We start from the raw sequence: 144,179 nt of genomic DNA, 5'->3' as shown, positions 1-144,179 counted from the left end.
CATTTTGATTTATTTATTGCTGGAAAGTTGGACAGCTATTACTGGAAAGATATGTCAGTGTATGTTAAGAGATAATTCATCTTCTTAACTTTGTATAAGCTGTTTTCATCAAGATCAAATTATGGCCACAACAGATGTATTGCAATACATTGCAATATAAAAAGATGTACATTCTCTAGGCTATATGTATATGGGCATGGACTGGTAGTTGGCCTGGCCTGAGTAACTTCCAATACAAAGTGAAGCTGAATTATCTCTTATATAACACATATATCTTTCCACTGGAAAGATATATGTGTTAAATAAGAGATAATTCAGCGTCACTTTTTATTGGAAATTACTCAGGCCAGGTATACCATGCCCATATAAATATAGCCTAGAGAATATACATCTTTTTATATTGCATGGGTGACCTTAAAATGATACACCCCCTGAAAAAAGTTCTGCGGACGCCCATGCTTGTAAGGTGATGGTGTTCACTTTAGCCCCTTGAAGACCAAGCCTATTTCTGACACGTGTTGCTTACATGTTACAATCAGTATTTTTTGCTAGAAAATGATTTAGAATATATAATTTTTTAGCAAACATCCTAGAGAATAACATGGCAGTTGTTGCAATATTTTATGCCACACGGTATTTGGGTAGCGGTCTTTCAAATGCAATTTCTTTGGAAATAAATACACTTTTTTAAATAAAAAAATAAGAAAATAGTAAAGTTAGCCCCATTTTTTTGCATATTGTAAAAAAAAACAAAAAAAAAACAAAAGATGTTATGCTGAGTAAATAGTTACCTAATATGTTACGCTTTAATTGCACACACTCATGGAATGGTGACAAACTATGGTACTTAAAAATCTCCATAGGCGACATTCACAACTAATACCAGTTTAGAGTTACAGAGGAGGTCTTTTGCTAGAATTATTTCTCTAGCTCTAACGATCATGGCAATACCTCTCATTTGTGATTTCAATACCGTTTACATTTTCGGGCGCAATTTATGTATGTATATTCTTTGATGTGCAAGCATGCAGGGACAAGGGCGCTTAAAAAATATATATTTTTTTTCCTATTTATTTTTTTATTTTTTATTATTTTTACACTGTTCCTTTGAAGAAAAAAAATCTGATCACTTTTATTGCTGTCACAAGGAATGTAAATATCCCTTGTGACAGTAATATGCAGTGACAGGTACTCTTTATGGAGGAATCTGGAGTCTAAAAACCCCAAACCCCTCCTCTGCACTTCCAAGTATTCAAAATTCCACAATCTGCATTTTTGAATACCTTTGATTTTTTTTAAATCTGCGCCATTTGCAGCCAAGTAGACCGGAAGTGATATTGCTCCCGTGTTACTACATTGGAGACGTGATTGAAGCCGATCCTGGCTTTGTTCACGCCCCCGGCCAGCCGGACATTCCCTCCCACTCTTTGTAATAACGGCCAAGCGGCTCTTTAGCTGCATCAGTTGTTATCACTTGAAAGCCAACTGTCAGCTCTAAAAAACGGTACTGGGGTGATGCCTCTGGCTGCAGACATCACCCTGGTACAGCCACTTCAAAAAAATTACGTACAGGTATGTGATTTTACATAAAATGGTTAAGGCTATTGGTATAGACATGTGGTTTTTAAGCCTGCAGAACTGCATACATCATGCATTTTGGGTTTGGAGGGTCATCCAAGTGTAAGGTTTCATGCTTGGGTGTTTGTGGCGGGAGTCTTAGGCCCCATTCACACGAGGCAGACTCCGTCGCTACGGAGTCCGCCTGCTCCCGCTAGCTCAGCGGGAGATCAGTCCGCAGATTTCCGCTTAGCTGGCAGATGACAAGCTCATCTCTGCTCACTGAGCGGGGAGGGGCTTGTGCAGTGCCCCTGATTAATATGGAGCGATCTGATGAAAACGGACAGCATGTCCATTTTCATCAGATCTCACCCGATCCAATCCGCCATGGATGGATATGGACGTATCGCCATACGTCTGATTTTGGCGGATCAGATCGGGTCGGATGTCAGCGGACATGTCTCCGCTGACATCCGACGCTCCATAGGACTGCATGGAGCGGCCGTTCAGGTCCGCCGTCAAAACTGGTCCGTCCGTGTGAATGGGGCCTTAGGGTCTTTGAAGGTGGTAGATGGTTAAACAATTTGGAAAGTAAAGTATTGGGCCCATCTCAGGTATGGGTGTACCTTGGTTATCTGGATGTATCAAAGGTATCTTATTAAATTGCCCTTAACCACTGAAGGACTGCCTAACACCGGTATACATCGGCAGAATGGCACTGCTGGGCACAGGCACCTGTACGTCGCCTTTAAGAGCCCAGCCGTGGGACGCGCGCGCGCACGCGACCCAGTCCGAAGCTCCGTGGCCGCAGCCGTCGGACCCGATCGCCGCCGGTATCCCACGATCGGTCCTAGGAGCTGAAGAACGGGGAGAGATGTGTGTAAACACACCTTTCCCATTCTTCACAGTGGCAGTGTCATTGATCGTCTGTTCCCTGATATAGGGAAAGACGATCAATGACGTCACACGTCCAGACCCGCTCCCCTACAGTTAGAAACACATATGAGGTCACACTTAACCCCTAAAGCGCCCCCTAGTGGTTAACTCCTGAACTGCAGTTGTCATTTTCACAGTAATCAATGCATTTTTATAGCACTTTTTGCTATAAAATGACCATGGTCCCAAAAATGTGTCAAAATTGTCACAAAAAAAATCACTGATTGCCTCCATTAGTAGTAAAAAAAATTATTAATAAAAATGCCATAAAACTATCCCCTATTTTGTAAACGCTATAAATTTTGCGCAAACCAATCGTTAAACGCTTATTGCGATTTTTTTTACCAAAACCGAGGAAAAAAATACGTTTTTTATATCTTTTTTGGGGATATTTATTATAGCAAAAAGTTAAAAATATTGTTTTTTTTTCAAAATTGTCGCTCTATTTTTGTTTATAGCGCAAAAAATAAAAACCGCAGAGGTGATTAAATACCACCAAAAGAAAGCTCTATTTGTGGGAAAAAAAGGACGCCAATTTTGTTCGGGAGCCACGTTGTATGACCGCGCAATTGTCAGTTAAATCGACGCAGTGCCAAATTCGCAAAAAGGGGCAAGGTCCTTAACCTGCATATTGGTCCGGGTCTTAAGTGGTTAAATAAGTGTGGGGGGCCTTGAAGTGGAATTGTGTGGCAGATACAGCCACTCAGTTGAACACAGGTGCTTTCAAAGACCCCAAACCTATAAGGAGGTCAGTTACTTATACTTTTATTATTTTTTTGATAATGCAGAATGTATTTTGTAATAAAAGTTGTTCTTTAACCACTTGACCACTGGGCACGTAAACCCCCTTAATAACCAGACCAATTTTCAGCTTTCGGTGCTCTCACAATTTGAATGACAATTACTCAGTCATACAACACTGTACCCAAATGAAATTTTCGTCCTCTTTTTCACACAAATAGAGCTTTCTTTTGGTGGTATTTAATCACCGTTGGGTTTTTTATTTTTTGCGCTATAAGAGAAAAAAGACTGAAAATTCTGTTAAAAAAAATAATTTTTCTTTGTTTCTGTTATAAAATTTGGCAAATTTAGTATTTTTTCTTTATTCTTTTGCATAAATGTGAAAGATGAAGTTACGCCGAGTAAATAGATACCCAATATGTCACCCTTCAAAATTGCACACGCTCGTGGAATGGCGCCAAACTTCGCTACTTAAAAATCCCCATAGACGACGTTGCAGGGTATTGTGAGGTATTGCGGAGTATTGCGGGGTATTGCGGAGTATTGCGGGGTATTGCGGGGTATTGCGGAGTATTGTGGAGTATTGCGGAGTATTGCGGGGTATTGTGGGGCATTGCGGAGTATTCTGGGGCATTGTGGAGTATTGCGGGGCATTGCTAACTGGTTAATAAATGGCTGCTATAGCCTTTCAACTCTAAAGAAAGACTCTTGCCATCTAATCTTATGTCAGATATGTCACTAATCCTTCTTCAAACATCCCCTATTATTTAAATACAGTGGAACCTTGCATTACGAGCATAATCCGTTCCAGGAGAAATCCAAAGCACTCGCATATCAAAGGGAGTTTCCCCATAGACGTCAATGGAAGCTAAAATAATTTGTTCCACATTGACTTCTATGGCATGCAATACTGCATGTGGCCAGAGGTGAGGGGGGGTGCCAGAGAGCCTCAGAAATACTCAGGGGGCAGCTCGGCTGAACTCAGAAACCCTTGGAAAGGCTCGGGAACTGAGTATTTCTGAGTTTTTCCAAGTTTTTACGAACGGCTCCGATCGGCACCGCTCGGCTCCAGCGCATCCGCACCTTTGGCTAAATGCAGTACCGCTCACCACTGTGGCTTGAATCCTGCTTGTTTTCCGAGACAACGCTCACAAATCGAGTCCGATTTTTTTTTTTTTTAAAAAAGCTTGTATTGCAAAACGCTTGTTAAACGCATTACTCGCAATCCGAGGTGTCACTGTACAAATATTATTGAGTCTAACAAAACTATGCTTACTAAGATTCCTGTATAAATATATTGCTAATAATGAGTTAAAAGCTTTTTGGTATAGCAGAATTTCTCTGCTGTCCAACAATAAATACAATCCAACAGTCATTTATAAAGAGAGAGAATAAAGGTAATCTCGTCTTCTGTAGTAAAGCCATGTACCTAATTTTACACAGCTGGCACACTTGAATGATGATGGAATAGCAGGATCAGCGTTATCATGGTGAATGTTTTAAAACATCCTCTGTCAGAGAAGCAAAATTATTACCTAGCTTGTCATTTTGTGTTAAGCTGGCCACGGGCATTATATGATACAGTCTAGGTATTTATTAAAGCAATGCCATCACAGTGTGATATAATTGTGAGGCAATGATGTCCTGTATGGCCCCAAAATGTTGCACAAGCAAAAAGCGCACTGTTATATGATTTTTTTAATAAATACCTGATCCATATGACCAGGATCCATGGAGGAGGATATTTTCCTCTATGTTGATAGGCTTTTTCTAGAGGGAGTGCAATGGGAATATATAGTAACTAGTGATTATATGTTATAGGGAGCAAGTTATAGTGGTGTTGCAAGGAATAGGCTTCTAAAGTTGCACATGCCCCAGGCCCACTGGAACATGTCTATGATATTAAAAGAGGAAGTAAACCCTCTTTTTTTTCTGAAAAAAAAACCCTGCAAGAGAAAGGCATAATAAGCTAGTATTCATAGCATACTAGCTCATTATGAATGACTTACCTGAGATCGAAGCCCGAAGCGCTCCTCGTTCCCCTCCGCCGCCGCTGCCATGTTGCCTACGAGTCCCTTCCGTGTATCGCCGCTCCGACTGGCCGGAGTGGCAATGATGTCACTCCCATGCATGCGCGCGGTTCCGGCATTATCCCATTAATAAAACCGTCACGCTCAGTGCACCTGCACCGTTGTCTAAGGCGCGCATGCGCCGTAGACATCGGTGCAGTCCTTTCTGCAAATATCTCCTTAACCATGTAGGTTAAGGAGATATTTCTTGCACCTACAGGTAAGCCTTAATCTAGGCTTACCCGTAGGTGCAAGTGGTCGGAGAGGATTTACAACCACTTAAAGGAGAGTTCCAGCCGAAATATGCCTTTTAAGATAAAAATACCCCTAGAATACTCATGCCTTGTGCAATGTAATAAATGTATGCTATAAACTATGCCCACTTTTCTATCTGTGCAGAATTGTTTTCTTACTTTGTGAAGTTCCTTGCACAGCACGGCCATCTCCAGTGTGGGCATCTGGAACCACATTGTCCTTCTTCCTGGATTACGTGCATTCTGGCTACCCAGCATGCACCTGCCGATCTTGCGCATGTGCAGTGTGGTGCAATTTTGGTCAGCTTGGCATGGCACGGCAATGCCAAGCTGACCAAGATTTTCCATAGACACCAATGTTAAAGAGGAAGTAAACCCTCTTGTCAAAAAATAAAATAAAAAAGACAACCTGCAAGACAAATGCATACTGAGCTAGTATGCATAACATACTAGCTCATTTTGAATTACTTACCTAAGATCGAAGCCCCCGCAACGGCCCTTGTTCGCCTCCTCTGCTGCCGCCATGATACCCGGAGTGACTTCCGGGTATCACTGCTCCGGCGCTGTGACTGGCCGGAATAAGCAATGACGTCACTCCCGCGCATGCCTCCCTGCACATGCGCCGTAGACATCGGTGTTGCTATTTTTTGCAAATATCTCCTAAACCTTTTAGGTTTGGGAGATATTTCTTGCACATACAGGTAAACCTTCATCTAGGCTTACCTGTAGGTTAAAGTGGTTGTAAAGGGTTTACAACCACTTTAAATGTTACTGGAGCCGAGCAATGCAAAGCTGGCCAAGCTGGCCAAGAATATCCATAGACGCCATGACAAGCTGACCAAGATCTCCCAGGAGCCAATGCAAAACTGAAAATGATGCCTGCAACCATGGCCCCCTAGAGGAGGAAGTGAAATTAGATTTATGCATAAATCAGGTAAGTGAACAGAAAAAATATAAATAAATTGCAAATTAATTTTAAGGATGCTCATTAGTGCTGCATGGTGAGGAGTGAAAAATGTTGGTGGAACTCCACTTTAAGTCTGTTTCTCCCATCTCCAGAGCATAACAATAGCCAAAACACCCCACATGAATGCTATGGGGTCTGGAGTTAGAATTTAAACAAAGCAAATTGGTGTGGATGTGAAGATTTTCCAGTTCTGTATCATTGAGATTACAGAGGTTGCGGGTGACATGGATTATGTGTGCACTGTTACATTTCCATTCAAGGAGAGCTGATGTCAGACTCACAGGAGCAGATCTCAGAATTGTATGAATAGTCACACATCCCTAATTCAGGCCATGCAGTAAGAAGAATTTGTTTGGCTGTTTAGGTAGTGCAGATTAATTGCCCTCAGAGCTCCTGGCCATTATGGCCCCCAAATTAATTCTGTTTACCTAATGCAGTCTTCTTTAGGCTATAAACATCCCAGAGTATTTCCTCGGCTAAGAACTGTCAGCTGTTTGTAGTTCTGCAAAAAAAGTTTAAAAAAAAAGTCTAAAGACGTTTGTATTAGAGTTACTGTAGAAAGTAATTTTGTACTAACAATTACACCATAATATAAAATAGTGTAATGGTCATTATTATTTCTCCTAAAAATGTTTTTTTATTGACTACTACAACTATTTTCAGCATTTGATTGTAAGTGATTGTAAAGTCTCTTATTTATTTTTTTCTTTAAATAAAAACAAGTTTATACTTACCTGCTCTGTGCAATTTCTTTGCCCTCTGCCGAGTGCCCCCATAGAAAGCCACTGTCTATTGACACAGACAGAAAGACTCCACTCCCTCCTCACTGGCTTTGATTGACAGCAGTGGTAGCCAATGGTTTCCAGTGCGTGGCTCCCAACATAGACAAAAAACTGACCACACTAGGATCTGAGGGCCAGATTCACAAAAGAGATACGACGGCGTATCTCCTGATACGCCGTCGTATCTCTGTGATCCGCCCGTCCTAACTATGCGGCTGATTCATAGAATCAGTTCCGCATAGATAGCCCTAAGATCCGACAGGTGTAATTGACTTAAACTGTCGGATCTTAGGATGCAATTCTATGCCGGCCGCTAGGTGGCGAGGCCATTACGGTCAGCGTAGAATATGCAAATGACTAGTTACGGCGATCCACAAACGTCCACGTTACCCGTCGCTCTAACTTTACGTTGTTTCCGTCGAGATACGCGTCGTATAATTAGGGCTGAGCCCTAGGTGTTCTAAGCAATGTTAAGTATGGCTGTTGTTCCCGCGTCGAAATTTAAAAAATCACGTTGTTTGCGTAAGTCGTCCGTGAATGTCGCTGGACGCCATTTACGTTAACGTCTAAACAAATGACGTCCGTGCGACGTCATTTAGCGCAATGCACGTCGGGTAATTTTCCAGACGGAGCATGCGCAGTACGTTCGGCGCGGGAACACGCCTAATTTAAATGGTGCCCGCCCCATTTGAATTAGGCGGGCTTGCGCCAAGCGAATTTACTTTACACCGCCGCAAGTTTACAGGTAAGAGCTTTGTGAATCAGGCACTTACGCTGTAAACCTGCGGCGGTGTAACGTAAATGGGATACGTTACGCTGCCGTGGAGCAACGTAAATGTATCTGAATCTGGCCCTATGTGCTTCTATGCTCTGTTTGCAATAGGAAAGCAGGGGGACTGGCAGGATCATCAGAGATCTCACACAAAGCAAACAATGCAAAGAGAACCGAAAACTTTAACAAAAGTACATGGTAGAACAGGAACATATAAGAAATATGAAATCTTGGGGCACTTTAACTCAATATTTAGATGCACAGCCCTTATAAGCAGATATTGCAAACAAATGATTTCTGTAGCTCTAAATCAGATTTCGGACGGCAGCCGCCAACATGTAATTTGGCCATTTTTTTTAAGCGAACTGCTCCAGCTGTCTCAGGTTTGAAGGATACCTTCTCCTGACTACATGTTTCAACCCTCTCAATGGACGTTCTATACTAGTCAGATCAGGGCTCATTTCAGAATAGTCTGTTTTGTTCTAAGTCATTATTGGGTGCTTATAGCTGTGTGTTTTAGCTAATTATCCTCTTGGAGGACCCTTGACCTGCAACGAAGACAGAGCTTTCAGGCACAATTCAATCCATAATTCCTTGATAACCTTGTGTAGCACACCCCACATAGAAGCTGCAAATGAACAGGGATGCAGAGTCAGGAAACAGCCCATAGCTTTGTTTTTGTTGCTTATAAGGGTCTTAAAGCGGGGGTTCACCCTAAAAAAAAAAAATTCTTTATCTACCATCCAAACGAGCATACTAGCGTCAGCTACAGTATGCCTTTTTTTTTTTGCGCTGTACTTACGGTTTAATCCGTAACTTTCGTTTCAGACTCCGGCAGGGAAATGGGCGTTCCTATGAAGAGGGAAACATGATTGAAGGCCGGCTATGGCGCGTCACACGTTCCGAAAAAAGCCGAAATAGGATGGGGACATATCCGGCGCCTGCGCAGTCAGCTCCTAGTCTGTGCGCAGGCGCCGTATAGCGCCGTGAAGAGCTGAGTCCTACTCCGGCTATTTTCGGAACGTGTGACGCGCCATAGCCGGCCGTCAATCATGTTCCCCTCTTCATAGGAACGCCTTTCCCCGCGGGAGTCTGAAACGAAAGTTATGGATTAAACCGTAAGTACAGCGCAATAAAAAAAAAGGCATGCTGTAGCTGACGCTAGTATGCTCGTTTGGATGGTACATAGTTGTGTTTTTGGGTGAACCTCCGCTTTAATAACTTGGATAGGAGGTTATTGGATGCCCACTTGACTTCAGCAAACTTTAGGGACAACTTCCTATATACAGGTATATACAGACTCCTCTTCAGCCTTCCTCCTGCACAGACTTTGCTTCTGCTGATTCAGTCCTTGACAGATCAGTAATGGGCCATTACAGGCAGGAACTCACAGTCCCTTAACAGTAGCACACATGGATTGACCCAGCGTGTAACCTTTCATTCTGCTTTCTTTGTGGCACTGATGCCAGCACCATGTCTTCAGGCAATGCCAGCCCACCTGGCTGCAACTGCCTCTTTCACCAGCCCACCTAACTGCCTATTCACCAGCCCACCCGGCTGACTGTCTGGAGATCTCTCTGAGAAAAAGTTGAATATTTAAGCTCATTGTTGTTTTCATGGAAGACTGGCTACATGTGGCAGTCTCCCCCCCCTCCCCTTTGTTAGTTCCCATCAATGTTGCTCTACTCACTCTGTCCTCTCTTTGCTCCTGTTCTTCCAGGAAAGCTTCCTCCCTTGTGTTTTTGTCAGGATCCTTCCAGCAGTCAAGCCCCAGTCTAAGCAGGACACACCCCCAGACTAGGGGGTACCCCTCAGGGCCACCAGCAGCTTCCTAAACACTGTATCTCCATCTTCCACCTGACTGCCCTGCTGGCATGGCCCATGTCTAGTTATGGGGTAGTCCCAGCCCCCTGCTGGCCCACTTCTAGGGATTGACTGAGGCCCCACAAATATTCATGGAAGCCCCCTACTAACTCCCACCCTTTAGTTCTGGAAGTTTCTCCAACACTCCAGACCAGTGGAAGGTACCAAAGAGAGCTGACAAGATGAGTCACCCAGCCCTGGCCTCTAATAACCATGACTCAAGTCCATGAATCAGGTTATTCCTGGCCAGAAGTATGATTTTTTCCTGCAATGCAAATACTAGTAACACACACTAAAGGGGTGCTACACAACTTTGATGTCATTGTGCCTTGCACAGATTCATACCTCCCATCCTTTCCAGATGCAACCAAGCAGCCCTAAAACAAAACCAAGCTCTAGCAATGTTCCACAGTGGGTACAGTGTTTTTTGCTTGACAGTTTAATTGTTTTTGTCTGTGAACTTACATGACTTGCCAAAAAGCTCCACTTCTGTCTCGGCTGCCCAAAGGACATTCTCCCAGAAGCTTTGTAGCTTGTCAAAATGCATTTTAATACATTTCAGTTTGGCTTTTTTATGTTTTTATTTCAACAGTGGAGTCCTCCTGGGTCTGCTTATTTTAAGCCCACAGAGGAGTTAAGCATTGTTTCAATGAGCTGTAAGGGTACCAACAAATATATATACAAAAAAATTATATTTATATTCTTTCTTGTTTTCAAAACAAGAAGTATTTTATGAAATATTACAGATGAAAAAACATAAGGGCCATGACAGATCCTCAGGGAGTTCTTTGCCATGAGGTTCCATGTTGAACTTCCAGTGACACGTAGAAGAGAGAGAATGATAACACCAAATTTAACACACCTGCTCCCCATTCACACCTGAAACCTTGTAACACTAACAAGTCACATGACACTGAGAGGGAAAATTGCTAATTGGGCCCAATTTGGACATTTTTACTTAGGGGTGTACTCACTTTTGTTGCCATTGGTTTAGACATTAATGGTGTGTTGAGTTATTTTGAGGGTACAGCAAATTTACACTGTTATATAAGCTGTACACTCACTACAGAGTCCCCCACACATTTGTGCCCCCATCAGAGTCTCCACGCAAATTGGTATCCCCCTTCAGAACTTCCCCCACACATTTGTGTCCCTATCAGAGCCTCCTGCTTCCTTTAGAGCCCCCCTGCACCTTTGTGCCCCTTTCATGGCCTCCCACTTATTTGTGTCTCCCTCATAGAACTCCTTGCACACATTTGTGTCCCCATCACAGCTTCATGCACATTTATGTGCCCCTCAGAGCCCCCCACACACACATTTGTGTCCTTTCAGAGCCCCCCCCAGGCATATTTGTGTCCCTTCAGAGCCCCCTCACACACATTTGTGTCCCTTCAGAGTCCCCCCAGGCATATTTGTGTCCATTCAGAGCCCCCCATGCACATATGTGCCCCCCCTCACATACATTTTTGCCCCCCTCAGAGCCCCCCTATGCTAATTTTTGTCCCCATCATAGCCCTCCTTCCACACATTTCACATTTATGTCCCCTCAGATGCCTGCATGTGAATGTATATCCCCTTAGAGCACCTTCCAGTTGTGGTCCTGCTGTTACATAGGCATGCTATGTAAAAGGCACTTATGTTAACAGCGGCCGGGAGTCGGAAGTTTCAGTGGGTCTCTACTGAAGTACTTCATTAGCAGTCCTAGCAACCAATAGCACAGTGCAGCGCCTGGAGAGGGGGGGCTTTGTCAGGTTGCAGGACCTGTTCTGCACACTGAGGGGGGAGGGGAGTATATAGCAGAAGTTCCGCAACCCAAAAAGCTTGAACAGAGTCTGAGGACTCAAGCTGCGAGCTGGAATAAATCATCTTAGTGGGCCAGATGTTGCCCGTGGGCCGTACTTTGGAGACCTCTGCTGTAAAGAGATCGTAGGAGGCTGTTATTAGGTCAAATTCAGGTACTTACATTGCTTACATTTAAAAAAAAACTTTTTATAATATGCTAAATAATACAGAGCTACATTCATTTGTGTCTTTTATATTGGCCTAGACCAGGAATCTCCAAACTTTTCAAACAAAGGGCCAGTTTATTGTCCTTCAGACTTTAGGAGGGCCGGGTTGTGGCTAGCGGGGGTAGAAATGTTCGGGACCTGGCATCAGTAAGACTCAAGCCTCATACACACTATCAGTTTTCCTGATGGTTTTCTCTTCAGGTTTACCAAAACCATCTAATATGAGGTCAAACCTTAAGCGTTTCAATTTGAATGCAATCAGGCAGGTCCTTGTACTACATGGTTTTGGTAAACCTGAAGAGAAAACCAGAAGGAAAACTGATAGTGTGTATGGGGCTTATTAATGTGCTCAGGGGGTGCTCAGTGTTGGTGGTCAATAGGAGGAGTAGTGCCCCTCTTAGTAGGAGGAATAATATCCATGGTATCAGTTGAAGAAATAGTGCCCCATTGTTGGCGTCAGTGGGAGCAATAGTGTCCAAGGGCCGGAAAAAGGCTAGCAAAGAGCCACATCTGGCCCTCTGGCCACAGTTTGGAGACCCCTGGCTTAAGCCTCGTACACACGACCAAGGAACTCGACGGGCGAAACACATCGTGTTCCTCGTCGAGTTTCTTGTCAGGCTGTCGAGAAACTCGACAAGGCAAGTTTCTCCATTCCCGTCGAGGAAAAAGAGAACTTTCTCTCTTTTTGGCTCGTCGAGTTTCTCGACAGTTTCCTCGACGAAAATGTACACACGACCGGTTTCCTCGGCAACAAAAAGAAATCTCCCAGCAAGTTTCTTGCTGTTTTTTGCAGAGAAATTTGGTTGTGTATACGAGGCCTGAGACTTTAGTTTTAACAGGTACTGCACATTGCTAAAGCCCCATACACACTATCGGTTTTTCTGCAGGTTTTTCTCTGCGGGTTTACCAAAACCATGTAGTGCAAGGGCCTGCCTGATTGCATACAAATTGAAACTCTTAAGGTTTGACCTCATATTAGATGGTTTTGGTAAACCTGAAGAGTAAAACCTGCAGGAAAACTGATAGTGTGTATGGGGCTTTACTCTCCAAATATGCACACGTCTACACGTTTATTAACATATCATACCATTTAATAGCTCATTCCTTGGCTGACTTTTTCTAAATGTCAGTAACATCAACTGTAAAAAAAATGACTTTGTCCTTCATTCTGCTTCCAAGAAAGTAATGATTGTGCATTTTCAAATGCTTAAAGCTGAACTCTGGCCAAAAACGAATTTTTGACATGTGCACAGTTAAAATCCACACAATAATGAAGTGTTTTCCATGTGTCTAGACTGCAGCGCTATGTACAAGTCTGACTTTCACTCACCCCTGTACAGTGAAGACAGTGACAAATGTCCAGTGCTGAAATCACGTTAGACTTCTAGCGCCGCTCAAACCTGGAGGATAAAGGATTTTCCTGCTGATGTTGATAAAGTTGAAGCAGGCTACTGTTCCCTAATCCAAAAGTGTAAACATACCAAGGGTAAGACGCCGCCCAAACCAACTCGGTGCTCTCGCAGTGTGTGGCCTCTGCCAGCGCTGCTCTGCCCATGACAACTGACACATTTTACCCTGCCCATCAGGTCTTGGTCACAGAGCTCTGTGGCCAAGCTTCAGTGGACAGGGTAAAACATGTCAGAGAACATGCCCGGAGCAGCACTGGTTGAGGCCACACACACTGCGATAGCACTAAGCTGGTTTAGGCGGCGTCTTACTCTTGGTATGTTTATAGTCCAGCGCTGAAAGTTACAATTTTGGATGGGGTACTCATATCATATCACAGCAGGTCACATGCATTCCTGATCCTCCATTCAGTAAATGCTTTGGATTATTTTAACACAAATGTAAAGTGCCCTGTGATTGGAGGGGAAATCAAGACATGCATTCACTCCTCCTCCAATCACAAAGCACCTTGCATTTGTTGAAAAGAATGCCAGGGGTTTACTGAATGGAGGCCTGGGGTGTGAGCAACCCTCTGTGATCTAAGTACTCCAGCCAGAACTGTAATTCTCAATGCTGGACATTCATCACTGAGTGAAACCATATTCACTGGTGAGTGAATGACAGGGTTATACATAACTCCTAGACACAGGGGACACACTTCATTAGTGTGGATTTTTACAGTGCACATGTCATAAAGTCGTTTTTGGCTATTCTTTAGCTTTAAAGTAAGCCTGCCATAAGAGAAACCCCAAGGTTAAAAATTCTGACCTCTCGTCACTAACCCAGGAAAAGAAAGCAGATAAAGGAAGATCAGAATTTTTTTTTATATTACTGAATCAGTAACTCAAAGTATTAAAGCAAGCGCACCTTAAAGAGGTTAAAGAGGAGTAAACTCCTGTGCATGATTTTTACCTTTAGGTAAGCTTATAATAAGGCTTACCTACAGGTACTGTAAATATCTCCGAAACGTGCACCATTTAGGAGATATTTACTGTAGATGCAGCCATTGACGTTACCGGCACGGAAGTGATGTTATCGCGGCTCCAGCCACTCACGAGAACCCGTAAGGAAGACCGTGAAGAAATAATTCCGGACGGCTGCACTTCCATAAATCCTTGTATTGAAGCTTCAAATGACAAGTAGTTGACAGATGGAGCAGGGGACAAAGAGGTAGATGCGTTTCATGCAAATGTCAGCGCTTAGTCATTGTAATGACTAAGCGCTGACATTTGCACGAAACGCGTCTACCTCTTTGTCCATCTGTCAACCACTTGTCATATGAAGCTTCAATAAAAGGATTTTTGGAAGTGCAGCCATCCAGAATTATTTCTTCACGTTACACAGCATGCGAGCTGGGCTAGCACCTGACTAGAGTGTGTGGGGATTAACCAGAAAGTCACTCGCCTGGAGTTTTTCTTGTTCCCATAAGGAAAACCGGGTGAGGATGGAAGCGTCTTCAACTGTGACAGCGCTCCGCTGGAGGGCTTCACTTTAAGGTAAATTTCACATAATTTGCTAGTAAGTGATGAATACTAGCACATTGTGACATTGCCTTGCAGGTTTAAAACAATATATATTCTATTCTTCTATTGTTAGATAAATAAATAAAAATAAAAAAACATTCCGAAATTAATAGGGGGAGCATAAAGCAGAACTCTTTTTAGGTGAAGTTCTGCTTTAATGACAGTCATACATCTAGCACCTTCCAAAAGAAAGGACAGCAATAGCAGACTGAATTCTTCTCCTATAACATGTTTCCTTTAAATTTGCTATTTTTTTTTCCTACCAGGAGGAAATTTTTTGCAAAAACACCCATTTTATGAGGTCCAGCTAACCAAACTGTTGGTCTAAAGTCTAAAGTTTGATGACCACATAGCAGTTTACATAAAACACATTATTTATATTAGAACTCATTGATTCTCTGCAGTACTAAAACCACTTATTTCTAGACCTGCATACAATCAATTGTCAAATCCTCGAGCATGAAGAGATTAATTGATTTGTCATCAATAGTTGGTTTCTGGGTCTAAATGAATAAGGATTCTTAATGAACTAGTTGTTGTACGGTATAATATAAGATCCAGAGCACTTGTAATTAGCTTAAAGTATTTAATTGTTAATAATAAGGATAACCATAAGGCATTGACTTCCACGCAGCCGTAGAAGAAATACAATCTGTTACATTTTTCTTTGGTTACACATGAATACAACCTCTCACTTGATAATTCCCCCACTCTAAATATAACTTTCTTACCCGCTAATAGATTATTTGCTAAGCCTAATTGATTTTTCCCATACTTACAAGTTTTATCTTAGATAACAGAGTTCTATTGGAAAATGTCTAAACTGCACAATTAGCTAAGGAAAGATATCCACCAATTCTGTGTGAGATTTGCAAATTACTGCTGTTAACATTTTGGTGCCTTCTGAAGGGAACTAGCATAGATTAGTGTTCCAGCACAATTAGATTTTTGTTGGACACCTCAGGATGCTATAATTGTAAGCAGGGGTCTCAAAATTATGGCCCATGGGAAACATCCAGCCCTCTACACAATTTTGTATCTAGATTCAATGGCCAATCCTCATCCTAATGTGTACTCTGATGTATGGGGGGCTCTGATAGGGAATCTGATGTATGGGAGGCTCTGATGAGGACCCCAAAGTAAGGGGGGCTCTGATGGGGACCTTGATGTAAGGGGGACTTTGATGGGGAATCTGATGTATGGGAGGTTCTGATGGGGACCCTGATGTAAGGGGAGGCTCTGATGGGGACCCTGATGTAAGGGGGGCTCTGATGGGGAATCTGATGTATTAGGAGGCTCTGATATGAAATTTAATGTAAGGGGGCTCTGATGAGGAATCAAATGTAAGGCCTCGTACACACGACCAAGAAACTCATCAGAAAAGAAACCGTTTTCCTCGACGAGTTTCTTATCAGGCTTGTCGAGAATCTTGTCAAGCTTTCTTTGCGTACACACTGTCAAGACAAAATCTCGTCGTTCTTAAACGCGGTGACATACAACACATACGACGGCACTATAAAGGGGAAGTTCGATTCCACTGGTGCCACCCTTGGGGCTGCTTTTGCTAATCTCGTGTTACCGCGTGTTAGTAAAAGTTTGGTAAGAGACGATTTGTGCTTTTCAGTCTGTTACAGCGTGACGAATGTGCTATCTCCATTACGAACGCTACATTTACCGAAAGTGCTCTCCCGTCTTATACTTTATTCTGAGCATGCGCAGGTTTCTAAGCATACACACAAACGTGTTTCTCGTCGTAAACCAGCCAGACGAGAAACACGACAAGGAAATTGAGACTTCCGATAAGAAAAAAGAGAACTTGTTCTCTTTTTTTCTCGTCGAGATCCACGATAGTTTTCTCGGCGAAAAACATACACACGACCGTTTTCCTCTGCAAAAAAGCTCTGCCACCAAGTTTCTTGATGGATTTTGTCGAGGAAAACAGTCGTGTGTGTACGAGGCCTAAGGGTCTTTGATGGAGACTCAAATTTTTAAAACATTTTAAAAGAAAAATTCAGCCTAAAAATATTTGGAAAATATACAATGTTAATTTGCCATTTTTGACTTGTTTAACCACTTCAGCCCTGGAAGACTTTACCCCCTTCCTGACCACAGCACTTTTTACAATTTGGCACTGTGTGGCTTTAACTGTCAATTGCGCTGTCATGCAACGCTGTACCAAAATTACATTTGCATCCTTTTTTTTTCCACAAATAGAGCTTTCTTTTGGTGGTATTTGATCACCTCTGCGTTTTTTCATTTTTGCGCTATTAAAAAAAAAAAGAGCAACAGTTGAAAAAAAAAACATAACAATTTTTTTCTTTTTTGCTATAATAAATATCCACAATTAATTTATTCTTTAATACAAATTTCTTTTTTACTTGTAATGGTGGTGATCTGCGATTTTTAGCGGTACTGTGACATTGTGACAAATAGATCAGACACTTTTAGGGACCATTGACATTTATACAGCGATCAGTGCTATAAATATGCACTGAACACTGTATAAATGTCACTGGCAGGGAAGGGGTTAACACTAGGGGGCAATTAATGGGTTAAATTTGTGTTCCCTCAGTGTGTGCTAACTGTATGGGGATAGGACTGACTAGGGGAGGAGACATATTTTGTTGTTCCTACTTTGTAAAAATGTTGCTTTAAGAGCTATGGGCGAAAGTGACATTTTGATGTTGCTTTTGCCCTGCATTGGTATGGAGACGGGTGGGGGCTATCTTCCCCTCACTCAGCTCCATACCACAGAGGATATAGGATCTGATCCCCTTCGCCGGCGGCTTTGGTAAGAGACGGAGGGCACCGGAGCGCGGGGGAGGGGGTCCCCTCTCCCGCCGCCAATAAAAGTGATCTTGCTGCAAATTCCCTGCAGAGACCACTTTTTATATGAAAGCGGACCGCCCGCTGAAGAAGAGGATACCAGGGTTATGGCAGCTAGCCATAAGCAGCTTTTTGGCAGAAAAAACACAAAACTCTCCTAAACTCCTCTAAACCTTGTACAAAAAAATGCTCTCTACACGCGTTTTTTCTGTCAAGGGAACTGGCATTTTTGCATTAAGGTGAAAAAACTGGCAGTCATCGGCCCCCCAGCCCCTCCCTGTTTTACTTACCTGAGCCCCTTCATCTCCTCGGCACGTCCCTGCTGTCCTTCTCTCCACGGAGTCCCGGCTTTGATTGGATAGATTGAAAGCAGCACAGCCATTGGCTCTCGCTGCTGTCAATCAAATCCAATGACGCGGGGGGCGGGGCCGAGTCATACACTCGGCGTCTATGGATGCCGAATGAATGGCTCAGGAGCGCGCCTGCAAGGTAACCCCCTCGGGAGAGAGTTTCTCCTAGGGGGTTATCTAATGCGGGGAGGAGCCACGAGAGCCACCGAGGGACCCCAGAAGAGATGTTCGGGGCCACTCTGTGCAAAACGAGCTGCACAGTGGAGGTAAGTATGACATGTTTGTTGCTTTTGTTTTTAAAACAAAGCTCTAGTATCACTTTAAGTAGAGTCCATATGGTGTTTGGTAAAGTGCAGATTTCAGATCTATTTACTTATATAGGCATATCTCAAATCCTCCATGCATAATTGATGATTCCCTTATTTTGCCTGTTAACACAATCAGTTGCCAAACTGGGGTTATTTGCTGTATAGCCTTCACCGTTATCCAACTCCCCCCACCCCCATACAAATTATACACCAAATTGTCATTTTGATCAATATCAGTTACTGGTAAAGATCTTGACTTTTGTATGCCATGTTTTTAAAATCCTTTATTTATAACATCATCATAGAAATGGTACAACATGACAAGAAGAGACATAATCAAAGTCGTACAATAGTTCGGCTTTCAGAGTAAATAATAGAGAAACAACACTAGTAGCCATGAGTTCAGAAGTAGATTTAATAGGGTTGATTTACTAAAGGCAAAAAGGCTGTTCATGCGAACTGCAGATTTCCATTATCCAATTATGTGCAAAAATAAATAAAATGCTCTTTTGTATTTTCCTTGCACGTGATTGCAAAGTAAAAATGTCACCCTATTCACTAAGCTCCAGAGCAGATTTCCTTGAAACATGCATCTTTCCTTACGAAGTGGGTTGCTTACAGGCATACCCCACTTTTAAGTACACAATGGGGTTAATTTACTAAAGCTGGAAAGTGCAAAATCAGGCTCACTTCTGTATTTGCTTTTAGTAAATTAACTCACGTCTTTTTTGTTTCATACTGTAAAAGTGCCCTATGCTATTATGAACTATTTGGTAAATAATTGTGGCTTGGTGTTCATGCAAATTTTGTATAAGAAATCTGCCCGGTACAGGGTTGGGGAAAGGTGTTGAGTGTGGTGATGCAAGGAAAACATTGGGGTGAAGGGCTGGAGGTCAGGATATGAAATGCAGGTTCACGGGAAGTATAATAGTAAGGAAGGAAATAAAAAGAGAGATAGGAAAAAAATTAAAAAAGAAGGCGGGAGATAAATACATCAGGATCTAAAACCAGCTACACACGGCTGAATGTCGGAAGACATTTCCCGATTCAAAGAAAACCTGCTGACATTTGGCCCATTGGTATGTTGGTCTGTCCAACAAAAGCTCTCTGTCAGATGAGCATGCTGGAAAACCAGCAGCAGACCAACTCCCGATCAGCGCTCTCAGCCAATATTGAAGAGAGCTGGTCGAAGTGTTCTGCTGGGGGGGCAGAACACAACAGCTCAGTGGAGGAGATTGCTGTACTAATATCAGATGGTTAGTACAGCAGCTCCGAGCGGAGCTGTCATTTTGTTTTTCATACCACCCGCTGTGTTCCCTGAAAAAAAAATGTAGTGTGTTCCAGGCTTTATTGTAATGCCTGTGTCTGTTCCCATCGGGGCCAGCATTTCCTTGCATTTAGGTGAATTGACAAAATGGATCCAAGAGCGCCAAGAGTGTTGGAGTTTGCCTTCTTTGGCCCAGATTCTCGTACAATTGCGCAAAACTGGGCGGGCGTAACGTATCTGATTTACGTTACGCCGCCGCAAGTTTTACAGGCAAGTGCTTTATTCTCAAAGAACTTGCCTGTAAAGTTGCGGCGGCGTAGCGTAAATCACCCGGCGCAAGCCCGCCTAATTCAAATTAGCCAGGTAGGGGGCGTGGAGCATTTAAATTAGGCACGTTCCCGCGCCGAACGAACTGCGCATGCGCCATCTGGAAAATATCCCAGGGTGCATTGCTCCAAATGACGTCACAAGGACGTCATTGGTTTCGACGTGAATGTAAATGGCGTCCAGCCCCATTCACGGACGACTTACTAAAAAAAAATGTACATTTTAAAATTTCGACACGGGAACGACGGCCATACTTAACATTGGTTGCCCCTCATATAGCAGGGGCAACTTTACGTGGCGCAAATCTAACGTAAACGTTGTAAATTCACTGCGTCGACTGCGCGTACGTTCGGGAATTCGCGTATTTTGCTAATTTGCATACTTGACGGGGAAAACGACGGAGGCGACACCTAGCGGAAAAAATAAAAATTGCATTTAAGATCCGACAGCTTAAGAGCCTTACGCCTGTCGGATCTAATGGTTATCTATGCGTAACTGATTCTAAGAATCAGTCGCATAGATACGACGGCCCAGATTAGGACTTACGACGGCGTACATTGTGTTGCGCCGTCGTAAGCCCTTTGAGAATCTGGGCCATAGTTTTTAGGAGTGGTCATGTCTTCCATATTCATGATCTCAATCATTTTTGTGGACCAAAGAGCAATGGGGAGTTTATGGATATTTCAACAGAGAAGGAATACAAGCTCTAGGCGCATTAAAACGATGTACCATAAGGAAAGACGTGAATGTTTTCAAGGGAAGATTATTTAAATGGAAGAGATAACTGGTCATGCTCAGTTTTTTGGAGTTCCCTGAGGATGCCTCCAGGTTATCTCTGACTTTGAGGTATCATTCTACATCCTGTTTTTTTTTATTTATTTATTTATCTGTTTTGCCTCACCGTGGGTAATATAACAGCCGTTTCCATCACAGTATTCAGAAACAGGCAATGTCCTATTAACATCATCAACATAACAACATAACATGCTGCTGGCAGCCATAGCATCTGTATATTGTAAGAGGTTAGACAAGGGCAAAATAGAGCTCTTTGTTTATAGTAGTAGAAGTAATTTAATGTAGTCAAATATTTGTAGCGTTCTTTATATAAGCACTTGGTTCCTTGTAAGCTTTTCTCAGTGACTTGCCATTCATTTTTACACACTGTGTTTCCAGAAGACACATCACTGGCTAATATTTCAACATTAAAATAATAATATGTCTTCATGGATACAGATTACTCATCAAGCAGGGAATGTGGAATCCCTTTCTTGGCTTCCTTTTTCTTTTTTAGTCTTCTTCTGTTCTGCGGCTCTTATGCTTTTGTCTCCCACAGACTGTCTGGTTTTCGTCTGGAATCTTTCACAGACTAAAGCTGTGTCTTATGGATCAAAGTTAATGCATTTCCATAAATGTGACAATATTTGGGCCAATGAAATTAAATCTTGTTACCCAGGTAAATGGAAACAGCCGCTCTTCTCCACATCGGCACACAGTGCAGTTGCTAACATGAACAGTTTGTTCAGAGAGGATTGTCAGTACTTACTAGTGTGGCCAAAAATATATATAGTTATAATTATGTAAAAAAGATATATATATATATATATATATATGTGTTAAAAAATAAGTAAAACAGTACTAGTTCGACAAAGGGGATTTCACAATAGTAAACAAGTACCTTTATCATGGTCAAGAGTGTAGGCAGAGATCGGCATTAAACATGTTATAACAAGTATGACACCAACATCCCTAAGAAATAAGAAAGAACTTTGTTGGGGATATGGGACTTTAAAAGTGCATCACAAAATAAAAAATCACTCAAGGTTTATATAAAAATATGTACAAAATATTTATTAAATGAACAATATCATAAAAATGATTGATACAGTGTAATCATAGCCATAGTGTACACAAACATCCTATTGTTGAAAATTAATTGCTGTAATAACATACTGTAAATACTTTCATCACGTCCATATTTTCTCTACATGTTTTGCCATGAAGGCTTTTTCAGAAAAAAATGTAAGGACTCATTTAAGAAGTATGTTTCGAAGCATCAGTGGTGACATCGATAGATTAAGTTGGATAATTCATTTCCGATGTCCCATCAGCTGGAGAGGTATTTAAACGTGGTGATAGACATCGGGACTTCAGCCTCAGTTCCCAGACAAATCCAAATACGGGGAAACGCATAGGGTGGAGCTACAAGTCATTGATGTCATTACGTTCTAGCCAGCTGGTGTGAACCGCCGCTGGGTTTGAAAATGTGTCTGTGCCTATGGATGTCAGTATGTTTTGAAGTTTGTGCAATAAATGCATTTTTAGGAAGACATACTGCACCATGAGGATTTTTTCTTCTTCCTTCTATTAATTGTTGACACCATCTCTGTTCTGACATTGGGTGGAATACGATACATCTTTGTCATCTCACTGCCTGTGAAGGATCAATAGAGTTGGCAGTATCAGAGATCGGGTTTACACAGAGATTGTGTAACATGCGCTACGTGCGCCAGTTACTTCCTGCGCTCCACTCTGGAGCGCATTACGGCGACCGCGCGATGACGTTGCTCTTTTTGAATTCAGTCTGATGCACTGCACCTGGATACTTGCCTATAAGGGCATTACCCTTACATACATTCCCTGTTCTATTATTGTCAGCCGTAGCTCGGCCACGCTACAGAGATTGGTGTCATCACTCCCCATGCCGCAACACCGCTCCAGCCGCAACTACTCCTTTAGTGCTATTTGCATCTACTGCAACTGAGCCATTGCTGGGGACAATCTTTGAGGCTTCCTTGCTGAACATCCTTCACCACAGAACCTCTATTACCTATACTGAAGCCTGCAAAACGTATAAGTAGCTATTGTATCACTTGTAGTGCTATAGCAAGATCTGCTACTTATGTTCCATCTATACAATTGCTATTATTTATCATGCCTTCTGACTATCAACATATTTAGGAGATACTGTTGTGCTAAAGGACTGTTTGCTAAGGAATATCTTAAAGAGACATCTACACTCAAATACCCTGAGCTATATTCACCTCTCATATGTAACTATTAGTTGTTGCTACAACTCCTAACTACTACATGTATTCTCAAAGTACCTGAGCTATATTGCCTCTTATACGTAACTATTAGTTGCCACTACAACTCATATTAACTACGTGCTTGACATAAGTATAAATTGCTTATAGGCCCTGTCCTAATTGTTGAACATGTTCTCGCTAACTTTTCTATGCTAAGGGTTGATGGTATTTCATACCACCTCCCTTAGTGGCCTAATACATCCCTATATGTTTATGTGATATGATGTAGAGAACCCCCAAACTCTTGTTTGTCTGGAGTGACGCCTGGGGTCCCATACTGATAATCACTTGCATATAGAGGTGTATTGGAATCTCCAAAGTAAATGTTAAAGTTTTAAAACGCTAAGCTCTGGTCGCATGTTGTAATGCGTCCATCCTTAGTAGTTTAACGCCTTCCTTTATGTGACAGAGAGATGATATAGATATCCCCCAAACTCCTGTTTGTGTGGAGTGACGCCTGGGGCCCAATACTGAGTTGTCACATAAAGAAGCGCATTGAAATCCTTGCTAACCGCAGTTGTGGTTCACTCCGTTCACCAGTGCTGTTACAGATTGCCATTTGGAATCTGGGATCGATCCATGTGTGGGGAGCACCGCGGATAGATTGGCCATAGGCAGATTGGCCTGGTTCAGAGCGGAATATCTTCTGGTTCTGGTAAGCAGACATTGTCTTGCTAAATAGCCTGCTGAATTTATTTGTTCTGATACTACACCATCTATTCAACATACCTGTTGCCGTAACACTAATATTCTGTGGCTGTCTGGGGGATTCATCAAGTTTTTGGACTTTTGATTCTTAGACTCACATAACATGAATTTTATGTTTTTATTTGCACATGATTAGTGTTATTTTATTTGTGTTTTTTTATGTTGATATCTGTTTGGACATTGACTCTACCTATAATAACACACTATTTATTTGATATATACGCAATGTATATATTTGTATCTATATTGACAAATTAGGTTGCGCACTTTTTGATGTTCTTTTTTCAATAAGTATGGAAGAATAATAATAATATTTTCAGCTTTGGGTGTATAATATATATTTTTATACACTGTATCCATCATTTTTATGATATTGTTTATTTAATAAATAATTTGTATATATTTTTATGTAAACCTTGAGTGATTTTTTTATGTTGTGATGCACCTTTAAAGTCCCATATCCCCAACAAAGTTCTTTCTAAGGCTGGATTCACACCTATGCAGTTTTATTGCTTTTTGCATTTAGCAGATTTACACTACAGTCCATTATACATGGTTTCCTATGGAACTCATTCTGTAGTCATAGGCGTGCACACAGGGTGTGCCAGGTGTGCCCAGGCACACCCTAATCACCCTGTGCAGAACAGATTCCCCCACTGACCTGGATCCCCCTCCCCCCACAGCATTGTAGGCTTCCCTCCTCTCCCACTGGTTGTTGCTGTGGATGTTTTAAGATGGATGGGGGAAGGGGCCAGTAAATATGCCATTTACCAGCCCCTTCCCTTTCTGAATAAACATCATGAGTGATCGGTAGAGTGTGTTTGAGCTTTGGGGTGCACACCCTAATGCCAAAGGCTGCGCACACCTATGTCTGTAGTGCAAATCTCCAAAATGCAAAAATCACCAAAAATGCATAGGTGTGAATCAGGCCTTAAGTACCTTTATCAAGTTATCAGTGTTATACTGTATGTGTGTTTTTAGATTCAAATTCATTTTTGTGAACATGCAAGGTATTTTTTCTTATCATTATATCTGGATTTTACAGTATCTGGATTAAATCTGGGTATATGAATGTTTTAGTATTCGTATCAATAAAATACTATTTGTCTTAATCTACTATCTATGATGTCTATGCATAACGAGATAATCCATTTCCTTTTTTCTGGTGACCTTTGGGAGTGGTATCCGGCTTTTTTTCTACATTGTCATGTTAGGATGATGGTACCCCTCCTTTTTGCTTACCTGATTAACTACACACTAGACCAGTGATGGTGAATCTTGGCCCCCCAGATGTTTTGGAACCACATTTCCACTCTACAGTGTAGTTGAGCATCATGAGAAATGTAGTTCCAAAACATCTGGGGTGCCAAGGTTCGCCATCACTGCACTAGGCTCATAGTTCAAGTACCTTTTGAAGAAAATATATAGCATTTTCAATTATATTTAGATACATTTTAACATACATTTTAAGTTGATGTGAGCAATCTTAGAAATGTATATTATTCCTTTAACATTGAACTGTAGTTCAGCATACTGTACTTACACATTATGACGAGCACATTAATACATTTCCATACTGGATGACCAAAGGTACCAGCCACTGTCCTGGTTTCCTTTTTCTATACATACCAGAGCAGGGCCGTCTTTAATATGGTTTGGGCCCTGGGCAAACATTTTTTTTGGGCCCCCCTCCAGCTTATTTTGGGCCTGGCTGGTTCACATGTATGTTTTGGCGGCCCTCATTTGTGCAGGTACAGCAGCCCATTGATTTGAATGGGCTGCCATGCCTTTGTTTCCTGCAGAAAAAAGGTGCATTCAGCATTTTAAAAATACAGTTGCCTTGAAATCCATTCTGCTTTTGCACCATGCTACTTACCTGCAGTTCTTGCACACACAAACGCACTGTGTTTTTAAAAGCGTGACCTAAACGTCTAAAAATGCAGCAAGTTTGACAGTGCGGGAACTGCAGATAAGTCACAGCAGACAGCAGAATGGACAGACAGTGCTGTATTTCAGTGCTTCATGGGCATAGGTGTGCCGTGTGCACAGCCTATTACATGAGGCATGCGCTTTTCTTTGCAGGAAACGCAGGCATGGCGGCCCATTCAAATGAATGGGCTGCTGTGCCTGCGCAAATGTGGGCCGCCAAAACACATACATGTGAACCAGCCAGGCCCAAAATAAGACCATCAAGCAGTTAAATACAGAGGCATGCGCTTTTCTTTGCAGGAAACGCAGGCATGGCGGCCCATTCAAATGAATGGGCTGCTGTGCCTGCGCAAATGTGGGCCGCCAAAACACATACATGTGAACCAGCCAGGCCCAAAATAAGCCCATCAAGCAGTTAAATACAGACAGTAATGCCATGTGCTCTGAGGCCTTACTCAGCCTGGACTGCAGGTCTGGTCTGTGATTTAAAGAGTTCCTCTATTTTACACATGGCATGGCATGGGGTCCCATGGTGCTAAAGCAGAATGGACAGACAATGCTGTGACCCCCATGCCATGCCATGTGTAAAATAGAGGAACTTTTTAAAACACTGACCAGACCTGCAGTGAATCATCAAATATTATAAAGACTTTGGGCACACTCTACAGAAAACTTATATTTACAATATAGATTAGCAAACAGTGAAATACCTTGAGGAGCAGGACATGAAGAAGTCAGCCTCTGGAAGAGCAAACTGGGGATGTTATAAAATCACATTCTAATTCACTTTTATATACAAGCAGCACCCAGTGGCAGGAAGGGAGAAGTGCACGTCTAAAGGGAAGCCAGGGGTGCTGTACATTTTAAAACACTGGGAAGGGAAGCAGTACTGTCACTGGCTGCGTGCCGCTGATGATTTTCAGCCTGATTTGTGGGCAGCACAGGGGCTTAATGGGCGGCAGGGCCGCCATCAGGAATTATGGGGCCACTTACACACTTACACAGCTTCAGGCATGGGCCCCCTGGAGCAAAGAACCGGGGGGGGGGTGCTGCCGCCTGAAATTGAGAAGAAGGGGGGGCTGCCGCGAATTTAGAAGCGGGGGGCCCTTTACAAAAAAGAAATAAAGAAAAATATATATAAAAAAAGGGGTGTAGCCATCCGGGGCCCTGGGTACCTCTGGGCCCTTTAATAAAAAGAAAAAAAGAAATAAAAAATATATATAAAAAATATATATTTTTTTTATATTTTTTTTTTTATTAAAAAGGGGGTTGCCATCTGGGGCCCTGGGGACCTCTGGGCCCTTTAATATTTTTTTTTTATAAAAATAAATTACAAAAAAGGGGGGTTGCCATCCGGGACTTCTGGGCCCTTTAATAAAAAATAAAAAGAATTAATATAAAAAAGAAACATTTATAAAAAAAAGGGGGGGTTGCCATCCAGGGCCCTGGGGACCTCTGGGTCCTTTAATAAAAAAAAAAAAAAAAAAAAATATATAAACAAAAATAAAAAAATAAACATTTATAAAAAAAAATAAAAAAGGGTGTTTGCCACATGGGGCCCTGGGGACCTCTGAGCCCTTTAATAAAAAAATATACAAAAAAAGGGGGGTTGCCATCCGGGGGCCCTGGGGACCTTTAATAAAAAATAAAAATATATTAAAAAAAAATTTTTTTTATTTAAAAATAAATAAAAAAAGGGGGGTTGCCATCTGGGGCCCTGGGGGCCTCACTGTTGGGGTTGCTTTGGGCCCCCAACAGTGACAGGGCCCTGGGCAGCTGCCCCATTTGCCCTGCGGTAAAGACGGCCCTGTACCAGAGCAGACAAGAAGTCAGTGATTGCTCTGACCAGGAAAGCCAGTCATCCAGTATGGGGATTAATCTATACTCAAGGATTTGACCTCTTAAATTCTGGGGTCCCCCTGACCTATGTGATAAGCAGTGTGGTGGTGATGGTGGTGGAGATCGAACAACAGAGGAGTTGCACAAAAGTCTCACTTCTCCTTTTGAAGTATGACACAATGGAGCAGAAGATTTTAAATTAGTTATTTACATAGTTAGTTATGTATTGGAACATTTTATACATACTATGTGCTGGCAGTTACATCATGGAAATGCTACATTTATTATTTTAAAGGGGTTGTAAAGGTACCATTTTTTTTTCCTAAATAGCTTCCTTTACCTTAGTGCAGTCCTCCTTCACTTACCTCATCCTTGCATTTTGCTTTTAAATGTCCTTATTTCTTCTGAGAAATCCTCACTTCCTGTTCTTCTGTCTGTAACTCCACACAGTAATGCAAGGCTTTCTCCCTGGTGTGGAGTGTCGTGCTCGCCCCCTCCCTTGGACTACAGGAGAGTCAGGACGCCAACTAACACACAGCTCCTTTCTCTATCTGCAACGTAGAGAGCGTCCTGACTTTCCTGTAGTCCAAGGGAGGGGTCGAGCACGACACTCCACACCAGGGAGAAAGCCTCACATTACTGTGTGGAGTTACAGACAGAAGAACAGGAAGTGAGGATTTCTCAGAAGAAATAAGGACATCTAAAAGCAAAATCGAAGGATGAGGTAAGTGAAGGAGGACTGCACTAAGGTAAAGGAAGCTATTTAGGGGGGGGAAATTGTACCTTTACAACCCTTTTAATTTTTGATTGGATTGTTTATCAGGGTTTTTTTGTATATGGTTTATTTTATAATAATTGTCTCTGTTTATTTTTTGTTTCAGTTACAATCTAAGTGCAGATTTTTTAGTGCCTCATAGCTGAGCTCCTCCATGACTCCTATTACAGGTAGTTTGGTGATAATAAACTGAACTAGTACCCAAAACTCACAACTGTGATCAGTGTGAGGCTGTAGGCATCACTGAGCAAACAGAGACCGAGGATGACAGGGAGCCAGCCAGGATATTAGCAGCGGCTTTCTCAGTTGTACACGAGGATGACAGATGTCAAAATGCCTGATGGATGTTGGGAGAGGGGGTGTGCATGACACGTTTCCAGGGACTTTGCCCTCTTTTTCAAATGCATGGCTGCTTATTTTAATAAATAGATTTTTATTTTATACTGACCTCATCAACCTGCTGTTCGTTTTCTTCTACATTGAGGTGATCCTACCCAGATCTTCTGCAGGATCTGCAGAGGTTAGCGTCCCAGTCCCTTCTCCTGCTCAGCCATCCATCCATCGATTACCCTTTCATCCATCCATCAATTCAGTTGCCTCATCCATTCCTCTACCCTGTTGATGGTCTACAGATATAGATGAAAGTTCCAATAGACCAAGTGTCTCTGCACTTTTCCTAGGAGCGTTGTATGTATGTATAAAGTTACGAGACTGTTTCTGAATCTCTAAGGCCCCGTACACACGTCCGAGGAACTCGACGGGCAAAACTCATCGTTTTGCTCATCGAGTTCTGTGTGGAGCCGCTGAGGATCTCGGCGAGCCAACTTTCCTCATTGAACAACGAGGAAATAGAAAACATGTTCTCTATTTGGCTCGACAAGGAACTCGTTGGCTTCCTCGGCCGAAAGTGTACACACGCCGGGTTTCTCGGCAGAATTCAGCTCCGATCGAGTTTCTGGCTGAATTCTGCCGAGAAACTCGGTCGTGTGTACGGGGCCTAACTCTTTTAATACAAGAAAATATTTTGCTTGCTTTAGAAACAGCAGCTTAGCATTGCATACGTCTATGATTTAGTCTACGACCCTTCCCCACCATTGAGTCCCCCAGTTGTACTCTTCCCAGAATGTATAATGCATGCATGTTTTTAGCCCCAGGTGCATCATTTTAAATGTATAAACATTAAGCCTCGTTTGCCACATAGACATCCTGTAGGGATGTTATTCCACTGCATAGCTTGGTGTCATCTGCAAACATTGAAATTTTACTTTTAATCCCAAACATATAATTAATAAATGGGTTAAAAAGTAAAGTTCTCAGCACTAAAACCATAAGGTACATCACATGCATGTGCAGCTGCACCCATAATGCCTCACACTCTCTATCCACAAGGTCCTCTTTCACACTCACTATTAGATCACTTCTCTTTTTACCCTGTCTCTCTAAAAGAGAACATAACCATAAATATTAATATCTCAATCATGTGCCGAATGAAGCCAAGATTCTTTGCACTATAGCTTTCCTATATTGCTTGATAAATTTCTGCATTAGTGAGCAGACACTGAAATCCCTTATTGCAATTTGCACTTATATGTTCCATATCTTTTTCTGTAATACAAATAGTACTGTAATCGCCAATGGTTGTTTGCAACATTAAAAATGTCCTTATGATCTGCCATAGGCCTCCCTCATCTTCTCCCATTCCATCCTATGTTAGTGTCTAATCCCTGTCTGACTTGCCAGCCTAACTATTTTCTAACTTGTTGTTTATCCCTCCATCTGCCCAGTAGTGAATTTAGGTTTTGTGCTGCCCTAGGCTTGACTAAACTCATGCACACCCTATTTTAAATATGACTCACCCCTTCCTGTCAAGGCCACACCCCTTTCTGTTTAAGATCCGCCCTGAAATTTTAGATTGGGAACACTAGTTCTGAGGGCCTGGGGGGCAATGGATTCCCTTAATTTGCATAGATTTCCTCTCACTTCCTGTTTGGCTATGGGGTAGGAAGTGAAGGGAAATCTCTGCAATGGGACAGGGATGGTACAAAGTAAACTGACAGGGGCTATAACCCTCCCTTACTCTATCCAAAATGAAAAAAAAAGTGTTGCCTATAGTTCTACTTTGAGCACAAATTTCTGATAATTTTATTGAGAGGATTAAGAAGATATAACCATGCCAATGGTGCAGCAGAAAACATATAGCCCAGTGAGGAAGGTTTGTGGTCCAGGCTAATAGGACAGTCAAAAATAGAAGCAGCTTGTGTTACACTAACAGTGTAGCGCAAGCCGGCGGGGACTCTTTCTGTGCTGCCCCCCTGCAAAGTGCTGCCCTAAGCCTGGGCCTTGTTGGCATAGCCTAGGATACAGCATTGCATCTGCCACAGATGTAAACTTATCCTGGAGTTCTTCCAGGTTCCCATTGTTCCTCTTTGGCCATTGGACAGCTACTTATGATGCAACTTTTTGAATGCACGCAAAAGTTTACATCATTTTGGCAACTCCATTTTTAGAATCTTACTCAGATTGTACTGTACATACACCACAGGCAGTATATACTAGAAAAACAATTCTACGAGACAGAGGACGTTTTTTTTTAGTAACAGAGATATATATGCAGAGTCTGTTTTGTTAATGCCTCTTCTGCTAGTTGAAATCCTCCTCTTTAAATACCCCCCTGCCCCACCACACACAGTCTTCTCGTGCGGGGGTTGACAAAACTATGGGCTGTTGCAGTCTCTCATTAAGAGTGCTACAAGCTACAAATCTCTACATTTACTCTAGTTACAAAAAATGTGAAGGAAACATGTAAAATGTGAAAGTCACATGAAAACCGTAATCACAGCAAGAATACCTTGAAATTTACATAATAGACTCCCTTTAAACCCACAATGCTTCAACTGCTCTATTTGAATTTTAGATATTGTTTGGAGCTTCCAGAGCCAATTATCTTTGCTTCATCTAAACAATTTATTTCAGAAGTAGTTGCCTTTAACAACATTCCAGTCTTCGTTTCTCATATAATTTTTACAAATTTTACATGTCAATAATTTTTCTACTCTCTTTTTATATATGATACATTTCCAAAAAGCAATGCCAAAGACTTATCCTTCTCCAGTCTGTTCTATTACATTTTAACTTGTATATGTCTCTTGAAATTCAAACAGTCCCTCTCTTCTATAAATCTGTCCACTAGCTCCCCAATGTTAAAAGAAGTTTCACAGCCCAGCTGTAATTACGGCCATAGGCATCAAAGTAGAGTTAGACACTGTGACAGAATCTGCCCATTTGGAGAGGCCTTTCAGTGAAGGAACAGGTATATTACACCCAATTATGTCAAATAGATAAGGTCTTCCAAATTGTCTGAAAGCTGAGATCTCCTGCCTAACAGTGCTGGCATGGGCCAACTGACATGGGATCATTGCCCAATCTGCCCAGATCAGTGAAAAGAAGAGAGTTTCTTGCCCATAAAATGTCTGCTGTTAAAGTGTAAGTAGAGGCAATATTTTTTAGTATTGAATAGAGTAGGGGATGGTAAGACTCCTGTCAGGTTTTCATGTGCCGTGTTTGTCCAGTTGAGCAGATTTGCCCTCACTGCTGTTGCAGAGATACAGCAGGAATGAAGAAGATATATTGTCTAAGTGAGAGAATGTCCCCTCTTGGACAGTTGTCACCAGAACAGGTTTCTCCACTGGAATATTCACCCTCAGCTCCTGTTCCTGTAACAACTCCAAATGTTGAATTTCCAATTATTTTCTTTAGTGAAGACAATGGCTACCAGGACTAATGCCTGGAGAATCTCCGCAGACAGAGGGACACTTCCACATTTTATGAAAAATAAATAAAAGGTTTTGGCTTTACATACAGTGCCTTAAAAAGGTATTCATACCCATTGAAATGTTTCACAATTTGTCATGTTACAACCAAAAACATAAATAAGAAGGCCAGTATGGTGGCCTGAGTTTATGGGAGGGGCCCGGAGGGTATTTAAGCAGCCCACTCACACATGCTCTTTGTCGGTTCAGTGTGCGGTACTACACGTCACTGGGCCGACTCTTCCCAGCTCACCTCATGTCCGTGAGTCTGCGCATTCAATCGCATTCGACACCCTCCCGCCCTTCCCTTTTTCAGGGCACTTCTCAGCATATCCTTCTTCAATGAACTACACACTACTTACTTTGGGTATGCCCCCTTTTCTTGGCATACTGACCAGACCACCAAGGCACACTTCAGGTCTATTTATGTTGTAAGTCTTGTCGCGTGTTTATGTGATCCACATCTCTCTCGGTCAGAGGGTAACGACCATAAATGTTATTTACTGGGATTTTATGTGATAGACCAACAAAGTGGCACATAATTGTGAGGAGGAAAATAATAAATAGTTTTTAATTTTTTTTACAAATAAAATATGTGAAAAGTGTGGCATGCATTTGTATTTAGTCCCCCAGAAACAATGCTTCGTAGAACCACCTTTCGCCAGCTTTACATTTTTTCCCACTCTTCTTTGCAAAATAACCCAAGCTCTGTCAGATTGGATGGAGAGCGTCTGTGGACAGCAATTTTCAAGTGTCTTTGATAACGCCCTGTGGGAAGGACAAAACGCAGCGTCAGACACGGTGACATCACGTCCCATGTCTGTTTAATTGCAGTTAGGTTGTAAGAGAACCTATTGATCAATGGACTGGTAATTGATGTTCATCCGTACTTTGCCCTCCTCCTTGGAACCTTGTAAAGATTGATTTTATGGGAAGGAAATAAATAGAGGAAAATAATGAGAGGTTATAAATTAATACCCCTCTAGTCCAAAGTACAGGTAATGCCGAAAGAAAGATATAATTAATCTAAATTGAATGTATAGGCATAATTATGATAGACTGCTAAGGTGACTTAAATGTACTAGGACAGAAGGAAAGGGTTGATGTAAATGGTTTTATAAATGTTGAATGTGATAATATACCTGTTGATATTTGTTCCTCTATTTTTGATAAAATAAAGAAAGATTAAATATAAAAAAAAAAAAAAATTGATTGGAACTCTGTAAAGATTGATTTTAATGAATAAACAAGACATAATTTACTATGCGGCCTCTTTCTCCATATTTGTGCCTGAAAACACCCCAGGAAGGATCGCATCCAGGAGCTGGCATTTTCATCACCCTGCTCACCAAACTAAGCCTACCTGACCCACAACGCAGTACTGCTTGGAGGTCCATTGGATCTGGTGAGTTCAACCATAAGGGAGGGGGGGAGGGTGGATCCTGGATGCACCTGTTTACAGCATCATATGATTTTTTAGCACAGCGGCACTTTTGAAAGGAACTTGTCAACTGAGAATTGCTATATGTTTATGTGCACTAGACGTTTATGCTTATTTGCACATGTTTTTTTATTTTTTACTGGTTACATACTTGATATGAATTTTTTATTTTGGGGGAAAATGTTGCACTTAATTTTGTATGTACTACAGTTGCACTGTATAGTATTTATTCAGACTGTCAGTGCTGTGGTACTCATACCCTTTTTTCACATTTTTTATGTTTTGCCACAGATTCTCAATTGGATTGAGGTCTGGACTTTGACTGGGCCATTATAACACATGAATATGCTTTGATCTAAACCATTCCATTGTAGTTCTGGCTGTATGTTTAGGGTCGTTGTTCTGCTGGTAGCTGAACCTCCGCCCCAGTCTCAAGTCTTTTGCAGACAGGTTTTCTTATAAGATTGCCCATAGGGGAGAGCAGAGGAGAGACAGGGCAGTCTCTGCACTGTGTGCGGGCACCGCCCTGTCCGCCGACAGCTCAGCGGGGATTAACAGAGGAATCCCCGCTGAGCCAAACGGGCTAACGGAGCAGATCAATACAAATCCGCTTTGTGTGAACAGCTGTATTTATACTGAGATTAAATTACACACAGGTGGACTCTATTTACTAATTAGGTGACTCCTCAAGGCGATTGGTTCCACTAAATTTTAGTTGGGGGTATAAGAGTAAAGGGGGCTGAATACAAATGCACACCACACTTTTCACATATTTATTTGTAAAAAAGTTAGAAAACCATTTATCATTTTCCTTCCACTTCACAATTATGTGCCACTTTGTGTTGGTCTATCACATAAAATCCCAATAAAATACATTTGTGTTTTTGGTTGTAACATGAGAAGATGTGGAAAGTGTCAAGGGGTATGAATACTTTTTCAAGCCACTGTACAGTCCACTATAAGCAGGACTTTTACTTTTAAAAGTTTAAAACAACTAACAGGTGAGCTTAAATATGTTTATGCTAATATAAGCTTGAGAAGTATCGCCCAGATTCACTAAAGAGATACGACGGCGTATCTCCTGATACGACGTCGTATCTCTGTTTTAGGGTCTTCTTAACTATGCGACTGATTCATAGAATCAGTTACGCATAGTTAGCCCTAAGATCCGACAGGTGTAATTGTTTTACACTGTCGGATCTTAGGATGCAATACCGCGGCAGCCGCTGGGGGGAGTTTGCGTCGTAAACCAGCGTCGGGTATGCAAATTAGGAGTTACGGCGATCCGTTTGCTACGTCGCTGCTAGTCTAGTTTCTCGTCGCAAAGTTAGTCGTCGTTTTTGGTGCCCTAACTTTACACAGCACACGTATGTGCTGTATAAAGTATGGCCGTTGTTCCCGCGTCGAAATTTGAAAATGTTTCCTTCTTGCGTAAGACGTCCGGGAATACGGAAGTACGCTACGCACGTCGCCGTTCGAAAAAATGACGTCACTTCGCGCAAAGCACGACGGGAAAATCAAAAGGGAGCATGCGCAGTAGGTTCGGCAAGGGAGTGCGCCTAATTTAAATGGCACACGCCCCTTTGAATTACGCGGGCTTACGCCGGAGGTCGCCGGCGGAAGCTTTCTCGCAAGTGCTTTGTGAATCAGGCACTTGCGATGAAAACTTGCGGCGGTGTAACGTATCTACGATACGTTACGCCGCCGCGATTCTATGTGAATCTGGGCCTATGTAAGCATACTAAATCTTTGTGCTGACTGACGTTTTTTTGTTTAAACCCGCCAAGGGTTTACTGAAAATGAGCAGCATGATCCTCATACTGCAGTATAAAACTTTTTAGATAATGAAACAGCTCTACAATACAATAAAAATCTATAAATATATTTGTGTCTTTTAGGATCAAGGACAAATTTTTTTTTTCTTATTCAGCAAATGGATTTACACTGAGGACTTAGAAGTGTTTATCTACTCACTGAAATGCACTTTAAAATAATCATACACTAAACTGTTTGGAGTCAACATTGTTATTCTGGGCAACAATGACAATCACAACTGCAAAAGATATTACTCTGAAAATCTGCTGCTGTGCAATAGTAGGCAACAGCTCTGTATTTTTCATGGTGACCTAATAATCAGAAACCACTTTAACAGTGGCACAACATTCTCTATGGCAGCCTCTATACCTATGCTCACTGTGGAATTTCCTGCTTTTTACCAAATAAATCTTTTGCACTGTGATACTGAAAGCTCCTGCAACAATGCAGGATTTTGCCAACTATAGTGGATATATCAGGTGCATGTATCTGCCCAGGTTCAATTCCCAGGATCAATACGGGGGGTGGTGTTTGTTGAAGTTTGTTTAACCACTTCAGCCCCGGAGGATTTGGCTGCCCAATGACCGGGACAGTTTTTGCGATTCGGCACTGTTTTGCTTTAACTGACAAATAGAGCTTTCTTTTGGTGTTTTTTGCGATATAAACAAAAAAAGAGTGCCAATTTTAAAAAGAAAGTAATATTTTGTACTTTTTGCTATAATAAATATCCCCCAAAAATATATAAAAAAAAAAGTTTTCCTCAGTTTAGGCCGATGTGTATTTTTCTACATATTTTTTGTAAAAAAAAATCACAATAAGTGTATATTGATTTGTTTGCGAAAAAGTTATAGGGCCAGATTCGGGTACATTTACGTTGCTCCGCGGCAGCGTAACGTATCTGATTTACATTACACCGCCACAGGTTTACAGCATAAGTGCCTGATTCACAAAGCTCTTACCTGTAAACTTGCGGCGGTGTAACGTAAATCCGCTCGGCGCAAGCCCGCCTAATTCAAATGGGGCAGGCACCATTTAAATTAGGCGCGTTCCCGCGCCGAACGTACTGCGCGTACTCCGTCGGGAAAATTACCCGACGTCCATTGCGCTAAATGACGTTGCACGGACGTCATTGGTTTGATGTTAACGTAAATTGCGTCCAGCGCCATTCACGGACGACTTACGCAAACGACGTGATTTTTTAAATTTCGATGCGGGAACGACGGCCATACTTAACATTGCTTAGACCACCTAGGAGCCAGCCCTAACTTTACGACGCGTATAGCTACGGAAACAACGTCAATTTAGATCGACGGGCATCGCGGACGTTCGTGAATCGCCGTAACTAGTCATTTGCATATTCTATGCCGACCGCAATGGCCTCGCCACCTAGCGGCCGGCCTAGAATTGCATCCTAAGATCCGACGGTGTAAGTCAATTACACCTGTCGGATCTTAGGGCTATCTATGCATAACTGATTCTATGAATCAGCCGCATAGTTAGGATGGGCGGATCACAGAGATACGACGGCGTATCAGGAGATACGCCGTCGTATCTCTTTTGTGAATCTGGCCCATAGCATCTACAAAATAGGGGATAGAATTACAGCATTTTTTAAATAATTTTGTTATTAGTAATGGCGGCGATCTGCGATTTTTATCGTGACTGCGACATTATGGCGGACACATCGAACACTTTTGACGCTATTTTGGGACCTTTGTCATTTATACAGCGATCAGTGCTATAAAAATTGATTACTGTGTAAATTACACTGGCAGGAAAGGGGATAACCACTAGCGGGCGAGGAAGGGGTTAAGTGTGTCCTAGGGAGTGATTCCAACTGAGGGGGGGTGGGCTACTAGTGACACGACAGTGTCACTGCTCCCGATGACAGGGAGCAGTAGATCACTGTCCTGTCACAAGGCAGAACAGGGAAATGCCTTGTTTACACAGGGAACTCCCTGTTCTGCAGCTCCGTGACACGATCTTGGAACATCGGCGGACATCGAGTCCGCGGGACCTGCGGTCACACTCACGGAGCTTGCGGCGGGCTTGCGCACGCCCGCAATCATGCAAATTAAAGGGGTCGTACAGGTATGTTCATATGCGCAGCCGTGCCATTCTGCCGACGTATATAGTCATATACCAAAGTCCAACTGTTTGGGATTACAAACAAAAAAGGAATGCTGTGGGGTCTTCCTGCATTCAGTTATGGTTCTCATAATATGGTCATTCGTTTTCAAAGTGTTCTATACCCATATTACGGGGGATTTCTGTTTCGTCAATAAATCCTTGGAATACATCAGTTATCATTTGCATATGTTTGAATCTACATACATATGGATGTATACAGTTATGAACATACTACAGAGGTCAGTTGGGTACTGGCGTATATTATGATCCAATGCTTAGTTTTGGGATATTCACTTTGTGTAATATGTGTGTGATGGGGAAAAGTGATTCCCTTTTTAAACTCACAAAAACTGTACCAAATGAAAACACCCATCAGACTGTCTTAATTTGTGTTATCAATATAGAATGGAAACTTGCTAATTCCTAATGTATAGTAACTAGGGGTGCAACGGATCAAAAAACGTACGGTTCGGATCGTTTCTCGGATCAGAGTCACGGATCGGATCATTTTTCGGATCAGCAAAAAAAAAATGTTGTAACATGGCTCAAGCACTTTCAGCATGTGTTTAAAGCCCTCGTTTTGCACAACCGAATATGGCCTCATGTCTGCACCTATAAACACACCGATAGCGTTTGTGATGGCTTTAGCCCGGTATGATTGTGCAACAAGGGGCTGCTTAAATGCTGCGCTGATGAGCGGTTGTTGAGCAGCTTTCGTTTTCATTTTCACTCCTGTCAATGAAACACCAGGGTGATGTCGCTTCATGCCTGGCCATGCTTGATGTGTTTCCACTGTCATATGGCTTTTTTGTGCCACAGTGCCTACACACCATCACGGTTTTATCCACTAACCTCTTTCCTTCATCATTATATTTGACAGGGAAGCCAAAATGCTCTCATACAGGGGATTTAAATGATGCGGGGCGTTCAAGCTCCTCCGTTCCTCCACTGGCCATGACCACGCTGTGTGTGGACTGAACATGCACACAACTTTTTTTTCCAGAAATCAATCCGCGGATCACACGTGTGGTTCGGATCAATATCTTCGGTTCGGATCGCGGATCGATGACAATCCGTTGCACCACTAATAGTAACTCTGAAGCCTCTTCCTGTGACTTCCAATTGTACCAAGACCCCTGCTGGTACTAAACTCCACCCTCTTTCAATCGACAATCAATGGCCATCACCTGTTTTATGCCTTGTACACACAGGCTGAATGTCGGGAGACATTGGCCAGTTCAATAAAAAACAGCTGACATTTGGCCCATGTGTATGTCAGCCGAACCGACAGAAGCCGGCTTCTGTCAGACGAGCATTCTGGAAAACCAGCAGCGGACTGGCTCCCGATCACAATCGGAATGTTCTGGTTGGGGGTCGTCCCCCTGTCATAACACAACAGCTCAGCAGGGGAGATCGCTGTACTAACGTTGGATCGTTAGTACAGTGGCTCCAACCGGAGCCATCAGGGTTTTTTCGTTCAAGTGCGTACCAGTCTTTATCCTCTGAGGTTCTGGCATTTGACAGCTGATTAGCCAAGAAAGTTAGCAGCTAGGAACAGGGTTTAGTCCTAACTTACCATTAAGGGTTGGGGCTGTGTGCTGACAATTTATTGGATCTATTGTGGATTCAGTACCCACTATATGCTGTACATTGTATGAATTTAGTGTAATAACTTTGGATTGACTACTTAAAAGGCCCGTACACATCATATGAAAATCAGAAGGAAAAATTTGTAGGACGAGCTGTCTGATGACTTTGTTTTTTTATCAGACCAAAGCTGGATATGCACACTATAAAAATTTTGTCGGATGTGAACTCAACGTCCGATTTTTGTTTCATTAGTACGGTTTTCGTACGAAAAAAATCGTAAAAGACCAAGACTACGCATACTCAGAAATGAAAGAATACATACAAAACTATTCAACACATTACGTCACTTCTGACGTTGTATTTTGTCATATGAAATTGTTCGTATTGTGAGTAACCTCTTCACTTTTCCACGGGACTAGCATGCCACAAAAAACAGACGTTCAGTCGTCCAAAAATCTAAGCGTGTGTGCGAGGCTTTAGACGTGAAGGAAGCTACTTCAAATGAGATACTGGTGATTTGAATGCACAAAGCTCTATTCTAAGCAAATATTGTATTGTAATTAAAACAATGTATACTAATTTATTCTAAATATACAGTGGTACCCTGGATTACGGGCATAATTTGGGCAGAAGAATGCCTGTAATCCAAAGCACTTGTATATCAAAGAGAGTTTCCCCATAGGAGTCAATGGAAACTCAGATAATTAGTTCTACAGTGACTGCTATTGTATGCAGTACCACATGTGGCCAGACGGCGGAAACACTTGGAGACCGCTCTGAGCTGCTCAGATACACACAGAGACACTTGGGTATGGAGTGCCTCCAAGCGGCTCAGAGTGTCACCGGCGCCCCCGCACCTTTGGCCAAATGCAGTACTGCACACCCTAGAGGCTTGAATTCCTGCTCGTCTTGCGAGACAATGCTCGCAGACCGAGTCAGGATTTAGAAAAAATAATAGCTAGTATTGCGAAACGCTCGTAAACCGCCTTATTCGCAATCCGAGGTATTACTGTACATTGTTAGAAACAGAGTCAATTATTGGGATTCTTCATGCTTGGTGTGGTGCTCTTTCTATGCGGTTCCATAATGACACAGAAACTGATGGGAAGAGTGAAATGCAGAAGCAACTCCAAAAACAGGTTCTCTTTAAAATCAAATGATATTTAATTCGAGAAGAGTACTGTACTAGATCTGTACTATTCTTTAAATGCCACTTATATCATTTTAAAATAACATTTGCTACACCACAATATACAAACAATAAATAAAATCTAAATGTATATAGAAATGTTTTATTACTTGTACAAATGTTACTTGAAATATGTGGAAAAATAAGACTTTATTGTGGGCACACAACTGGGGCCCCAATGCCAAAACTTATGCTGGTTGCATTCAATTACATTATCTGCAGTTGGGAAAACTCACAATATTATACTAGGTAATTGGTATGCAAGATTTGTACCCAACTTCTACAAGGACAGAAATACAAAATGCATACATTGTAAGAAAAGCTGAATAGGTGATGGCAAAGATTTTGTTACATAAAGCAAAATGTACAGTTTTAAGTAAACCAATGAATTTAGAATTATGTGATTTATTAAAAGAAGAAGAAACTGGACTGTTTCTAAATATGGAGACTGCTGTCACATGCCATTAATTTATTTAGATGTTATAAAAATCAGGTAACGTTTTAACACCCCGACACAAGAGTATTATTACAGTGTACTTCTGTGCTTCTGAGTGCTTGGCTATCTAATTAAAGTGCTCTAGTAATTGTAGAGTTGCCTAATCCAGAAGGCACAGCAGACTAGTACATAAAATAATAATAATACTTATACTGTACCTAGTCCCTCACTGGACATATGTGAAATATATTAAATCAAAAAATTCTATGTGATGATCAACAATGTGTCTCAAAAAAAATAATTCATTCCGTTAAACAACAAAACAACTTATTCTGTGAAACAATCAAATAAAGTGCAAATGCTATTAAAAAAATATGCAAAAGAAAAAAAATGCAAAAAGTATTACATAAACTACAGTTGGCTTGGCAGTTACCGTATTTATTCGAGTATAACGCGCACACGTGTATAACGCGCACCCCTAATTTTCGATTAAAAATCGGTATAAAATCATTGTAATTGCCAAAAATCATTTATTGTATTTATTGTATGTCCAGCCATGTCCCCTGTATGTCCAGCCATGTCCCCCGTATGTCCAGCCATGTCCCCTGTATGTCCAGCCATGTCCCCCGTATGTCCAGCCATGTCCCCCGTATGTCCAGCCATGTCCCCTGTATGTCCAGCCATGTCCCCCGTATGTTCAGCCATGTCCCCTCTATATGCAGTCACCTACTGTTAATCACCGCGGCGCGGGAACATTACAGACAGCGTTCGTTTGAACAGCTGTTTTCCCTGCCGCACATAGACACTCCCCCTTACTCGCGATTGGACAGATCCGTCCAAGGGGGAGTGTCTATGCGCGGCGGGGAAAACAGCTATTCAAACGAAAGCTGTCTGTAATGTTCCCCGCGCCGCGGTGATTAACGTTGTAGCGGCGTTGGTGGCGGCGGCGGTAGCAGCGGCGGGGGGAGGGGGGAAGTATTCTATTTTAGTATCGGCGGTATCGGTCCCTTCACTGCCATCCCACCCCAGTCCTCGTTTATAACGCACACCCAAAACTTTGATTTTTTTTTTGGTATAAAATTTTTCGCGTTATACTCGAATAAATACGGTAAGTGTGTTGCCTCAGGTAATACAGCCATTGCCAAAAGTTTTGAGAATGACACAAATATACATTTTTACAAAGTCTGGTTTCTCAGTTTTTATGTTCGCAATTTTCAAATACTCCAGAGTGCTATGAAGACTGATCAGATACATTGCAATTAATTGCAAAGTACCTCCTTGCCATGAAAATGAACTTAACCCCCATAAAAAATAGTTTCCACTGCATTTGTAAAAAAAGGCTTCAGGGCGCCCAAGAAAGTCCAACAAGCGCCAGGACCGTCTCCTTCAGTTGATTCCGCTGCGGGATCAGGGTAACACAGTGCAGAGCTTGCTCAGGAATGGCAGCAGGCAGGTGTGAGAGCATCTCAACACACACTGAGGAGAAGACTTTTGGAGGATGGCCTGGTGTCAAGAAGGACAGCAAAAAAGCCACTTTTCTCTGATGAATCCCATTTCTGATTGTTTGGAGCATCCAGAAAAAAAAACTTGCCTGGAGAAGAAAAGGTGAGCGCTACCATCAGTCCTGTGTCACGCCAACAGTAAAGCATCCTGAGACCAACCTGCGTTACATCATAGGGGGACAGGGTCACCCACACGTCACTGGGAAAGCCTGACCCCGCCCCCTTGTGTCAAAGCGGGACGTGGTCACGTGACGGGGGGCCCTGCTCTCACCTACATAAGAGATGTCACTGCTGAAGCTGCGTCATTCCCGGCGTGTCTCCGGTGGAGAAAGGTGATGCGCTGCGCTGGATGGATATCTCTTCGCTGGATCCTGGACCTGGATGAAGAGGAGATCTTCTCATCGCTGGACCCCGGAGAGGAAGTCATCCATCGCAAGATACTGACAGCGTTGAAGCGGAGGCCGAGAGTGGATTACCACCGCTGGAATTTTTATTTTACTTTTTAATAAAGGACTTTCCCAACGGTGTGTGTGTGTTTTTTTTACAATTGTTACACTTACTTTGTGAAATGGTAGGGGTACCCCATTACCAATTCACATAGGGAGGGCCAGGATCTGGGGGTCCCCTTTGTTAAAGTGGTCTTCCAGATTCCGATAAGCCCCCCGCCCGCAGACCCCCACAACCACCGGGCAAGGGTTGTGGGGATGAGGCCCTTGTCACAGACCCCCAAAGCACCCTCTCAATGTTGAGGTCATGTGGCCTGGTACTGTTCAGGAGGGGGAGGGTGCTCTCTCGTCCCCCCTCTTTTCCTGCGGCCTGCCAGGTTGCATGCTCGAATAAAGGGTCTGGTGTGGATTTTTGGGAGAACTCCACGCCATTTTTTTTAATTTGGGGTGGAGTTCCCCTTAAAATCCATACCAGACCTGAAGGGTCTGGAATGGATATTTTGGGGGAACCCCATGTCATTTTTTTTTTTTGATGCAGGGTTCCCCTTAATATCCATACCAGACCTGAAGGGCCTGGTAATTGAATTTGGGGGGACCCCCCACACATTTTTTTTTTATGAATGACTTTTCTCTGTATTGTCGGAGCCGACAATTCATTATAGCCGCGAGTGGTTTTAAATTACCTTTTTTCCTTCAGAAATTACATTTTGTGCAGGGACAGTTCTAAGCACGGGAAACAACCCTTTTTTGGCCGCTAGCTGTGGTTAAGGCGTTTTTGCTCTAAAAATAGTGCCTGTAAAGAGCCTCTCAAGCCATCCCAGTGTGAAAGTCCAAGTGCTTTCACACTGGGGTGGTGCGCTTGCAGGACAGGAAAAAGAGTCCTGCAAGCAGCATCTTTGGGGCGGTTGAGGAGCAGTGTATACACCACTCCTCCACTGCCCCTGCCCATTGGAATTAATGTACAGCGCAGAAACATGGGCGCGTTTAACCCTTTTTCCGGCCGTAGCGGGGGGTTAAAAGCATGCCACTAAAACAGTGGCAAAGCACCGCTAAAACTAGTGCCACTTTACTGCTACTGCCCACACCGCCCCAGTGTGAAAGGGGTCTAAGTAGTTTGAGATTTATCCCTTTTGGACAACAGCTGCATTTGTAAAAAGAGGTTAACCCCATTCTGCTAAATGATTATGAATCTTAGTTGTAGTCGAGCCTAGCTTTTAATGTCTGCTTTAGGTGCAGAATGCAATGCTGCTGCCCTTGCTGTTATTATTGTTTTACAATTATTTATTACAGAGCTTATGGCGCTGCAGCCCTTTCACTGCCAGCAGGGCACACAAGCAGAATGTTTGACAGGAAGTAGAGTAAACACATGTTTGGCTGCTTTAGGCATTGGAAGATGGAAGGATAACATAGATAAGAAGCAGTGCACAGGGGGATAATATTTACATATGAATCCTGAACGATAATATAGACATAGAGAAATAGAGAAGGAATAGTATGGGCAATTAACTATGGATGTTATCATTATCAGTTCATGCCTGGCAGAATTAGATTGAAGAAATTAAAAGGAAAATAATAAAATTCAAATTCTCCGGCACATTGTAGTAGTCCATCTCCCCTCCTTGACATATATTTTTAAGACAATGTTTGGAGGACATTGTTTTCCTAGGTGACAGGGCCGATCCCAGACGGGGTGCACAGGGTGCTCTGCACCCAGGCGCCAGAGGGGAGGGGGCGCCAAAGTGTCAGGAGCATCAAGTGACACCATCAAGTCGGCACTGTGCTTTCCCCGCAGGAGCCGCTGTATCGTCCGGGGCTCCGGGCGTCACTAAATGGCGCCCGCAGCAAAAAAAAGCCCATGTGGATTTAATCAATCTTTTTTTCAGCTGATTTTCCCTTAAGGGAGTGCTTAAAATATCTCCTAAACCTCCACAATTTAGGAGATATTTACTAAAATCACGGGCACCGCTGTCTGATTGAGGCTGTGCCGTCACTGGTGGCTCCCGTGCGCATGCGCGGTAATGACGTTATTGCTGATCCAGTCAATTTTTTTAACAGGGTTTAATTCCTCTTTAAAGCAGTTGTATGCCCTAATAAAACAAAAACCTGTAAGGCAAAGGCATAATGAGCTATTAGGCACCACCTACTAGCTCATTATGAAGTACTTACCTTAGAACAAAGTGTCCGTGAGATCTCAAATAAAGAGGCTATTCCTGATGTACTCTAAGGCCTCATTCACATGGACGGACCATTCAGGTCCGCCTGTCAGTTTTGACGGCGGACCTGAACGGCTGCTCCATGCATTCCTATGGAGCGTCGGATGTCAGCAAAGACATGTCCGCTGACATCCGACCCGATCCGCTAAAAACAGACAGATGGGGACACGTCCCTATCCGTCCATGGCGGATCGGATCGGGTAAGATCTGATGAAAATGGACATGCTCTCCATTTTCATCAGATCGCTTCATAGGAGACAGCAGTGCCCGACAAGCCCCTCCCTGCTCAGTGAGCAGAGAGGAGCTTGTCATCCGTCGGCTCAGCAGAGATCTGCGGACAGATCTCCCGCTGAGTTGGCGAGAGCAGGCGGACTCCGTAGTCCGCCTCCTGTGAATGGGGCCTAAGACTGGTGTTGTCTGGTGACTGAGTGGGTTAAAGAGTCTTGTATAGTGCTGGTTCTGGACAAAGGAAGCATTTACGGCAAAGTTCTGTTGAGGACAAGGGTTCGTCACAACTGGTTGGCAGCAACGGGATCGTGCTTCCTGGCTGTGAAGACGTCCAAACCTCCACCTGGATCCAAGATCGAGATAGCAGACTTCAGTCACCCCAGCGGAGATATGGATCAGACATCAGAGTTCTGCCTGCTGCAGATCGTCCTTTCAGCATACACCAGGTCTGTGTCTGCGTATGAATATCTGAAGTAGGGATGAGCTGAACACCCCCCCCCCCCCCCGGTTCGGTTTGCAGTAGAACATGCGAACAGGCAAAAAATGTGTTCAAACATGCAAACACTGTTTACGTCTATGGAACACGAACGTGAAAAATCAAAAGTGCTCATTTTAAAAGTTAATATGCAAGTTATTGTCATAAAAAGTGTTTGGGGACCTGGGTCCTGCTGCCCCAGGTAATATGTATCAATGATTTTTTTTTTTAAAACTGCAGTTTTTTCGGGAGCAGTGATTTTAATAATGCTTAAAGTGAAACAATAAATTTCGTACCTGGGGGGTGTATATAGTATGCCTGTGAAGTAGTGCTTGTTTCCCGTGTTTAGAACAGTCCCTGCACAAAATGACATTTCTAAAGGAAAAAAGGTAATTTAAAAAGACTTGTGGCTATAATGAATTGTCGGGTCCCGGCAATACAGATAAAGTAATATAAAAAAACATTTCCCGTGGCATCAGAGGGGGCGGGTCACCTGTGACATCATGGGCAAATCACTGGAAACCCCATTGTGTCAGAGGGGGTGGGGTCACCCGAGCATGTCATGGGTGGCCCTGCCCTCAGCTATTTAATAGAGCTACACAATTAATCGTTACAAAAACATGATCTCGATTCAACCCCCCTGACGATCTCCAATGCAGAGATTGACGATTCTTTCATATAATAAGTGGAGAGACTTATCTGTTCACACAGCTGTCAAAAGAAAATATCTGGGCAGTCTGCCAAGTTCTTAACCGGAAACATTGTAACTAACGCTTCCTTCTTAGATCAAAGGGATAAACTGCTGTGCCAGGTTTGCAACAACATTACACATTGTAACTAACTTCCTACTTAGAGCAAATGTCTGTGTGTAAATGCAGGAAGTTTAACCACTTAAAGTCTACGGCCCAGATTCTCAAAGACTTACGACGGCGTATCTCCAGATACGCCGTCGTAAGTCCGAATGGCCGCCGTCGTATCTATGCGCCTGATTCATAGAATCAGTTACGCATAGATTTGACCAAGATACGAGCGGCGTAAGTCTCCTACGCCGTCGTATCTTGGGGTGCATATTTACGCTGGCCGCTAGGTGGCGCTTCCGTTGATTTCCGCGTCAAATATGTAAATGAGCAAGATACGCCGATTCACGAACGTACGTACGCCCGTCGCAATTAGTTACGCCGTTTACGTAAGACATAGGTTACGTAGGTTACGTTCACATCACAGGCATTGAGCTGGCGTATCTTTGGGGCGTGTCTGGGACATATTGGGGGTTGGTTTCGTGTCTGGGACATGTTGGAGGTCGTTAACGTGTCTGAGACATATTGGAGGTCAGTCCCGTGTCTGGGACATATTGGGGGGTCTGTCCCGTATCTGGGACATATTGGGGGTCGGTCCCATGTCAGGGACATATTGAGGGTTGGTCCCGTGTCTGGGACATATTGGGGGTCGGTCTCGTGTCTGGGACATATTGGGGGGGTCTGTCCCATGTCTGGGACATATTGGGGGTCGGTCCCGTGTCAGGGACATATTGAGGGTCGGTCCCGTGTCTGGGACATATTGAGGGTCGGTCTCATGTCTGGGACATGTTGGAGGTCGGTAACCTGTCTGGGACATATTGGGGGTCAGTCCCGTGTCTGGGACATATTGGGGGTGGGTCCCGTGTCTGGGACATATTGGGGGTCGGTCCCATGGCTGGGACATATTGGGGTCGGTCTCGTGTCTGGGACATATTGGGGGGTCTGTCCCGTGTCTGGGACATATTGGGGGTCGGTCCCATGTCAGGAACATATTGGGGGTCGGACCCGGTGTCTGGGACATGTTGGAGGTCGGTAACGTGTCTGGGACATATTGAGGGTCGGTCCCGTGTCTGGGACATATTGGGGGTCGGTCCCGTGTCTGGGACATATTGGGGTCGGTCTCGTATCTGGGACATATTGGGGGTCGGTCCCGTGTCTGGGACATATTGGGGATCGGCCTCGTATCTGGGACATATTTGGGGTCGGTCCCGTGTCTGGGACATATTGGGGTCGGTCTCGTATCTGGGACATATTGGGGGTCGGTCCCGTGTCAGGGACATATTGGGGTCGGTCTTGTGTCTGGGACATATTGAGGGTCGGTCCGTGTCTGGGACATATTGAGGGTCCATCCCGTATCTGGGACATATTGGGGGTCGGTCCCGTGTCTGGGACATATTGGGGTCGGTCTTGTGTTTGGGACATATTGAGGGTCGGTCCCGTGTCTGGGACATATTGAGGGTCCATCCCGTATCTGGGACATATTGGGGGTCGGTCCCGTGTCTGGGACATATTGGGGGTCGGTCCCGTGTCTGGGACATATTGGGGTCGGTCTTGTGTTTGGGACATATTGAGGGTCGGTCCCGTGTCTGGGACATATTGAGGGTCCATCCCGTATCTGGGACATATTGGGGGTCGGTCCCGTGTCTGGGACATATTGGGGGTCGGTCCCGTGTCTGGGACATATTGGGGGTCGATCCCATGTCAGGGACATATTGGGGGTCAGTCCCAGTTTCTGGGATATGTTGGAGGTCGGTAACGTGTCTGGGACATATTGGGGGTCGGTCCCGTGTCTGGGACATATTGGGGGTCAGTAACGTGTCTGGGACATATTGGGGGTCGGTCCCGTGTCTGGGACATATTGGGGGTCGGTCCCGTGTCTGGGACATATTGGGGGTCGGTCCCAGTGTCTGGGACATATTGGGGTCGGTCCCGTGTCTGGGACATATTGGGGGTCGGTCCCGTGTCTGGGACATGTTGGAGGTCGGTCCCGTGTCTGGGACATATTGAGGGTCGGTCTCGTGTCTGGGACATATTGGGGTCGGTCCCAGTGTCTGGGACATATTGGGGTCGGTCCCGTGTCTGGGACATATTGGGGGTCGGTCCCGTGTCTGGGACATGTTGGAGGTCGGTCCCGTGTCTGGGACATATTGGGGGTCGGTCCCGGTGTCTGGGACATGTTGGAGGTCAGTAACGTGTCTGGGACATATTGGGGGTCGGTCCCGTGTCAGGGACATATTGGGGGTCGGTCCCGTGTCGGGGACATATTGGGGGTCGGTCCCGTGTCTGGGACATATTGGGGTCGGTCCCGTGTCTGGGACATATTGGGGGTCGGTCCCGTGTCTGGGACATGTTGGAGGTCGGTCCCGTGTCTTGGACATATTGGGGGTCGGTCCCGGTGTCTGGGACATGTTGGAGGTCGGTAACGTGTCTGGGACATATTGGGGGTCGGTCCCGTGTCAGGGACATATTGGGGGTCGGTCCCCTGTCTGGGACATATTGGGGTCGGTCTCGTGTCAGGGACATATTGGGGGTCGGTCCCGGTGTCTGGGACATATTGGGGTCGGTCCCAGTGTCTGGGACATGTTGGAGGTCGGTCCCGGTGTCTGGGACATGTTGGAGGTCGGTCCTGTGTCTGGGACATATTGGGGTCGGTCCGGTGTCAGGGACATATTGGGGTCGGTCCCGTGTCTGGGACATATTGGGGGTCGGTCCCGTGTCAGGGACATATTGGGGGTCGGTCCCGTGTCAGGGACATATTGGGGGTCGGTCCCGTGTCTGGGACATATTGGGGTCAGTCCCGGTGTTTGGGACATATTGGGGGTCGGTCCCGGTGTCTGGGACATGTTGGAGGTCGGTCTCGTGTCTGGGACATATTGGGGGTCGGTCCCGGTGTCTGGGACATATTGGGGGTCGGTCCCGTGTCTGGGACATGTTGGAGGTCGGTAACGTGTCTGGGACATATTGGGGTCGGTCCCGGTGTCTGGGACATATTGGGGTCGGTCCTGTGTCTGGGAAATATTGGGGGTCGGTCCCGGTGTCTGGGACATATTGGGGTCGGTCCCGGTGTTTGGGACATATTGGGGGTCGGTCCCGGTGTCTGGGACATGTTGGAGGTCGGTAACGTGTCTGGGACATAAACATAAACACAGAACTCTTTGTCCTCGTGTAGCACGGAGGAGGAGGAAGAGGAAGCGCGCTCTGGTCTCTCGGCTGAACATGAAGGAGAAGCACGCGCCCCGATCACAGCTCCAAGCACGCGCTGCAACTTGCTGACTTCACCGTTTTGCGGCGGAGAAAAGGGGCGGGGCTTCCAGCACCGGGAGAAAAAGAGACAGGAGGGCGGAGTTTTGGCAGGATAGGAAAAGCTGGTGGGCGGGGCTTGTCTCTCCGGAAACCCCTCAGTGTGTTCGCAGTTTCTTCGCTCGCTCGCGCTGCCTCCAGCTATCCCTCAGCCGCTGCCTCCCATTTCCCCGCCTCCTTCTCCGCTGTCCCCACCCACCGCCGGGCTCGTCAGCGCCACCAGCAGCCGTCAAGGGCGTATTACAGGCAGCTCCCCATTCCCTCCTCCCCCTCCTCCTTCTTCTTTCTTCCGACTCTCAATGTTCGGCAGCCGGCCGGAGCCTGCTCGTTTCCCCCCCGGCTCGGTGTCTCCAGGATCCCCCCTTCCCCAGCACAGCATCCAGTGACGTGAGAACAGGGACGGAGAGCGCTCCTGAGGTAACCGGAGAGGTGAGGGAGGGATTCGGGCAGAGCCAGCTTTGTTCTTGTTTTCAGCCCCGGAGAAAAGCGAGGAGGAAGGAGGAGGAAGAGCAGAGGGGGGGGGGGGGACTGACTTCACGCATCACTTGGTACACCATGCTGATATTGGAGTGCCTCCTACCATAACAAACCGACCCCCCCACAACAATCATCCGGCCCCCACACCTGTCCACACTGCGGCCCCCCACCCAGAGGGACCCTCCTGTCTATAGGAGCCATCCCAGGGCCACATCCTGCTCGGGGGCCCCAGTCATGTCTGGGACCTGTGTCTGCTTCTCCACATCTGGGCAACCTGTGGCCCTCCATCTGGAGAGGAACAACAAGTTCCAGACATCCCAGTGTTGACATCAGACCATGGCAACCCAGAGCAACATCACCGCTGCTCCAGACAGCAACCCCACCAATGGACATCCCGGATTGGACCACATGTGGAGGAACTACAAGTCCCACTAATCTGTGGCCCTTCAGATCTAGAGAACTACAAATCCCAGCCAGACATATCTGCCATCAGGGCCTGGTGTGTGGGGGGGGGGGGGACTACAAGTACCAGCCTGTCCTGCTTGTCACCTGTCATGTCCAGCCAGGAACCCGCCAGCCATGGAGGAACTTTAAGTCTCACACCGGCTTTCTTGAGTCAGCCGCGGGCAGTTTATGGCCCTTAAGGTTTCGGGAACTACTAATCTCAGCCAACCATATCCCCATCTGGGTTTAGTGGGGAGGCACTACAAGTCCCATCTTGTTCTGCTTGTCAGCAATCTTCATAGATTGGCCAGGGACCCGCCAGCTATGGAGGAACCACACGTCCCACACCAACCTTGCCCACGGCTGACCCAGGAATCTATGGCCCTTTAGGTCTGGGGGAGCTAAAAATCCCAGCCAGACATATCCATCATTTGAGCCTGGTAGGAGGGACTACAAGTCCCTTCTTGTTGTCCCTTATCACAGATTGGCCATGGCCAACTAGGAACATGCCAACCATGGAGGAACTACACGTCTCGCACTGGCCTTCCTGTGTCGGCTGTGGACATTCTATGGCCCTTCCTGTCTGGAGAACTACAAATCCCAGCCAGCCATGTCCATCATATGGACCAGGTGTGAAGGGACCACAAGCCCCACCTTGTCGCCAATCTTCATAATCTAGCCAGGGACTGTGGAGTAACTACATGTCCTACATGGGTCTTCCTAGGTCAGCTATGGGCAATTTGCAAACCTTCTACTCTGGGGAAGGTTTGCAAATTGTCCCATCCAGCCATGTCCACCACCTGGACCTGGTGTGGAGGGACCATCTTGTTCTGTTTGTCACCAATCTTCATAAAATGGACATGGCCAGCCAGGAGCCTGCCATCTGTGGATGAACTACAGGTCCTACATGGGTCATTAATGGGCAATTGCCAACCTTCTGCTCTGGTGAACTACTAATCCCAGCCTTCCCTTTGAGTTATTTGTATCAGATCTGGGCCAGGTGTAGGGAGGACTACAAGTCCTATCCTGTCCTGCTTGTCAGCTCTCCTTATATATTGGCCATAGCCAACTAGGTACCCATCAACCTCAGGTGGGCTACAAGTCCCATCCAGTCCTGTCTGTCTGTTTATATATCTAGATTGGTCATGGCCTGATAGGTGCCTGCTAACCATTGAGCAACTACAAGTCCTACATTGGCCTTTCTAGATCAGCCGTGGGAAAGTTGCAACACTCCAGCTTCAGGGAGCTACAGATCCCAGTCTGCCCTGTAAGACATTGGTATCCGATCTGAGCCAGGTGTGGAGGGACTCCAAGACCAGTCCTTGTCAATTGTCTTTATAGATTGACCAGTTAGGTACCCACCAACCATGGGTGGGCTACAAGTCCCATCCCCTCCTGCTTGTCAGATGGCTTTTTGGTTTCAACCAGAGACTTGCCAACCAACTTGAAGTAGAACCATGAGTCCCACATGGGCCTTTCTAGATCAGCCGTGGGCAAGCTGCAACCTCAGAGCTACAAATCCCAGCCAGCCCCGTCAGCTATCTGTATCAGATCTGAGCTTATCCTGTCTGACTTGTCAGTGTTCTTTATATGACCTGCCAACCATACAGGAACTACATATCCCAATCCGCCAAGCCTGAGGGCAATGTGTTGTAGATGAGATGTGGGCAGTTTGATGCTCCACCTACAATGGAACTATATTTCCTATGCAGCAGGTCCTTATGCATGGAATCATTGATTCCTACAGAGGAACTACAAAGCCCAGCCTACCCTTGTTTACCAACCCTTCTAGTAGTTCAGATCTGGGCAGTTTGTGGTCCTTTCCAGCTGTAGAAGAACTGCAGTGGTCACCCTGAGACTTTTGGTTCCTCCTTAATTAAAGAACTACAGCTTCCTCTTAATTGATCTGCTGCTCCCCAATAAATAAAAGCGATGAAAAGTGGGATGAAGTCCAACACTGAGCCTCATTAGTGTAACTATTTACCAGACAATGCTGACTTCTGTTATTAGTTCTGCTTACCCCTGCAGATGTTCACACGTATATTTGCAGGCCAGGAATTCAGAACTAAGTAAAAGAATCTCTTTTATCCCAAAGCACGTGTCAAATGTTTTTTTCGACAATTTCAAAAATGCTTCGGAGATTCCTTGTGGTGTGAAGAGTGTGCTCTTTGATCTGGAGCACACGCTATCTATCACTCAAGGGGCGTATTATTGGTTGCTGATTGTTTTGACTGAGTGATCTTTGAAAAGTCAGACAAGAAAACTTCTGAAGGCATAATCTGGTTTATGTACCAAGTATAGCGAGTGTTTAGTTTTCCTACAGAAGTTGTTTGTTTATGGAATATAAATATTTTACTTTCATTGGGTTGTGCTGTTATTATGCTTAACTGAAGTTTTGATGATATTTTTCTTTTATTTATAGGTTCTATATCAGGACTGAGTAACTTCCACCAACATGTCCAGTGATCGGCAAAGGTCAGATGATGAAAGTCCTAGTACCAGCAGTGGAAGTTCGGATGCTGATCAGAGAGACCCACCAGCCCCCGAGCCAGAGGAGCAAGAGGAAAGGAAACCTTCAGCAGTTCAACAGAAGAAAAATACCAAATTGTCCAGTAAAACCACTGCAAAGCTGTCTACCAGTGCTAAAAGGTAATCAAACAAGTGAGATGACCAAGGATGTGTGAAAGAACCATTCTGCCGGATGCCAAGTCCCACAGGATGAAGATGACCCCTTTTGCAGTAGTAACATATTGCCATTTAGCTTTTAAGTGCACATGTAAGAATAGAAATATGGGCACTGTCATTGCTCCATGCACACTGGGCTTAGAAGTGACTAAAGTTCCCTTGGCAGAAAAAAAAAACTTGTTCATATAGAGCATTTTTGTACACCTTTTAGGAGAGTTTAGAGGTTTTTTTTTTTTCCCTGCCTTTTTAAACGATGAGCTCAAAATATGCCTGTAATCGTCTTAATGTGCATGGGCACATAAGATCACATTGAGCTGCTTCTACAGGCAAAACCCCAAACTCCTGTAGAAGCAGCAATTTTTCAGCCATTGTGCATGGAGCCTAAAGGTGCAGACTTTTGGGTCACCGAGAACAAACCGGATGGGATTTTGGTCTAGGTCAGTGCCTCACAAGGTCAACCTTTCTCAAACATTATTAACCCAGAGGAGCCCCAAAATATATTTTCAGTTCTCAGGGGCCTGCTGCTAAAACCAATTAATTGGGAGTCGGTGGGAAAAATGCCCCTTACTTTGGTGGCCAGTGGGAAAAATGCCACCCTTGGGCTCCTTTCACACGGGTAGGGTCAGTAATGATCCACCTCCGTATGTCCGTAAGCTCAGCGAGAATCGTTCCGTATATCCCCGCTGAGCCAGCGGATGACAGGGCGGTCTCTGCACACTGTGCAGGGACCGCCCTGTCTTTTCTCTCCCCTATGGGGGGAGCGGATGAACATGGACCGTATGTCCGTGCTCATTCGATCTGCTCTGCAGACAGAAGAAAAAATAGGATTTTCTTCCGTCCGCAAAATCGGATGTTTGCGGAGGCGGACGATTACGGGTGTCAGTGGATGTTCATCTGCTGACACCTGTAATCACATAGGGACCAATGCATGTCCCTTTTTCATCTGCAAACAGATGGATGAAAAAGCAGACATAAGGTCTGCACGTGTGAAAGGGGCCTTACAGACAACTAAAAAGATCATTTGTGTCTGTAGCTGGCCAAGACTATGACCTCTAACTTGATAATGCTGGCAGTCAGCCCCAGCCTCTGGTGGAATCCTGGCTGAGCACTATTGCACTAGGTAGTGTTACCTTTTACTGTGATGCCTACAATATAAAAATAAAAACAAGGCATACATGGCAGCACCCATGCTTTTATTTACATGTTCTCCTAGTACATGGGTGCTCAACCTTTGGCCCTTCAGCTGTTGCAGAACTACAATTTCCATCATGCCCCTGCCTTTGGGAGTTATGCTTGTAACTGTCAGTGACTTGCAATGCCTCATGGGACTTGTAGTTCTACAACAGCTGGAGGGCCACAGGTTGAGCACCCATGTCCTAGTAGAACAGAGTGCAAACTTGGTTGCAGTGATTGCATGGCAGCCAATCATCAAATCTTAAATTATTCTGACTTGTTTAACGTAATAAACAGTTCAGAGTTTTTACACTTTTCACATCCTAAGTGCTCTTTTGCATGATCTTTCATTGTACCTGTACCTCAAGATTCTCTTAACCATCACCCCTTATTTTCTCTATGCCCATAGATACTATGAGCATAATTTTGATAACTGTGGAAACAGTAGACTAGACCTGGGCAAACAAAAGTGTGCCAAGACCTTTACTTTTTAGCCAATCCAGTGATTTGGCATCTGTGGAATCAGAACGACTCTTTAATGGTATATTATTCCCTGAATACTGTGGTGACTATTGGTTAGAGTTGGAAAATCTTCTGTATGACAGGTAAATGACTTATCTACCATATATAAGCTCAAAGTTCTATGCCAAGGCCTCCTGAGAGATGTGTTCCTTCGTGCATCATTCAGGCAGTGTTTCTGAGTTCTAAAATTGGCCTTATGGCAGCATTCCCTGATCCATGTTGGAGAACGTGTGTCCGCTTTCAATCTCTAATATTTATAACCATCTATAACCTCTGCTGGACGTGTGTGATTTTAATGTTCTCTCCACAAGTCTGCAACCACAGAAATGCTATTTAAGGTTATGAGCTCATTCTCCCACATAGAAGCTAGCCACTAGAAACCTTCCTTTTCCTGTTGACCAAGCCTCAGACTATTGATTGTCATAAGTAAGCAATATCGCACAAAGGGGGTTTGTGTTTGCACACTATTAGCTGCAGTATTGACAAACTGAGGTGGAAGGCACAGGGGTAAGTTTGTATTTCTCCTTTATTATCTTCTGCTTATCCTGGGCAAAGCTACTCATGTAAATCCCGGCATTTATCACTTGGCTAGTTCAGACATCCTAAAATACACCAAACGTGCAAGGAAATCCTATTTTATGGAAGCATCGTAATGACTAAATGCAAAAGCAAAATTCAGGTATTTTGCAAGCAATCTTGTGCTTTAAGTATGCCAGCCTGCGTTTGATTTAATTTGCTGCTTTTTCAGTTTGTTCCAGGAAAATGCGTTGAGATTTGTGCTTCTTTGCAGGAATCTGTTCTTCCACTTCCATAAATTTCAAAAGTTAGTGTTGCTACTGCTGTTATTTTCTGTTGGCTAAAGTGCTTTTGCTTTATTCCATGTAGAATAGCACCATAAACATCTTTGTGATTTGCCGTGGCCAATTCTATTAGAGTGTTTATTTGTGGGTTTTTTCTGCTCAGGTATTGGCAAGAATGTCATGGTTTTATATAAACTGTATCTTGGCAGAATGTATCAGAGCTGAGCTTTTTCTATTTGAAAGGTTTGACTGCATTGCTAAAGAAAATTGTAAGGTCGTGAGGTGCTTTTACTTTCTCATATTTTTATTTTTTTGTTTGTTATTTAGAGTGTCTCCAAAATAGTTTTAAGTGACTTTAATCCAAGGATCATCTTTGGGTTTGTTTAGTGATCGTACTTGCTATAAATCTGTAGAATTTTGTTCACCACTGATTATTTTAATAAGTTGGAAATTGTTTTCTTTATCAGAATCTAGTAGTTTATTTAGTACTGTTTTTTTGGTATAAAATATAATCAAATTTTTTTGTATATCAGAGGAAAAAGTAGTTGTACAACTTTTTTGTAATGTATTAACTTTGTATGTTGGATTTTTAGTGCTGCAGCATTGCATAGGAATCTTTTTAATATGTTTAGAGCTAAAATAAAAATAGAAAACAGTTCGCTTTTATTCGGTTAATTGCAGCTCCTTAAGAGCACTGTTAGACTCGTCTAAAGTCATTGTCAAAATGCTGGAGTTCACCTCCTCCCTTCCAGACTCATTTGCATATTAGCTTAAAAAGGAAATCTCTCTAGCAAAGAGTGTTTGGAATCGAACCATTTTTACTTTTCTGGGGAGCTGAAAGAATCCTCTTTCACCCTCCTGCCTTTGTAGGCAGCATATCTGCATTGAAGCCCCTGGAATACAGCTGCTAAGTTCCTGTGTTGTAGGATTTGGGTTATGCCTCTGAGAACAAAGAGGAAGCAGCCATGTTAGCGTTACTGAAGGCAAAGCCAGCGTTGCATTTAACAACATCATGGTAGAGGGCAGTGTAATTCCCTGATTCATTCTGCAGAGTGTTTGAATCGCTTCTCATTTCACTTACAGAATTCAGAAGGAGTTAGCTGAAATAACCCTTGATCCACCTCCAAACTGCAGGTATGTAACAATTTACCTCTGAAAATTGCCTGATCTGATGGTAGTTTTGCATAACATTAAGGATATTTTGTCTTTTTTGAAAGTGTAAAGTTGCAAGCTTTGGTGTGCATATGATTAGTTTTTTAAAAAGGTTAAAGCTGTGAAATGCAGGTTTGGTATGTTTCAAAATTTAAAGTAGGATTTTGTTATATCTGAAGTTCCAATAACAACCGTAGTTGTTTTTTAAGTGATTTACTGGGTTGTTTATGTAAAATATAAATATCATTTTAGTTGACGTATATTTCTGAGCTGACAGCTTCTGTCATGTTATCCTTCATCTTTTTCTGCTTGTATGTAGAGTGTTTACCATGAGACTGATCTGTAACAATGTAACAAATGTTGTATTTAAACTTGTACAGAGATTTTGGAAACTAAAAAGTTTGTGCATAGTGGGTGATTATCAGCTGATTTGAATCGAATTATACAATCATTAGAAGGTTAATTATTTTAATAAGATGTTGAAGTATGTTTTATATACATTGCATTTGTGCTGCATTGGAATGTTTATACTTTGAAAGTCTTCTATAATGGAGATTTTATTTAGTAGCTTAGTTCTTTTGTAATGTAAAAGATGGAAGTAAAGTTATCAGATCTGCATTGTGTTATGCCTAATTGCTTTCAGTTCCAGTGCAGTTTAATATGTGTTTTTTCATTATCACTTTTTTTTATTATTCAGTGACAAAGTGTAATGAAAGGAACATACTTTAATGATATTAAGGAAAATTATGTGTGTAATATATATATATATATATCTATATCTTTTTATTTTTTAATAAAGATCTTAAAGATATTCTTTAAGATTTTTATTTAAAAAAATAAAGATATGTGTGTGTGTGTATGTGTGTGTGTGTATATATGTATATGTATATGTATATGTATATATGTGTATATATGTGTGTGTGTATATGTATATGTGTATGTGTGTGTGTGTATATATATATATATATATATATATATATATATATATATATATATATATATATGTGTGTATATGTATGTATGTGTGTGTATATATATATATATATATATATATATATATATATATATACATACACATATATATATATATATATATATATATATATATATATATATATGTATATACATACACATATATGTGTATGTGTATATATATATATATATATATATATGTGTATGTATATGTATATATATATATATATATATATATATATATATATATATATATATATATATATATATATATATATATATATATATATATATAAAAATTATAATCTGTAATGGTTGTGTTTTGCGATGATAACCAGTTTGCTTTCACATGATTGAATTACTCACCTCTCATGTATGAATAGGTGTTATTAAGAATGAACATCTGGGTGGACGTGGAAATGTTTTTTTTAATCTGTCACCACTGGCTGTAGCTTTATTATGCGATCTCTGCACTGACAGTCAAGGACACTTTCATAATTGCATTGTTAAATCATGCTTCATATTTAACAAGCAGTTTGACATTTTTGTCTGTATAATAACTAGTCGTTGATGATTTTAGGTAACCTATAATAAGAGAAACTTGGAGGCTGCCATTGCTAATCTTCTTAAAATGCCAGCTGTTGGGCTGTCATGCTGATCCCAAACAAGTAGATAAGGACTGTTCTCTTTTGACTTCATGATCAACATACTTTTTTCAGTAACTTTAAAAGTACTAAAACTAGAGACGGCCTAGTAAATTAGTAAATAACATTTTCGACAAGAAGTCTGCAACGTCTGCCCCATTATTTCTCTGGTAGCCCTCTGTAAACAACATAAGCATTTGACATCTACAGAGAAGTTGATTGCAGCACTGATTAGGACATCCGACTTTAATTTATTTTACCACTGTGTTTGCTATAAAAGGATAAGTACCCTGGGAAACTCCATTATTTATAGTATTAAGGGAAGAGGGAAGAAAACCTGACATATCTTCTCAACTCCTTGCTATATGTCTGCCATGAATGATGAGTGAAAATCCTTTGAATACCAGAGATTAGGAAGCGGTATATTTGATATCTCAAAGTGTGGAGGTTGACATTGGGGGCATGGCATTAAATGAGATTGATGTGGTGTGGTAATACTAGGCTGCTACACCTCCATGCCCCTGAACTTGTGTGACACCTGTAGAGTTCAGTGATATATGGCTTTATGCTGTGTACCTGTACCTAGCATATGACACGGGCAGAACTGAAGTTACTGTGTAATGGTTCCATTGGATAAAACTATTTTGCAGCATTTGACATGGGTATATAGCAAATGATGTTGCTGTATAGTAAAAAAAAAAAAAAAAAAAAAAATTTAATCTTTAAAGCGGAATTAAAACCAAAAATACAATATATCAAAGCTTACCATTCATTGGATGTGGTGGCTGCATTTGTTTTCTTGTTTTAGGCTTTTGCCCCTCTGTTTTCACCTGGTGATCTGGCCAGTAACACACTTCCTGTATTAGAGCGCCCCCCCCCCCCCCCCCCCGGATGAATAAGAACGGGGGGCACAGCAGAATTGTCAGTTTTGGAAAGGGGATTGTTGCATGTGCTAGCAGATTTAACTACACTAATAAACTGAATCTAGCTCACACTTTAATCCGTTACAGAAAACATTTTTATTTCCTTTTTTAAAACTGGTTAAATGGTTTTGTATCATCCATGTAAACTGATGCATCTGAAAGAAAGCTTGTTCTTTTGAAAAACAGATTTACTGGGTAGTTCACCAGATAAAAATAGAAGAAAGCCTAAGAAACAATCTAAGTATTGGTCATCTGCAATATAATGTTTGCTTTTGGGTTTAATACCACTTTAAATGCCTAGGGCTGTTGTGTTTCCCTGCAGCTAAATTAAAGCATTAACCATTTGAATGCACCCAGCAAAGATCACATCAGATTGTCTGAAAGCTTCTGTATATACACTGTAGAAGCTGTGCTGCTTGTACAAACAGTTAGTTAATTGTTGGTTGTTTCAAACTTAAATGTAATGTTAAAGTGGAACTTCACACTAAAAGGGAAATTCCACTTTAACATCTCCCACTACCTCCCAGTTGTCTTTGTGATCAAAGTGGAGGTTCTCTACCCTCTCCCAACCAAATGGTATTTGTAGCTGCTGACCTAAAAAAAACTTTTTTTTGTTTGTTTTGTGTAATGTGCTTATCACCTTCCTGTGTTTGGCCAACTTTTTGTTTTCCCAAAGACTTTTCCTGGAGCTCAATAGTTCTAGTAGTAGCAGACTTGTAAATAGGGACTGGATGTTGTATATCTTATATTTGTTTAGAAGTGATATGTTCCAATGGGAATAGGCTATTTTTTTTTTATTTCAATAAACACAGAATATGCAAAGTGTGAAGGGCCAGATGCTGAGTTGCTAAGATTTAGGATTGACTTGTTCTTTTCCCGGTGTATAAAATCCCAAACTTCTGTTTTTGAATACAGTTGAATCAAATATACTTGTTGGAGTTGCACATTAAGGCCTGGGTCACACCTAAGCATTTTTTTTTTTTTTTGTGTGCATTTCAGTTTTTGCAGAAATGCGCTACGGTCCGTTTAACATGGTTTTCTATGGATGTAGTTCACATCTGTGCATTTTATGGAAAGGGCCAGGGACTTTTTTTTTTCAGTTTTTTAGTTCCATAGAACTCGCTGGTTTAAAGTTGTATATTGAAAAATGCACCTGCAATATGCAAACTGCAACCTGCACACGTGTTAATAGGGCCTAAAGGATTAGTTTACCTTTTCAGAAAATGTGAAGTGCACTCAATTTTACTTGCCTGTTATGGAGTAATTGAGTACAGATATCTAGATTTCAACAGGATTGGTCAGTACTGTGACAGACTCGGACCCTCTTATGTCTAAAATTATCCTATGTCCACTAGGGGCATAGGATGACTGAGAAATGATATATTGGACTACCTAAGAGGGGATTATTATGTAATTATTGTCCACAATATATTCCAGGATATCTGTGAGAACTATTTGCTGGTTGTTGATTCTAAACTCAAAGGGTTGGTTGTATGAGTGACTCATTCATAGATGCTAATGTCCTCGCCTCCAGCCATCTCTGTTCTCTGCTAATTGACCCTGCTATTGTGTGAAGATGTCCTGTGTTTACACTTATGATAATGTGTATTGTATAGCAGGTGAGAGGAGAAGGGATGTCTAACTTGAAAAAGGTCATGTATCAGGGTCACACTCAAATGATTAGTTAATTAGCTCATGTTAATTTATGTTCTGGTTACCTCTTTAAACTGTATATAAGGCTGTATTCTTGGTTCGATTAAACACTCCATGTTCAGCACACAAACAAGTCTCGTCTCGTTGTGTGTTGAGGGCAGCTGGAATATCTGATATCTACATCCAGACTGATAGGAAACGGTATATGAAGGAAGCAATCAATCGGAGTGTGGGACGTTCCGTTACAAGTACACAATGTGCCCTTATTTTTTTTTTTTTCTTATTAATGGTCTCACCAGGCCGTTTAAAGATGATTTTTATTACTTTAAGCTTGTGTTTCAGTCAACGCACATGGTTTAAGCACCTGCCTAGATATGAGTGTATTGTATCATAGGAGCTTAAAAGGCAAATTTGAGACCACATACATATTTTAACCTGGGAAAACTTAAATCTAGCTTATTAAAACCCTACAACCCCTTAATTATGATAATTTTCCCATGCTCTGCATTCTCTGTCTCAGCTGGCTGCCATAGAACAGTGATTAAATACATTAATAAACAGTGGTTCAAGACTAATATTGCACAGCCTTGGAAAAAATACTAATTGATTTTTTTTTTTTTTATGCATTAATGAAAGAAAATCCAGGGATAATTTGCAATATTCAGCGCACAAATCTATTAGACAAACGTGTCTTTATTATGCTGGTAAATGTCAAATTTTCTGGCATATAAATAGTCAAAATATCTCTGTGGATGCCATACCTTGCCAAATTGGTTATGATTATCATTTCTTCCAATTGCACCTTGGCTTAAGGAGTTGTGCTGGCAAAACATACACTTTTTCATTTTATAACCTCAACATCTCTTTCCAGAACTCCCTGGATTTCCTGCATGCTTTGCAGGTACTCCTCTGCGGTTCACTTTCCATTTCCAAGGACTATATATCCCATGATACCTTGCTGTCTGCAATTAGTGATCCCTGTACTGACTCCACCTCCTGAGACTCCTCCTTTAATACCTCTGTAGTTCAGAAGGCCACGCTGCAAAACCCAGCAGCAGGAATCTACAGTGATCCCTGGATGTGGCAAATGGGCACAAATAGCTGCAGGCACCAACAGCCTGTCATTGCATTGTATGGGCTCGGTGGCTGCTGCTATCCACACGCAGCTGACAATCCCAACTACAGGAATCGGTAGGGTAATGCCATTGGGATTCACAATGTGAAAAAACACTCATAAGAATGGTGCCTTTATTCACGTTGACAAACGGATCTCCGATCACCAATTTATCTTGTTTTGCACCTTTTCATATTTTGCCTACAGTCACAATATACTCCTATCTGTGTGTTCTAGCCTACAATCTATCTTTAAAAATCTAGATTTTATTCTTTCACTCGTTAAGACAACACTTAGCTGATGCATTAAAGTGATGTTAAAGACTTTCTTCCTTTTTGTTAGTTAAAAAAAATAAATAAATGCCATGTCATACTCGCCTGCTCTGTGAAATGAAATGGTTTTGCACAGAGCAGCCCCCATCCTCTTCTCAGGTCCATCACTGGCGCTCTTGGTCCCTTCCTCCTGCCAAGTACCCCTAGAGCAAATATATTGCAATGGGAGCGCCCGTTCATTCACACACAGGGCCACAGCTTGGGCCTACCCCCTCTCTCCTCTCCTCATTGGCACAGTGGATGTGATTGACAGCAGTGGGAGATAGGCTTCCACTTCTGTCTCAGCTAATGAGGAGGGTGAGTCCCCAGAAGGCTGAGACTCTAATGCACTGGATCGAGATGGGCCTCAGATGAGTATTAGGGGGGTTGCTGCACAGAGAAGGTTTTTTTTACCTTCATGTATAGAATGCATGAAGGTAAAAAAAACTTCAGCCTTTGGAAACACTTTAAAGCGGAGCTCCACCCGATTTTTAAGTCATTTGTAATATTTCTAATACTAAAAAACAATACCGAAATGGATATTTAAGTTTAATAAATATGTACATTACCTGAGTTCTTCGTTTGCCTTCCGGTCTGAAGCCTTCGGGTTTTCCTCGGGTTATTCTTATTTCCTGTCCCACGCTGCGTCTTCTGGGAGCTTGTTTCATAGCTCCCTCGTTGTCCTATTCTGGCCTAGACGAAACATCGCGTGATTTCGGGGGCCATTGCTATGGCAACACAGACGCTGACGCCCATGGTCCGTGCTGCGTGTGCGCATGCGCGAGATCGAGCGGTGGATGCTGGGAACACAGCATCACCGCAACCATGAAGTCCCTGCCCGTATCGAATGCCCACACTACAAATGGCAACGGAAGGAATATAAGTCTTTCTTCAGCACACAAAGGGAGCGGAGCGGACGTTAGAGCGGAGAGAAGTAAGTTAATTTAACCCCTGCAATTAGCTATGTAACTAGACAAAAAAAAAAAAAAACGTAATTGCATGGGAGATCCGCTTTAAGTAGAGAATACTTCTTTTTTTTTTTTTTTTTTTCACGATTCTCCTTGTTAACTAGAAATATTCTTATTCAACAAACAAAAGAATCAACTTGGTCTGAGCGCAGATAGGTTGCAACATTGTATTTGAGTGACCTTAAACAACCTGGTCATTCACATTTTATAGTTTTATAAAAAAAAAAAAAAAACAAAACTTTACTGATCCCATAATAGCAGCAGCAGCAGCAACAATGTGCAATGAATGCAAAGTCTTAAACTGCCTATGCACTAGTAGATTTTTGAACAAATGTTCATACAATAATTCTTTGTACAGTCAACTGGGCCGTATATATAAAAAAAATTAAAATTGTTTGCGTTTTTAACATTCAATTTTGGAATAAATGTAATTTCATAAAGGAAAACCACATACGCTGTTCTTTTGAATTTAATCATTGCTGTCGAAAATAAATGTTTATTTTGACCCCACTAATTAAATTATTATTTTTTTTAACCTAAACTGAAAAATGTTGAACAAAATTCTACTAGTGTATATTCAGCTTTAGTCTATCCACTGAAAGAATTCCAGTTGCACTTAGTCTTGTAGATCAGCATGAAAGAGATTCCTTTTAACGTGTATGTGAACACGTATAATGGAAACCGCAATATTGCGTTTTAATGGCTCTTAGAATTGTGAAGTGATGCAGCCTCCTTTTCAAAAAAAGGAAAAGAAAATGTATCCTTTTCCTTGTATTACTTCCTTTGTGTGCAATCCCTGGTTTTCTTGCCAGTCCACTTGCTTTCCTATTAAAAACTGACCACACTAAGTAGGAGAGCACATATTTGTCAGTTCTCCAGTGTGCTCTCCCCCAATGATCAGACTTGTCCTGAAACGCCCCTGCTGCACAGCCATTCACTGGAAAGCTCAGTGTGCCCCCCCCCCCCCCAGCTCTTATGCAGCTGGGAACAGGTGTGTGTGTGTGTGTGTGTGTGTGTGTGGTGTTTTTGTATAAAAAAAAAAAAGTCTTGCATTTCAATTTTAAACCGAATGGGTGGTATTACAATCGTTTACAATCACTTTAACTTTGTATCATCTTCATTGGGCCTTTCTGCATTGATGGAGACTGGGCAGTGACATGATGTAACCGCAGCAGGATAAAAGGGTGGCATCAGCCATAGTAAAGCGGAAGTAAAACCATCCATTAAGAGCCGGTTCACACTGGGGCGACTTGCGATCCGACTTCATGTCGCCTCAAGTCGTCCCAAGTCGCGCTGTAGAGAAAAACAATGGAAGTGAATGGGAGCAGTGTTAATACACACGACTCAAGGCGATCCGACTTCAGAAAAGGTTCCTGTACTACTTCAATTCGACTTGTAGGCGATTTGTACCCATTGATTTCAATGGAAGTCGCCTCAGAAGTCGGATCACTGTCTTATCTGAAGCTACTTTCCAGGAAGATAACATACATTTCTCAGGGAAACATCTCCTGCACCCCTCCCTCCCCCTCCCTCTCCTAGAGCTGATTGTTGTTTTATTGGCCACTGGAAAGTCTCCTGTCCTGGAGACAACTTCAAGTTGTGTTGTAAATCGCCCCAGATCGCCCTGTGGTTCATGTTCAAGTCGTGTCGGAGTCGCCTCTGAAAGTCGCGCTGGAAGTCGTGTCGCCCTAGTGTGAACCGGCTCTTAACAATTAAAAAAAAATACATTCTGCCACGTGCCGGAAATGTAACTGTCACATTGGTTGTGCTCTTAGCTAAACTGTCAAATCATCAAATGGCTGGTGTCATAACTGATCACATGTGCAGCATCATGGCAGTTGAGGATTAAACTTTGGCCAAGATAGCAGCTTCCTTGGCTGAAAACAATAGGAGGGTTTACTTCCACTTTAACTGCAGAATTACTAGCATGCCGTGTGAAGGCTCCACATTCTGTTGCTCTGATTAGAAGCTGAAGAATACAAAGAGGCCGATTTACTAAAACGGGAGAGTGCAAAGTCTGGTGCAGCTCTGCATAGAAACTGGCTTCCAGGTAATTGCCAGAGCTTAAACAAGCTGAAGTTAGAAGCTGATTGGCTACAATGGATATTGGAACAGTAATAGAGGGGAGATCCTCTAATGGGGACAGACCCTGGGATTCCTTCACATTGGAGGAATTTCTACTTCCTGTTTGGACTATGGAACAGAAATTAAAGAGGAATCTCCTCAATGGGACACAGATGCCTTTTAGTTACATCTTTTTAAGCTAGAAAGACAAACGATGGTATAGAGTAGGACCTTCTTTAATATGGAAATAAAAGCTCCAGTTGTCACATTTTACATGTTGCAAACCTTGCACAGCAAGCTTATAGGCAGCAGGTACCGACTCCTGTGTCAGCGGCTTGTGGCCATCTAAACAGAGTTGGACAGGGTCACCACCAGAGCTCAAGTCCCTTGAGAACGGAGTTCCTGCACTTTTTTCACAGCAGAAACGCTGTTCTCTTTGCAGCACTAGAGCAACCGAGCCAATCCTTCACTAAGCGGCGATGCCCAGCTCGAGTCACTGTTAGGGGCAGGCGAACCTTAGTAATCATATGTTACTGGCCGCTTCATGTATATGGATTCATTGGGTAGTGTGCGGGTATTCCGTCACTTCCTCGATGCCGCAATGTCTCCTGGGAGCTTTTGTCATTGTTCCCAGGAGACATTGCGGAGGTCTGTCGCGAGTTATCGCGGGATTTAGAAAGAACTTGCTTAAAAAAAAAACAGTAATTATGCATAGGAGCGTATATTTTTTTTTTTTTTTTTTTTTTGGTGGGGGAGTGGATCTTGGGTGGGAGTTCCCACACTTTTTTTCCCCAGGACTTGACCCCTGGTCACCACCACTACTAACTTCACATTCTGTGATTGCTGGTTGTCTAGCAGAGTCAACAAGGACCAATTTTTAAGCTCCCAAACCCCTTCATGCATAGACTACATAACGTGAGCCTCTGTACTGGCCATGGCTTTGCTGAAGGAAAGATTAGATTTAAAGTGGTTGTTAAAGCAGGGGTTCACCCGTACATAACACTTTTTCCCCTTAGCTTCATGCTCGTTTTGTCTAGGGGAATCGGCTAGTTGTTTTAAAATATGAGCTGTACTTACCATTTACGAGATGCATCTTCTCCGCCGCTTCCGGGTATGGGCTGCGGGACTGGGCGTTCCTATTTTGATTGACAGTCTTCCGAGAGGCTTCCGACGGTCGCATCCATCGCGTCACGATTTTCCGAAAGAAGCCGAACGTCGGTGCTCAGGCGCAGTATAGAGCCGCACCGACGTTCGGCTTCTTTCGGCTACTAGTGACGCGATGGATGCGACCGTCGGAAGCCTCTCGGAAGACTGTCAATCAAGAAGGAACGCCCGCTCCCGAAGACCCATACCCGGAAGCGACGGAGAAGATGCATCTCAAACGGTAAGTACAGCTCATATTTTAAAACAACTAGCCGATTCCCCTAGACAAAACGAGCATCCATCTAAGGGGAAAATTTGTTTTATGGGTGAACTCCCGCTTTAAGCCACTATATCATCTGTATACCATCCAATCTGTTACATAATGCTATGTGTGCTGTATAAAAACAAAATTGCAGATTTCTACTCTATCCTAGAGCGTCTCCCGGCGCTCACGTGACTCCTCGGCTATAGTGGGCAGGGCTGAGAACTCTGACGCTGACGTCAGAGGCACATAAACTGGCCAGTGTCAGGATTCAGCAGCCATGATAAACCGTTGTCAGTTTACAGATGGGAGAGCAGAACCAGGCAGGATCAGTCAGTTTTTTTAGGCTGTGCAATCACTGTGTTGTATAACATGCTTTAAGGGAACAGGATCTATTTATTTTTATCAATTATTTTTATTTATTTTTATTCCCTGTTATAGCCACGCCCCCCTACAGTAAGAATCTCTCCCTTAGGGAACACTTAACCCCTACAGTGCCCCCTAGTGGTTAACCCCTTCACTGCCATTGTCATTTTCACAGTAATCGGTTCATTAGTAGTTAAAAAAATGACATAAAACTATCCCCTATTTTGTAGACGCTATAATTTTTTTAAATTTTTTTTTGGGGGGGGGGGGGTCTTATTATAGCAAAAAGTAAAAAATATTGCAATTTATTTTTTTTCAAAATTGTCGCTCTATTTTTGTTCATAGCGCAAAAAATAACTGCAGAGGTGATCAAATACCACCAAAAGAAAGCTCTATTTGTGGGGGGAAAAAGGACGCCAATTTTGTTTGGGAGCCATGTCGCACAACTGCGCAATTGTCATTTATATCGACGCAGTGCCGAATCGCAAAATAGGGCCAGGTCCTTAACCTGCATATTGGTCCGGGTCTTAAGTGTTTAAACAGAAAAAGTAAACAGAAAAAGTAAATTTGGACTGTTTTTTTTTTTTTTTTTTTTTATGATTCCCTTAAGGTGATGCGCTTTTGTGAATTTTTTTTTTTGTGAACAGTCCTATGAAAAAATAAATGCGCATATATTGGCACAAATCACTGTCATTAGGATCTCCAAATAGTATTGGAGACACTGGTAGAAAATAAAGGAAAGTAGCTGCAGAAAAAAGCGCAATATTTGTTTGGCATAAAAAATACACTGCTAGTAGAAAAGCTTTCTTTCATCCCAAATGACAAAAATCTGATTAGCAGAAACACTGAGGATATATAAAAAATAGATTTAGAAAGATCCCCCTTTGGGGTATTGTTAGGAGAATTTAAATGAAACCAGCGAGGAGGATGTCTCTGTCTTTTCACATCTATTATGCTTTTGTATTCCTTCTTTCGCACTCTGTGCCCACTTGTGTCACATGACTCATCTTGAAAGTGTCTAATTATGGAATGCATTAGTCAGTGCAATAAGAATCACCTCATGCATATAACTTGTTTGTATTGCCATTATTACCTAACCGGTGATAACAAAAATAACATAATGTGTATTCCTATGGGTTTCCTTCTACTCGCATGTGGCAGCAACTATCCTTTCCCAGTAGCTATTTAACCTAATTATGGGCCAATCATCAAGTTTCTAAATCAACAAAAGCAAGATTTAAGTGTAATAGCTGAACAGTACTTGCCCTTCTTAGCTTAAGTGTGCGACTCGCATCATTGTATCACTGTAAAGCAGCTTACCAATTGTTTTTTTTAATTGCATCCTGTGACTTTATTAAATATCTGTACATCTTCCCTTTTTTTATTTAAAAATTAATAATTTGAGCTCTGCAACTTATAATTTCTAGTTAATGTAAGTAACTGGTTCTTGGCAGAATATCCGGCTAATGTCCATTCTGCCAGATATTTGGGACTACTGTGCATGGAGACTGAAATAATGGGCAGTGTGTGCAGACAAGTGCAAGGTAGAGGACTAGTTGTTGCGATTACTGAAAAAACGTGCTGTGCTACAATTATATACCATAATTTTATTAAATATAAAATAGCCAATGAAATAATCTGATGTAAAATTCCAAAATTTAAGGTGCATAGTGCTCCTCCTTTCACACAATAAATAGAACAAGTCCCAAAATCCATTCATAAAAGTTTATCCGCAATCTTTTTAATTCATCGATGTTGGAATAATATGTGATAAGGCAGGGGTTGACAAATTTGCTTGGAATCTAGGAGCCAGCTAAAAAAGTTGGGAGCCAGAAAACGCGCCCCGTCCCGACGAGCTTGCGCGCAGAAGCGAACACATACGTGAGCAGCGACCACATATGTAAACGGTGTTCAAACCACACATGTGAGGTATCGCCGCGATTGGTAGAGCGAGAGCAATAATTCTAGCCCTAGACCTTCTCTGTAACTCAAAACATGCAACCTGTAGAATTTTTTAAACGTCGCCTATGGAGATTTTAAAGGGTAAAAGTTTGTCACCATTCCACGAGCGGACGTAATTTTGAAGCGTGACATGTTGGGTATCAATTTACTCGGCGTAACATTATCTTTCATAATATAAAAAAAATGGGGATAACTTTACTGTTGTCTTATTTTTTTAATTTAAAAAAGCGTAATTTTTTCCCAAAAAAGTGCGCTTGTAAGACCGCTGCGCAAATACGGCGTGACAAAGTATTGCAACGATCGCAATTTTATTCTCTAGGGTGTTAGGATAAAAAATATATATAATGTTTGGGGGTTCTAATTAGAGGGAAGAAGATGGCAGTGAAAATAGTGAAAAATTACATTAGAATTGCTGTTTAACTTGTAATACCAACGACCACCACCAGATGGCGCCAGCTTACACATCTGGTGGTAATAACTTGTAATATCAACGGCTCACCACCCAGATGGCGCCAGCTCACAAAATTATTATTTTTTTTGCCCCCCTTTCAAGCCAAGTCGCCAGGACCCTATTTCTAGTCGCCATGGAGACCTGGCGCCCGGGATTTGTCGAGCCCTGTGATAAGGATATTCATTGCAGCCCGACTCTCTTAACTTGTGTGGTGCACCTTAAAATTATAAAAGGTCTAATGCCAGCCTCTCCCCCTTTGAGCTGGAAATCGATTTTAATGACCACCTTGGTTGCTTCCTTCCTTCATGTCTGCATTCCTTTTTGCAATGCTATAATGTGTAACAGGATAAAATAGCTGCACAATGCTCTCCATTACTTAAAGCGGGAGTTCACCCATTTATGAAATTTATTTTTTTCTCCCATAAGGTTCCTGCTCGTTCGGTCTAGGGGAATCGGCTATTTGTAGTAAAATATGAGCTGTACTTACACGTTTTCGAGCTGCATCTTCTCCGTCGCTTCCGGGTATGGGTCTTCGGGAGCGGGCGTTCCTTCTTGATTGACAGCCTTCCGAGAGGCTTCCGACGGTCGCATCCATCGCGTCAGTCGTAGCCGAAAGAAGCCGAACGTCGGTGCGGCTCTATACTGCGCCTGCGCACCGACGTTCGGCTTCTTTCGGAAAATCGTGACGCGATGGATGCGACCGTCGGAAGCCTCTCGGAAGACTGTCGATCAAGAAGGAACGCCCATTCCCGAAGCCCATACCCGGAAGCGACGGAGAGGATGCATCTCGTAAACGGGTAAGTACTGCACATATTTTAAAATAAATAGCCGATTCCCCTAGTAAAAACGAGCAGGAATCTAAGGGGGAAAAGTGCCCTCTAAGGGTGAACCCCCGCTTTAAAAAAACTTTTTTTTTTTTTTTTTTTTTAAAGCAAGTAAATAATTTTTACGTAGTTGTGCATATGTTTTGATGAGCAAACACCAGTGTAGGTTTAACATCAAGTCCCTTGGTGTGTGATAATGCACACTCAGTGTGTAGATGTACTGAATGAACCTGCGTCTCCTAACTTAACGCACACAGTTATGTCATGGATGATATAATCAGGGTCAGTATTGCCTGTTGTCTCCCTGTAAGTGATCTTTTCCCTACTACTGATTTACCACGCCTTGCTGTAAGACTAACATTCAGAGGCAGCAGTGCCTTAAAGAGGAAGTAGTGTTCCTCTTATATTTTACCTACAGATAAGGCTTTCCTGTGTAGGTACTTTAAATATCTCCTAAACTTGCACTGTTTCAGAGATCTTTACTGTAAACACTTTCACCGACACTTTCAAGGAACGGCTCGCTTGTGACATTTTCTTCAGGGCCCTTGCCATAACTGGCGGCCCCCGTGGCAGTGACGTCATTGCGGCTCCGGCCAGTCACATCGCCGGAGCCCGCAAACCCAGAAGTAGCTCCGGGAAAAGATGTTGGCCGTGCGGGGCATCATTCTAAGGTAAGTATTTCATAATGAGCTAGTATGCTATTGCATACTAGCTCATTATGCCTTTTTCTTGCAGAGGGTGTATGGGTTGGTGTGTGTGTGTGTGTGTGTTTGTTTGTTTGTTTAACATTCTGCTATAAAAAATGATAAATCAAATTTCTTCATTAATTTAGGTCAATATGTATTCTGCTACCGGTACATGTTTTTGTTTAAAAAAAAAAAAAAAAAGTCCCAATAAGCGTATATTGTAGGACTGCAACTAACGATTATTTTCATAATCGATTAGTTGGCCGATTTATTGTTTCGATTAATCGGATAATGACCCAAAAAAAAAAAAAAAAAAAAAGCATTTTTTACAAAGGTCATTATCCGATTAATCAAAACAATAAATCGGCCAACTAATCGATTATAAAAAATAATCGTTAGTTGCAGTCCTACAATATACGCTTATTGGGACTTTTTTTTTTTTTTTTGGGCCAATTTGTTGTTGGGCAGATTACAAAACACAAATTGACGCAAAAACACATTACATGCTTTTCTGCAGCTTCTCCATTGAAGTATATTGAACCAAAAAAAAAAAAAAATAGCACCGTTTTGCGTTTAAAAAGTCCTTGCCCTTTCCAAATACGCATCAGCTGAAAATAAAATAATGGAAGTGAACGTGTCCCATAGTAAAACATGTAAATGAACTGTAGTGTGTTTCTGCGAAAAGCACCAAAAAACAGGTGTGAGCCCAGGCCTGAGATGTTTAGTAACATAATGGGGTTAAAAAAACAATGTACAAAAAGAGCAAATAATCGCTACTGTAAGGGGTTAATTTTTTTTACTGTGGGACAGTGAAAGTAATATTTACAGTAGCGATTTGCTTTTTTGTACTATAAAGGGCTAATTTTAGTTTTTTTTTAACCCCATTATGTTACTGGCCAATTAATCGATTAGGAAATCGATTACAATTTTCATAATCGATTAGTTGTTTCGGCCCTAGTATATTGATTGGTTTCCGCAAAAGTTATAGTGTCTACAAACAAGGGGGATATTTTATGGCATTTTTATTTTTACTGGTAATGGTGGCTATGAGTGGGACTTCCACATGCAATGATCGATGCTAAAAAACAATGCACTGTCACCATACTGACACTGGCAGGGAAGGTGTTAACAGGCGATCAAAGGGTTAAATGTGCTCCTAGGGTGTGTTTGCTAACTGCGTGGGGGGTGCTTTGACTGGGGGAAGAGAGATCTGTGTTTCTGCTTGGCAGAAATACAAGATCTCCATCTTCCCCTCTGACAGAATGGCGACCTGCCTTGTTTACGTAGGCATCTCTTGGAAGAGATCGCTGGGTGCTGGCGAACATCGGGTGATTGGCTCCTGCTGTGGCCAATCACAGCCGAAGCGGGTTGCATTTGGCACCCGTGTGTGACCCAGAAGAAGCTACAACGTACAGGTACATGATTTCACGCTAACGGACTACCCTGCCGTGGTGGCTGGAGATAGAGAATGAGCAGCTAGACTATCTGTGTATTAATGTGTTAATCTTATTGTTTTGTCATTGTGTTTAAAAGAAAACTCAATTTTGGGCACAATATTTTTCCCGAGTGTTTGCTGTCCCTAGGACATGGCCTCCTCGGACATATCGCACTCATCAGAAATGCCTTCAGCTTTGATAAGCTTCTGAAATGTTTAAGTATTTATCTCTGACTGTTGGTAGATCTTTTCATATTGTTTTAGCAGCATTTTATGGTTGGTAATCTTTTTCACTGAATTTATCAGACTGTAATGGTAATAAAAGGAAGCGATGTCCTGTTTGAATACAGAAAAATCTCAGATATATCAATTTTTCTCTATTTGAACTGGCACTTTTAACTTGGCAGCTTTACAGTTGGCGTAAATCTTTCGCAAGCTTCCAATTCTTAGATGTCATGTTTGAGTGTATTAAGCAATTCATTAAACGTCAAAAAACATTTAATGGGGGGGAAAAGGTTATTATCGTTAAAACCATAGCAGATGATAAATATATAAAATGGATAAAGAAAACATTCTTAACCACTTAAGACCCGGACCATTACGCAAGTACAGGACCTGGCCAGTTTTTGCGATTCGGCACTGCGTCGCTTTAACTGACAATTGTGCGATGTGGCTCCCATACAAAATTGGCGTAGTTTTTTTTTTTTTCCCCACACAAATGGAGCTTTCTTTTGGTGGTATTTGATCACCTCCTGTGGTTTTTTATTTTTTGCGCTATAAACAAAAATAAAGCGACAATTTTGAAAAAAAATATCAATTTTTTGCTATAATAAATACCCCCCAAAAAATATAACATTTTTTTTTTTTTCTCAGTTTAGGCCGATATGTATTCTTGTACATATTTTTGGGAAAATAAATCGCAATAAGCGTTTATCGATTTGGTTTGCGCAAAATTTATAGCGTTTCCAAAATAGGGGATATTTTTTTTTGTATTTTTTTTTTATTTTTTTACTACTAATGGCGGCGATTAGCGTTTTTTTTTTTTTTTTCGTGACTGCGGCATTATGGCGGACACATCGGACAATTTCGACACATTTTTGGGACCGTTGTCTTTTTCACAGCAAAAAATGCATTGTTTACTGTGAAAATGACAATTGCAGTTTGGGAATTAACCACTAGGGGGCGCTGAAGGGGTTAAGTGTGACCTCATATGTGTGTAACTGTAGGGGGGCAGGGCTGGACATGTGACGTCAGTGATCGCTTTACCCTAGATCAGGGAACATACGATCAATGACAGCGCCACTGTGAAGAACGGGGAAGGTGTGTTTACACACACCTCTCCCCGTTCTTTCAGCTCCTATGACCGATCGCGGGACTCCGGCGGCGATCGGGTCCAGCGGCCGCAGTCACGGAGCTTCGGACCGACGGCTGGATACTTAGAGGACATACAGGTATGTGCTTGTGCCCACCCTTGCCATTCTGCCAACGTATATGTGCAGGAGGCGGTCCTTAAGTTATATATATAATTTTGTTATAATTATGAATCACTTTTTGTACACAAAAAGCTGATGTAATTGATGCTTGTCTGTCCTTCCATTCTTTTTGTTCCAGTTGCTGTTAAGATGGCACTGAACTGTTTTTTAGTATTTACAATGATTAAATGTCATGAGTATTAAACTGACAGTAACCTAAGTGATTGAGTAGATGGCGCTTATAACCAATACCTGGTCAATGGGCATTTTTAAGCTAATTCAGTTGTGAGTTTAGCAGTTTTCACCATATTGCCTTGAAAGCTTTCAGTTGCACGCTCTTTCTGACTTTCAAGGATAGCCTTGTGTTGTACTTTTATAAAACGCATAAAAAAATATATTATGGTCCTTTTTTACGCACTGCAAAAAGCTGGGACTCATTTTGTTAGGAAAAAATGTAATTGCTAGGCGCCAGTATTTTTAGAAAGACCCTCTCATCAGGAAAGCTCTGGGAAATGAAAGTTTTGTTTTCATTTGAGATGCTTCATCGCAAAACTATACAGAAGAGATGTTTAACACATTGTACTTTTACTTTCCCTTTTTATAAAATAAAAGTTTACAAATCAACATTGTACAAAATAGATCATTTGCTTTTGTTGGAATATTGCACCGATAAAGTGACAAATATAACATGGATTCCAATGCCCTAGTTCACACCAGTGCAGTGCGTTCCAGCAAAGTCAAAAACGTAGAATATTTAGCATTTTTCTATGGGGGAAAAAACAAATGCACCAGAATGGGGAAAAAAAACCCCATAAAAAATGCTCCTGCAGAAACTCATCCATAACGCAGGAATTACGGTGTGAACTGGTCCAAGAGAAAGCACAAATGATCTTCTACAATTTTGGGAGATGGGGGGGGGGGGGGGCAGGTTTCTTTCGTTTTGACCTTACTGGCTTTTTTAGTAAGAATGTGTGTTTGGGAGGGAGGCTTCAGACTGTCGGCACATAGTTTTTACATGTTATTCCCCCCCCCCCCCCCCCCAAGCACAAGTCAGAACACCCCTTTCTGGTAATTGAGTAAATGCAAACTTGTACTGTTTCACTGCAATACTTGGGGATTGAGCATTTTATCAGTGGGACTTGCTATGGTTTGTGTGGTGGTGGTAGTAAGGGGGAGGGGGTAAAGGAGTTGGATATACAAGTAGCCATTAAAGGGGTTGTAAAGGTACAATTTTTTACCTTAGTGCAGTCCTCCTTCACTTATCTCATCCTTCGATTTTGGTTTTAAATGTCCTTATTTCTTCTGAGAAATCCTCACTTCCTGTTCTTCTGAGAAATCCTCACTTCCTGTTCTTCTGAGAAATCCTCACTTCCTGTTCTTCTGTCTGTAACTCCACACAGTAATGCAAGGCTTTTCCCCTGGTGTGGGGTGTCGTGCTCGCCCCCTCCCTTGGACTACAGGAGAGTCAGGACGCCCCATAACACACCGCTCCTTTCTCTATCTGCAACGTAGATGGCGTCCTGACTCTCCTGTAGTCCAAGGGAAGGGGGCGAGCCTGACACTCCACACCAGGGAGAAAGCCTTGCATTACTGTGTGGAGTTACAGACAGAAGAACAGGAAGTGAGGATTTCTCTGAAGAAATAAGGACATTTAAAAGCAAAATCGAAGGATGAGGTAAGTGAAGGACGACTGCACTAAAGGTAAAGGAAGCTAGGAAAAAAAATTGGATATCTTTCAGTTGAATGTTTTTACTTTTTAAAAATTCCTTTCTCCATTATCTTTGACTACAGGAAGTCTTACTATATTGGCTGTGGCGTGATCTTTCATAGCCAGCTTTTTCAACTGAGAAAATATCGTTCCATCCATGCTGGGACTGCAGATTATTAGAATCTGCTGTTCTCTTACAATTTAGCTGGTAATGCAGTATGGGGAATATGGTTGAGCTATTGGGATAATGTTTGTTTGTTTTCTAAATAGTATGTGTTGTAGTTGACAGAAGACTTTTCAGCAGACAATCTTTGCAATCAGTGACAGGCTTCAAAGCACTCCTGATTTTAATGAGGTACTGAACTCTGGAAGCTGTGCCCACAAAAGACAAAGCATAAACAGCTGGTCACCACCAGTATTGCCTTTGGGCTCCCCACAGTTCACCCTCTTGTCAGATCTGGCATTTTGGTGACTGGTAATCTTGATGATTGATGGATAAATAATCAAGCAGCTAAAGGGTAACAAAGTGCAGATGAGTGAAGCAGAATCGGGAGGATCTTCCAGTGCAGCTTTCCCTCCAACAAGGAGAAAGAGCAGCATAGTAGTGATATTGCTGAATCTGGTGAGACTAAAGCTCATTCATAGTTGCATAGTCAGGTTGAAAAAAGACCATCTAGTTCAACCAATAAATGGTGAAAAAAAAAAAATCACAATCCTTTTATACAGAATGCCATTCCCACAATTAATCCACACAGGCAAAAAACAAAAAAAAAAAAAAAAAAAGTATGATCCAATTTCCTTCAGCATGGAAAACATTCCTTCCTGATCCCCCCAAGACAATGGGATATTCTCTGGATGAACTTTTACCTATAAATATTAGTATCCCGTTATGTTATGTACATTTAAGAAATAATCCAGGCCTTTTTAGGCCCCTTTTACACTGGGGCGGTGGGTGGGTCGGCGATCTACCTAACCCCCTTCCCCCCCGATCCTTCTCCACTGTGGATCCTCCCCCCCCCCCCCCCCCTAGTATGTATGATGCATGCATATTCTTGGCTTCCAAGTGCATGATTTTACATTTATCAACATTGAACATCATTTCACATAGTTGTCCCATTTAGGGCCGAAACAACGAATCGATTAATCGACAACTAATCAATTATGAAATTAATCGATTACCATTTTCATAATCGATTAATCAGCCAGTAACATAAGGGGTTCAACAATAACTAAAATTGGCCCTTTATTGTACAAAAAAAGCTAATCGCTACTATAAATATTACTTTCACTGTTCAACAGTAAAAAATTAACCCCTTACAGTATAGATTTGCTCTTTTTGTACTAATTTTAGTTTTTTTTAGTTTTTTTTTTTTTTAACCCCATTATGTTACTAAACATCTCAGGCCTGGGTCACACCTCTGTGTGTTTTTTGACATCGGCCTACCTCCTGGAGCGGTGGCCATCTTGCTCTACCCGGCGGCAGCCTAGGTGAGCTCTAATGATAAAGGGGTTAGAGGATAAAACCGTGACGGTGTTAATAAACAAGACAAAACCTTATGTTTGTTTGTCTTGTCGTGTGTGTTTTTTTTTTTTTTTTTTTTGCTGATCCGATCTGTGACTCTGATCCGAGAAACGATCCGAACTGTGAGTTTTTTGATCCGTTGCACCTCTACTAAAATGTAACACAAGGGGTTTTAATATTGTACGAGTGGAAGGCACTCGGAGAGCTAAATGTCTGTGGGTTAGGGGCACAAATGACTGTTCTTGCATTGGGTGCTGACATCCCACACAATGAAAATGGGGATCCCCACAACTTGGGGAATTTTTTTTTTTTTTTTTTTAGATACAGGATATCTCGGAAGTATTTTTATGTGACACTTCACCACAATACAGACATTTATTTTTAGAAAGCATTATAGTTGCTCCGTCATGTGAATATCCATGTTAATAATAAACAAATCAATGCTTGGACTATCGTATACATCATCACGTGACTGATATGGAGCACTCCACCTACAGTTTTATTCTGATATTCTCCCTCCACATTGTCATTTTCAGGATTGCTGTAAATCAAATAACAAAATCTTCCTGCTGTTTGCTAATATTGGATCTTAATTAGGATACATTTGAAAGTGAGATAGATTTCTAGACACAATGGGGGACATTCAAATTTTGCTTCCTTGTAGCCATGGCAACCATTTTTATGGAAGGTGTCTCTATTAATTTCACAGACATAAAATATCAAGTATCACCGGCTCTGTCCTTAGGCTTACTGCAGTGAGTATTTCATCTCTGGTCATATGCTGTATGGACACTTGCCCAGAGGGATGCCAGGATGGAAGATCCTGCTTTTTATCTTGTGACTAATAAAAGTGATCATAAAAGCTACTGTCCCACTCTTCACTTAGGCCACTTTCACACTGAGGCACTTTACAGGCATTTCAGTGCCTGCAAAGCACCTCACCTGGCTCACTCAGTGTAAAGCCTGAGTGCTTCCACACCAGAGCGGTGCGCTTACAAGACGTTAAAAAAAGTCATGCAAGCAGCATCTTAGGGGCAGTTTAGGAGCAGTGAATACACCGCTCCCAAAACGTCTCTGCCATTGAAATCAATGGGCAGCACTGCCGAAGCGCTGCACTTTTAACCCTTTTTCAGCCGCTAGCGGGGGTGGAAAGCTTCAGTGTGAAGATGGCCTAAGTTTGAGGAAATTTTTGCAGGTGCCTGTCAAAGTATCTTACTATACAGTTTATATGTTATTATATACAAATAACAGAGCTTGGCACTGCCTCGTTGATCAGTGTGGCTACCTGAGTATGAGATTAATAGGACAGCAGGAAGCAGGGTTAAACATGATCTTCAATGGAGATTTTCTTTTGGCTTAAAGCGGAGGTCTGGCCCCCCCCCAAAAAAAAAAGCCAGCAGCTACACATACTGCAGCTGTTGGCTTTTAATAATATGATGCTTCCCTATCCTGGAGTCCAGCGATGTTGGCACCGCACTGTCGGGTGCTGCCGCCAGCATTGCGTATAAGGGAACAAAGCAGTGTAGCCTTGCGGCTTCATGCCAGGAACCCTACTGCGCATGCGCAAGGAGACAAATGAGCGGAAGTTCCACTTTTGGGAAAGCTGATATCCAGGCTAGATAAATATCATCTAAGTTCAAGAAATGTGTATTCTTTATTTAAATCTTGGTGTCATTTGTGATATTTTTGTAAATTTTCCAGTTTTGTGCAGTATGAAACAATGCTACATTTTGCATCTATGCAGGCATTTCTTGTAATAAAGTCCAGTTAGGGACTCTGACCGGCCATGGATGCACGCAAACTGGCCACAGCTAATGAGTCTGTTTGTATGTGCCAATAGCACAGGGTGCTGCTGCTATTGGAGGCAGCGTTTAACCTTGGCTACAGGCATTGTGGAGAAATTCATCTTCAAAGTCCACAACTGAGGCAGGAAATTTTGGCTCTTGTCTCTCCTATAATGTAAACAAACACGGTATATAAAAGTTGACTTTACAATCTTTGTGGTGATGATGGCAGATATTTGAGAGAGAATTAATTCACACTACTCATTACTAGAGTTGAGCGAACCCGAACTGTAAAGTTCGGGTTCGGTACGGACTTTGGGGTTTTCCCAAACCCGAATAATTGCTGAAAGTTCGGGTCCGAGTTCGGGGGAAAAAAAATGGTCCCCCCAAATTCAATAACCAGACCCTTTAGGTCTGGTATGGATATTGAGGTGAACCCCGCCGTCAATTAAAAAAAAAAAATAACGTGGGGTTCCCCCTAAATATCCATAACCAGACCCTTCAGGTCTGGTGTGGATTGTAAGGGGAACTCCACCCCAAATTTAAAAAAAAAAAATGGCGTGGAGTTTCCCCCAAAATCCACACCAGACCCCTTTATCCGAGCACGTTGACCTGGCTGGCCGCAGAAAAGAGGAGGGGACAGAGTGCGGCCCCCCCCTCTCCTGAACCGCACCAGGCCACATGCCCTCAACATTGGGAGGGTGCTTTGGGGTGCGCCCCAAAGCACCTTGTCCCCATGTTGATGGGGACAAGGGTCTCATCCCCACAATCCTTGCCCGGTGGTTGTGGGGGTATGCGGGCAGGGGGCTTATCAGAATCTGGAAGACCCCTTTAACAAAGGGGACCCCCAGATCCTGGCCCCCCCTTGTGTGAAATGGTAATGGGGTACACTGTACCCCTTCCATTTCACGAAGGAAGTGTAAATAGTAGTTTTCATTAAAAAAAAACACACCGTAGAACAAATTACTTTATTAATTAAACCAAATAAAAATCCAGCGGTGAAAAAAGACGATCGATGCTGTCCCTGCTCCAACGCTGTCTCTATCCAGCGCCGGGTGATGTCCCCAGCGACGAACGATTGGTCCAGCGATGAGAACATCCATCCATTCAGAGCTCAGCGAATGACGCGCCGATACTTTGACATTTCTTTTATAGGGTAGGCGGGCCGCGCATCACGTGACCTCGTCCCCCTCTGACGCACACTCTGCTACGTCACTGGGACAGCCCAGACATGCCCCTTGCGTGGCCCGCCTCCCCTATAAAAGAAACATCAAAGCATCGGCGCGTCATTCGCTGAGCTGTGCTCTGAATGGATGGATGTTCTCATCGCTGGACCAATCGTCCGTCGCTGGAGACATCACCGGCGCTGGATAGAGACAACGTCTCTAAGTAACAGCATAGATCGTCTTTTTTTCACCGCTGGATTTTTATTTGGTTTAATTAATAAAGTAATTTGTTCTACGGTGTGTTTTTTTTCCCCCCCTGAAAACTACTATTTACACTTCCTTTGTGAAATGGTAGGGGTACAGTGTACCCCATTACCATTTCACACAGGGGGGGCAGGATCTGGGGGTCCCCTTTGTTAAAGGGGTCTTCCAGATTCTGATAAGCCCCCCGCCCGCATACTCCCACAACCACCGGGGAAAGGTTGTGGGGATGAGACCCTTGTCCCCATCAATATGGGGACAAGGTGCTTTGGGGGGCACCCCAAAGCACCCTCCCAATGTTAAGGGCATGTGGCCTGGTGCGGTTCAGGAGAGGGGGGGGGCGCACTCTGTCCCCCCCTCTTTTCTGCGGCCGGCCAGGTCAACGTGCTCGGATAAGGGGTCTGGTGTGGATTTTAGGGGGAACTCCACGCCATTTTTTTTTTTTTTTTTATTTGGGGTGGAGTTCCCCTTAAAATCCACACCAGACCTGAAGGGTCTGCTCATGGATATTTAGGGGGAACCCTACGTCCTTTTTTGTTTTAAATTGACGGCGGGGTTCCCCTTAATATCCATACCAGACCTAAAGGGTCTGGTTATTGAATTTGGGGGGACCTCCGCATTTTTTTTTTTTTTTTTTTTTTACTAAAAGTCCGTGTCCCATTGACTTCAATAGGGTTCGGGTTCCCGAACCCAAACTTTTTTTTTAAAGTTCATGTTCGGGTCCGAACCCGAACATCCAGGTGTCCGCTCAACTCTACTCATTACTATTTCTTCTTTTGTGAAGGTAACCTCTACTAGTTTATTTTCTCATCATACATTTATCTTCAGGTTTTGCGACTTGTTTGCTTAAGGAGATTACAGTACAATTGTATTGTCTTCTACATATTATTCCTTTGGTTTTTCTCAGTATATACAATGCTACATTGACCTTGAGCTCTTTATCCTGATCTGTATTTGCTTTTTTTGACATGAATGTATTGATTGAGCACTTCCTTGTGTAGTAGACTGTGAAAATATTTAGCTGAACTCTGATAAAAGGGATGACAAATAACACTTTTATTACATTTTAAAACAGGCTTTGAAATAGAATGACAGATGTTTAGACTTTTTTAGAGGTATGACCTAGAGCAGCATTAGTTCTTAAAAAAAATCCATATGTACACTTCTTGCTATAAATTATATAACAAGGATGACTAATCTGAAACAGGAACAGTAAGTCAGATTATGGAACAGGTTTCCTGCTCATTCCTTGACTGATAAATTCCTCACTGTGTTGTTGTTGTAAGGCATCATTGCACTGATAGAAAACATGACCCTGACCAATTTTTTTAAGGCGTGTGTGTGTTTTTAAAGTGGCATTCCATCTATAAAAAATAAATAAACAAATAAGTATCCAGTGTACAGTACATAAAAAAAATCAATGCACTTCCTAATTATGCCCATGTCGCATACCCTGCGGATCCTTCCATGTCACAGTTCTCATGATTTTCAGCCTTACGGCCTGCTACACTATCTTGCCTACATTGAATTCTCTAGCCTCTGTGTTGTTGGCCCTCCACGTGTTTCATTTAATAAATATTAGTATAATATGGTAGAGCTGCACGATTAATCATCAAAAAAAAATCGCGATCTCGATTTAACCCCCCTCGCGATCTTAATACAGCATTTTCACATTAAGGTGGCATCACTAGATTTGTTTATTTATTTAAACTGTTTAATGTGATTAAGATTTCATTACATGCGCTGTTTTGTTCACTCATATTGACATACTACACATTCAGGTGTCATTATAGGTATCATTTGTCACATATATATTTTCGTTAATAACAGCAGCTACACTTCACTATCATTTATTTATCTCCAGTGGAGCGCAGTGGGGGTGGTTCATAGAAGGCCTTTTTTTACTACAATTTTTTTCACATTAATACAGCATTGCCTTTATTCGGTACAGAGAGTTCTCTGCTCATAGCTGACAACTGTAAAAAAAGAAAACAGGCAGCCTGCCAAGTTTATCATTCATTCAGAGAGTCGTGGTTAATGATTCTTACTCTGAATGGTCTAAGGTTAGCAGTGGTGTACCCCAAGGTTCAGTGCTGGGACCCTTACTTTTTAATATCTTTATAAATGATATTGGGTCTGAGATCAAAAGTAACATTTCTGTCTTTGCAGATGACACCAAGCTATGCAGTGGAATAACGTCCTTACAGGATGTCTCCAATTTACAAGCCGACCTCAATGTTCTGTCTAATTGGGCGACTATGTAGCAGATGAGGTTTAATGTTGATAAATGTAAAGTTATGCACTTGGGGGCTAAGAATACACATGCATCATACATACTAGGGGGAGTACAACTGGAGGGATCCCTAGTGAAGGATCTGGGAGTTTTGGTAGATCATAAGCTCAATAATGGCATGCAATGCCAAGCTCCATTTTTCAAAGCGAGCAAAGTCCTTTCTTGTATTGAGAGAGAGAGAGATATGGACTCCAGAGAGAGAGAGATAATTTTGCCCCTGTACAAATCATTAGTAAGACCTCATCTAGAATATGCAGTTCAGTTTTGGGCCCCAGTTCTCAAAAAGGATATTGGGGAACTGGGGAGAGTGCAGAGAAGGGCAACTAAACTGATAAGAGGCATGGAGGAGCTCGGCTATGAGGAAAGATTAGAGGAACTGAATTTATTCACTCTTAAGAAGAGGAGAATAAGGGGGGATATGATCAATATGTACAAATATATAAGGGGTCCATATAGTGAACTTGGTGTTTGAGTTATTCACTTTACAGTCAACACAGGGGAAGCGAGGACACTGCCTAGAGGAAAAGAGATTTAATCTCCATATGCGCAAAGGTATCTTCACAGTAAGAGCTGTGAAAATGTGGAACAGACTCCCTCCAGAGGTGGTTCTGGCCAGATCAGTAGATTGCTTTAAGAAAGGCCTGGATACTTTCCGAGATGTACATAATATAACTGGGTACTGACATTTATAGGTAAAGTTGATTCTGGGAAAATCCGATTGCCTCTCGGGGGATCAGAAAGGAATTTCTTTCCCCTGCTGTAGCAAATTGGAGCATGCTCTGCTGTGGGTATAGGATTGTACGATATTTTTTATTTCATGGTATCGGTAGTAGATCTTCTTTTTTAAGTTCTGTAAGTTGCGAAGTGGGGCCTCCATTGATCAAACTTGTTTTTCCAGCACATCCCAAAGCTGCTTGGTTGGATTGAGATCTGGAGAATTTGGAGGCCAAGTCAACACCACAAGCTTAATTGTGTCACTCAAACCATTCTTGAACCGTTTTTGCAGTGTGGCAGGGTGTATTATCTTGCTGAAAGAGGCTACTGCCATCAGGGAATACCCTATCCATGAAAGGGTGTACTTGGTCAGCAACAATGTCTATGTAGGTGGTACGTGTCAAGTAACTTTCATGTGAATGGCAAGGCTCAAGGTTTCCCTGCAGAACATTGTCCTTGCCGGATGCCATAGTACTTCTTGGTGCCATCTCTTCCCCAAGTAAGTGAAACGCACACACCCACATGATGTAAAAGAGAGCGCGATTCATTCCATGCTACCTTCTTCCATTGCTCCATGGTCAAGTTCAGATGCTCAGGGGGCTTTGGCTGTAGACACGGGTCAGCATGGGCACCTTGACCGGCCTGCAACTTTGAACACCACAAACTGTGATTCCTATTTTTTCTGCTTATTACACATCAACTTCTAGGACAACATGTTTACTTGCTGCCTAATATATCGCACTGACTTTCAGGTGCCATTGTAATTGCATAATCAATGTTCACTTTACCTGTCATAAGTTATAGCTGATCGGTGTACATTGTACAAGGTTCATTAATACTAATGTGCTGGAGGGGAAAAAGATGGAGGCTTTCGTATTACTTTGATCTAATTCTAGCCAGGACTGGTTCTCTCTCAAAGAACAGCTTGCCAAACACCAGATATCTAAATGGTCCATTAGTTTACAGCATTTAAAAGTCCTGAACGCGAGATATAGGAAATAACTTTTGTTTTATAAATGAACACATTATCACTCTTACTTTGTGACGCGTTTGTACATTGAATGAAACGCCTTTGCCTTCCTGTTTTACCTGTTATGTATATGTTTAGAACGTCTATTTGTGTCTAAAATAAGATTTTTAAAAAATTTTCCCTGTTTGATTTTCGTAGCCAGAGGATTATAGCTCACATTTCTCTTTACAACAATAAGCTTTGCATGTATTTTGATGGCTCATAAAGTACTATATTTTTCCAAATGATATATATTTTTGACTTTGATCTAATAGGTCTTCGGTTGTTAAACTGTAGCCTGCTGTGTTTAGCGTTCAGTAATCTAAAACATGACCGAGAAGCTCACTGATGATCTCCATGGCAGTAATTGTCAGAATAAACTTACATTTTAAAGAAGTGGGGACAGTTATAAAGAGGCACTTCAACGGCCCACCAAAGCATGTTATTTTAAAGTAAAAGCTGCAGTGTGTGTATATAGATAGAATCTCTCTCTCTCTCTCTCTCTCTCTCTCTCTCTCTCTCTCTCTCTCTATTCTCTCTCTCCACTGTCTCCTTTATATTCTCTCCCTCCACTGTCTCCTTTCTATTCTCTCTCTCCTCTCTATTCTCTCTCTCTCTCTCTCTCCTTCTCTCTCTCCTCTCTCTCTCTCTCTCTCTCTCTCTCTCATATATATTCATATATATAATATATATATATATATATATAAATTTTGTCAGGTCTCTTTTTAGTGTGTTAAAAAAAAAAGTTATACTTGCCTCCCCTATGCAGTTGTTTTACACAGAGCAGCCCAAATGTTCTTCTTGTCTCGCTTTTTGCTGCTCCTGGCCCCTCCCTCCTATCGAGTACCCCCACAGTCAGCAGCTTCCTATGGGGGTGTAGTGTCACATTCCGTTCCCTATCACAGATTGCTCTGGAAGTGACGCTCCATCGCCGCCATCTTGCTACACCCCACTGCACAGTAATGATAGTGTGAAGGGGGAAAGCGGACATCTTGTTACACTCACCGGAGTTTTAGATTTCACAGTTATTTTCAACACAAAACAGAGCTTATATGCTTAAATACTGTGTTTGTAAATCCGACAGACTGTTTATATGTTAAATGTGAAAATCAGAGGTGTTTTGTCACATTAGCAAGCATGTAAGGTCAGCAGGTTTGCTGCTGCTTTAAAAATGTAACATGTAAACAGTCCGTTGGATTTTCAAATACTGTATTTAAGGATATAAGCTCCATTTTTTGTTGAAAATAACTGTTAAATCTAAAACTCCGGTGGGGTGTAACAAGATGTCCGCTTGCCCCCTTCTCACTCTATCATTACTGTGCAATGGTGTGGGGTGTAGCAAGATGGCGGCGACGAAACATCACTTCCGAAGCAATGTGATGGGGAGCCGAATGTGACAAGACGGGCACTGGAGCCGAGTCGCTGCTCCATGTGTCCATTCAGACATTGAGCCCTGGCCCCACCCCCTCTCCTCTGGCTGTCTGACTTTGACTGAGACACAGCTGCGCAGTCATTGTCAGTCAGGAGTATCCCGGGCAGCTTAGAAATGTGTGGACATTGCTGGAGAGAAATGGGGCTCAGGTAATTAAGTAGGGTGTTCTGAGGCGGCTACGACACAAGTAATTTTTTATCTTCATGCATCAAATGCATGAAGATAAAAAAAAAATTCTGCCTTTACAACTCCTTTTTAACCATTTTAAAGGCCAAAGTTGTAGATATGTACACCCCTGGAGTGTTTCAGTTTAGTCTCTGGGTGATCTATACCTTAAACCCCTCTTCTCTCTGTGGGTATGTTTAATGTCACAATTTGATATTTGCAAAGACGCCAGACATGGCAAGTCCCTAATTTGGCAGTCAGTGTTAATTAAAACTGTATAATAAATTGTTATATTGACATGCTGCTGCCTGTTACTGCAGATCAGTACTACAGACCATTTAATGACTATTCTTTCCATTTTAATTAATTGATCACACTTCCTGCTTTCCTCCAGGTACTGTTTTTTTTTATTTTTTATATATAACAGGGGCGTCTCAGCAGCCCCCCCCCCCCCCCCCATGGGTTGCAGGAGAGAAAATCGCTTGATTTTCCTATCAATGCAGTCAGTGTTGATGGCCGAATCTGTCTCACTGAGCTATTGTCTTCTCCCAGTGGGGGGGGGGGGGGGTCAGTGGGAGCTGTCCCTGGCTGGAGAACACAGTGATTATTGCTAGAGGCTATGGAGATTGACCTGGGCACAATAAGCCTGCCCATACATATTTTGCATCTTTGCCTGGTCCTTGCTGAACTGGCTGAGATTTGAACCATCTATGACCAGCCTAACTTGTTTGTTTCTCCACAAATGATGTGTATCTTTATACAGTATATCTGCGAGATCTGGTGCTAACATCCGAGGGCCAGCACAGATTTCCTTGCAGGAGTGGGATGTGGTGACATGTAAATTAAAGTGGCAAATAATGCATTTTATTTTACTATATTTTTTATGTTAATGGTGGCAGACTGATCTAAAAAGGGTGGTGGTAGCTCCTCCTTTACTTTATAGTAGAACTAACCCATTGATTTAACTGTTTCCCAAAGCAGTTGCACGTAAGGCATGGTGTAATGGATAAATGTTACAGTAGCTTGTGCTTTCAACTGAAGTGTTGAGTCCTCAAATGGCTGGTGTCAAAACTGATCACATGTGCAGTACCATGGCAGCTGCAGATCAGACCGAGGCCAAGATGGCAGCTTCCTTCTCTCCTAATAAAGTATGGGTGAGTTTGGCTCTGCGTTAAGCCTGCTGTGCCCATACCACACACAGTGGAGCAAAGCGCTTTTATATCACAGAATCATGTGACCAGAAGATGCAGTCCACACTTAGATGGCTGCTGTATTTAGCTGCTTTTGATTGTATATAATTCTAATTGTATAGGTACACTTTTTTTTTTTTTTTTTCCATAATATTAGCAGTTCACTAATTGATTTTACTTGCTGCTTGTATTTCTTTATTTCTGTTATTTGTAGGCAGACGTACACATTGATTTGCAGAGTACATGGATCTATTTATAACAGGCGCACTGCATTGTCTGATGTCTTCACATGAACATATGCACTCTGTAGAGTCAGACCGGGTGATAGCCATGTGCTCCATGCTGATAGAATCCCTGCTAGGTATTGGACTTGAAGTTGTAAGGCAATAATATTAAATACTTTGCTATAATGCTGGCCTCGAGTTCCTCTTGTGTACGGTGTTGCCTGGAAACCATAGAGGGAGTAGTCTGTCATCTCACTTGGAACAAGTGCCATCACTTTATCATAATTCAACCATCCCCCTTCTTCTTTTTTTTTTTTTTTTTTATCTAAATGTAGCTCAAAAGAACCATCTGGGTTTTGTCTTCCAAGCAGCTTCATATAAACCTATACAACTTGAGATCCTACTTCATGCCGACTGTTTAGGTCAGGTAACCCAGCCAAGGCTAAGAGAAGAAACTCCAGGAATTCTATTGTGCTGTATTGGGATGTACATTTTTTTTATTTTTCCTACCAGGCATTACTAATGACATAATACATTTTTATGTGGATTCTAAGCTTTCACATTTTTCTTTGTTTCAAATGGTTTTTGTGTTTTTTTTTTTTTTTTGCTTGGTAGAAATCTGTGAAATGTAAAGTAGATCACTCTGTGATTTTTCAATGAGTACCGTACATATCTGTGCGACTTCCCTGCTCTACTTTGGTCCGACTTTGCGGTGACTTGAGGTTCCTGGACCTCAACATTATACATGCATTGCTTTTAAGTCCCATCAAAAGCGTGCGACTTTTAGGTCACACAAGTGTGAAAGGGGCCTTAGAAATGGTATATAGAAGAATGAAAGCACCAGAGACTTGTATCGGGTCAAGTAACAGATCTGAGGATATAGCCAGCCTTGTCGACCTGGCAGTCTGTTGTCACTTCATTTTATACTTTCTGCTGTCACCATATAACTACCAGCACACAAGCCACGATGAAGGGGGAGTTGAGCCACTGAAGTTCATTGGATTTATCCTCAGAACTTTTGTCAAGATAAATAAACTTAAGCTGGGCTTTGTACAAACCTGTGGCACTCTCATCCTTTTTATATACTATTTTGACCACTCCAGGGGCCTCTAGGGATAACTCGGCTGACAGTTGCCAGAGACACCTTTTTACACTCAACCAACTTCAGAGGGTCAAGCATACCACAAATACTCATGTCAAGTACCAAATAAACAACTTGATAACCAGTTTTGTTATATTGTTGGCATGAGGGAAAAAATAAAATAAAAGTGGTGGTGTCGTCCTATCACACCCAGTCAGATGTAAACGCTGGTAGTTGTTGCATCAAGCACTTTCATAAATAAGACCTGTGTGCTTTATATCACAGAAATGTCTCCAATTCTGGTGTGAGCCTTTTAAAGTGGATGTAAACTTCATTCATGGAATTTGACTTATCTGTAGTGTTTATCTCTCTTCAAACCCCTAGGTCCTGTGTCTTTCTGCTATTTTCCTGTTATTGGCATGATAACTTCTGACAAATTCTCCAGTAACCAAGATGAAACCAGCCTGGAATTTGTGTCAGGGTGGGTGCAATAAATAGATTAGCAGAGAACTGGTCTTGTCACAGCACAGCTCTGCACATTCCTTCCTCTGCCTATATTGGGGGGGGGGGGTGTCTTTCCTCCAATTAGCTGTCACGCTGTGTATGCCAAGACTTCACTCCCAGTGCTGAACAAAAATAAATTCCATCATGATTTGCACTTATTAAAGAATATAGCAAACTGAAGACAGCAGATATACATGTAAAATGTATGTAGGGAGGTTTGTTTCATCCCTGTGAATCATCTGAGGCTGTTCACTTCACTGGGTATCTGTGAGGGTTTACATACACTTTAATGTCAAAAATCCAAACCACTGACTGTACTGAATTTTAGTTTACAGATACATTTTTTACATAAAACTGCAAAGTAGTGTTATTTCCCCCGTTCACACTTGAGTGATTCGAAGTGCGTCCAGTGCTATTGATACTCCTATTTCCATGTTATTCTGTTGTTCCCATTTACATCTGAACTCCATGCTCAGAAAAATGACGGGGGCTTCATTGGCGCACCATCCAAAAAACTCCAGAGTATGTGGGGGCAAAAATGTGCAGCATGTGATTTTTCTCGCCGCCGCCTCCTCCTCCTCCTAGTAACTAGTTTTCCGTTGACTAAAACAAAAATGCTCCTGGCCTGAAAATATATAAAACCTATACAAAAAACAAAACCTCAAAAGGGCCCTTTTACACCATGAGGGATTTGATGATGGCTATAGTGTGAAGCGGTGCTCTGATTTGGACTGTCATACGGGGGGCTCTGTTAGGGATGTAAATGAGGGCTGTGCAATAAACTATACAGGATTTACATTTTTGGTGGCGGTGCTGGAGCTCTGCTTTAAGCCCCCTTTCACATGAAAGGATAGAATGGTGCTTTTAGCTGCGGATTCTACTGCAGCTAAAGGCACACAATGCTTTCCTATGGCCCCATTCGCACACTGCGTTTTTAGCTGCGGTTTCGTTACCTGCAATTTGGTGCAGATAGAAAAAATTAAATTTACTGCATCCAGGAACGATTTGGCGCAGCTATCTGCACATAACCGCAGGTAATCGCAGTGCACTGCGTTTGGTATGAATCATGAGGGGGACATCCACGCCAAATGTTTAATAATAAAAAAAAGGCTTGGTTTTCCCTCCAGGAGCATACCAGGCCCTTGGGTCTGGTATGGATTTAAAAGCGGCGTGGGGTCCCCCCAAAATCCATACCAGTCCCTTATCCAAACGCGCAGCCCGGCCGGTCAGGAAAGGGGATGGGGATGAGCGAGCACATACCCCCCCCCCCCCTCTCGTGAACCATACCAGGCTGCATGCCCTCAACATGGTGGGTTGGTGTTTTGGGACCGGGGCGCCCTGCGGCCCCCCCACCCCAAAGCACATTGTCCCCATGTTGATGGGGACAAGGCCCTCTTCCCGACAACCCTGGCTGTTGGTTGTCGGGGTTTGCAAGCGGGGGGCTTATCGGAATCCGGGAGCCCCCTTTTAATAAGGAGGCCCCCAGATCCCTGCCTCCCCACCCTAGGTGTATGAGTATGGGGTACATCGTACCCATTCACCTGGAGGAAAAAAGTGTAAAAAAAAAAAAAACACAGTAGGGGTGCAACGGATCAAACTCACGGTTCGGATCGTTCCTCCGATCAGAGTCATGGATTGGATAATTTTTCGGATCGGCAAAAAATAAAATTCTCCCCCACTGTAATATCCACATCTCCGTCCCACTGTAATATTCACACACCCCCCCGACTGTAATATCCACCCCCCCACTGTAATATCCACATCTCCCCACTAATATCCACATCTCCCCCACTGCAGTGGCGTCACTAGGGTTGGTGTCACCCGGTGCAGAAAAAAATTGTGTCATCCCACCTCCCACCAACTATAGTCCCCCCTCAGTAAAGAACCCCCTTGGTGCAGACTCCCCCCCCCCCCCCCCCCTCCCTCTCAGTACAGACCCCCCCTCCCTCTCAGTACAGACACCCTCCCCCCTCCCTCTCAGTACAGACACCCTCCCCCCCTCCATCTCGGTACAGACACCCTCCCCCCCTCCCTCTCGGTACAGACACCTTCCCCCCCTCCCTCTCGGTACAGACACCTCCCCCCCCTCCCTCTCGGTACAGACACCCTCCCCCCCTCCCTCTCGGTACAGACCCCCTCCCCCCCTCCCTCTCGGTACAGACACCCTCCCACCCCCCCCCTCTCGGTACAGACACCCCCCCCCCTCTCGGTACAGACACCCTCCCCCCCTCCCTCTCGGTACAGACACCCTCCCCCCCTCCCTCTCGGTACAGACACCCTCCCCCCCTCCCTCTCGGTACAGACACCCTCCCTCTCGGTACAGACACCCTCCCCCCCTCCCTCTCGGTACAGACACCCTCCCTCTCGGTACAGACACCCTCCCCCCTCCCTCTCGGTACAGACACCCTCCCCCCTCCCTCTCGGTACAGACACCCTCCCCCCTCCCTCTCGGTACAGACACCCCCCCCCCCTCCCTCTCGGTACAGACACCCTCCCCCCCCCTCCCTCTCGGTACAGACACCCTCCCCCCCTCCCTCTCGGTACAGACACCCTCCCCCCCCTCCCTCTCGGTACAGACACCCTCCCCCCTCCCTCTCGGTACAGACACCCTCCCCCCTCCCTCTCGGTACAGACACCCTCCCTCTCGGTACAGACACCCTCCCCCCTCCCTCTCGGTACAGACACCCTCCCCCCTCCCTCTCGGTACAGACCCCCTCCCCCCTCCCTCTCGGTACAGACACCCTCCCCCCCTCCCTCTCGGTACAGACACCCTCCCCCCCCTCCCTCTCGGTACAGACACCCTCCCCCCTCCCTCTCGGTACAGACACCCCCCTCCCTCCCTCTCTCTCAATACAGACACCCCCTCCCTCCCCTCTCAGTACAGACACCCCCCTCCCTCTCAGTACCCCATACATATTCACATAGGGTGGGGGGCCGGGATCTGAGGGCCACCTTATTAAAGGGGGCTCCCGGATACCGATAATATCCCCGCCCGCAAACCCCAACAACCAACGGCCCGGGTTGTCGAGAAGAGACGCTTGTCCCCATGAACACAAGGTGTTTTGGGGTGTGGGGCGCTCATCCCTATCCCCTTTCCTGACTGACCGGGCTGCGTGCTCGGATAAGGGTCTGGTATTGATTTTGGGAGTACCCCCATGCCGTTTTTTGGCATACGGGGTTCCCCTTAAAATCCATAGCAGACCCAAGGGCCTGGTATGCTCCTGGAGGGGAACCCATGCAGTTTTTTTTTTTATTTAAAATTTGGCGTGGAGTTCCCCCTCATGATTCATACCAAGCACAGTGCCTGGTATTGGCGGGGTTCCAAGTCGGATCCTCGTTCAATATCGTGCCGCAGCTAAACGTAACCGCTAATCGCACTGTACAGTGAGTCTTGAATTTCACAGAAAATATGCTTTTAACTGCGAAGAACAGCCATCTGTGTGAAAGGGGCCAACATTCATTCTAGGGCCAATACCAAGAAAAATTGTTTGTGTGCCCCTCTTCTCAATCCACTACATACTTTTGATTCAAAACTTGTCTTACAAGAACCATTACCATATTGGTGACTTTTAGAGGCACGGGGTGCAGTAAGCAGGGTTTTACAATGAAAATGCAATTGTTTTCCTGTGACAACGTTTACATTCTGGAACAAGGTTTTGATGGTGAGATTATTTAATATAAAAATTAGCAGCTTATCATTGCTTCTTTTTATTTTGCATAAATGTTGTAAATCTTAAAGCGGTAGTTCACCCACTATCCCATGATGTTACCATCGAGACAGGCATTGTAGCGCGAGCTACAGTATGCCTGTCCCGATTTTTTTAACCCCGTACTCACCTCGTAGTCGTCCATCGTAGATTCCGGCTCCCGCGGGGAATGGGCGTGCCTATGGAGAGGGAGGATGATTGACGGCCGGCCCTGGCACGTCACTCTCCCCGAAGACAGCCGGAGTAGGTCTCGGCTCTTCACGGCGCGTGCGCACAGGCTATGCGCACGCGTCGTGAAGACCAAGCCTATTTCGGCTATTTCCGGAGAAGCGTGACGCGCCAGAGCCGGCCGTCAATCATCCTCCGTCTCCAGAGGCACGCCCATTCCCCGGTATCTTCGATGGACGACTACAAGGTGAGTATGGGGGGAAAAAATTCGGGACAGGCATACTGTAGCTCGCGCTACAATGCCTGATTTAAAGGTAAAAGAAAAAAAATTTTTTTTTTTGCCGTCGATAGGGTGAACCCCCGCTTTAATGCATAGTACGGTCAATAAGGGGCCGATTTTTAGTGCATTTTCCATTAATTGTGCGGCAAGGTTTAATATTCTACCCAACCGGGTCATCTGAGGACTCTGTTAGGATAAACTTTCAGTCTCCAGTAAACAAGTATACACACGGTGTTAAAAAATGGTGTCATTAGTCCTCCTGCGTAATCACGTAAAATTATGTGTATTATATTATCCTCTCTTTTTACTGTGGTGTGTTTATGTGTGTGGTTTTTTTTCTTCTACAAATGAGATTCTCTTGAATTGTTAAAAGGCCATTACACCATTCGCGATCGAAACTGGCTAAAATTACCCACTAATTAGTTTATGATTTCCCTAATTATTTGTATAAAAAAGTTATACAGCTTAACATTGTGAGAATTGCATGTATAACCTACTGTTGTGTTTGTACAATTTGAGCCTTAGCTGGACTGAATTCCATTAGGAATTGCATCATTCCTTCAACATGTAAACAGTGCTAATTCCATTTATAGGATCTGCATTACAATTGCAACTGACAACTTCTGAAACACGTTTCATGCATGGGATGATTCTCGCTTAGATGTATATCCGATGCGCATAGTATTACTCCTGGTGCTTGGTTTTGGTTTTTATTTTTTATCTTGCATTTTATTACACTGCAGTTTGATTGTGAGATCTCTAAAGCGTTAAAATTTTTGGAATATTCTTTAATTGAATTTCATAAATTTTATAGTGAAACTTTTGTTTTTGTACCAAATCCTGCTGTTTTTCTAGTGCGTAAGGTTTGGGCTCAGTCTTATATAAGATGGTATTATCACTGCACAGGTAATAAATTGGCCATTTCAACACGTTTTTAATTATTTTGCCTCTGCAGAGGGCTTCAGCACATTATAATTGTCCACCTTTCTGCCCCAAGACCGTAAGACAGTGGTCTCCAAACTGTGGCCTGGGGACTGGATGTGGCCCTTGGTGCACTCTTCCTCCCTCTGATGCAAAACATTATTCCTCCCACTGACACTAACTTTGTTACTAACCTCAACAATGGGGGCACTATTTCTCCCATTGGTATTGAGGATGGGGCACTACTCCTCCCCTGACACCAAGGATGAGCCACTAGGGATCGACCGATTATCTGTGCGACCGATATTCACTTTTTCAGAAGTATCAGTCAAAAAAACGACCGATATTACCAACATTGCTTTAAAGGGTTTGCTTTGTTGTAACAACCGATGTGGCTCAGCAACCCACTCGGCTGTTATTACAAGCAGTGGGAGGGGACGTCCCCCCTCCTGCCCCTCGCCCGGGCTCTCCCGTCCCACAGAGAGGCCCGAGCAACCAGCCGGCATGTCTGCTGGCTGGCAGAAGACCTGAGCAAAGCCGATGCTTTGTTCAGGTCTCTAATCTAGTAACCAGGAAGCAATGTCATGATATTACTTCCCAGATTACTGGCATCTTAAAGGCTCCAGTTTAAAAAAAATAAAGTATTCAATAACCCAGATCTTGACGTTTTGTATACTATCAAGTGCAGAGGAGGGCTTTGTGGTAGACCCCGATCTCTCCATAAAGAGTACCTGTCAATGCCTATTACTGTCGCAAGGGATGTACATGCTTAGAGTATAACATCATAAAAATTTATTTTTTTCACAGTAACGTGGCAGAACGAGTGACAATGCACCAAAAGTAACTTGCTGTAGGTGTGCAGCGTTTGGGTAAAAAAGGGTCAAGTCGTCGTCGCCGTCTTCTTCTTCTTTTTTTTTTTTTTTTTTTCTCTCCTTTTTATTTTTTTCCTCAATAGAAACCATTGTTGGGAAGGTTTTTAATAAATGGTTCAATAGTCTTTTATTTGGGAACTGCCTAATGCACTACTCCGGCATGCTGAAGGCAAGGCCAGCAGGAATACTGTTGGAATGCATTGCCTAATTTTTTTTTACATAGAAAGTTTAGGATTACTTAAAGCCTACTTGTTGGATGCCAAGGAAAATGTTATCTTGTACCTGTGATTAAAAACGCTCACAGGTTTCTAGTTTCTGTAAGTTATGTTTGTGTTATGAACTTCTCTGTATTTAACTAAACTGCATGAATATACAACCCCCACCCCCAAAGTGAACTCCCCAGAAATATTTTTAGATGGATGGAGTAGCTGGTTGGCGAAGTTTACTATAATGGAATTAGTACAGCTTGGGGAGGGGGGGGGGGGGGGGGGTTGTCACATTGACACACACATAAAAAAGTTCCTAAATTTAAACCCCTTTATTGAGAAAAGTAAAATACTCCCCCCCCCCCCCCCCTCCTATTGAAAATATTGTTCCTATTTAGCCTCTTATTACCTGATTTACCTTAACCAGCCCTTATTAAACCCCTCCCCCCTCGTAACACCTATGCTAACTAATCTGTGAAAGAATTAATCAAAGAAAGATGTGTGTGTATATATATGTATATGTATGTATGTATGTATATATATATATATATATATATATATATATAATATATTGTGTGTAAGATGCATACATTTAATATTTACATACTTGCTATCTTCAGTCCAGTCACTTTGTCTGGCTCCCCTGTGTTAGCTATCACTGCTACAGGGGAGAGGAGGGAGTGCCAACAACAAATAGGTCAGTAAGCCTATGGGTGTTGTCACTGCTCATCGGGGTAGCATGAAAAAGCGAATCCTACTTACACAGGTTAGTCAGCATAGGTGTTAGGGGGAGGAGGGAGTTTTAAGATTAGTTAGGGTTACCTGGAATTTTACTGTATTTAATTTTTCTTTATTCCTTTTGCTAGTTTTATTTTTGTGTCACTAAACACTAAATTGAACCCTTTTTTTTTTTTTTTTGTCTAATTGATCGCATAAAAGAATGAGACTTGCTTGTCCTTTTTAAAAAAAAAAAAAAAATTTTTACATGTTCCCACTCTTGCAGTCGCAAAACGCTCCTCTGCCTCTAGTGTCGACAAGCAGGGGGATTTTCTGTGAGTTCTATGAATGGGATACTACAAATACCAACTTACTTTGCGGCTGCTGGCTAATAGTTCTCAATGAACTACCACAGCGCTGTTCATTGACTCTTGCTGGTACGAGAAAACAGATACACGGGCAAGTCTGCAGGAGTCCTGCATGGTACCTGCAATCTGCTGATCATGGGTGCAATGCTTCACTGGCTCCAAGTAAAAAAATAAAAATAATCATAAATGCATTTTTTTTTTTAAATTAAAGATTTTAAGGAATGGTAGTTATTGTGAATAAGCAGGCACAAATGTAAACGTCTCTTTGGTCCTTAGGAGGTGTACTGGGGAAGAGTTCAACCCTCAGTCAGGATGGTCATGGATATCCTTCCTGGGGAGATTCTGTTTTTTGTCTTTGAGATAACACAAAGTGTAGAGAGGACACAGAACAACTGTGAATTTCTGACAAAATCAACAAAAGTTTGCAATGCAATCAATACATTTAGAACATGTATGTAATATGAATTTAAGTATGCAATAAAACACCTATTTTCTAATAGTTTTTATTAAAGTAGAGAAGCGCAATGTAGAACAAAAATTTTAAGCAATTATAAAGTATATGTGTAAAGTTGTGAAATTCTTCAGTATGACAACACAAGTATGATATTTTGTGCAGTAAATACATTTGCATATGACTATTATCCAATTGTTTAATGGGTAAAAAAGGAGAACCAAACGAACGCAACAAAACCAGTATTATCTCTGAGTATTCTGTTTTCTGCAACTAAGTTAAGTGGAGAGGGGTCGCTCCGGTCCAGCATTGCCATGTGGATTCATGGAGCTACTGTTTTACCTGTAGTAATTTCAAAAGTTTTCGCAGTAATAAGCTGCATTAACCCTATTTAGTACTTCAGTTAAATTGGGAGCCTTATTCTGTTTCCAATAAGCAGTAATTGAATATTATTAAAAATCGCCTTTTCTTTTCAATCTGCTGCACTGTAATGTTCTGTAAAATGCAATATGGCTACCTGGAGGTATTCTGTCTACATAACACCCCTCAGAAATGTCATTTCCTGCTTGTGTGATTGGTGCATTGATGTTCCCAGAAGTCTGCTCTAAGATATATGTCAGATTTGAGCATCCCCTGTAACACAAATGTCATTTTTGGCCTCATACACTCAAAGGGAAATAATGTCTAAAGGGATGCAGACCCTGCAGGTGCAGCAGTTGATTGATAATTATAAAATCACTCCGATACAGTTTCACTGAGCACAGGGACACAAGCAGCCATTTCTTCAGAATAACAAAAAGTAGGCATCTGCAACATTGTTTGTTAAAATCCCTGCAATGTATACAGATTGCCCAAAGGGGAATGTATTTTCTCAATAAAAGTTATTTCTTTTAAAAAGTCAACAATTCACACAAAGGGGCTTTTTCAAATGTGTGTCTACCTTTTTCTCAGCTCTTGCCCATGGTGCAAAGTGAGGGTGATGTCATTCTTCTGGTGAGATCTGGGGAGTGTTTAGTACTCCAAAATCTTGCTAATTATCTCCAGGATAGTGCTGCACATTTTTCCTCAAGAGATTGAGAGTGATGAGCAATCCTTTAGCCCTGGTTCACACTGGGTACGATTTGGAACGATTTGAGATGCGATTTGACATGTCAAATCGCATCTCAAATTGGCGGCAATTGTCGGCAATGGCACTGTCCTAATCAGTGCGACGCCGCATCTGCGATTTCAAAAAGTAGTTCCTGTACTACTTTTTGCGATTTTGGGCCGCGATTTACATTAAATTGCGGCCAAAATCGCGGTAAAATCGCGCATTTTTCCACGATTTTGAATTCGCAGCAGTGTGAACCTAGGCTCAGTCTATGTTCTCATCCTATGTGGTGTGTTTTCTTTTTTTTGTGTGCGTTTTGCAGCTTTCAGAAATGCACCACTGTCCATTTTTAACATGGTTTCCTATGGTACACATTCACATCTATGCATTTTTTCAGCCGATGTGTTTTTGGAAAGGGTTGGCATTTGGAAATGCAAAACATAAACCTCATGCAAAAACGTATCAACATTGCATGTTCTAAAATGCGCCACAAAACTGCCTCAACAGCCTGGATGTGAACCTAGCCTTAAAGGGTCACTAAAGGAAAAACATTTTTTTGCTGAAATGACTGTTTACAGGGTATAGAGACATAATAGTTAACTGATTCCTTTTAAAAATGAATAAAAATAGATACAAACCAATCATATAATGTACCTACAGTTTAGTTTTTGCTGTTGTTTCCTGGTTCTCTGATGTACAGAGACAAAGAGCCAATAGAGGGCAGTGATGGTTTGTAAAACGAAACTGGATTGGTGCTGAGGAGTTTTAGACACACAGTAATCACACCTCCTTGATTAGTCACCACAGTGAGAAATCTCCCAGTACTGTGGTGATCAGGAAACAGACAACCAGGAAGTGTCCAGAACAGAGAGGAATTACAGCAACATCAAAGTAAAAACGAACAATGAGGACATGAAACCAGGACTGCAGTAAGGTAAAGGAAGCTATTTTAGCTAAAAAAAAAAAAGATAAATTCCTTTAGTGACCCTTTAATCCTGTGAGATTGCCACCTATCTGTTTTTTATTTTTACTTTATTTGCTTCCTCCTTAATAAGGATTTGGGTGAACCCATATAAAACTGACCTTGCATTGCTTTAAGAGGCAAGTTTTTTGTTTTGTAGGGTTGATCTTAAATTGCATGATGACACAATATTTTGTTCCTGCACTCAGACTAAAAGATTTTTCTTTTCACGCTAGCAGTGCTTGCATTGTAATTGCAGTTTGATTGAGTTTTTGTCCTCCAATAAAGCAGTCTGCTGCAGTGTTCTATTTTGTAATTATTCTCCACTAGCTTAAATTTTCCTTCTAAATCTTTGTCAGTGTTTTCACGGTGTGAATAAACAACCAATAAACATAGTCAAACCCCAGACAGATCATAATGGCAAAACACGCCTTCTGCTAGCATAGCTCCGTTATTGACTGGTCGATAAAACTTCTGCATGTAATAAATCTGCTGTTTTAGCGGCATGGTGATAAGCGGCTCATCAATAGAATTTGACAGCTTTTAATCTTTGCCTTTCTTATGTGAAAGGCTATAGCTTATTAGATTGTGAAACAGATCTTTATGTATGCCAGGTTTGCTTTATATTAACATCACTCCATTATCGGGTTGCAAGAAGGCTGCCAAAATAGCACCATATACCGTCTAGCGGAGTGACATCAAGGCCTTGTCTTTCCCCTTGGACGTGTTCCAGGTCCTTAATTGAAGTCCTGTTTTCTGTATGTCAGTTGACAATTGTGTGACAGTAAGCAAATATTTAAAAAAAAAATAGAAGCTGAACTGCAGGTTGTTAATCGTGTTTAGTGTGTGCTGTGTGGAATGTTAAAAATGGGTGTAGAGGATACTAACCAAAATGTGGTTTCCTAAGATCGCATGTTTACTACCTTCTACAGATGACTTCATATTGATATATGGGTGACCTATATAGTAGATGTAACTCAAATTCCAGGTTATTGACCCTTAAAGTGGAGTTTCCATCCCAATTTTTTTTTTCATTATTGTGCTCATTAGACCTAAAAAAGAAAAAATAATGTTTTACTCATCTGGAAATGCCTGTTGCTATGCAGTCCCACGAAATCTGCCTTTGTAATCACCTAGGATCCTGACATCATCTCCCTCTAATGCTCCTGGGAAATGTGTCATCATTTCCCAGGATACAGTGCGCTACCCAATTATCACTCCCCATCCAAGACTTCCAGAAAGTAAGTGCTTGTGGGCTTCACAATGCCCACAAGCAAAATGACAACGGTGTGGACATAGTTTATAAAACTATCTTTTTTGAATAACTATGCGGAGCGGCGGTGGATTGTAAAATAGTAAGTGACCGGATTTATATTATAAAAACGCATGATGAAAGGACATACATTTAAAAAATGCTTATTGTGGTTGGAACCCCGCTTTTAACAAGAATTTTGGCAAAGAATATTCCAGATTCCGATCTGCCATTTTTTTTGTTTTGTTACACCTTGGTACAGACTAGGGGTGTCAAATTTAAATGGTGCATCGCGATTCGGGTGTCCCCGATGCATGCGACTGTATTAATCGATGTCTGGCCCCGCCCCTCCCGGGAGAGCGCTCCGTTCAGACTTTACTTTGTGTCTTGTGTTTGTATTAGCTGCGCTCATGTGACTGACTGCCCGGCCCGCCTCTCTCACGTCTCGCGTCTCTCCTGGCGTCAGCCCCGCCCACTGACTGTAACGATCAGATCAGTAGAAAGGCTGACGTCAGGAGAGACGTGAGAGCATGATGGAGAGAGGTGGGCTGGGCCGGGCAGTCAGTCACATGAGTGCGGCTAATACAAACACCCTGCTGATGCTGACGAGCTGGCATGGAGATCGGGGGATGGTGAGTAGGCAGATCGCCCATCTCATTACCACCTGCAATGCCTGCAATGACACAAGTAATGTGCACCACAGTCACCCTATTTCCTGGATTGTGTAGGATAGGCACTGAGTCACATCACTTCATCATCGTTTGTATGCAGATGTATCTGTGATTGCACAAGCTAACTTTTGACCACTTGTTTTACCCACCTGGTCTATACATCAGATCACTTTGGAGTTGTGGGACATATCAGCTTAATTGTCTCCAGTTCTGCTATGCATTTTTCTTTCCCTATGGAATGAGGAATTTTTTTTTATCTTATTTACATAATTTTTTTCACTTGTTTGTATAAGCCTTATTGTTATATATCATTAGGTATCACTATACTTTACTCCATTTGCTGTTACCCTAGTGTATACCCACGGGGGGGCATTACACCCAGCTTTTTGCTGGCCTGCACAGGATCCTGTCAGTTCACTGAGATCACCTATCACAATACTTTACACATGTATTCCTATTATATCACTATTATATGATAGCCCAGGCTCAGTAACTTCTTGTGGCACATTTATTATTAAAAGGGTGCACACTATAAGAAAATCAGGCAAATGTATTTTCCTCTTTGTTCCCTCCAATCATCCTCTGTGCGCAGAACAGCATGTAAGTACAGAGGAGGAGAGGGTGCTGTGATCTGGGGACACCGGGGGGGGGGGGGGGTACGGTCATTTCGTGGAATCTGATGTGTCACCTGTGATAAGTCATTGTCACTGCAGGCAGGGACTGGGCTGGGACTGGAGGAGAAATATAGACCATCTCCTGTATTATGTCCGCAGTCTCTGATCATCTCCTGTATTATGTCCGCAGTCTCTGATCATCTCCTGTACAATGTCTGCAGTCTCTGATCATCTCCTGTACAATGTCTGCAGTCTCTGATCATCTCCTTTAGTATTTTGGGGGAGAGCCATGCGCACTTACGCTGCAATCGTGATGCATCGTGGAATCAAATCGAATCGTGGACTTGATAATCGTAAACGCATTGAATCGTGAGACCGGTGAAGATGCGCAGCCCTAGTACAGACTGTTGGATTGTAAAAAAATATTGTACTTTTTTTTTATATTCCTAGCTGAAAAGGTTCCTTGTGTTTTGATCTCTGAGATACTCAAAGGGGTTGTAAAGACAAAAATATTTTCCTCTTAAATTAAAGTCTGACAGTAGCTGATAAGGTAAAAAATAATTTTGCATTATAACTAGTTTGATACCTGTTGAAATCGAGCTGTTTTATTCACCTCCGTCACTCCTGAATTGTTCTCACTGACTTCCTGGTTTGCGGTGCGCATTCAAGCATTCAATCTTGCTACATCACGGCCTAATGGGAACTACAGTTCCCATTAGGCTTTGCCTCCATGCCTGTGAGGGATAAGAGAGCATCTTCATGCAGGGCTGTAGTCCTAGGGAGGGGGTGAGCACATTCTGCTTTCCACCATGCAAAACGGCTCAGATTCGGCGCATGTTCTGGTGTGAACCGAACGGGGGGGGGGGGGGGGGTGTTCAGCTCATCACTAGCAAGTGTTTGTATACAGGGACACAAAATTCATCGCTTTCCCTATGTCAGACTGGAAGATGCTTTGTTTACATTGGCAGATCTCAGTTCTGCATGTTACCGATAATTGGTGGGTGACTGCAGACGTCCAATGCACGGCACCCGCAGATTGGCTTCTGCTGTGCGCTTTACCCCTGCAGAAGTGCAAAATCGCCTGTGTGTGTGTGTGTATATATAGGAGAGACACCCTGTAGCAGTAAAACTGCTATTGGTAGTGGTTTAGGTGGTTAATGTTCAGTCCCCCCAGATCACCTACATTCATGTGTGTTATAATGCAACCTAGATGTGTTGCGTTATTTGAAAGACTCCTTTTCAATGTATATGTATGGCACACTGCAGATCACAGTGCCGACATTCAGAACTTTGGTGCAATACAAAGGAATGAAATGCATTAATGTGAACAAAAGGCAATAAGTGTTTTCATCTCTGAGTTTTGCCTGCACTGGAAAATGAAATCAAATATTAGGCGGTGTATCTAAGCCCCTACTAAGTACAATTTTGATTTAGTGGTCAGATTGGTAAAGCTATACCTTCCACTCACAGGAGAATTGAAGGTTGTCTTCCCTTCTGGTTAAAGGGTCACCTAAAGGAATTTCTTTTTTTTAGCCAAGTGGCTTCCTTTACCTTACTGCAGTCATGTCCTTATTGTTCGTTTTTGCTCTGATGTTGCTTTAATTCTTCTCTGTTTTGGACACTTCCTGGTTGTCTGTTTCCTGATGACCACAGTACTGGGAGATTCTAGTTTCATTTTCCAAACCATCACTGCTCTATGCACACAGGCAGGATAACATGCAAAAACGAAACTAGAGGTACATTATATGATTGATTTTTATCTATTTTTAATCAATTTTAAAAGGAATCGGTTAACTATTATGTCTCCATACCCTGTAAACAGTCATTTCAGCAAAAAAAATGTTTTCCTTTACAACTCCTTTAAGTAATGTGTCTTTTTATGATGACACTATTAGGTAACAGGTTGTATCTTCATGGTTTGATGTAGAGCATACATGCCTTCAAAAGGCCAGACCACTGAAAGCGGCTGTCTTGCTAATTTTAATTAGAGGATTTCTCAAGATGGAAGCTTTGTCATAATAATGGGGATTAACGTTGAGTGTTTTAGATATGAAGGCTATAAAACGTAGTGAATAGCAGCGGAATGATTGATATATTTTATTCTCAAGAAATTGCTTCAAGTAGTCAGTGAAGCATTAACATCACTAATCCTTTATGATTTTCTTTCTTTAAATAAAAAAAAAAAAAAATACATCATTTTTACTTGTTTAACCAAGGAAAGGCCCATTTTTAATCTGGAATGGTTTGTGGATTTTCATTGTAGATATGAGCCCAATTTTTACATAGTAATACGCTCCATAATCTCCATAATGTGCATATCATTCATCTTAATGAGTTACTTAATCACTTCCTAGAAGCACTATGTCAAGGTCATTAGGAATCCGTTTTTCTCCGTGGCATTATCTGGTGTATTTTTAAACCTAATAAGTCACATTTTAATGGTGAAATGTATAACACGTTACTGAAACCCAGCACTAAATATTTTCTTTTAACAAGTGTTCATATTTCATTCTCCGAGTGATTTGAGGCCCCAAGAGTCTCTTATTATTTTCAAGAGAAAAGTCCCGCTGTGATATGGCAACTTTCCCTGCATTTGGAAAATCAAATAATAGAAAACATAATATAGCCTAATTAGAGCTGAACGGTGCTCTGGAATGGAATGCAAATAGACGGCTCTGTGACCGCAGTCTTTATACAGTGCAAACTTGGTGCAGTCAGTTAAGTGGGAGATCAAGCGAGTTGTCACTGTTCCAGTATACATGCTTAATAGGTGAATAACCATTTTAAATTATATACACATTTGAAGAAGGTATTTTAAGAGCATTGTTTTCTTCTCACTTTTCTGTACATTATTTTCTTTGGGGAAGACCTAAAATTTATATTTATTTACAGTCATTCTGTCATGACAGAAATATGGAGGCCACCATTGCTGAGATCCTCCTGATTTTTTTTTTTTTTCCATAAAATTTTTATTCAATATAAAACCGAAAAACATACATGTCAAAGATATAGACACCAGATGGTATACAAATAGAAAAACATGGAAGGTGCCAAAAACAGGATATGACATGAGATTTTAGACAAAGTAAAAGACCACAACCAAAATATATGGTTCTACAGTAGCATAACCGAGCGGAGGATCACACTTTCTATTCTCCCCACACTTTCTATTCACTGATGGGCGTTGATGAGCCTGCACTCAAAAGCCTGTCACCACAGGAAAGTCAGGTTATCAGCTTTCCTCCGACACTGACATCACCTAGGACAGGAAATGCCAATAACCACCATTTGTTGGCATGTAATTAACTGTGATTGGACACAGCTGATCACGTGGTAAATGGCTCATGTCATCACCACTTCACCGCGATTGGTGTTGCACTGTGTCTAAGGGACACTGCACACCAAAAATGGGAGGGTGTCATATGACATCCTCCCAGAACATGAGCGGTCCTGCCTTTTCTTTCATTTTTTACAATGTGGCAGGCGGGAAGCAGTTAAAGCCACATGATCAGCATGAAAGTTGGGTAACTCAGGTGACCTGAGCTGCAAAATTCTCATGTATTGTAGTTATCGATATTTATCCGTATATAATCAAGGGCACAAGTACCAAAAGACTTCTGTTCTACATGGACCAAAGAGAGAGGTATACTGACTGGCTACAACACTTGTAAGTGTAGAGATTTTCATACAGTGCTGCAGTAAACACAGGATTGTTTGGGGTTGGGCTTTGGTGCTGTGTGTTTTGTGTAATGCACACTTTGTCCTCAGCTAGGGGTGTGCATGCAAGGGTTTCACTATGTAGGTCCCCCTACCGACGATATACGTCGGCAGAATGGCACGGCTGGGCACAATCGCGTACCTGTATCTTTAAGGCCGTGGGCACGCTCGTGAAACGGTCTGAAGCTCCATGCCCGTGGGACCCGATCGCCACCGGTGTCCCGCGATCGGTCACTGGAGCTAAAGAACGGGGAGAGGTATGTAAACACACCTTCCCCATTCTTCATTGTGGCAGTGATCATCTGTTCCCTGATATAGGGAAAGACGATCACTGACGTCACACGTCCAGCCCTGCCCCCGACAGTTACAACACATATGAGGTCACACTTAACCCCTACAGTGCACCCTAGTGGTCAACTCCTGAACTGCAATTGTAATTTTCACAGTAATCTGTGCATTTTTATAACACTTTTTGCTGTGAAAATGACAATGGTCCCAAAAATTTGTCAATTGTCTGATGTGTCCGCCATAATGTCGCAGTCACGAAAAAAAACGCTGATCGCCGCCATTAGTAGTAAAATAAAAATAAAAAATTATGAATAAAAATGCAATAAAACTATCCCCTATTTTGTAAACGCTATACATTTTGCGCAAACCAATCGATAAACGCCTATTGCGATATTTTTTTCATCTTCTTTATTTTTGGTAAAACAAAAAAAAAAAAAGGTAGAATAATACATATCGGCCTAAACTGAGGGGGGGAATATATTTTTGGGGGATATTTATTATAGCAAAAAGTTAAAATATTGAATTTTTTTTTCAAAATTGTCGCTCTATTTTTGTTTATAGCGCAAAAAATAAAAACCGCAGAGGTGATCAAATACCACCAAAAGAAAGCTCTATTTGTGGGGGAAAAAGGACGCCAATTTTGTTTGGGAGCCACGTTACACGACCGTGCAATTGTCAATTAAATTGACACAGTGCCGAATCGCAAAAAGGGGCAAGGTCCTTAACCTGCATAATGGTCCAGGTCTTAAGTGGTTAAGGACGGACAACTACACTTTCCGGGTTTGATCAGCAAGACTGGCCTTCGTATTTCTCTCTATAGATTACAGAATGTTGTGTTTTGTTACTGTAGGGCAGGCCTCGACAAAATCCAGGTCGCAATTGTGACCCGACGCCGCAAAGCCGCGACCTCAATTACCGGCCGTCGCGGGCCCACCACCAGGATCCTGTCTCCGTGCTCCCCCACCGCGCGATCGCGACGGCCGGTAATTTAGGCTGCGGCTTTGCAGCCTTGTGAAGGCCTAAGCTGCCTTCTGTGACCTGGAGCCATCTGGTGGTGGCCGTTGGCATTACAGGTAAAACGGCAGTTCTAATGTGTGTTTTTGCTGTTTTCATTGCCATCTCCTTCCCTCTAATTAGAACCCCCAAACATTATGTATATTTTTATTCCATCACCCTAAAGAATTAAATGGCGATCGTTGCAATACTTTCTGTCACACCGTATTTGCGCAGCGGTCTTACAAGCGCACTTTTTTGGGGAAAAAATACACTTTTTTTTCATTTAAAAAATAAGACGACAGTAAAGTTATCCCAATTTTTTTTTTTTATATTGTGAAAGATAATGTTATGCCGAGTAAATTGATACCCTGTTAACATGTCACGCTCCAAAATTGCGTCCGCTCGTGGAATGCCGACAAACTTTTACCCTTTAAAATCTCCATAGGCGACGTTTAAAAAATTCTACAAGTTGCATGTTTTGAGTTAGAGGAGGTCTAGAGCTAGAATTATTGCTCTCGCTCGAACGATCGCGGCAATACCTCACGTGTGGTTTGAATACCGTTTACATATGCGGTCGCTACTCACGTATGTGTTCGCTTCTGTGCAAAAGCTTGGCGGGACGGGCGCGTTTTCTGGCTCCTGGGCCAGATTCTCTAAGAATCTGCGTTGGCGTAGTGTAAGCCATTTACACTACGCCACCGCAACTTACAGGAGCAAGTGCCGTATTCCCCAAACACTTGCTCCGTAATTTGCGGCGGCGTAGTGTAAATGGCCCAGCGTATGGCTACGTAATTCGAAGGGGGCAGCTTGCATTCAAATTAAGCGTGCCCCACGCCGATTGAACTGCGCATGCGCCAGGCTGAAAAATAGCCCAGTGCGCATGCTCCAGCTCACGACGGAAAACGTCAATGACTCTGACGTGTGCGTCATTGACGTAAAGTCGTATTCAAGAACGACTTAGGAAAACGACGTAACCGACGAAAAAAGACGACGTGGACCCGACGCCATACTTAACATGGCATACGGCAGACTGGCGTGAGGTTACCCCTCGTATAGCAGGGGTAACCTTACGCTTACGGAAACGACGTAAGCGACGAGTACGCGACGCAAATTCGTTCGGGAATCGGCGTATCGGGCTCATTTGCATAGTCAAATGAGACCTCAACGCCACCTAGCGGCCGGCGTTGCATTACATCTAAGATCTGACGGTGTAAGTGACTTACACCTGTCGGATCTTGGCCGTATCTATGCGAAAATGATTCCAGGAATCACTCGCATAGATACCCGGGCTCAGAAACAGAGATACGACGGTGTTTCCTGAGATACACCGTCGTAACTCTTCTGAGAATCTGGCCATCTAACTTTTTTTAGCTGGCTCCTAGATTCCAATCAAATTTGTCAAACCCTGCTGTAGGGAATGTCTGTCACTTTAATGGTACGGTGAACTCCACCCCAGACACTTGTCAGCAGGAAACAAATGATTGATTAGAAGTGAGGGTTTGTGTGTCATTTGGGAATCGTTCATGAAATCCTTTCAAATAAGTCACTGATCGTTGTCTTTGTGAAAATGAACACAAAGGAGTCCATGGGTTGGGCTAATGTAGCACCCAATTAAACTAATACTGTAGCCCAACCAAAAAAGCAGGGTGATTTTGAACTAAAATTTATGCTGACACTTATCGATTTTGTCCATTTACAGTCAGAATGGTAAGGATGTGGAACTCCCTTCCACAAAGTCCTATCTAGGTCTATGCAGATATCACAAAAAGTGATGATCGGGTAGAAATTTGCCAATCCTAAAATAAGACATTGGAGCATTGAGACCCGCTGTAATACTAGGCCAGTGATGGCGGTGTATACCTTCCTCTTTTCTTTAGCGTGTCAGTCATTGCTTACACTGAAATTTTCCAACAAAATTGTATTTTCTCTATGCAATAATGTTCTGGCAGCCGGGGAACCTTGCGGTCCCCCTCTGGGGAGGTCACACAAGGCCTGATCTCTTCAGAAATGGCTAAAATCAAGAGAATTGCTTGTTATGTTCGTTTGCGGCCAGCCATGTTCTTAGAGCTGGTTGTATGCCTTTCCCCAATGGGAAGGCACTTGCGAGATCTTAATTTACCCTACATGCATATTCTCTAGTCAGTGTATGTTGGGCGAATTACCCTTTTCCTTATAGGCATTACAGTATGTCATCTCATCTATAAATCGGCAGAATGCTATGGCTACTACTACTAGGTTTTCGCTCTAGCACCGGGATCTCCAAACTACAACCCTTCAGCTGTTGCGGAACTACACGTCCCATGAGGCATTTTTTCATTTCTGACATTCACAGACATGACTAAGCATGATGGGAATTGTAGTTCCTGAAAACTGGAGGGCCATAGTTGGGAGACCCCTGTCAGATCACTCTGGCCTATGCCCCAGACATGGCAAGATCATTGCCTGATTTCGGTGAGAGAATTCACATGCTTTACCATTCGCTTCCATTAATGCCTTCATTTACATGTTTCTGTCATGTAATATAAAGAGATAATAAATGCAGCATGAGATAAATCACTTTTCTGTTTTGTCATGGCGATTACACATGCGTTTGTCAGTGCAGACAATGAAATGTTATTTAAAGTCCCCTACTTTCATCAGGTTACAAGTTTGACACTTTCTGCTGCAAACGCAACACATTGCTTTCTGTGATAAACGGGGTGATTAGGTTTTTATGGATTAAAGGCTGTGCAGGAAGTTCCTCTTTAATAGATAATTCCACAAAGGGCACATTGTTATAATCCTTGGCACTTTTGGTACTTCAGTCAGTACAAATATTTCTGTGCATAGAAAAAATTGTGTTTTATGTTTTGTAGCCTTAAGGCTGGGTTTACACTATTGCAAATTGGATGTGAGTTTCCCTGCATCCAATTCGCAATGCAGTCGAGAGTGACCTTCTCTCAATGGAGCCGGTTCACACATCTCCAGGACGGCTGCAGACCGAATTCGGACCTAATACGGTAAACAGGGACGCACCGGACCCCTGCTGTGAGCCATTCTGCACGGCAGTGTGAACCCAGCTTAAACCTTTTTGTTGGATTTTCCTCATTGCATGGCTATTATATGGGAACTAGAATTTTCACCTTTTTTTTTTTTTTCCTGCATATACCAGGTTTTACCAGCAGAGGGAGCTATGATTGCCTCCAGTTCTATTTTCTGGTTGTGTGTGCCTTCACTATATTGTCAAAAGTATTGGGACGCCTGTCTTTACACACATGCACTTTAATGACGTCCATAAAGACATGAATGAGCAAGTTTGGGGTGGAGGGACTTGACTGGCCTGCAGGGAGTCCTAACCTCAATCTGATAGAACACCTTTGGGATGAATTAGGGTGGAGACTGCAAGCCAGGCCTTATCGTCCAACATCAGTGCCTGACCTCACAAATGCGCTTCTGGAAAAATTGTCAAACACTCCTAAACTTTGTGGACAGGCTTTCCAGAAGAATTGAAGTAGTTATAGTGGCAAAGGATGGGCCAAATCAATATTGAACACTACATACTACATACATACTAAGACTGGGATGTGTGTTAGAGCTGCACGATTCTGGCTAAAATCAGAATCACAATTTTTTGCTTAGAAGATGGATCACGATTCTCGCGGCATAACATCTTTCACATTAAAACAAAACCACAAAAAAATTGGGCTAACTTTACTGTTTCGTTTTTTTTATTCATTGAAGTGTATTTTTTTCCCCAAAAAATTGCATTTGCAAGACCGCTGGGCAAATACCATGTGACATAAATTATTGCAGCAATTGCCATTTTATTCCCTAGGGTCTCTGCTAAATATATATATATATATATATATATATATATATATATATATATATATATATATATATATATATATATATATAATGTTTGGGGGTTCCAAGTAATTTTCTAGCAAAAAATACTGATCTTTAACTTGAGAAACCAGTGTCGGGAAAAGATTTGGACTTTAAGTGGTTAAACTTCCTGCAGTTACACACAGAAGTTTTGATCTAAGAAGAAAGTTGGTTACAATGTTTCATGTTACAAACTTGGCAGACTGCCCAGATTTTTTCTTTACACACAGAAGTTTATCCCTTTGATCCAAAAAGGAAGCGATAGTTGCAATGTTAAGAACTTGCCCAGATATTTTCTTTTGACAGCTGAGTGAGCAGATAAGTTTCTCTACTTGTTATATGAAAGAATCATCAAACTCTGCATTTCAGATCATCGGGAGGGGGGGCGAAATCGAGATCACAATTTTTTTAGCGATTATTTGTGCAGCTCTAGTGTGTGCACAATTATTTTGTATTAAATTGTATTTATCTGCACTGTCCCCTTTAATATTGTAAAGTTCGGGAGATTCCCCTGTAGGCCTATAAATAAATATATCTTTCTATGGATATTTTTTTTTTAGCTGCAAAATGGTGCAGCATTTCTATGTTACAGCTGACCTCTGATCCTATAGGAACAGGAGTGGCCTGTCCATTATGGGCGACTCCACCTCCTATCCATTTTATCCATGCTTCTGGCCCCTTTCATGATGCCGGGCGCATGAATTACAGTGGCAGGGTGTTTTTTTTTTTTTGTTTTGTTTTTTTTTAGATTTAAAATAGGGTGGGTTCCGGGCGCAGAACATTGCGCTCGGAGCTCACCCAGGTGTGTTGAGAATAGCGACGGAATATACTGAATCGCCTTTCTGCCAATCGGGAAACATTTCCTGATTTGGCTGAAAGGAGAAGCATTTCAATTGGCCTAGGAGGAGGAGGGAGGAGACGCACGGCGGAAGTCGCCGTTATACCAAGAAGGATTTACCACCAGCCGTCACTGTATATGAATATAAAGGGTTCACTTCAAGCATGGTCTATAGTAGCTTGGCCATGTCTTGTCACAGCTGTGCTAGTGGTAGGAGGACGTTTCCCCTTCCCAGACAGAAGTGGAACCTTGAAACTTCCAATGGAGTTTTGGCTCTTCTTTGTAAATAGAAAGCGCACTGTATGTATTTTTGCCCAAAAAATTGCATTGCAAAAAAAACGCGTATGCGCATAAACCCTGGCACTCATGTTTACACGCGCATGGGCACATTTCTCAAAACTGAAGATGTTACGTTTAATGTGAATGCTGGAGTTGACTCGTGTATAGCCGTGTACAATATTTTCTTTTTTAATGCATGCCTAAGGGCAATTAGATGTTGCGGCTGCAACTCTTGGGCAAAACTACAGCTACAATTTACACTGTACGCCCATACACTGTAAACACAACTGTGTGTAAAAGCCCTTATGTGTATTTATCTAAAACATTGCTTGTCCTGATAATTCTACCTTAAAGCGGAGTTCCAACCACAATTATCATTTTTTTAAATGTATGTCCTTTCATCCTGCGTTTTTATAATATAAATCTGGTCACTTACTATTTTACAATCCGCCGCCGATCCGCATAGATATTCAAAAAAGATAGTTTATAAAACTATATCTACACCGTTGTCATTTTGCTTGTGGCCATTGTGAAGCCTACAGGCACTTACTTCCTGGAAGTCTTTTTGAAACTTTTAAATCGATGGGTTTAGTTCCGCTTTATGATTAACTGCTGCTCAGGGGTTCTGGGCTTCAGCAAAATGGCAGCCTCCAGCTAGAATAAACAGGAGCAACCTCCCCAGCTCCTTCCTGACATTATATAGAAAGTGAAGACTAGGTGGGAATTTTATGCAACTAAAAAATATCGGTTTAAAAATTCCTTAACTTTTTAAAATATGCTATGTGAATAGTAACCTGTCACAGATAAATAAAATGGGCGTTATCACATTTTTGCTGTAAATGTGGAAATACACTTTAAAGCCCAAATCCAAGGAGTGCAGATATACAAAAAAAAAAACATAGTTCTACTTAAAAAAAAATACATTATTTAAATGCAATTAGTATAAATAACTGAATTTTGGTTGACTTCAAACTTTTGCAATTCCCTGTACAAAAGCCTCATATTGGTAAAAGGAAGAGTGACACTGGGAGCCAATCAAATGTTCACATGTGCTGACCAGGAATATACATTATAACATCTGCATCTCAGTGCAGAATCCCTGAATTTCCATTTGGGGAGCACACACCATGGCGCATCACCGCCCTGTCACATGATCTTCAATGTCCAGGCTACAATTACTATTATTTTACAGGATTTATATAGCGCCAACAGTTTGCAAAGCGCTTTACACCATCAGGCAAGTCAGTACAGTTACAATACAATTCAATACAGGAGGGATAAGAGGGCCCTGCTCGTTAGAGCTTACAAACTAGAAGGGAGGGTCAAGTGGAACAAAGGGTAGTAGATGTGGGGGGGTGATCAGATGGACAAAATTCTTCTCTGAAGAGGAGGGTTTTCAGGGATCCTCTAAAAGCTAATAGAGAAGGGGAGAGACTGACAGATTGGGGTAAGAAGTTCCATAGGCTGGGAGAGGCTCTGGAAAAGTCCTGTAGACAAGCATGGGAGGTGGTGATGAGAAAGCTAGAGAGCAGAAGGTCTTGAGAAGAATGATTAGGTTGATATTTAGAGACTAGGTCAGTGATGTAGCTGGGGGCAGAGTTGTGGCTGGCTTTGTAGGTAATTGTTAGTATCTTGAATTTAATTTGTTAGGCGAGCGGAAGCCAGTGGAGGGATTGACAGAGAGGAGCAGCATAGACAGAGCGGTTGGTAAGGTGGATGAGTCTGGCAGCAGCATTCATGATGGACTGAAGGGGGGATAGAGTATGCAGCGGTAAGCCAATGAGAAGGGAGTTCCAGTAACCGAGATGAGAGATGACCAGGGAGTGAATTAAGAGCTTTGTTGTGTCATTGGTTAGAAAGGGGCGTATTTTGGAGATGTTGCGGAGGTTGAGGCAGCAAGATTTTTACAGTGATTGGACATGGGGCTTGAAGGACAGTTCAGAGTCCAGGATTACTCCTAGGACCTTGGCATGTGGGGATGGGCATATGGTTGTGCCATCAATTTTGACAGAGAGATCAGGGGAAGAGGCACGTGGGGGAGGAAAGATTATAAGTTCGGTTTTGGATAGATTGAGTTTTTGAGGAAGTGGTGTGACGTCCAAACTGATCTATCTGATAGTAAATTATTGATACATGAGGAGAATAAAGGGGCGAGTTGAGGTGCAGAGAAATAGATTTGAGTGTCGTCAGCGTAGAGATGGTATTGGAAGCAGTGGGAGGCAATAAGCTGACCCAGGGAGGAGGTGTAGATTGATAATAGGAGGGGTCCAAGAACAGAACCTTGGGAGACCTCAACAGAGAATGGAAGAGGAGAGGAGGAGGTAGAATTTTAAGTATCTGCATCCTGGCCAGTAAGGGAGCTAGATTAAGAAGATCAGAATATCCCTGCTCATTATAGTCACATTTACCGAGGCCCATGGGTAAGACTGCCTTTTATAAGCATTTTTTAATAATATATAGATTAGCAGTCAGCTTGCCGTCTAAGAGCAGACCTCTGCACATTCCTTTGCATATGAGGAAAGGGGGTGTGTGCCTTTCCTCCAATTGGCTGTATGTCAATAATACACACCCAGTGCTAACCAAAAACTTTAACACGAAGAGCACTTTCTAGAGGATATATACAGATGGAGACTGGAGATATACATGTACAACTTATATAGGGAGATTTATTTGATACCCGTGTATCTGCTGTTCACTTTCTTGGGTATATGTGAAGGTTTATATCTTTTTTTTTAAAGCGCTTGTAAAGCTTAAAAAATGTTGTTGTAAAATAACAAATCTGTTGTACACACCTGCTCTGTGCATTTCTTGAGCTTCAGCATCTAGGAGCAGAAAAAAAATGCTTTTTGTAATGTTTTTTTGGAGCGTTTTTTTCAGCAGAAAAACAAAAGCTGCATGCTTCTAAATGCTACAAACATGCTTTTTATGAGCTGTTTTTTCCCTTAAAGGGGTTGTAAAGACAAAAATATTTTCCTCTTAAATTAAAGTCTGACAGTAGCTGATAAAGTAAAAAGTAATGTTTTGCATTATAACTAGTTTGATACCTGTTGAAATCGAGCTGTTTTATTCACCTCCGTCACTCCTGAATCATTATTCTCACTGACTTCCTGGTTTGCGGTGCGCATTCATTCTTGCTACATCACGGCCTAATGGGAACTACAGTTCCCATTAGGCTTAGCCTCCATGCCTGTGAAGAGAGCATCTTCACGCAGGGCTGTAGTCATAGGGAGGGGGTGAGCACATTCTGCTTTCCACCATGCAAAACGGCTCAGATGCTGGTGGAAAGCAAAAAGAGGAGTGACAGGAAATGGCATTTTTAAACCTGGATTACTGTATTTTGGAGGTCAAAAAGAAAAAGAGGTAAGTGATATTTAAATGCTCTAGCTTACAGCAATCAATTGATCTAATAAAAAACAAACCTTTAGTGTTCCTTTTAATGTACTGTAAAAACACAAATAAAATGCTACTGTTCCCAAAAGCTACTAGAAACCGGCACAAAAATGCTATTGTAAGCATTTTTCAGCCAGCATTTTTTCCCTAGCTTTTTTTTGAGCTTATGTGCATGGAGCCTTAAAGGGTATGTATGTTAGGTTTCATATAGGTAAAAGTATTTCCAGCTATCAATTTTTAATCAAAAGTTATCAATCAATGTACAGCGATAATACCTGCCAAATTTTGGTTCCATTTATTTATAATTAGGAAGTATGGCTTCCGTTTGCAATACTCCATTTCAGGGTTTGACAAATTTGCTTGGAATCTAGGAGCCAGCTAAAAAAGTTAGGAGCCAGAAAACGCGCCCCATCCCGCCAAGCTCGCGCGCAGAAGCGAACACATACGTGAGTAGCGCCCACATATGTAAACGGTATTCAAACCACACATGTGAGGTATCGCTGCGATCGTTGGAGCGAGAGCAATAATTCTAGCCCTAGACCTCCTCTGTAACTCAAAACATGCAACCTGTAGAATTTTTTAAACGTCGCCTATTCATGTTGGGTATCAATTTACTCGACGTAACATTATCTTTCACAATATAAAAAAAATTGAGAACTTTTTTTTAATCAAAACAAGTGGGTATTTTTTCCCCAAAAAAGTGCGCTTGTAAGACCGCTGCGCAAATACGGTGTGACCGAAAGTATTGCAACGATCACCATTTTATTCTCTAGGGTGTTAGAATAAAAAAAAAAAATATATATATATATATATATATATATATATATATATATATATATATATATATATATATATATATATATATATATATATATATATATATATATAATATAATGTTTGGGGGATCTAATTGGAGGGAAGGAGATGGCAGTGAAAACAGTGAAGAAAACACATTCGAACTGCTGTTTTACTTGTAATGCACGAGGTCACAGAAGTAAGCTTGGGTCTTCATAAGTCTGCAAAGCCGCGGCTTCAATTACCGGCGGGGGCCAGGTCACAATTTCTTGTCGCAGTTGCGACCGGCCGCCCGGATATTGTCGAGCCCTGCTCCTTTTGCAGGGACTACAAGCAGCTGTGCTAGAGCACGGTGCACTGGAAGATTCTGACAGTCACCACTGTAAAGCTGTGATGTTCAGGCACTGCTGGAAAGCCTCCATGTCCACAGGAAGCCAATAGGAAAAGTCTACAGGATGTGCTTGGCACAGGAAGGGAAGACCTAAGCAAAGTGAGGGGAAAACTGTGTATTTTTGGAACAAAAAATAAAGCGGTCATATATAAAGTCGATGCTCTAGAAAAAAAAAAATATTTTGTGAGAATGTATTTTACCTTAAAATAGATCTTATGTGTTCTGTGAATAACAACATCAGTTCATGCAGGAGAATAGGTAGACTTATTGCCTCTCTGCTGCTCCATATATCTTACCTTTCCTCTATTGCTTTTTGGCAGCCTCTGTAAGTCTCTTCTGGGAATGTCATTGTCACGCGTACACCTAATGCAGGTTGTCAGGCACTATAACTGGCCTCTGTTTTTCACCCAAAGAAGCCCCCTTTCCAATAAGGCAAGCCCACCAGAATTTGGTTGCCCCCAAGTCTTAAAGACAATACTATAGTGCCTGGCTACTATGCCAGGGCATGCTCAAAATGAGGACAGCAAACTGGTACTTAAACCGAGCACAGTGAACCGATACTTGCAGTTGGCAGACTGGTAAATAGCAGTCCTGGTTTAAGGTAAGGTTGAGTTCTGAGCATAGTCGATATCTGACCTGAGGTTGTCCAAAAGAAAATCTAAACGAGCACGCACTGGAACTGGTCAGAAAAACAGGGAGCTTGAAGCACGTGTTACACTATCACAAGCATGAGACTGCAGGTCTTCACCCAGAGACTGGCTACATCAATCACCTTCCAGGTGGACAGAAAGGGAGAATGCATCACAGCCAAAATCGGGATGCTGGAATGAGACCAGCAGCTATCAAGGAGCAGGAGCGCTTGCACACTCCTGACAGTCGGATCCCTGTTTACCTTGCCATGCAGTGACACGAGTAGCAGAGGATGAAATCACAGTGTATGTTGGTGAACACCCACCTGGGACCCTTCATAGTATCAAATGCTAAAGTCACTGAGGCTGCAGCAATAGAGCAAAGAAAAGGTAGGGGATGCGGGTCACCAGAGATGTCACTGGATGTGTCGTCCATTGATCATTCCTCCAGCTCTGTAACTTAAGATCTATACCGAGGAATGAGGGAAAAGTCTAACGGGACCAGAGTATTGATCTCACAGTTGCATTGCTTTGCTGGCTCCAATGCAAAAAGATAATAAAATAAAAAAATCCTTTATTTTTTTGGGTGCATTTTACTTTTGCAAAAGGTGCATGGTCCAAGACTGTCATCCTGATCCTGGATTTTAAGTAGGTCATCTCAAACATGCAGGGCCGTCTTTACCGCAGGGCAAATGGGGCAGGTGCCCTGGGCCCTGTCACTGTTGGGGGCCCAAAGCAACCCCCTTTGAAAAAAAAAAAAAAAAACATTTTTTTTTTTTTTTTTTTTTAGGGGTCCGGAGGCCCCCAGGGGCCCGGAGGACCCCAGGGCCCCAGATGGCAACCCCCCCTTTTTTTATTTATTTTTAAATTAAAAAAAAAAATTATATATTTTTATTAAACGGACAATTTTTTAATATATTTTTATTTTATTTTTTATTAAAGGGCCAATTTTTTTTTAGAGGTCTGGGGGTCCCCAGGGGCCCATAGTTCCCCAGGGCCCCGGATGACAACCCCCCTTTTTTATAAAAAAAATCTTTATATATATATATATATATATATATATATATATATATATATATATATATATATATATATATATATATATATATATATATATATATATATATGTTTATTATTATTATTATAGGACCCAGGGGTCCCCAGGGCCCCGGATGGCAACCCCCCTTATTTTTTATAAAAAACATTTTTTTTATATATTTTATTTCTTTTTTTTCTTTATATATATATATATATATATATATATATATATATATATATATATATATATATATATATATATATATATATTCTTTTTTTTTATTAAAGGGCTCAGAGTTCCCCAGGGCCCCATGTGGCAAACAACCTTTATTTTTTTTATAAATGTTTATTTTTGTTTATATATTTTTTTATTTATTTTTTATTTAAGGGCCCAGAGGTCCCCAGGGCCCTGGATGGCAACCCCCCCTTTTTTTTATAAATGTTTCTTTATATATATTTTTTATTAAAGGGCCCAGAGGTCCCGGATGGCAACCCCCTTTTTTTTGTAATTTATTTTTATTAAAAAAAAAATATTAAAGGGCCCAGAGGTCCCCAGGGCCCCAGATGGCAACCCCCTTTTTAAAATATATTTTTTATTTATTTTTTCTTTTTATTAAAGGGCCCAGAGGTCCCCAGGGCCCCGGATGGCTACACCCTTTTTTATATATATTTTTCTTTATTTCTTTCTTTATTTGTTTTTATTTGCGGCAGCCCCCCCCCTGCTTTATTAATTTTAGGCGGCAGCACCCCCCATCCCGGTTCTCTGCTCCAGGGGGCCCATGCCTGAAGCTGTGTAAGTGGCCTCATAATTCCTGATGGCGGCCCTGCCTCCCGTTAAGCCCCTGTGCTGCCCACAAATCAGGCTGAAAATCATCATCAGCGGCACGCAGCCAGTGACAGTACTGCTTCCCTTCCCAGTGTTTTAAAATGTACAGCACCCCTGGCTTCCCTTTAGACGTGCACTTCTCCCTTCCTGCCACTGGGTGCTGCTTGTATATAAAAGTGAATTAGAATGTGATTTTATAACATCCCCAGTTTGCTCTTCCCGAGGCTGACTTCTTCATGTCCTGCTCCTCAAGGTATGTCACTGTTTGCTAATCTATATTGTAAATTGAAGTTTTCTGTAGTGTGTGCCCAAAGTCTTTATAATATTTGATGATTCACTGCAGGTCTGGTCAGTGTTTTAAAAAGTTCCTCTATTTTACACATGGCATGGCATGGGGTCACAGCACCGTCTGTCCATTCTGCTTTAGCACCATGGGACCCCATGCCATGCCATGTGTAAAATAGAGGAACTCTTTAAATCACAGACCAGACCTGCAGTCCAGGCTGAGTAAAGCCTCAGAGCACATGTCATTACTGTCTGTATTTAACTGCTTGATGGGCTTATTTTGGGCCTGGCTGGTTCACATGTATGTGTTTTGGCGGCCCACATTTGCGCAGGCACAGCAGCCCATTCATTTGAATGGGCCGCCATGCCTGCGTTTCCTGCAAAGAAAAGTGCATGCCTCATGTAATAGGCTGCGCACACGGCACGCCTATGCCCATCAAGCACTGAAATACAGCACTGTCTGTCCATTCTGCTGTCTGCTGTGACTTATCTGCAGTTCCCGCACTGTCAAACTTGCTGCATTTTTAGATGTTTAGGTCACGCTTTTAAAAACACAGTGCGTTTGTGTGTGCAAGAACTGCAGGTAAGTAGCATGGTGCAAAAGCAGAATGGATTTCAAGGCAACTGTATTTTTAAAATGCTGAATGCACCTTTTTCTGCAGGAGACAAAGGCATGGCAGCCCATTCAAATCAATGGGCTGCTGTACCTGCACAAATGAGGACCGCCAAAACATACATGTGAACCAGCCAGGCCCAAAATAAGCTGGAGGGGGGCCCAAAAAAAATGTTTGCCCTGGGCCCAAACCATATTAAAGACGGCCCTGCAAACATGGCAGCATGATTGTTCCAGGTCAGTCTTGGTAGATAGAGAAACCATAACCAGAATGCCAGCCTTGAAACCTGTAGTTTTAATCTCAAGTCGGCAGGGGTGTCTCCCATAATTCTGTTCTCGTTTGTTTCCCTTTTTAATATAAGTTTTACCATTTTTTCATTGAATATATGTTCGCTAAATGAAGGTTATTTACATTTGGAGATTTTTTTTTTTTTTTTGTAGCGGTTAAATTTAAAATCAGACACGGTATGCAATATTAATCTGAAAATGCTCAGATAATCTAATGAGTCTAAATAGGCTGCATATCAGTGACGCTTCTTCATCTCCATTGAGCATATAGATGCCACCTTCAAAGGCTGACTTGCAGGTAAAGCTGGACATGAAATAAACTGCCAAATAAGATCTAGATGAAATGACAGGATATGCTTTGATTCAATGGAAATCCGAAGTCTAAGACATCGCTGCTATTTTAGAATAATTGAAGAAAATGATTCTGTTGCAGTTTTCACTTTATTAACAACTTCCCGTGCGGTCTATAGCAGAATGACGGCTGGGCGGTGGTTCAGTTATCCTTACTGGGCATCATATGACATCCAGCAGGATAACAACCACCAGGTATGCCACCCTAGACCACCAGGAAAATGCCAATCAGTGCCCATCCCCAATGCCTGCCAGTGTTAGTTATGCTTATCAGTGCCGCATACCAGTGCCCATCAGTGCAGCCTTTGAGTGCCCATTGGTGCTGTATATCGGTGCCGCCTACCAGTGCCACCTCATTGGTGCCGCCTTGTCAGTGCCGCCTTAACAGTGAAGGAGAAAACTTGCTTTTTTTCAACATTTTATAACGGAAACAAAAGAAAAATTATTTATTTTTTTTCAATTTTTTTTTTTTTCAAAAGTCTTTTTTATATTTTTAGAAAAAAAACGCAGAGGTGATTAAATACCACCAAAAGAAAGCTCTATTTGTGGTAACAGAAGGATAAAAATTCTGTTTGGGTACAGTGTAGCATGACCGCACAATTGCCATTTAACTGCTTGCCGGCTCTGCTGGGCGAGATCACTTAGATCTATGTCATCCCTCCGTTCAGCCGGAGGCGCGCATGCCCCCCCCTGATCCCGACGCGTGCGATCACCGCCGGGCAACCCGCGATCGCTCGTTACAGAGCGAGATCCGGGAGCTGTGTGTGTAAACACACAGCTCCCGGTCCTGTCGGGGGGGGAAATTACCTATCGTCTGTTCATACAATGTATGAACAGCGATTTGTCATTTCCCCATGTCAGTCCCACCCCCCTTCAGTTAGAACACACCCAGGGAACATGATTAACCTCTTCCCCTAGTGTTAACCCCTTCACTGCCAGTGGCATTTTTATAGTAATCAATGCATTTTTATAGCACTGCTCGCTATAAAAATGCCAATGGTCCCAAAAAAGTGTCTGAAGTGTCCGCCATAATGTCGCAGTACCGATTAAAAATCGCTGATCGCCGCCATTACTAGTAAAAATATATATGTAAAAAAAAATATATATATATATATATATATATATATATATATATATATATATATATATATATATATATATATATATATATATATATATATATATATATATATATATATATATATATATATATATATATATATATATATATATATATATATATATATATATATATATCTATCTTGGCAAATTACCTTCAAATGGGGTCTGTATTATTAAGATTTATTAAAGACCAACACCAAAAAAAAATTAAATAAATTCAAGCGGGGCCTCCTGTACTGCTTACCTTACACCTTGCTCCAGTAGGTTCCCTTTAGAGATGCAACCAACCAATTGTAAGCAATTAACCCTTGCAGTACAGCAGGGCCCACTGCAAGGGTGGATTTTTTTAATCTCTTGGAGTTGGCCTTTAAGGAAAACTGAGATCTAGATTATTCAATATAGGAAGAGTTGTCCATTGGTGCACTATGTTGAAAATATTATTAATCAGACTGGAGGTGGGAAAAGTAGCGTGGATTTGTAGAACTACAGGCCCTAAAAATTATTCAGTCTTTATATTCCTTCTAGTATGGCAGGGGTGGACAGATCATAAATGTAGGTGTGTCTCAGTAGACTATACAGCTGAACCCTGACCTGGAGTAGGGGGCATCCTGGACCAGAAGTTTTGGAGGACGACTCTTTAATCACCCCATGCAGGCAGAGCACCGCATGAGTTTCTAGGTGGCCACTGTAATGTTTACCTTGAATTCCGATATCCCCTCATACTAACCTCCACACTTTTCTTTATTTTTTTCTTATTCTTTTCTAAGATTGGTCCAGCCCTTGCCAAATATGTAGAGGTGACAGGCGGACCCTGCATAGGAGATACCATTAATGTGCTTACCTTTTAAATTATTGTACTGATCATGCCACATGTCTGGGTGAAATGTTACTAGGCACCCATCAGCTAGGTTGGTCCCCTTGCCATGTCTTGAGGATACCATATTAGATGTTCCTGTTATGCTTTTAAATTACCGTTTCTTCAATTCTTTTGTATGTTATTGGTAAGCTTATGTTGGGTTTTGACATGTGTGATCACCCTCTAGACCATGGGTCTTCAAACTATGGCCCTCCAGTTGTTCAGGAACTACAATTCTCATCATGCCTTGTTGTTCATGGAATATGTTCCCAATTTCATCTCATTGTTATATTGTTTAAAGCCTAGTACATACAAGGTGGAATGTCGGCCAGTTCAATAGAGACCCGTGCTGAAAATAGAAAAAAGGCCCATGTGTATGGCAGCCGTTTTCACGGAAGGATCCTGACCGAAAAGGTCTGCCAACCGGCTCCCTATCGGCGCTCTCAGCCAATGGCTGAAAGCCCTGACCAGAGTGTTCTGGCACCATGGGGGAGAGAGCCGCCCCCCAGTCAGAACACAATAGCACATCTGGGAGCACGCTGTACTAATAATCTGATTGTTGGTACGGCCGCTCTGACTTGAGCTGTTAATCAGAAAAAAAGCTAGATGTGTGTACGAGGCTTAAAGCGGAGCTCCACACTAAAGTGGAACTCCCGCTGATCGGAACCCCCCCCCCCCCTCCGGTGTCACATTTGAGACCTTTCAGGGGGGAGGGGGGTGCAGATACCTGTCTAAAGAGAGGTATTTGCACCCACTTCCGGCCACACAGTCACCTCCCATCCCCCCTCTGCTGCGGACGGCGCTAGACTCCAAGACAGGTAAGTGTCCTAATATTAAAAGTCAGCAGCTGCAGTATTTGTAGCTGCTGGCTTTTTATATTTTTTTTTTCAGCGGACATCCGCTTTAAGGGCTCATTTGCAAGTCAGTAGCTTAGAACTGGCAAATGCTTATATGAAAATAGTTCACAAGAAATACATTTTCCACCTTATTAGTATTTAAACTATTAGCTTTAGCTGTTTACCGCTTTCTGATTAAAGTATAATTTTATTTTTAAGATTAACCTTTTACCTAAATGACAGCCAGATATCATGACCGCTCAGCTCCACTATGTTCACAAACGGTAAAAGGGTGTAATACTTTTTCTGCAGAAAATGCTTTTTTGGGCTCACGTAAGTAATGACACAGGATTATTACTGAGCTTGTTGGATAGACCTTCAGGCAGCGATAGCTGATCAATGTCTGTTTGAACACTAATCCTTTTTTGGCACAGACGGAACCGAGAAAGATGTTTGAGTACAGGTCCACTTTAAATATTAGTCTCCAAAATGCTTTTATATTGGATGACTGCATTGGGGTATTTTGATGAATATGGAAAACTTTATAACATTTTTATTTTGTTTCTCTTTTTTTTTTTACACAGTGCCGGTCCTAAGGGAGACAACATATATGAATGGAGGTCAACGATTCTGGGACCCCCAGGATCTGTATATGAGGGAGGAGTATTTTTTTTGGATATCACGTTTTCTTCTGATTATCCTTTTAAGCCACCAAAGGTAAATCCTGAATGCTGCATTATTTGATCAAATGTTTATCTTGCAGTCTTGTAATCTCTGTGTAAAGTGATCTTATCTCTTGGAGTAGTTTGCTACTCTGGCAGCTTTTAAAAATACCAATATTGTAAATTATAACTAAAGTCATTCCTCATCCAGTGAAAAAAAACTTGGATAACGCAAAGTTTAATTTGTGTGCTTCAAACAGGAGGCTCCATTTTTTTTCTTATTTAACTAAGCCAGCACATTTTCAGCTGTAAATTTTAAAAGCAGCAGCAAGCCAAAGGTTTTAAGGAACTATGAAAATCTCCATAATAACAGTCCCGTGTCTTGGATCAGTAACACTGAAATTCTTATTGCCAGTAATACTAAAACTGGCTGTGGGAGACAAATATAGAAGCATGGGATAAGACTTTAGTATTTTTAAATCTAACACAGCTAGAAATAATATGACGCTTAATGCAATTTTGAACGAGAAGGCGAAAGTATTTGTGCAGCCATATATGGGGTTGTATTGTGTTCCACGTTGCTGGTTTTTAAATGTGCCTGTTCTTTTGCAGCTTATGGGAAGGATTTTGCTGCTTCTTTTATAGGACACATTGAAATTCCAATTTAAGATTAATTTATCTCATTAGGAAAAATTTGTCTGCCCATCTTTGTTAAAATTGTGCAATACTAAAAACTTTATGCAAGTTTGCCACCAGCCTATCTTATTTGTGGATATAAAACAATGTGTGGGGCTTTTCCCATTACTGTAAAGGGAAAGGGGTACAATTGCTGTGACCACAGGTATTTTATAGGATGTCAGAAAAGTTGTGAATTTAATTATCACTCCCGATCCGATACCATTCACACCTTGGTAACAGTGTTGTGTTTTATCCAAAACGCTCAAGATTTCTATTCTATTACGTGCTGCCTGTTCACATTTGTTCATCATACAGCCATTTATTGCACAAAAAAGTACATGATCTTTAACATACTGAATCAAATTTTTTTTTCATGTATTCGGCTATGTGTGGCACTCCTAAGACACAGATGACTAAAGCCTGGTACACATGAGCTGAATGATGAGCTTTAAAAAGATTACTCAGCTTGCTCCCAGCTTTTGCAGCATATGAAATTTTTGTGCATCATGACAAAACGTTCTAGTTTTCTATTGAAATTATTTCAGGTTGCTCTCTAGAGATTTTCCCACATATTAAAGCCTTTACAAAACTTGGACGTGCCTATAACACAAACTACAGTGGAACTTCTTATTACGAGCATAATCCGTTCCAGGAAAATGCTCATAATCCAAAGTACTCAAACGCAAATCAAAACAAATTTCCCCATTGAAGTCAATGGAAACAAAAATAATTTGTTCCGCATTATCTTCAATGGCATGCAATACTGCATGCAGACAGAGGTGGGGTGCACCGGAGAGCCTTGGGAACAGACGAAAAGGCCAGAGGACAGTTCGGCTGACCTCGGAAAAGCTTGGGAACGGAGTATTTTCGTGTATTTCTGAGAATTCCTGAATGGCACTGATCCGCTCTTGCTCCCCCCTACCTCAGGCCAAACGCGGTATCACGCACAATGCTTTGGCCTAAATCCTGCTCGTTTTGCAAGACAACACTCACAAACCAAATTGGGGTTTTTAAAAATACAGTGCTCGTATTGCGAAATGCTCGTTAACCACGTTGCTCGCAATCTGAGGTTCCACTGTATATGCAGTTTTATGGGGACTGGTAGTGGGGTTGTGGGTAAAGCACTTGAACACCCGCATGAATTTTGGGTAGGAGGACTGTAATGATGATCAAATTATAGTGCCACTTGCATTCATTTTGGCTTACCATATACCACTCATTACTATCCATGTACAAAAGAGGAGTAGCTGGGTACCCTTTGGCTTATGGCCAAACACTTTTTATTGCTGCATAACATTTTTTTTTTATTAAAAAATGTTTGGCCCATGACAAATTTCAGACCCCAAGACTGCATGGTTATGTGAAATGACGGCAAGATGAAATTTGCGATAGTGTCAAAAAGTCATGATTCAATAAAGTTTTTGGTAGCAAGCCATTGGATCCCTGCTGTCCCTCCTCTTCATTATTAAATATATGAAGTAAAAGGAACCTATTTGAAATGACAGCATGCTGGACAAACCTAGCTTTTTATTAAAATAAATTTGATTTAAAAAAAAAAAACGATTTTTAAATCCCAAAAATGTGTTTTTTATATATATATATATATATATATATATCTCTCTATATATATATATATATATATATATATATATATATATATATATATATATATATATATATATATATATATATCTATATATATATATCATTGATTTATATCCACTCTGGCCACAAGTGTTGTGGCTTGTTCATTATTAATGGTATTTATATTACTTCTGGCATATAAATGTGGGTTGGAATATGCCCCAAAGATTGTTGTCGTTTCCTGGGGACTAAATAATCCTGTGCCCTTTTTGATATTCATATTGTAAAATCTGGAATATTGTGAAATTTGTAAAGTTGAGATTCCTTTTGATCCATGTGCTAAACGGTAACACATTTTTTCCAGGTTACGTTCCGCACCAGAATCTATCACTGTAATATCAACAGCCAAGGAGTAATCTGCTTGGATATTCTGAAGGACAACTGGAGTCCAGCACTCACTATATCAAAAGTTTTGCTATCTATTTGTTCCCTTCTGACAGACTGTAACCCTGGTACGTATACTTGCCCTGTTCTTGATGTGAAATTCTCACAGGTTAGCTGAAATCCAGATTTGTGTTTACGAGCGATTTACATGAGTCTTGTGAAGTTACTGTTGTGTGCAAATTTGGTTTGATTTGGAGCCAATCATCATCCTTCTCAGTACAACACCGCAAATGTTCTGAAAGTTTTTTTTTTTTTTTTTTTTTTTTTTTTTTGTCATTCAAGGCAACATGATTGATTTGTGTTTTTTTAGGCCCAGTTGGTTCTGTTAGTTGAGGACAGACAGATCCTAAGATTTTCTGCTTACTACTTTTAATTTGCTCTTTAGAAATACTGGATTAATACATTTTATGGATTATTGGAGGGAGTAGATCTAGTTCTAGCACATGCTATTCTTTCTCGTTGTTTTTTTCCCCCCTCTTGCCGATTCATTGACAGTAGTCAGTTTAGCAGAACAGCTTATAAATGTCTAGCCCCAGTATTGAATTATGTCGCTGCCTTATAGAGCTAAGAATATTTGCTTTTGTCTAGGACACATGAATAGTGTGTTTTTTTTGTTTTTGTTAATTAAAATTTTTCTTTTAAACGAAACATTGAAATTAGTAGACCTTTAGGCCTGGCATAAAATTTCCATTAGTATTGCATCTTGCTTGTCGTGCAAAGTATGCTGGTTAAAATAAAGCTCAAGTCAAGTAAATATAAATCATGTTGTGTCAGGTTGATTTGTTTGTTAAAAATCCAAATTCCAGACAAAACTTAACCTTAAAGAGGTTGTAAAACTCCAAGAAAAAAAAAACATGCATACATACTAGCTCATTATGAAATACTTGCTTTGGAACTATGCCCTGCTGCAGCGTTGGCACACCACTGACACGGCCAACATCTTTCCTGGAGTTACTTGTGGGTGCGCTGTGATTGGCTAGAGCTGCGATAATGTCACGCCCGCACATTTGCGTGGGTGCCACCAGTCACGGCACAGGCCCTGAAGAAACTGCCCAAGCGCATGCGCCGATAAAGGCGGCAGTGTTTATAGTAAATACTTCCTAAATGGTGCAACTTTAGGGGATATATTTACAGTACCTACAGGCCTTCATTTTATGCTTACCTGTAGGTACAATTAAAGAGGAAGACTTTACTTCCTCTTTAAGGTGTTTTGGTAAACCCAGGAGCCTGCATTCACTATATCTGGTCTCCCACAGTACACAAAACATGGGAATGCAATTATTTTAGTAAATATAAACTGCTAAATATCTTTCTCATCAGCAGTATATAGCAGTCTTGTGACGTTTATCAGTGTCTGGTAAAAGCTTGTAGGGGGAGCTCTGACTGTCCTTTGAGACTGACCCTCAGTCTGGACAGTGCTGATCACATGCACCCTCCCAAGAATGAAAAAAAAATTCTAGCAATACACACCAAACAGAGTGTGCAGAGTGCCCCCAAGGCATCAGTGGATAGCTTGGGGACAGTGGAAGCAGGGCTGGATCAGAGAAGACAGATTTAAACAGCCTTTTTCCACAATGCAGGGGATTAACCTCTTAAGTGCCACATTGAGTATAACAAGCATCCTTTGCTGCATATACAGATTGATTTTACTGTTGTGGGTTTGGTAACACTTTTTTGTGTATATTTTGCCAACCCTGGTTCCATCCTCCCACCCCATAAACATGCTAATTACATTTTTAAATAAAACCTTTCCATTTTCACTACATACCTTATATTAAACTCATGCTATGCAATGCGGGCAGATCATGACTGGTATGAAAGCCCAGAAGGATGCTATACTGGAAACACAGGAGTGCTGTTGTGAATGAAGCCTTAGGCCTCATTCACACTGGTAGTCCTGCATTTAGATCAGACTTCCCAGATGACTTCTTTGTTTGGATTTTCAAAAAATAAATAAATCAATTTCTATTCCTTCCAGATCACATTTTCCTGTATAGTGAAACCTCGGATTGCGAGTCATGCGGGTTAACAAGCATTTTGCAATAAGAGCTTTTATTTTTTTAAATCCTGACTCAGTTTGCGAGTGTCTGTCAAACGAGCAGGATTTAAGCCTCTGCAGTGTGCAGTACTGCATTTGGCCAGAGGTGTGGGGGCGTCTGAGCCGTTCGGAAATACTTGGAAATATTCCTGAGCCTTTCAGCCGCGCTTCCCTTAGTATTTCCGAGGCTCTCCGGTGCCCCCCCCCCCTCACCTCTATGGCATGCAATACCGCATGTGGCCAGAAGTCAATGCGGAAGAAATTATTTTAATTTTCCATTGAATTCTATGGGGAAACTCTCTTTGGTATGCAAGTGCTTTGGATTATGCTTGAAATCCAAAGTTCCACTGTATTTAGATGTTCCAGATTTAGCAGGTTTAGCTGTACTAAGATGGGTTTTCCGCTGTTTTATAGTGTCTAACCGGATCCTGCACACAGATTTCTATTTTGCTTAAATGCGGCTAAACTGACTGTACCTATTGGCACCATTGAAAAATCATTACTTGCATTTAGAAATGTCTAAACGCAGGTTTAACAGTGCCAGTGTGACTGACTTCTCACAGCTAAAGTCATAGCATAGAGCAGCAAACTGTCATCCTATAGGAAACAAATAATAATTCAAGCCAATTAGAGAGCTGTCATTGTATTCGAACAGACTAAACACTGACTCCTGAAAGTAAAGTGGATTTTTACACAACCTCACAGCTGCTATCTAGAAACTGTTGAAGAGCTACGATGTAAGGGGTGCAATGAAGAGCTTACAGAATCCTCTATGCACAGGAATAGCAAGGGTCACTTTAATGTCTGAGAGTTCTGCCATTCCTTCCTGGTGCCTGTCAAATGGATAGGAAGCATTGGAAAAAATTCCCTAACAGGGTCTTATACAATAATGAAAAGAAAGTATTAGAAAAATATTTTGGCTAAGGCTCTTCAATACTGGGCACTTTTACCCCCTTCCTGCCCTGTGCCAATTTTCAGCTTTAAGTGCTGTCACACTTTTAAATGACAATTGTGCGGTCATACAACACCGTACCCAAACAAAATATTTATTATTGTTTTTCACACAAAGATTTTTCTTTTGGTGGTATTTAATCACCGCTGGCAGGGCTCGACAAAATCCGGGCGCCAGGTCGCAATTGCGACAAGAAATTGTGACCTGGCGCCAGCCAGTAATTGAGGCGGCCTCAATTACGGGCCTGCGGCGGGGGGAGGTGGGGGCGCATGGAGGCACAGGATCCTGTGTCTCCGTGCGCCCCCACCTCCCCCGCCGCACGGTAGTTGAGGCCACGGCTTTGCGGCCTTGTGAAGTCTCAAGCTTCCTTCTGTGACCTGGCGCCATCTGGTGGTGGCCGTTGGCATTACAAGTAAAACCAGTTCTAATGTATAATTTTTCACTGTTTTCACTGCCATCTCCTTCCCTCTAATTAGAACCCCCAAACATTATATATATTTTTTATTCTAACACCCTAGAGAATAAAATGGCGATCGTTGCAATACTTTCTGTCACGCTGTATTTGCGCAGCAGTCTTACAAGCGCACTTTTTTTGTGGGAATTTTTTTTTTTTTTTTTTCAATTTAAAAATAAGACAGTAAAGTTATCACAATTTTTTTTATATTGTGAAAGATAATGTTACGCCGAGTAAATTGATACCCAATTGATAATGTCACGCTTCAAAATTGCGTCCGCTCGTGGAATGCCGACAAACTTTTACACTTTAAAATCTCCATAGGCAAAGTCTAAAAAATTCTACAGGTTGCATGTTTTGAGTTATAGAGGAGGTCTAGAGCTAAAATGATTGCTCTCGCTCTAACGATCGTGGCGATACCTCACATGTGTGGTTTGAATACTATGTGTTACGTATGTGTTCGCTTCTGCGTGTGAGCTCGTCGGGACGGGGCATGCGTTTTCTGGCTCCTAACTTTTTTAGCTGGCTCCTAGATTCCAAGCAAATTTGTCAAACCCTGACCACTGGGATTTTTGTTTTTGGGATTTTTGCTTAAAAAATAAAAAATGATTTAAAAAAAAAAAAAAGTTTTTCCGAAAATTTTGTAAAGAAGTAATTTTTTTTCTTTCACGGATGAGGTGACACTGATGGGTGACACTGAAAGGCACCACTGACTTGCATCACTGATGGGCACAGATTAGCGTCACTGGGCACAGACTGGCATCACTTCTGGGCACTGTTAGGGCCGCACTGATTATCAGGGCACTGTTGATCAGTGCCCTGATTATCTGTACAGGTCACCCCTGTAAGGAAATGCTGCTGGATCGGCTTGCCTCTCCTCACACTCTGCCAGTGTGAGACAAGCGCTGACAACTGGCATTTTCTTGTTTAGATCTGATCAGATGTGATTGGACAGCTGATCACATGGGTAAAGAACCTCCTTATCGGCTCTTTACCGAGATCGGGATCGCGATGTGTCCAAGTGACATGGCATGCCTGTGATTGCGGCGCTCCCCCGCAAGTGCAACAGCGTGGTGAGGCGACATCATATGATGTCATCCGAGAACAAGGGAGCATCCCGACTGCCGTAATTTTTCTATACGACGGGCAGGAGGCAGTGTCCACTAGCTTTTACGGATTGTCTTGATTTTCTGCTTCCCGAGTGTAAAATAATTTTTTTGCCAAATGAGCTTCAAATACCAGATCAGCAAAGCAGCACCTTGTTTTTATTAATTTGACAAATATAAATGGCATATTTGTCTTGGAAAATGTTACAACAAGCAAGAATGCTTTCTGCCATGATCATTTCTGAAACGACAGCTTTGCTTCATTGAGTATACTTGCAAATTTGAATTGCATATCTTTGTGTTTCCTGTAAATGATGTTCTTGCATTCCTAATTTCAGGGCAGAACAGATGGTGAAGGTTTCATTTTAAGTAATGTGTCCAATAAAATACCTATACTGCCAACTGTACATGGAGTGTTTTTAAGATCTTTTTTTTAAAGGTGATCCGTTTTGAGTTTAAAATGGTACTCTGTGGCTTATGTAAAAAACTGAGAAAAAATAAAGGGAGGCTCCACTCATAAGTGTTTAATGAGGACCTAAGCTCTGAAAGCTGTGGCCAAAAATGAGAGGACAAAGGGCATGTCACCAGTATTGCCTTCTTATCGCCCTGCAGCTAATCTTTCCCCATTATAGATAATAGAAATTCCGCGCCAAATTACTTAAATCAAAGTGCAATGTGATTTAAATATTAAATAAATACTACATTCAAATAAAATAAAAGTAAGCTGCTCCTCTGCAAATCTAGTGATACTTAATAGGAATATTTGTGGAAGATGAGGGCGCTAATACGTGATGAATTGTGTGTTAAACACTCCTTAACATACAAATGCAAATATTGGAATACATTTAAATAATGATAAATTATCATGTGTGAAAAATAGTGATGAGTCCAACATCCAAATAGTATCACCACAGTATACGCAATATATACTATTAAGTAGTCCCAATAATTAGATTCCAATCTCTCCAGTGCACAAACACTTGAAAAAAGTGATGCAAATCTTGCTTATAGTGAGATGCTCCTTTACCAGATGCGATACTTTATGATCACCCAAAAGTGCTCAAATTAGTTGCTGCGCTTACCAGTTGTATCTGACTTCTTTTGTGAGAAAGAAAGTCAGATAAAGCTTTTGCAGGATAGTGCCTGCATACACACCAATCGGACAGGATACACTGCAAATAGCTCTTGCTCGGAGTTATTGATACAATATGAAAGAGAGAATATAGACTTCCATCGCATAATACTGTATATTTATTTTAAAATAGTCGAATAAAAAACGGCCAAATGGCCTCTTATAATAAAAGGTGCCTGTCCCGGGGCTGCTCGCTTGTCAAAGTGTCTATTTCGCTACATTCACCACCCCCGTGGTAGCGTGCGTCCCACTCGGCAACAATACAGCACCCGGATTTCCAGGAACTGGCGTCGGGTAACACGTGACCAGGTCTGACAAAAAGCAGCCTTGATCCACCTGCTGGCTTGTTGACAATTTTTGACCAATTTGGTCCTATTTTTTGGTATTTTGCCAAGGGGCCCCTTAAGATCCCAGAAATCACCCCAGGGTGCCACAGCAACCTTGTTGAAAAAGGCTGCCTTGGATCTCACTGCAAATATACAGCTGTGGGGTTTTAGGTATACCAGAAAGCACATTGCTATTTTTAGATGACATTTCATACACAAGTATGTTTTGTATGGTACTGCTTGGGTGCAATTATGTATGTTATAGCACAGAAAATCTTCACTTTTTGAAGTTCAGTGTTAATCTGTCTAAAACTTGAGAGTGATTATAGGAATAAATTACAGGCAAACGGTATCAGATGTAATCATTAGAGCCCCAATGTCCCAGAGGTGTTCCAATAGACTACTTCCAACACGTCTCAATGTCTAAGTATCCAGCTATAGAAAATCTGACACCCAAGCACCACAGCATAGTTTTGTCTGTATGAAAATGGTAGTGAAACCACCAAGATTAGTAGTGTTTCCATGCTGACCTCACTAATTGTATTAAACCCTTTAAAGTTATATTATCAGTCAAGATTTTCTTGTTAGATTTAGGGGTATGTTCATGGTGTAGCTTTACTTCGTAGTTAAAAAAAAAAAAAAAAAACCTAGTGCTGTGATATCTACCTCACAACTTTTGTGCTGCCCTTTAGCCTTAGATGAAAATAAAGTTGCAGTTTGATTACTATGCTCTAAATATGTGCAAATACATTGTTTGTAAATGCGGGGAACTGCCCGTGTCTGAATGCGCAGGTGCATTGCTCCTGAGTAACCTAGCAGCCACAATAATTTTGTTGTATGAGTTTACCAGTGGAGTGGAAATAAAGTATTGTAAACTTGGGTATCCCCGGTATCACTGTCAAAGTTACTTTTTCAGTGATGCAAACCTAGGTAAGTACAGCACCATCTACAAGCCGGAGAGTGACAACCACATCCCTTTTCAGCATGAAGAGGAATGTGGCACCTGTGTGTGTGACACCTGCCAGCTATCATGTGCAAAGGGCAAGCCACATTCTGTATTTCAGACGATTTTTGTGTATGGTTGACTGTCATTCCTCTGATATTGCAGTGGTGTATTGTTTTTTACTTTTATTTGCTAAGTTTGTGTTAGAAATGTAACAATTCCTGCCTACAATGTTCTTAGATGTCTGGTATGTGAAATAAAATTAACCAACAGAAACAGAAAACAAACTAGACATGAATGGAAGCCATCTCTAGTGATTTATGGGCACAAATCCCATGTTTTAGTGTAATATACATTGGGAGCAAGAAAACTATTTTGTCTTTTACCTTGATTATATCTCAAAATAACTTATTGCATCATGCTCCATGCCTCTTTCGTATGTCACTTACCATCAGTTAAGTATATTCTCTGGGTAACCTCATTGCTCTAGTTGCTTGTTCAAGCTTAGGCCTTTGCCCTCTAACCAGTTATCAGACCCTAGGTGTTAAGTCAGTGTTTCTCAGATTTATTATGCAAGTACACTATGTGCTCCACTATAATACATCCCCAATTCCAAAAAAAGTTGGAAATAAAAATGTAATGCAATGATTTGCAAATCTTATAAACCCATATTTTATTTGCAATGAAAATGGAAAACATTAAATGTTTAAACTGAGAAAATTTACCATTTTGAAAAGTAATTTTGAAATTGATGGCAGCAACACATCTCAAAAAATGTTGACAGGGCTAAGTTTATCACAGTGTAGCATCCTCACTTTTAACAACACTGGTGGTTATTTATGAAAGGCAAATCCACTTTGCACTGCAAGTGCACCTGAAAGTGCAGTCGATTTAGATCAGAGGGGGACATGCAAGGAAAAAGAAAACAAAGTATTTTAGCTTGCACATGATTAGATGTTAAAATCGTCAGAGCTTCCCCCTCATTTCAGATTTACAGCGACTGCACTTCCAAGTGCACTTGCAGTGCAAAGTGGATTTGCCTTTTCGGAAATAACCCCCTTTGTAAACCTCTGGGAGCTGAGGAGACCAGTTGCTGGCATTTTGAGAGAGGAATGTTTTCCCATTTATTGCCTGATATAGGACAACCACTCAACAGTCCTGGGTGTTCTTTGTCCTATTTTTTTGTTTCAAGATGCACCACATATTTTCAATTGGTGAAAGGTCTGGACTGCAGGCAGGCCAGTTAAGCACTCAGACTCTTCTACTGTGAAGCCACATGCTGTTGTCTTAGATGCAGTATGTGGTTCAGCTTTGTCCTGCTGAAATATGCAAGTCCTTCCCTGAAAGACGTCAACTGGATGGGAGCATAATCTGCTCTAAAACCTGGATATAACTTTCAGCATTGGTGTCTTTCCAGATGTGCAAGCTGCACATTCCATAAGCACTATTGCACCCCACATCATCAGAGATGCAGGCTTTCGAACTGGACACTGAAGCCTAAAGGTCTCTTGTCCTCTTTAGTTTGAAGGATGCTGAGCCAATGGTTGCAAAAAAAATTAAAATTTTGATTTATCTGACCACCGAACAGTTTTCCACCCGGAGAAGACTGGCGTTTCTGGATCATGTTTAGATATGGTTTCTTTTTGAATTAAAGTTTTAACTTGCATTTTTGGATGGCACAGCAAGCTGTGTTCAGACAGTGATTTTTGCATGTATTCCAGAGCAACATGCAGTGATGTACAGTTGTGTTCAAAATTATTCAACCCCCCACTGAAATTGATTGTTTTGGCCAGTTTGACATTGATTTTGATCATCCTGTCATCCTGCTTACAATTAAATCAAAGAGGCACGTGTAGGTCAGACAAATATAACATAACATTTATAATGAAATAACCACAAATGTCTTTTCTGTGCTCACACCATTATCAGTTTTATTCAACCCCCAAGTGACATTCAATCTTAGTACTTAGTACAACATCCTTTTACAGTTATAACAGCTTTTAAACGTGAAGCATAGCTTGACACAAGTGTCTTGCAGCGATCTACGGGTATCTTCGCCCATTCGTCATGGGCAAAAGCCTCCAGTTCAGTCACATTCTTAGGCTTGCGCACTGCAACTGCTTTCTTTAAGTCCCACCAGAGGTTCTCAATCGGATTTAAGTCTGGTGACTGCGATGGCCACTCCAAAATGTTCCAGCCTTTAATCTGCAACCATGCTCTAGTGGACTTGGAGGTATGCTTGGGATCATTGTCCTGTTGAAAGGTCCAACGTCTCCCAAGCCTCAGGTTTGTGATGGACTGCATGACATTGTTATCCAATATCTCCTGGTACTGAAGAGAATTCATGGTACCTTGCACACGCTGAAGCTTCCCTGTACCTGCAGAAGCAAAACAGCCCCAAAGCATGATTGAACCCCCGCCATGCTTCACAGTAGGCAAGGTGTTCTTTTCATCATAGGCCTTGTTCTTCCTCCTCCAAACATAGCATTGATCCATGGGCCCAAACAGTTTCATCAGTCCACAGAACACAATCCCAAAACGTCTGTGGTTTGTCCACATGACTTTTGGCATACTGCAGTCGACTCTTCTTATTCTTTGGAGACAGCAAGGGGGTGCGCCTGGGAGTTCTGGCATGGAGGCCTTCATTACGCAGTGTGCGCCGTATTGTCTGAGCAGAAACTTCAGTTCCCACATCTGACATATATTTTCTCAGTTCCTCAGCAGTCACACGGGGACTTTTCTCCACTCTACGCTTCAGGTAGCGCACAGCAGGCGAAGTCAGCATCTTCTTTCTGCCACGACCAGGTAGCGTTTCAACAGTGCCCTTTGGCTTGAATTTGCGAATGATGCTTCCTATGGTGTCTCTTGGTATGTTTAACATCTTTGCAATCTTCTTATAGCCATTGCCCTTCCTGTGAAATGTATTCACCTCTTCTCTTGTCTTCCTGGACCATTCTCTTGACCTCACCATGTTTGTAACCACACCAGTAAATGTCTAGAAGGAGCTGAGTATCACAGTCCTTTTTAAAGCTGCCTAATTGGTGCTTATTAGGCTTTATTGCTGCTCCCTGACATCCACAGGTGTTTTCAATACCTGATTGTAAACACTTCAATGAACCTCTGTTCTTCAGAGTGGTAGTCTTTAAGGGGTTGAATAATTGTGTAAATGAAGAATTCACAAAATAAATATTTACTACTGTATTACAAAACCGATTGATGTCATTTTAGTTGCATATGGTTCTTTAAGAAGTCCTTGTAGGATTTCATTCTGAATACAATTACAAATGTACACTAAATTCCCTAAAACCCTTTACAGCATTGGGGGGTTGAATAATTTTGAACACAACTGTATATACAGTGCCTTGCAAAAGTATTCGGCCCCCTTGAACTTTGCGACCTTTTTCCACCTTTCAGGCTTTAAACATAAAGATATAAAACTGTAATTTTTTTTGGAGAATCAACAACAAGTGGGACACAATCATGAAGTGGAATGAAATTTTATTAGATATTTCAAACTTTTTTAACAAATAAAAAACTGAAAAATTGGGCGTGCAAAATTATTCAGCCCCTTTACTTTCAGTGCAGCCAACTCTCTCCAGAAGTTCAGTGAGGATCTCTGAATGATCCAATGTTGACCTAAATGACTAATGATGATAAATGGAATCCACCTGTGTGTAATCAAGTCTCCGTATAAATGCACCTGCACTGTGATAGTCTCAGAGGTCCGTTTAAAGCGCAGAGAGCATCATGAAGAACAAGGAACACACCAGGCAGGTCTGAGATACTGTTGTGGAGAAGTTTACAGCCGGATTTGGATACAAAAAGATTTCCCAAGCTTTAAACATTCCAAGGAGCACTCTGCAAGCGATAATATTGAAATGGAAGGAGTATCAGACCACTGCAAATCTACGAAGACCTGGCCGTCCCTCTAAACTTTCAGCTCATACAAGGAGAAGACTGATCAGAGATGCAGCCAAGAGGCCCATGATCACTCTGGATGAACTGCAGAGGTCTAAAGCTAAGGTGGGAGACTCTGTCCATAGGACAACAATCGGTTGTATACTGCACAAATCTGGCCTTTATGGAAGAGTGGCAAGAAGAAAGCCATTTCTTAAAGATATCCATAAAAAGTGTTGTTTAAAGTTTGCCACAAGCCACCTGGGAGACACACCAGACATGTGGAAGAAGGTGCTCTGGTCAGATGAAACCAAAATCAAACTTTTTGGCAACAATGCAAAACGTTATGTTTGGCGTAAAAGCAACACAGCTCCTCACCCTGAACACACCATCCCCACTGTCAAACATGGTGGTGGCAGCATCATGGTTTGGGCCTGCTTTTCTTCAGCAGGGACAGGGAAGATGGTTAAAATTGATGGGAAGTTGGATGGAGCCAAATACAGGACCATTCTGGAAGAAAACCTGATGGAGTCTGCAAAAGACCTAAGACTGGGACGGAGATTTGTCTTCCAACAAGACAATGATCCAAAACATAAAGCAAAATCTACAATGAAATGGTTCACAAATAAACATATCCAGGTGTTAGAATGGCCAAGTCAAAGTCCAGACCTGAATCCAATCAAGAATCTATGGAAAGAACTGAAAACTGCTGTTCACAAACGCTCTCCATCCAACCTCACTGAGCTCGAGCTGTTTTGCAAGGAGGAATGGGAAAACCTTTCAGTCTCTCGATGTGCAAAACTGATAGAGACATACCCCAAGCGACTTACAGCTGTAATCGAAGCAAAAGGTGGCGCTACAAAGTATTAAATAAGGGGGCTGAATCATTTTGCACGCCCAATTTTTGAGTTTATTTGTTAAAGTTTGAAATGTCCAATAAATTTCGTTCCACTTCATGATTGTGTCCCACTTGTTGATTCTTCAAAAAAAAATTACAGTTTTATATCTTTATGTTTGAAGCCTGAAATGTGGCAAAAAATCGCAAAGTTCAAGGGGGCCGAATACTTTCGCAAGGGACTGTAGTTAGTCAGGTTGAAAAAAGACACAAGTTCAACCACAAGAAATAAAACAATAATAATATCGTACAATCACATATACCCAATTCTATACCCACAGTTGATCCAGAGGAAGGCAAAAACCCCCAGCAAAGCATGATCCAATTTGCTACAGCAGGGGAAAAAATTCCTTCCTGATCCCCCATGAGGCAATCTGATATTCTCCGAATCAACTTTACCTATAATTGTTAGTACCCAGTTATATTATGTACATTTAGGAAAGAATCCAGGCCTTTCTTAAAGCACTTTACTGAGCTGGCCAGAATCCCCTCTGGAGGGAGTCTATTCCACATTTTCACAGCTCTTACTGTGAAGAAACCTTTCTGTATATGGAGGTTAAATCTCTTTCCTCTAGACGTAAAGACTGCCCCCTTGTCCTCAGTGTTGACCGTAACGTGAATAACTCAACACCAAGTTCACTATATGGACCCCTTATATATTTGTACATATGACAGTATCATGCCTGTTTTCAATGCAATGCCACCTAAGGTCGAACGATCACGAGCATCCAGTATTGTGTTTCAGCCTTGTCCCTTGCGCAGAGATTTCTCCAGATTCTTACAATCTTTTAACGATATGTACTGTAGATGATGATATATTTAAAGTTTTTGCAATTTCACGTTAAACGTTATTCTGAAATTGTTCAACAATTTTAGAAGCAGCTTTTCAGATTGGCCCATCTTCGACATTCTGACTTTTTTTTTTTTTTTTATACTGAGCTATGTTACTGACCTATTGCCAATTAAACAAATTAGTTGAAAATATTCTTCCAGCTTTTCCATGTTGGTACCACTTACTTTGCCAGTTTGTTGTCCTGTCCTAACTTTTTTGAGACTTTTTGTTGTCCTCCATTTCAAACTTGCCGTATATACTCAAGTATAAGCCGAGTTTTTCAGCACTTTTTTTGTGCTAAAAACGTCCCCCTCGGCTTATACTCGAGTCGGGTTATCTGCCCATATTACGCCACAGTACATTGTAGCCTCCGATTCACAGCAGGGCTGTGTGTATAGAAAGTGTCTGCGCTGTCCCACCTCCTCCTCGTCCATGTAACGAACTTACAGTACATACAGGGATGTGTGTATAGGAAGTGTCAGCTTTGTTAGTGGATGGCGCAGACACTTCCTATATACACAGCCCTGTATGTACTGTAAGTTTATTGTTACGAGGATGAGGAGGCAGGACAGCGTGGACGGCGCATACACTTCCTATACACACAGCGTAAGTTTGTTACACTGGTGCTTTAAAATGTGTTTAATAATGTGAGTTCTGAAACCTTTATAAAGAGGCAATAATGTCAATAAAAAAGTCTACTTAAAATGGCGCAGGCTGAAATTAAGATGTGCGCAGCACCTTGGATTCAGTATAAATGCTTGGTGGGTATTTAATATAAACGAATCATGCTTGCAATGGGCACATTGAGGCTGAAAATGGGCACAGTGAGGAAGCAGATGGGCATTGTTGACCCTCTTTCCACTTACAGTGGCTGCTTCATTCTCACCCTAGGCGTATACTCGAGTCAATATGTTTTTCCATTTTTTTTTTTTTTTTTTTGTGGTAAAATTGGGTGCCTTGGCTTATATTCGGGTCGGCTTATATTCGAGTATATGCAGTACCTTTTTTTTTTTATTAAAATGGTAAATTTTTGTAGTTTAAACATTTTTGATATTTGTACATTTTCTATTGTAAATAAAATATGAGTTTGACATTTGCAAATTATTTCATTCTGCTTTTTTATATAGGGTTTTTTTTTTTTTTTTTTTTTTTTTTACACAGCTTCACAACTTTTTAAGAATTGGGGTTGTTCGATCCTGCGATCTAAATACTTCCTAAAGTTTTCTTATTCATATGTACCCCTTTTCAGTTACCTCTAATCACTTGTAAATGTTTCCTGATCAAGGTTTTAATGTCAAAAATTCCTACTTGGATCTGTTTGAGTTTGATTTATTATTTGTTCTTCTTTTCACCCTAAACTCGCATTGACTGGAGGCTTTTCACAGTGGCCTTTGTTTTTGTGCTGATTATATTCTTGATGGATTTTTTTTTTTTTTTTTACTATAATGTTCTTTTCCTTTGCCTTTTTTTCAGCTGACCCCCTGGTTGGAAGCATAGCCACTCAGTATTTGACCAACAGAGCAGAGCATGACAGGATAGCCAGACAGTGGACCAAGAGATACGCCACATAAACTGTACAGTTTGAAGAAGCACAAGGCATCTGTACAATGTGCAACACATCTTTATAGCCTTTACAATACGGACTTCTGTGTATATGTTATACTGATTCTACTCTCTGCTTTTATCCTATACGGTATACTGCCCCAGGAGTTAAATGCTATCAAGAGTAGAACTTTGTAGCTGTAGATTTAGTAATGTTAAAATGCCTACTTGCAAGTCTTGCTTCTTTGGGATATCAAAACGTATTTTGTGATGTACTAAGGATACCGTTCCAAACCAAATATTATAGTGCATTTTAGCCTAATTCATTATCTGTATGACGTTATTAAAGTTTAGCTGTAGATTACTAGAGGATATGTCATTTGTATTAAACCCAGAAATATTTCCAATTATGTGGTACACGCTGTTGTGAAAACTGTTTTACCTTTGTCAGTTTGTACTGAAAGGATTTCCTTTTATCCCTTTGTAGCTCAGAGAGCACCCAATGTATTATCCCAACACACAATAAACATGTTCCCTAAAGTGTAGTTTCTTTGCTTTCACATGTGGAGGTCAATGTACAATCGCAGTGACACAGTATCGGGTTTAATTTCAAGATTGCACTGTGAATTAATTCTTTACAGTCTCCGAGGAATTGAGTTATCTATTTTTTTTTTTTTTTTCAGATTTTTCTTGTAGTGTTTTTTTTCATTAATAGCAGCTGTAATTTGTTTTGTTCTGCTGTAAAATACTGATACTGTGTGTGCACATGTCTATGTTTGAATTACTAAATGAAGTTTGATTGTTGCAGAACAAAAGGTAAAAATTGATATTCGTAGCATTTGTATATGCTGGTTATTCATTATAATCAGTTGTATTTTGTTTTTGATAAATGCTGATGAGATGAATGCCAAGGTCTTTAGTCACTAGAGCTTTGGCAGTGAAATCTCTGGGATTGAATTGTCTTCCTGCTGCAGGCATTGCAGTGATATCTTACTTATTTTATATTCGAACGAATGCAACAGTAGTGATGAGAGTCCCCCTTCTGTAGCAGAAGAATGAAGATTCCAAGGCGAGGGAAACACAGGTATACTACAGTGGTAAGTTGTTGTTGTTGTCAAACTTCCACAAAAGAACATACCGTATTTATCGGCGTATAACACGCACAGGCGTATAACGCGCACCCTAACTTTAAGAGGGAAGTTTCAAGGAAAAAACTTTCCACAGCTTCCTGCGTATAACACGCAGGCACAATTTACCCTCTATTTAGAGGGTGAAAAAGTGAGTGTTTTATACGCCAATAAATACAGTATTTGTAATTTATCAACCTTTCTCAACATGCAACAAATGCAAAAATATCAGCTTTGGGTGGGCTTGCACTTAAAATCAAAGACGATACCTGTGCCATGTTCCTGGTTTGTTGAGGAAGCCCAAATCTTTGGACTCTGGAAAGCGCAAGGCCCTTGAGACGGTGGGCATGGTTTGTTCAAACATTACAATGTAACAGGGTGACACTAAGATATGGGCAGCCTCACATATTCCATATTTTTATTTAAAGTAATGAGAGATAAGTTTTTAAATCTTGTTACATTTGGCAGTCACTTAATGGGGAAGGTTTTAGTCTTTTTGCCATCAAATTATCCTTTCTATCTGATTATTGCAGGACTGATGCATAATAGCTGATGAGAATGTAAACAGTGATGTTGCTGTAGTTACCAATCGTATTCCAGTTGGCTGCCTAGCGCTGGTTGGATAAAGAAAGAAAAGAATGGTAGTACAAATGCTTTAAAAAGAAGAAAAAGAGCCAAACTTGAGAGTACAGCTGTTGCTTAAATTGAACTGGGGTGGTAAAGCAATTGGTAGGTAGGCCTTTCTTTATGTTCACAGAGCTATCAAAGCTGACCTTAACTCACAATGAACTGATTTCAAATTAAAGGGATGTGTAATTTTTGTGGAGATTTTTATTAAATTGGATGATTTTGGTTTAGTTATTCAAATGTTCTAAAATTTTGAATGCTGCATTGAATGTCTTACAGTAGTTAACAAGAACTACATACGGGGTTGGACATATAGATTCTCCTGCAGACATTTGGAGCCCAGGGTGACTCAGAAAGCTGAGACTTCGGCAGGAACCAGCTGAATTTGTGGCTGTCCCTATTGGACAGAAGTCGATTGTTAGATCAACTTGTGCCAAACGGGAATGTCAAGAAAGTTTTTTGTCAATCAGCAGCTGCTGTCATAATACATTGGGGTTTATTTACTAAATGCAAGTATAGTTTGAAAGTGCAGTTGCTCCAGAGCTTGGTAAATAAGGTAAAGCTTCACTTTGTAAAGAATATCCAATCACGTGCAAGGGCTCATTATTGGATGATGGAAATCAACAGAGATTTCCCTCATTTACGAAGATCTGGAGCAACTGCACTCACAAAGTATTTGCCCTTAGTAAATCAATCCCAATGTCTCAGGGAGGGGAAACGCCATTCACCTTACTTGTGTGGGTGGTGGAATGTTGTTGTGTTTTTTTTTTTTTTTTTTTTTTTTTTAGCCCACTGGCTGAATGAAAAAAAAAACACATCTGTGTGAATGTCCCTTTGGCCCATTCATTACCTTTTTAATGAATGGGCCACATATACTCTGTACTTGTATATGTACTATTGATTACATGGGCCAATGATCACAATGTTATGACCCCACAGTTCTTTATCATGGATGTTCAAATGAAGGAAAGGTGAAAGAAAAGGTTAATGCTAGTGTATTATTGATTGGTACTGTATACTCACAAATACCAGATTTTTTTTTTTTTTTTACCTTTTGATCCAAAATATTGAATGTTAAAGATGCTCATTAGGCCCCTTTCACACTTTTGTGACTTTGGACATCAGAGTCGCATGACAAGTCACACCCCATGATTCCCAATGATAACCATAACCATCTGTGATAACCATAACCATCTGTGCAACTTCAAAGTAGTCCTTATACTACTTTGGTCTGACTTTGAGTTGTGGTCCATAGACCTCAAGTTTACACAGGCTTGCCAAAAAATTGCATAACTTTGAGATCACACAAGTGTGAAAGGGGCCTAAGTGTCATTCATTGAGGAAAATCCTACACTACTGAATAGCTTTAAAGTGAAACTGTGGCCAGGCTATTAGCATTCATATTTTCTTAACAAGCACTAAATCCACTTTGAAACAGGTCCTCACTGCCCTGAAGCTGCAGGTGCTGTGGAGTAATTCAATATTAAAGATCCCAACAGAGGTCTAGATGCTGGAAGTCCCTTCTGAGCAGCTTACAGCACCTGCTGTAGTCTTCCAACTTCCCCATGTTAGAGAAAGCAAGGGGAAAGATGTTATGATTTTAGTACCTCTGTGATCTTGGAGAAGAATTGTTTTCACTCCTCAATCCATTTAGCATTATTTCTTACCGGCCTCATTTACATCTATGGATTTTCCTGCAATACATTTTTGGGAAATGTGAAGGGCGGTGGGTTTTTGGCTCTATAGACTTCAGTGAAAGAGCATGAAAAATGCATGTACATGAGTTTTTGGTAGGCTTTTGTACTGCAACCACTCTCTTTTTCCTACAAAAAGAAATACATGAAGTTTGAAAATGCACTTGAAAACATTTACTGTGTTAATATTTCAATATTGTATGTCCATAGCCTGGCTACAGATTTCCTTTAACATTTCCCATGTAGAAGATCTTTATTGTCACAAGAAACCCTAATTTTCTACTTAATGCCCTGTTTCATGC

General features: G+C 41.9%; 1 protein-coding gene across 2 annotated transcripts; it reads left to right on the top strand.

Annotated features, from left to right (window-relative positions):
* Nucleotides 1–49,884: 49,884 nt before the first annotated feature.
* On the top strand, nt 49,885–140,969 carry UBE2E3 (ubiquitin conjugating enzyme E2 E3). Of its 2 annotated transcripts, none has more exons than XM_040357645.1 (6): nt 49,885–50,134; nt 53,049–53,275; nt 56,890–56,940; nt 123,529–123,661; nt 126,233–126,380; nt 140,361–140,969. In XM_040357645.1, exons 2-6 carry the CDS (start codon nt 53,082–53,084, stop codon nt 140,456–140,458), a joined length of 624 nt encoding a protein of 207 aa, XP_040213579.1. In that variant the 5' UTR covers nt 49,885–50,134; nt 53,049–53,081; the 3' UTR covers nt 140,459–140,969. The 2 variants fall into 2 exon arrangements, with proteins under 2 accessions (XP_040213579.1, XP_040213578.1); XM_040357644.1 differs by having other exon boundaries at nt 49,887–50,122.
* The last annotated feature ends 3,210 nt before the right edge of the window (nt 140,970–144,179 follow it).

This window comes from Rana temporaria, chromosome 6, assembly GCF_905171775.1.
Source record: "Rana temporaria chromosome 6, aRanTem1.1, whole genome shotgun sequence".
Lineage (NCBI taxonomy): Eukaryota > Metazoa > Chordata > Amphibia > Anura > Ranidae > Rana > Rana temporaria.
The sequence above is the reverse complement of the archived record's forward strand: the minus strand, read 5'-3'. Positions and strand labels throughout refer to the sequence as shown.

What these genes read in the sequence shown, in the direction of transcription:
- UBE2E3 (XM_040357645.1), top strand. Translation starts at nt 53,082, where the DNA reads ATGTCCAGTGATCGGCAAAGGTCAGATGATGAAAGTCCTAGTACCAGC. An exon ending in ATCCTTTTAAGCCACCAAAG is followed by an intron (nt 123,662 to 126,232) that starts GTAAATCCTGAA and finishes CATTTTTTCCAG; the next exon opens with GTTACGTTCCGCACCAGAAT. An exon ending in TCTGACAGACTGTAACCCTG is followed by an intron (nt 126,381 to 140,360) that starts GTACGTATACTT and finishes CCTTTTTTTCAG; the next exon opens with CTGACCCCCTGGTTGGAAGC.